Raw genomic sequence first — 144,179 nt, 5'->3', positions numbered from 1 at the left:
GAGTTTTAGAATAAGTATGAAACTTACTCTCTTTAAGCAAACGTTGGTTTCTAATTTAATTAACTATTTAGTAATATGTAGATGTCAAACATGAGTAAATACTGTTGCAAAAACATCTAAAACGTGAAATAAAATCAGCTAGTTGTTTGATCACCTATTGCTTGCCTTCGTCAAAAGATGACTGCACTGGTAAAACGTTTAGTGTTTGATCCAACAATTATACTTGATAAAAGACACATGAAAACCTCAAGTTAATAATTTTCTAAATCTGTGATGCTTGTAAAGTGTTGCAGTGTTCTATCCAACACTAAAATGTTCATAAAAATACAGCTGCAACGCAAGAAGTGAAATTTTTTCATCAAGTATCGAAATGTCATTTCAACATACAAACATTTTAGTGAAATTGGTTCCTAAAACATGATTGTCAACAATGAAGTGAGTCTGCTAATGCTATTTCCATGCTTAATTAGTTACAAATAAACTTGTTGTAGCTGGGATTCACAGTCATAAAAAAGCCATAATATCAGCACTCGATAATGGCCCAAGGCCGAAATTGCTATAGTGTAATAAAAACTTATAACAGTCACTGGCGGAAAGATGATGTCTTCCAAAAAAGTTACAAATAAGATAAAAAAATAGCATTTGACATCAGACGTCTAAAGGGGAGACAGAGAGGAGAAAGGGGAAGGGCAGAGGGAGGGGTAAGGTTTAATGAAGTCATATGTTCAACATCACTGCTCATGCCTTTGCGTGTAGGCAACCCTATTGCAAAGTTCAAAACTGGACAGAAGTCCCACTATCAAACGTGTTTGGTAGCTGCCGCCGGGCAAAGTCTCATCATACGGCCCGGCAGACACTTAATTGAAAATTTGTTCCAGATCAGAATTCGAAATGGTAGTTTCTGCTTTACAGAGGCTGGTACCTCTGCCGTTATGCTATGAAAGTACTTCTCCACGTCTCACTCGAATACATACAGCAACTGATGTTTACACCTACGATTTCCAAACAGTACAGCGAGGGGTTCTAACATAGATGATATGGAAACAGTACCAGTTAGAAGGAGTCAATGTAGGAATGTGGCTTACCCTGCCACAAGAAGTATATAGAGGTCATGGACTGTACATGGTGAAATGAAATTAGTCGATCTGTGGAGATGAAGTCACTTAAGATGCGACGACATGAAGATGCAACCCGTTTAGGTATGCTGAATGTGTGCTGTAATGAACAGATGGCCAAAACCGAAAATTTATGTATCTGTATACTATTTAGTCGTTTGGCATAGTCCAGATTTTATAATCTCTAATGTAACAGCTACAGCTTTTAGAACAAAACGTTGAATTCTGCTCTGCTCTTTATACAGGATGTCCCAGAAGGAATGGTCAATACTCAGAGATAGGAAAGGTAGGCTCATTTGACGGGAAATTTTCCAATTGGAGTATATGACCTATTACAAATGGTTTCCGAAGTAGAACACATATAATTTACGTTGCTATTTTTGGAACGGATGGCTGTACACACAACTGGTTTGAATCATACTTAACAAACAGAACCCAAACGTTGTGTTAAATAACTGAAGCATTTATGAGACGGTAGGAAATTTTAGTGACACAGGAGAAATCACAAAGGAAAACCCACAAGGTTCAATTTTGAGTCCACTCCTATTTCTAATGTAGAAAACTTGCCAGAGCAAAGAGGCTGAAAGCAATATAGGCTACGTTAGAATAAAATGGCAGAGAGGTTGGGTTAGTAAGTAATTACACGTACACAACTAGTCCAAAACTAATACACATTAAGTGTGTTGAATCTTACAAGCTATTCAGGATGGGGCATACACCCATATGAAGTTTTCTGCTTCTTGTGATAAAGCTCTTTATCATTGATGTAGATCTAGAAACTATTTGATGAATCTGCGCGAAGTTTCGAGACAGAAAAAGAGAAAAAAAGTTATAAAATATTTCTTTCCTTGTTCTACCATGTACTTCCAAATAACTCAAATTTTATGGTGTGTACGTTTATGCATGGCTACTGAAGAAGGTGACTGTGGGCCGACTGTCATTCTCAGTTCTCCTGGTCCTCAAATGTCATGAACAACCCATTGGTCCTAAGGCGAAAATTCTAGTTATGGAGGATAAACTGCAGAATGATGTGAATATCTGAACTGCACTCTGTAAATATCTAAGAGGACAAGAAATTAAAATGTTGCACTAAAGATTAAAATTCTATGGAACAAGCTCACTTTTCACACTGTCGTTCGCTGTATCCGTGGTACGAATGCCAGATGTGAGAATCTCCACTTAATTTCCTCAGCTGTCGATAATTTGTTTCCCTATTGCAGTTATCGAGGACTGGAGAAGCACCTCCCTGCATCTACCTATATAACTGCGATATTATACTTTTTCTGGGCTTTCTGGAGCTGTTGCAGCCATATTCTATTCCATAATAATATCGTAAAACTTCAAAATTTAATCTTCATAGATTCATGTTCAGATATACCAGGGGACGCCATCTGTTACATAGTTCTTGTTGAAATTTGAATGAATCTAGCAAGTGGTCTATTCGGCGAAGTAAATAATATTATGTCTTCCTCAGCCTGCGTTTAGAAAGCACGTTGATGCTCGAGTCTTGCCTGTTGCACGTCGCCAGTCAACCTGACTAGCTCTGATGAAATGTCCACTTACCAGCCACACTGCGCATTTAACCCATATCTGTAACTTGATCACTGATGTAGCGCACTTGCTCCCCTCTAGGTGTGAACGGAATCACGCTTGCGCACATGTGGAGAAAGAGGCGTGCACTTCACTTGCGTGCGGAGAGAGCACAGGGACATAACGATTAGGCGTAAGGTGCACTGTGTAAATGCACCTTAACAGAACTTCACCAAGGCAACTGTATATGCCAAGAAATGTCTCGTTTCTGCAGCGTGTATGCATGTAGTAGCAACGAATGTGTTGCGGGCTGACTACGCAACGCGAGAGTTAAGGTACTCTGCAGGGCAACTTCTATGCCTCAGAACGAGTTCTGCGAGACGTTGGCCTGTGTTGTACCGAAAGGGCTAATGCCACAGACATAGATATACAGACGGGAAACCTCCGTAAGGACTCGTAGACGCGAGCAGGGGTGCGCGGCGCAGTTCCATCAGAATACGGATGACGGCGATGCAGAGAGTAACTTCTCAGGTAGCAGATGGCAGGTAGTAGATGTTGCCAACAACACTTCCCCTGAAACGTCGTTACAGAGTAACACGTGACACTGAAAGTAGTCCCGGTTTTGTCACAAGCTGGCCCCTTCAAAGACAGGTGCTGTGGCTCTAAAATTCATAGCATAAAAAATGCAGTTGTTCCACTATGTTTCGACGCTACCGACAGTTGGCTGTCGCCACCGGTATTTTCTGGAGGTCTTTTTAACACTCTGAGGCGCTTCATGTCAGGAAGAAATGGTATATATAAGAGTACGGGATGTGAATCAAACCACAAAGACACAACGGTGAAATTCATTTCTTTCCCTGATAAGGACAAGGAAAGATACCTGGAAATCAAGTATATTTCCCTTAATCCTTGCCGCATTAGGCAAGATCATCTTTCTTGTACTACCTCAACAGGCATCCACCCTTTAGAATCTTTATATTTTTTTCTTGTGTTTATATTCAGTGACATTCTTTGTATATTTCAATGAACAAATGTTGACATATATTCACATTCTCTGTAAGCTTTGCCTGTTACTAAGAATTCAGGTTCTTATACTCAAAGAAGGCCTGTTACCAGTTACTATTCTATTTTATTTTTTTTGTAACGTATTAACCAGCTAAGCTTTATCTTCTATAGACACCAAATATATTAGATAATTTGGCTTAGTCTGTCATGTTCCAAGGTTAGCATCCCTAAATGTGGTCAAAGAAGTCGATCAAACTGTAGAATAGTTTTTGTTGATAAAAGTGAAAGTCCTAAAGATGTCAACATCGAAAATTTACGTATGAAAGGAGTCGTATAAAAGGAGCCCTCTATGCTCAGAAATGAAGAGGGAAGTCCTCTGTAACATTAATTGAGCAACAATATTTAAGCAGCTTATTACTCCTTATGGGATTATTTTATTGTGCAATATAATTCCATTGCGATCCTATGATGCAACATTTGTTATACAGGACTAGTTCTTAGCACAAAGTCTAAGTAAGAATATTGGCTCGTCATTGCTTGGAGTATGTCCTCTGTGTTAGTGCACACACCAGATACTACATTCAGAGCAGCGCACTGCAGTACGGTAAACGAAAAGCCAAAATTTTACTAGGGTACATTTTTCGATTATTTGTTTTCCAGGACGGACTGCTTTAAACAGCCTGTCATGTTATCGCAAAGGGAACAACTTACCTGTCTCGTCTGACGTGTGTTGTTGTCAGATGAGACCTACACAAGTGCGACTATCTCTCTCCCCTCTGCCTCCATTCCGCGCCACCCTCTGACGTCAGAGAGATCTTTGCAAAAGCTCCACTGCTGTAGCCTACCAGAACTATTAAGCAAGTAACCCGTCTGTCATGTGTTGTCGAATGGAAATTCAAGCGGAGCCTGGGACAGTGGTTTCGGTTTGGGAGGGGGAACCGCAGCTTCCTCTCTGTATATGTTACTTTGAGCTAGTGCCCAAATGAGCTGCTTACTGTCGCCTGCAGTTATACTCCAGCTGACGTTGAAACTGCAATGCAGCGTTGTTTGACGGGTTACAAAACAATAGTGTCGAAGGCGCAAGGAATTGGCTGGGTCAGAAAGGTTCCACAGACTGTATTGCTTTACCGAAGGGAAAGTGTGTTATGTAATCCTTCCCACTATTTCCGGAAGCCGAAGCTATCGTCGTCTATGGAATTACCAGCGGTAATATAGCATTCAGGAGTAATTGGTACGATATCATTATTGATATAAGAGGTTTCACTAAATCTGTGCATTGCAAATCTTACGAGGCCCTAACCATTTTATTTCTTCGTTCATCTTACTAACTTCCTTATGTCGTGGCTTGCCTTTAACATTGAATAACGAAGCATAAATCCAAACGTAATGAAGCATGTCTACGGAAGTGAAAGATAATCTAATTCAAATGACTGGTGTACACTGACTTAAAGATTGAAGGCAAGCGATCAACACGTTGTGACTCATATCCACATAATATCGCGATCAATCGGTTGTCCCCGGTAAGGAGATATAATCTCTCAGAACTATTGCATTAATTTTTATAGCCTGGAAAGACAATGATGTCAGGGATAGCTCACGGCGAAAATATGTAAACAATAAGGCTACAGATGAGTCTGAACGGGAGTTAGGTCCTAACCTTGTCGCAATGTGTTATGGTATGAAGATTCCAGGGTGATAACGACTTGTCGCCAGTGAGTTTCACCACTTGGTTGCTCCCGACTTATCGGCAGCAAAATCCAGTACGACAATCGAAACGCAGTAGTCACGTTCAAGTATCTTGTCGACTCACGCTAAGGCACCCCAATCGCCTGTCATGCAGGAGAGTTTCGTAAGACCTGAATACCGCTTAACAGCTACCTTTATCCCTGACTCAGCGATTCCGTTCATCTATTCTGACTACAGTAACAGTAACCATTTTAATGAATATTCTGTAGATGACGGAAAAGTACACGTACTTAAAAATTACTTATGACAGTCTTTCCTTTCAAAACACTCCAGTAAAGTAAAACTTGATTTTTCTCAATTCGGTACTTGTCAGGTTAATATCTTCACATTTATATGTTTTTACCAGTTTGACCGTTTAGTTGATTTCTTCGTAGCAGTAGCTTTATGGAAAGATTTGGAGTAGCTTGCAATAAGTGAAAGGCATTCCCTTCAGTTTCATTTTCCTTGTGCCTATATGCAAGTAATCTGAGGTTGTGATAGAATTGCAATGAGACATGCAATGGAGTATGCGATACTGAAATCATTGAATTGCTATAAAATTAACAAATTTTTTATACATGGAACGTCAAGGAACACTGTGCGAAAAGAACTTCTTAGCCATTACCTAAATTATCAGATCTTAGTTTATATCGCTCTCGATTTGCGCATCAGACAGATCTTCAGCATCTGAGCTCCAATATGTGACCATTGACTTCTTTTTTCCGTAGAGGAAAATCTCCTCGTGGCTGTTTGGGATTCGTATCTCACTGTCACCCGTACCGTACCTACTGCAAGGCACTGCATTGTATTATGCTGATTATTGGCTGTTGAATTTACATAGTCTCTCACTTCCATCCATAAACTTAAAAGAGCCGATAGGAAAGGACAATACAGATATAAAATAAAGTGAATCAAACGACTCGTACCACACAAAACCCAATTAAGAAATTATTTCTTCTGCGAATGTTTATTTAAGTCTCCATCCATCCAATTACGTCCAAGGCGACTGAAAAGGCGGTATTTGAGAAAACATGACTGATATGCCAACTCGCGGTCTCTTACGTGGCGGAAGTACATTTCATTCTTGATGCACGAGTACATATTGAGCACGTCAGAACTCCATTAAAATGATGGCTGTCGATGGTGTGGCTTTAAAAACACCTCTTTTGATATCGAGATCAGTTTCCTTCTCGAAATCATCTACTCTAGGTTTCACCATACGTCCACATTACAGGTGGTGAAGCATATCTTTTTGTAATGTTTGCGATATTGTATCTTTTAGCGCCGAAACTAATGAGAACGACTCTGTCGTAATCGTGAATTGTCGCATCCGAAGGATACTCTCCAGTAGCGATGGAAAAGAAAAACTATAACTCTGTATTTCAGTATTTTTCAAACTATGGATATTTTTCCAAATAAAGAACATTTACTAAATATCCATCGGTATTAAAGGGTTGCATGCGGCCTGTGTTCAGTGTTGTGTACCGTCATCGGTTGGTAATGTTCGACCCCGTAAGTTCACTGAGATTCTCGTATATAAAATTATTGAATGAGAATGATCGGAATTCGTTTTAATAGATACTGGTTTATATAGTAGACAAGAAATAATCAGCAAATAGTACAAAGTAGTCATCATTCAGTACCCAAACAATCTGTCACTAGGTTATTTAAAACGACTAGAAAATTAAATCCATATATTAAATGAAACTGTGGACGTGAAAAGAAACTTTCTAAGAAAGTTACACACTCCCTTGAATGCAGTTACATTGGTATTGAACTGATACTACGTCTAGTTGATAAACGGTCAGAACAAAGGTGACGAAGCAGATTAAGAAAATGTGGTAAAATGCATTCTCTTAAGATGGATAATTGACAGTATCTTCAGTTTTTAACTGAAAATCAGTCTGTTACTAAAAGTAACCACTAAAAGAAGGAGATCGTGATTCACAATTCGGTTTTTCAGAGAGTATTCAACAGCGTTGGACCCTTACATACACTTTGTGATCAAAAGTATCCGGACGCCCCCAAAAACAAACATTTCTCACATTACATGCATTGTGCTGCCACCTACTGCCAGGTACTCCATATCAGCGACCTCGGTAGTTATTAGACGTCGTGACAGAGCAGAATGTGGCGCTCCGCTGAACTCACGGACTTCGAACATGATCAGGCGACTGGGTGTCATAAGTCTGCACGCGAGATATCCATACTCCTAAACATCCCTAGCTCCACTGGTCCCAGTGTGATAGTGAAGTGGAAACATGAAGGGACATGTACAACACAAAAGCTTACAGGCCGACCTCGTCAGTTGACTCACAGAGACGACCGACAGTTGAAGAGAGTCGTAATGTGTAATAGGCAGACATCCATCCAGACCGTCACACAGGAATTCCAGACAGCATCAGGATACACTGCAATTACAATGACAGTTTCGCTGGAGGTGAGAAAACTTGGGTTTCATGGTCGAGCAGCTGCTCATAAGCCACACATCACGCCGGAAAATGCCAAACGATGCCTCGCTTAGTGTAAGGAGCATAAACATTGGACGATTGAACAGTGGAAAAAGTTTAGTGGAGTGACGAATGACGGTACAGAATGTGGCGATCCTATGGCAGGGTGTGGGTATGGCGAATGCCTGGGTGCACGTCATGTGCCAGCGTGTGTAATGCCAACAGTAAAATTCGGAGGCTTTGGTATTATAGTGTGGGGGCTTCCACCTCTTGTTGTTTTGCGTGGCACTATCACAGCAAAGGCCTACATTGACGTTTTAACCATTTTCTTGCTTCCCACTGTTCAACATCCTTGTAATGGACTGGCCTGCACGAGTCCTGACCTGAATCCTATAGAACACCTTTAGAATGTTGTGGAACGCCGACATCGTGCCAGGCCTCACCGACCGACATAGCTACTTTTCCTCAGTGCAGCACTCCGTGAAGAATGGGCTGCTATTCCCCAACAAACCTTCCAGCACATGATTGAACGTACGCCTGCTAGAGTGGGAGCTGTCATCAATGCTATATGTGGGTCAACACCATATTGAATTACAGCATTACCGATGGAGGTCGCCACGAACTTATAACTCATTTTCAGCCAGCTGTCCGGATACTTTTGATCACATAATGTAGCTTGCATTTATCACGAATCTCTCGCCCAGCGCGAAGTCTCAAGTGCCTGGGAAGAACTGCAGGAGACAGTTGCATATAAGAAGAGAAAAATAATGGAACCTCAAAATTACAGGCCAATATCTTTAACAATGGTTTCCTGCGGAGTTCTTGAAGATATTCTCAGATCAAAAAAAGCAAATTTCCTTGAGCGGGAAAGGCTTCTGTCCACGAATCACCACTGTTTTATAAAGAGTCAGACGATATCGAGTGAACTATGGATGAGGGGCAACAGGCAGGCTCCATATTCCTAGATTTCCGAGCAGAATTTGACACGGTACCTTTATGGAGGCTGTTAACGAAGGTATGACGGTATGTAATAGGTTCTTAGGTACGTGAGTGGCTCGAAGACTTGTGAAGTAACACTACCCGGTACAATGTCCTACACGGTGGGTGTTCAGAGACAAGGTTGTCTCCTGAGCAGGGCTCCACATAGGTATGATACAACCGCTGTTATTTCCTGTATACGTAAATGATCTTGTGGACAGGGTGAGCAGCAATCTATAGCTGTTTGCTGGTGGTGCTGTGGTGTTTGAGAAGGTGTCGTCGTTGATTGCCTGTGGGAGGATACAAGACTTAGACAAAATTTATAGTAAAGACTTAGACAAAATTTCTAGTAGGAGTGTAGCTCTAAATGTAGAGTCCGCCTTCTTAGCTATTTGGTCAGTGCAGCTGACTGCCATGCACGAAGTCCGGGTTCGACTGCTGGTTGGTTCGGTGATTTTCTCTGCTCTGGGACCTGGTGCTGTATTACTATCATTTAATCATCATAGACACCCATGTCGCCCAATGCAGCGTCAACTGAAAAGACTTTGCAACCCGATCGCCGAACTTCCTCGCCTGGGGGCTCCCGGCAATCAAAGCCATAGATCATTTCAGTTTTTTTTTTTTTTTCTAAATGTAGAAAAATGTAGGTTAAAGCAGATGAGTAGGATAAACAAACCCCTTATATTCCAATATGGCATTATTGGTGTGCTGCTTGACACAGTCACGTCGATAAACATCTGGGCGTAACGTTGCAAAGCTATATAAAATGGAACGAGCATGTAAGGTTTGTAATAGGGAAGGAAAACGGTCGATTTCGGTTTATTGCGAGAATTTTAGGAAAGTGTGGTTTACCTGTAAAGAGACCGCTTAAAGGACTCTAGTCAGTTCTTGATTACTGCTCGAGTGTTTGGGATCCGCACCAGTTCAAATTAAAGAAAGACATCGAATCGATTCAGAAGTGGTTCTGACAGCACGTAAATATTACAGAGATGTTTCAGAAATTCAAATGGGAATCCCTGGAGGAAAATGGATGTTCTTTTCGAGCAACACTACTAAGAAACCTTAGAGAATCGGCATTTGAAGGTGACTGCAGAACTAAATCTACTGCTGCCAACATACATTTCATATAATGACCACGAGGATAGGAGAGATAAGGACTGATACGGAGCACACAGATTCGTTTCTCCCTCGATTTGCGAATGGAACAGGAAAGGAAGTGAGTAGCACTGCTACAGGGTGCCCTTCACCAGAACTATACATTGGCTTGCAGGCTTTGTATGTAGATGTAGATGTGGTATAGTAGTGGCTGGCGTACGTTCTACAATACCACTGACTGCGTGCCTGAAATAGATCCTCACTTCATTCCATGCGGCAAGATCATTACAGAGCTCATCTCTCGCGTCCATATCGTCGTTGTGCCTGAACATACGGACTGATCCACTTTCGTTGTCCTCACCCCAACCTGTGAGCTGCTTTGTGGTGGCTAAATGTGGACACAGTTTGTTGAACTAGTAGTAATAAACTGGGGAGGGGCACTCTTCCACCACCTTTATTATTCTAAAAGCGTCATTCTGTTGTGGCCAGTTCTGTGTAGTGTTGGAGTTAGGCATGCGTCGATTCACTGGGTTTATAACGCCTGCATTTGGCTGCATGTGGTTTTTCTTGTTGGGGTTTCACTGGTCCACACAATAGTTTTCATACGGGTTTGCATGGTTACCACTATAGTTTACCTCGTAACATGGATTATACCTACTATCATGACCTCATCTATCATTAAAATGTGAAGAATTTCAGTAGCTGTTTGGTCAATTATTTGTGATTTGTCATACGTGCAGTGTCATGCCATTGCCACGACAGTTACTGTCTCTGCCTTAATCATTGCAGTGGCTGGGTGATGGATATGACTGGCTTGTACCTATGTCACTACTGCTTTTCCGGCCTTCACGCATCAAATCTGTCGAATTTAAAATCGGCATTAAGTGTTCCAAATTAGATTCTGGCATATGCAGCAGATTTTCTGTGATACTAAACGGAATTACACATCACGGTGCGAAATGGGCTAATTCCAGTAACGGATCTTATTCGGATACCTCTCAAAGTACTTAATTAAATTGACCCGTGAATGGCTGCTATGTTGTTCAACATTGAAAACATCTTTACAAAGCCTTCCATGCAGACAAGCTGACCACCAGTTTGAGAGTAAAGCCGTCTCAAATTTTTCATATGTTTCGCAACTCTTGGCAATTTTTGTCGACCACAGTGCCGCTTCTGTTTATACACAGGCTATAACGAATTAGATCTTTTGATTGTCCATACAAGTTTTTGGGACGACATCTCTAAGTGACATGATGTGGAGATCTTTGTATGGAGAAAGAATCTGTAATTGTTGATGGTTTAGCAGGCTTCCCTCCAAAAGTATCAGCGATGAGGTGGTTATCGCCCCCATAACACAGGACAAGTGATCGGTAGGTGACCTATATCATCTCCGTATGCTCTGTCAACTGGACCGATGTTGTTATGCAACCTACCTGCCCAGGTGGCCGTAGGCAGTGCATCACGTACAACACTCTTAACTGTAGATAATGCTCTACATAAATTATACATTTTGGCGTTTAAATTTTCTGGCCATTGAGGGAGGTCCCTTGTTAATGTTAATTTAAGCTAATTTATTTTTCTGATCCATTTGGGGTATCGCATTCTAACAATCCTTCCGCACTAAATTTCTGTATTGTAGCTCTCAGTTCAGTGGAAAATCTTCAATTTATTTGCGTGTCATTTTGGTCTACCCATTTTGCAAAATCAGTAGAAAACGTTGTTCTTGAGTCTGGAAGAGCTATTTCATTTTGCCATCTCCTCTACAACCAAGGTTTCAACCATTTGTGACAATTAATGATCACTGTTTTCAAGTGTCATCTGAGCAGTTTGAAGAGATCCGACATCAGCTGATAATGTTTTAATTCATTTGGTCTTTGCTTAGAATGCTTGATTTAATTCTGAAATTTCAGTTCGGATTCACACTAATGATATGTTCAAGTTTCTTGTGTAATTCCAAAAATAGGTCATCTATTCATTTATCTGTTGACTAGTTTCTGTAACTGCTACTGGTACATCAGTTTCTAATTCAGCAGGTCCTGTATTTTCAATTGCGAGATCGACTATTTCGCCGGTATCGGCAGGCTATTCAGTGTCACTATTTCTTACTAAATCCCTCTTAATAATTTTGACAATTTTACCAAGGCACGAAAAAGTGATTGGTTTTACTCTCCTTGTATTAAGGCAACAATATTGTGGACAACAACAGTAACTTATAGTATCTAATTGCAATATGGAAAGCGCTAGTTTACTAACAGCTTTATTCCACCTTGGCTTCATTACACACAAAGCTGGCTATTTTGTGGTTGCATATCTTACATGTCACTGAAGTACGATAGTATCATTATATTTTACATATTTTAATCTAAATAATCACAATAGATCATGACTCATCCATTACGTTGATGTAAGATTTGCGACACGCGGGGTTAAGTTACTGAACAATGATGACCTTACCTTTGACGTCGAGATGATATTTTCACTCGATATGATTTAAATATTGAAAGTTATTGAAAGTCACTTATCATATGGCGTTTCTTAATACTCTGATGGTGATTTTAATAATCGTCAGTAGTTTATTCTTTTTCTCTTGTTAGTATTTTAATTTTGTCAGTGATTATTCGTTACACTCGAAACAGAAACAAATAAATTTGGTAATTACACACACAACATTTCAGTTATTACATAGAATAGGCCCAATCAAAGCCACTAGTTGAAGAGCACCCTTTTATACTATTTGTGATAATTTCATATAAGATTTTTAGCAGAACAAACGAAGGAGAATGAGTCGATCGTAATCATTAATTGTCGCATCCGAAGTGTACAATGCAATAGCGAGGGAAAGAAAATGATAATTTCGTGTTTGAGTATTTTTAAAATTACGGAGATTTCTGTAAGTAAAGTAAATGTACCAAATATCCATCGATTTGAAATGTTGTCATTAGGGCAATGGTCAGTGATGGTTGTCGTCATCACTTCATTACGTTTGACACCGTAAGTTCAGACAAGAAATTGTTATACGGAAATGATTGGATATCGTTTTAATTAGATGCACTTCCGTATTACAATCAAGAGATAGTCAACGATAAACAGTCGTTCAGTTACCAAACCAACCGTCACTAGCTTATCGGAAACCATCAGAAACAAAACGGTAGGATCAACATTTATCGCTTCTAAAAAAGTTACATTCTCCCTTGAATGTAATAACGCTGTTATTGAGCTGACAGTACACAGCTTACGAAACTTATGTGTAGTTCAGGCAACAGCCAAAATATGAATCAATGAAAAAAGAAAGTAAAGTTTACTCTTTTAAAATGGATCATTGACAGTATCTTTGAGTTTTTAACTACAAATCAGTCTGTTACTAACACAAACGAACAAAAGAAAATATCTTGGGCATGTAATAACATACATGCGTACACGTATAAACGTCTTATCGAGACGATGTTTTAAAGCGGTTGCCTACAAATGCTCTTCGCGTGGTTAGCTCATTGTGGCAACGTTCCATACGTCTCGTCGCAACATCTTTGTAACGAAGGAATAGTAAAGGGACTTTCCGCCCTATTCTCACATGCCGTCCTGCAGTTCGGAAGACACGTTTTGCCACTCGCTCGTCAGACATCCTCGAGACATATTTGCACTAACGCAGTTGTCGATGCTTTTAAAAGCTTCAATGTCGGCTGATACAGCACATCGAAGTTTCATGACTCGATCTCATCACTAGATTTTGTATCTGTGGGGATTCACAGCCTCCAGATCCTTAAGAAAGGCAAAACATGGTCCATAGTAGGCTGTAATGCGATGTTTATTTAATCTTGGGATTAGCTAATTTCACCTAACCGTCATTGTCAAGCACATTTGTAACATTTGCATTTCATCTCATTTTTTAATCACTCATAATTACTAGTAAAGAGTAGCCATATTCCATCATTTTACGACAGGATTCCCACTAAGTGATACCTTCAAAGTTCAGAATACGATCTTAAAAAGTGTCAGTGTAGTGTGGATCCCTTCGTAAAATGACGGAATATGGCTAATCTTTACTTGTAATTAAGACTGATTTGAAAATGACATGGAATACATATGTTACAAATGTGCCTGAAAATGACGCTTAGTCAAAATTAGCTAATCGCATGGTTAAATAAATATCGCATTGCAGACTTCTACGGACCATGTTTACATTTATTAATCATCAGTATATGTTCATGATATTGCGTAGAAGTTTGAATTGGAATCGGGCTAGCGTTCATATGTGCCTGTGGTATAGAGAGTACATATGAGAATGATACGGGACACTCAGGAGTACTGCCGGTAAATAAAAAGGAATTTTCGGTGCTAGTTAAATTTCATGAGAGAGAAATATTTTGGGCATTAATTTCTAAAAGCTAAGAAACAGAAACAATTTTGGGACTTATTTTACCGTCAAGATCATTTCTTAGTGTCAAGATGCTCCACAAATACTTAATCAACAGGCAAAAAAAAATACAAACATCTAAAAACGAGACTGACGTGAAGTACAAAATGGCTAAGGAGGGCTCATGTGACGATTTAGAAGCATATATTACTAGGGGAAAGATACATGCCGTCTATAGGAAAATTCGTTGGAGAAAAGAGAAGCAGCTGGAAAACCAGTCCTAAACAAAGAAGGGAAAGCTGAAACGTTGAATTAGTATATACAGGTCTAGACAAGGCAGATGCACTTGAACGCAATATTATAGATACAGAAGTGGAAGAAAATGAGGATAAGAACGGAGATGTGACACTGAGAGAAGAAGTTGAAATGTTTGGAAATTTGTGGTAAGACCTTATGGGACAAAACTGCTGAGCTTATCTGTTCCTAAGCTTACTCACTACTTAATCTAACTTAGTCATGACAATACTTCTCCATCTGATGTAAAAGATGTGTGAGACAGATGAAATACCCTTAGACTTCAACAATAATATGATAATTCCAGTTTCAAAGAAAGTAGGTGCTCACAGGAGTGAATATTACCAAATTCTCAGTTTAATGAGTAGGGTTGCAAAGTTCTAACACGAAATCCTTACAGAACAAATGAAAAACTGGTAGAATCTGACCTCGGGGAAAATCAGTTTGGATTCTGGAGAAATTTTGGAACATGCAGGGCAATACTGACCTTACGGCTTCTCTTAGATGTTTTTAAGGGAAGGCAAACCTTCGTTAATACCATCCGTAGACTTAAAAGAAGCTTAGGCGACGTCGACTGGAATACTCTCTTTGAAACTGTGAGGGTAGCTGTGATAAAATACATGGGCCAAAAGGCTACTTACAGCTTTTACAGAAATCAGACGGCAGTTACAAAAGTCGAGGGGCATGAAAACATGTAAGCGAACCAATGGTTGAGAGGGGAGTGAGACAGGGTTGTAGCCTATCCATGATGTTATTCAATCTGTAAATTGATCAAGCAGTGAAAGGAAGCAAAGAAAAATTTGGATTTGGAATTCAAGTTTTGGGAGAATAAAGAAAATTTTTGAGGTTTGCCGATGATACTGTAATCCTGTCAGAGACAGCAAAGGACTTGGAAGAACAATTGAACAGACTGGACAGTGTCTTGAAAGGAGGATACAAGGTGAACAGCTACAAATTAAAATCAGGATAATAGAACGCAGTCGAATTCAATTAGATGATGCTGAGGGGATTAGGTTAGGAAATTAGTCACGTTAGGCATCAAAGTAACTGATAATGGCGGAAGTAGAGAAGCAATGGTAAGGAAAGCATTTCTCAAGAAAAGAAATTTGTTAATATCGAATATAAATTGTTAAGTGTTTGGAAGTCTGTACTGATATTTATGGAGTGTAGGCCATATATGGAAGTGAAACTTGGATGATAAAGTTTAAACAAGACGAGAATAAAGGCATTTGGAATGTGATGCTACAGAGGAATGCTGAAGCTTATATGGGTAGATCACCTAACTAATGACTAGGCTCTGAATAGAACTGAGGAGAACAGAAATTTGTGATACAACCTGACTGAAAGAGGGGATTGGTTGATAGGAAACATACTGAGATATCAAGGGATCACCAAATTAGTATTGGAAGTAAGTGTATTGGTGGAGGGGGCGGCCGGGGTAAAAATAACAAAAGAGGCAAAGAGATGAACGCAGTATTCAGATTCAAAACGATGTAGACTGCAGTAGTTATTCGAAGATGAAGAGGCTTGCACGGGATAGAGCAGAATGGAGAGCCGTATGAAACCAATATTCGGACTGAAGACCATAACAACAACAACATGGTTTGAAAAATGGAACTGTATTCCACACCAGCCATCGTACATTCAGAATGAATAATGGAAAATATTAACATTACATTAAAAGCCGAATTACAAATTTCAAATATTCATGTACTTTTATTTAGAAATATCAGAGGAAACTTTATTCTTAACAGAATAAAACTAACTAAAATCAGGTAAAAATGCTATGTTCTACAACACGTATGGAAGTTCATATCATCTCTACCGACAGGAAAAAAATTACGTCTGTTGTTTCCTCCAATTTAGAGAATTTTTTCCTTTTATTGACAGAAAAAAGCATTTGAGTTGCCATCAGTGCTGTCAGTTGGTGGATTCTGCTGATACGCTGCAGCGAAATTATTATTCTACAATGGAAGTAATTATCCACCGACGGTTCGTTTTTCCAAAGGCTTTAGAAGCGTTATAGATCTAAATATCACGATGTTGCAGTTAAACGACGTACTGCTGTATATGCAGTTGTAATAAGCAGACATCCCTTGGGACACTACTAGGGAGTAATACTTAAACGAACATTGTGTAATTTAATAACTTTCTGCCAGTATGCATTTTAGAGTAATCACTCGAAGATTGCTGCAACATTCGGGCGTCACACACGGCACATATTCCAAGGGGGCGACATTTGTCGTGATTTTTGGCCTCTAGTTTACAATCAAAGAGACACTAGCAAAGGCAAGCCTTTTTCAGAATGAATAAATAGGAGGTATACTGTATAGTTTTTATTTTAGAATCGACAGAAAGAGGAAAAGAAATCCTCAAATTAAAAGAAAGTGCTCTAAGTAGCAATGGTACGGCTGGTAAATTATACTGATCTGGAGGACCAAAGCTCTATACAATGGGAATCATAGAGGCAACTATTTGCGTAGCAAAAGTTGACTATTTGTGTGATGCACATAGCCTTACATTTCACATGGATCATTATTACTGTCAACTAAACCTTGTAGCTATGCCATAGCGTTTATATGGATCGCTTTTACAGCTGACCAAGCATTATGACTTCGGTTCTCTTTTCACACAATGTGTAACATGATATTACTTCTTCTGAGGAAGAAAGGTTTATATCTGTCGAAACCTAGGTAAAGGTTTGAATAAACATTTGAGGTGCACCTGGTTAGTTGTATAATTCCCATTGTAGCCGTAATTCTGCAGATGTTGACTGCTGTCATGTTCAAGCCTTTCGGAAAAATTGGTAGACATATTTAACGAAATATATTAATATAGCACCAATACAAATTAAAGATGAAGGGAAATGAAATTTTACTCTGGCCCGTCGGGTAAGAAACCATATTGTAGCAAGAGAAAGCTAAGCGAGATCGCCCTGCTACACAGAGCTTATTCAATGAAATTGCACAAAACCATATATCAAATTGCAAATTGATCTGCACTACAGTTCTGTTCGTAAACTGTCCATTTCTTCATTTTCACCTGTTGAGAAACGGGTGGCTTCTTTCAGATGTGCTGTACATATCCACGAGAAGAGCATTCTTAAGCTGTGACTAAAGTGTTGTACATTTTGCATAAAGAGTCACTACGAAAAAGTTTTGTTCCAGTTGGAAGCTTCATGTGTTGAGTGCAAACCATGAGCAAACGGCACTTTATGTACTGTTTTAAAGAAGTTACAGATTATTTTATGTGCCGATTTAATACCGGGGATGAGACGTCAATACGTAATTTCAACCCATAAATTGAGTACCAATCGAATTGAAGCCGATATACTCGTATCGTAAGAGGTAGTTGATTTAATAGGCGAGTCTTCTACAAACCATAAGCAAATGACTTATGATGACAGAGACAAATCAGAAGCTACGTAGACTGGACAGTGAAAATGTACACTGTCGCAAACGCGATGACCTGACCACAAGCCTTTTTTTGGCTTATGGGTGTACTGTTATAGCATCTTAGTATCTGAACATTTTGTGGTGCAGTCGACAGGAATAGCACTGGCGCCTGATATCGACACCAAAAAGATGCTCCTTGTTACCGGAACATCGCTAGACACACCAATGAGACGGATGTGGCAAGACGTTCCCACAGGAATTCTCTGCACTGCCGTCGACTGCCTATCTTGAAATGTTACCAGCACGCGGACACGAGTTCACTTTTACACCCGGCTACATTCTAGTCAACACCGTTTACAGCAGTCAACGAGGTGAATGCCATATTCGTTGAAAACAGAGTTATAGACAACCAACTAGACTCTTCAGGTTAATCTGCATGTCCTTGTGTATGTTTGTGAATTTTCCCTTTGAGCAGTGCTACGAGAGAAAGCTTCTATTCAACGAAGAGTGCTACATAAATGACCTTTTTGATTAATTGTGCTTCTAGCCGAATAGCCAACGACAATCAATTTAACAGATGCCCTATCTTCACCACCCTTCTTCTCAATGTTTTCCACGCATTCCTTTTCTCTGCGAATATGCGGAGAACTTAATTCGCCTGTCGCATCTGAAATGCTTCGATTATCTTCTGTTCCTGTTTTCCTACAGTCCATGTTTCATTACCATACAGTGCTGTGTTCCAAATGTACATTGCCAGAAATTTCTTTCTCAGATTAACACTTTTAGACTTGTCTTGCTCAGGAAAGCCGTTTTTGCCGGCGCTAACTGATATTCATTTCCTCCTTGTTCCGTCCGTCGTGGGTTACTTTGCTGCCTAGGTAGCAGAATTCCTTAACTTCGTCCACTTCATGACAGTCAATGCAGTTGTTAAGTTTCTCGCTATTTTCATTTCTGTTACTTTTCATTACTTTCGTCTTTCTTGGACTTATTCTCAGGCCACATTCTGCACTCATTAGAATGTTTATTCCAGAAAATAGCTGTAATTATTCTTCATTTTCATTCAGGATAGCAATGTCATCAGCGAATCGTATCACTGATATCCTTTCACCTTTCTTCTATTCCGATCTTTGCTTCATCGATGTAAAGGTTGAACGGTGGAGGCGAAATACTGCATCTCTGTCTAACAACCTTTTTAATCCGAGCACTTCGTTCCTGGTCTTCCAGTCTTATTACTCCCTTTTGGCTCTAGGACACGTTGTATAGGACTCGTCTCTCCCTACAGTTTATCCCTATTTTCTTCAGAATTTATAACATCTTACAGCGTATTACATTATCGACCGTTTTTTCACGTTGACAGATTCTATGAACGTGTCTTGATTTTTCTTTAGTCTTGCTTCCATTATCAACCGCAACGTCAGAATTGCCTCTCTGGTGTCTTCACCTTTCCTAATGCCAAACTGATCGTCATCTAACACATCCTAAATTTTCTTTCCCATTCTTCTGTATATTACTCTTGTCAGCAACTTTTATGTATGAGCTGTAAGCTGATTGTGCGATAATTCTCGCACTTGTCAGCTCTGTCACTCTTCGGAATTGTGTGAATGATATTTTTCCGAAAGTCAGGTGGTATATTGCCAGACTAGTACGTTTACCCATCAACGTCAATATTTTTTTTTTTTATTTTGGCCCAATGATTTTAGATGTTCTGATGGAATGCTGTCTACCCCTTACTGTTATATCTATGTATATAAATGTGCGTACGTTCTAACCCACAGTCACAGCAAAGAAGAAATTGTATTATGAAAGTTAAGTGTTCATTTTGACTGCAAATATTTGTCAATTCTTAAATCCTACGCGTGCAAATATAACGCCATTTATCACCTGTTCAGTACCGAATCCGCAAGTGAAAACAGTCACAGCACGTTTTATTGGCAGGCCGGCACTGGTAATCTGAACAAAGGTCCTGTCACTGGAGTAGTGATCTGTCGCCAGGACGGGCGGCAGTCAGACAGCGTGTGTCAAGACCCGTGACCGTGGCGACACACTGTGGTATCAGAGTTTAAATAGCGTAACACGGAATATCGTAATGTTTCTGCTAATGTTACAAGTTGTGTTGCAATGTGAGAATTGTGCTGTATCAGCCAATAAGTGAATAGTAAGCTGTCATGAATTATTATCGAGATATTTGTGACTATACCACTACCAGACTTACCTGTGCCTCTTGTGCACAAACGTGTTAAGTGACCGCGCAACATCAGTGTTTATAAATTTTTCTCCCGTACTAGGATGCAAAGTTTTAGGAGCCTTCTCATCCATTAAGGAACGTTGAAGAACAAGTTCTGACCACACACCTTCCAGCATTTTAGAATCAACATTGCAACGGTTTATTACACTGAAGGATTTTCCGCATGTACGCAAGTGTGGTTGTGAGCTTGTGTTATTCGAAACTCGCCTTGCACCCTTCGCCCTGCACCGTTCGTAATAAAAACGGTCGACAGGACCGATTGCGGACCTCTGGTACAAAGCCGAGTGGAGGGTCTGAATCAGAGGCTCAGACGGTTCTGCAATCGTGTAGGCTGCAGATTCCTCAACTTGCGCCAAAGCTCGAAATTTAGGGCGGAATTCAGTGCGAGATGCCTATAACAGTCTCTACAACGAAACGTTGTCTCGAAACCTGGCAGAAAATCCAAAGAGATTCTGGTCGTACGTGAAGTATGTTAGCGGCAAGAAACAATCAATGCATTCTCTGCGTGATAACAATGGAGATACTATCGAAGACAGTGCTGCCGCCGGCCGCGGTGGTCTCGTGGTTCTAGGCGCGCAGTCCGGAACCGCGCGACTGCTACGGTCGCAGGTTCGAATCCTGCCTCGGGCATGGATGTGTGTGATGTCTTTAGGTTAGTTAGGTTTAAGTAGTTCTAAGTTCTAGGGGACTGATGACCACAGCTGTTAAGTCCCATAGTGCTCAGAACCATTTGAACAGTGCTGCCAAAGGAGTTTTACTAAACACAGCCTTCCGAAATCATCATCATCATCTTGGACAGTTTCCAGCCACTGGCTGGGTCTGTCGGGAACACAAGCCTCTCCATCGTGTTCTGTCTTTCCACCATTCCCCCTCTTCCACCTTCGTCCAGTTCTCTCCTCTTCTCATCACACATTCCTTCACTCCCTTCACCCATCTATCTCTTGGTCTTCCTCTGGGCCTCTTCCCCTCCAGTTGCAGATCAAACATCCTCTTTGGAATTCTTCCCTCATCCATTCTCTTCATGTGTCCATACCACTGCAGTCTTGATTTTTCTATCCTGTCCTGTACTGGTTCCTCCTTTACTCTTTCCCTCACATACAAATTTCGCAATCTGTCTCGTCTTGTTACACCCAACCTGCTCCTCTGGAACTTCATTTCACTAGCCTGTATTCTACTTTTGTCGCTTTTGTGCATTACCCATGTCTCACTTCCGTATGTCAATATGGGGACAAAGTAGGTTCGGTATATAATTCCCTTGCATTCCTGTGGCACCTCCTTGCTCCAAATAAGCCCCCTAATGCATTTGTAGAACTGCCCTGCTTTTCTGCACCTTTCATTTATTTCCATTGCGTTTCCCCCCTTACTTTCAATCACGCTTCCCAGGTACTTGAAGTTCTCTACCACTTGTAGTTTTTCCCCTCCACAAGTTATATCCACATTTGGTCTATTCTTCTTCCTTGTTGTGACGATTATTTCACTTTTCTTTGCAGAGAAATGCATTCCATATTGTGCTGCCGTTGCCTCCCATGCATCTAACTGCTCTTGCACCTCCTTCACGCAATTTCCCCATAACATCAGGTCATCGGCAAAAAGCACTGCTTTCATTTTATGATCTCCAATTGCATCTGATACTTGCTGTAGGATTTCATCCATAACAATAATAAACAATAAAGGCGAAAGTGCACTTCCCTGTCGCAGCCCATTTTCCAGCTTGAACCATGCAGTACGTTCCCTCCCCACTTTCACACAACTCTCACTTCCCTCATACATTTTTCTGACTTTTCGTGTTATCTCTTCATCTATCCCTTTTGCGTTCAGCACATCCCAGAGCTTGTCCCTACAGATACTGTCATACGCCTTCTCAATATCCAAAAAGGCCATGATTAAGTCCTTCCCGTACTCATAGTGCCTTTCCTGCAGTTGCCTTACCGCAAATATGAGGTCCGTTGTTGATCTTCCCGGTCTGAAACAGTACTGCTCCTCTTGCAGTCTACTTTCAATACTGCTTCTTATTCTCTTCTCCAGCATCTTTTCATAGATTTTTCCACAGTGGCATAGCAGGGTGATTCCTCTGTAGTTCTCACATCTTCTTTTATCCCCTTTCTTGAAGATCGGGACTATAATTCCTTTATTCCAATCCTCAGGAATTCTGTTCTCCTTCCACACCACCCTCAGCACTCTGTATAGCCACTGGGTTCCTACTTCTCCTGCTGCTCGTATCATATCCACTGTTACTTCGTCCCAACCTGGTGCCTTGCCCCCTTTCATCCTCTTTATGGCTTCTTCCACTTCATTCCAAGTTAGATCATCAATTTCCCCACTATTATAATCGTCTGCTGCCTTAGGCTCTCCATCGCTGTTAGTTACCCGCTTGCCGGCATTCAACAGATCTTCAAAGTACTCCTTCCAAATCTTTTTAAGCTCATGCATTTCCTCCACAACTCTTCCATTATTATCCATGATCCTCAGGCACTCGCTTCTGTCGTTCCTCTTATTTCTTACCATGGTGTAAAGTACTTTTTTTGTTCCCTTCACTGTCCTCTTCTAACATTCTTGTCCATTTTTCCATCAACTTCTTTTCCGCCCTTGCTATGGTCTGTGCCGCTTTCTTGCTTTCCTTATATTTTACCCTAGCTTCCTCTGTTCGGGTCTGGAACCATTCTCTGAAGGCTTTGTTCTTTCGAAGTACTGCCTCTTTACATATGTTGTTCCACCATGGGGTTTCACTACTTCTCCTCTTTGTGCTAGTTCTTCCGCACACAGTCTCAGCTGCCTCAACTAAAACCCTCTTAAAATCGCCCCATTCTTCTTCCACAGTTCTCTGATCTTCCTTTGGCAGCTTCTTCCTGATCAGTGTCTGGTACTGGGTCCTCCGTTCATGCTCTTTCAGCATCCATGTCTTCAACCTTTTCTCCTGTATATCTGTTGCCCTCCTACCTTTTTTCTCTCACAGGGTGGCTACCAACAGCCGATGGTCACTGTCTAAGGCCTCAGATGGTATGACCTTAACATCTGTGAGGCTGCTCATCATCTGCCTATCCACTAGTACATAGTCTACTACTGAAGTTTGGGACCAGTCCCCACTGTACCAAGTTATTTTGTGACTACTCCTCTTCTTGTACAAGGAATTTGCGATCGCCAGCCCATTCCTCTTGCAGAATTCCAGCAACAATTTTCCTTCTCTATTTCGGTTCCCCCATCCCTCTGGTCCCATTATCTCCTCGAATCCTTTCCTGTCTGTGCCAACATGTGCATTGAGGTCCCCTATTATAATCTGATTTCCGAAATCTGTGACACTGATTTCCGAAATGCCTGCACAAAAGAAGACGAAGTAAATATTCCAGAATGCGACTCAAGAACAGCTGCCAACATCACTAACGTAGAAGTAAATATCCTAGGAGTAGTGAAGCAACTTAAATCACTTAATAAAAGCAAGTCTTCTGGTCCAGACTGTATACCAATTAGGTTCCTTTCGGAGTATTATGATGCATTAGCTAAATACTTAATCATATACAACCATTCGCTCGACGAAAGATCCGTACCCAAAGACTAGAAAGTTGCACAGGTCACACCAACATTCAAGAAGGGTCGTATGAGTAATCCACTAAATTACAGGCCCATATCGTTAATGTCGATTTGCAGATGGATTTTAGAACATATCGTATATTGTGTTCGAACATTATGAATTACTTCGAAGAAAACTATTGACACACAGTCAACATGAGTTTAGAAAACATCGTTCCTGTAAAACACAACTAGCTCTTTATTCACATGAAGTGTTGAGTGCTATTCACAAGGGATTTCAGATCAATTGCGTATTTCTGGATTTCCGGAACGCTTTTGACACTGTACCACACAAGCGGCTCGTAGTGAAACTGCGTCCTTATGGAATATCGTCTTAGTTATGTGACTGGATTTGTGATTTCCTGTCAGAGAGGTCACAGTTCGTAATAACTGACGGAAAGTTATCGAGTGAAACAGAACTGATTTCTGGCGATCCTCAAGGTAGTGTTATAGGCCCTTTGCTGTTCCTTATCTATATAAACGATTTGGGAGACAATCTGAGCAGCCGTCTTCGGTTGTTTGCAGATGACGCTGTCGTTTATCGACTAATAAAGTCATCAGAAGATCAAAACAAAATGGAAAACGATTTGGAAAAAATATCTGAACTGTGCGAAAAGGGGAAATTGACCATAAATAACGAAAAGTGTGAGGCCATCCACATGAGTGCTAAAAGGAACTCGTTAAACTTCGGTTACACGATAAATCAGTCTAATCTAAAAGCCGTAAATACAACTAAATACCTAGGTAGTACAATTACGAACAACTTAAATTGGATGGAACACACAGAAAATGTTGTGGGGAAAAGTAACCAAAGGCTGCGTTTTATTGGCAGGACACTTAGAAAATGTAACAGACCTACTAAGGAGACTGCCTACACTACGCTTGTCCGTCCTCTTTTAGAATACTGCTGCGTGGTGTGGGATCCTTACCAGATACGACTGACGGAGTACATCTAAAAAGTTCAAAGAAAGGAAGCACATTTTGTGTTATCGCGAAATATGGGAGACAGTGTCACAGAAATGATACAGGATTTTGGCTGTAAATCATTGAAAGAGAGGCGTTTTTCGTTGCGACGGAATCTTCTCGCGAAATTCCAATCACCAACTTTCTCCTCCAAATACGAAAATATTTTTTTGACGCCGACCTACATAGGGAGGAACGATCACCACGATAAAATAAGGGAAATCAGAGAAAGTACAGAAAGATATAGTTGTTCGTTCTTTCTGCTCGCTCTACGAGATTGGAATAACAGAGCATTGTGAAGGTGGTTCGATGAACCCTCTGCCAGGCAAACAAATGTGATTTGCAGAGTATCCATGTAGATGTGGATGTTGTGCACTGGTTGGACATTAACATAAAATTGTACTACGCACATTTCATTTCGTAATGTGTCACGTACGTGCATTGGTAATGCGGTGGAATGTTCTAATTAACACAATAACTCGGTGTCAGATTCGAATTGTTCCAAACACTAACCTACTAATCAGATTTAATGCTATCGGACTTCCAGTTGTTAGCAGTTATGAGGAGACCTGTGGCTCTGCAACGCTAATTCGGATTGAGATGTGCAAGCAAGTACAGACTCCGACATGCGGAGTAAAGCTTACTCACTGGAATAAGTAACGACAAATTATAATGATCTAACAAGTGGCTGAAGATGAGAGACGAGAACGGCTGTACAAGCGCTGCTTTGACAGATGATGCAGCACGAAGCGAGTGCCGACTCAGGCGGGCACAGCCAACACCGACTCAAAGGAAGGCCTCGGCGCTTCTTCGTGACGTCACGTCAGCTAGGCACGGAGAACGCCAGGTCTGTTGCAGGCATACTCATAATGGTGGTGTCTCCCTCTCTGACACAGGAAAATGTGAAACTATTGGCGGTAGTTGACCAACAGACATTGTTCTGAGAGATTTTTGCAATCAATTAATTGTGCAATTCATTACACTTCTTAACAAATAGTGTACTCCTGAACTTAAATTTCCGCATGTTTTAGGGATTGATATACAAAAACAACTTCATGGTCCAGCAGCAACAGAATTCGTGCTTCCTTACCTTATTTGTAAATCTGAGGAAGTTACGTTTGTACTGGGTTGCTTTTACAAGAAACTGTGAACATATTGGTGGATGACTATGGGTTGAGGAGCACTGAATGTTAATGAAATATCTTGCGATTGTGCACGTTGGGGGAGGGGGTGGGGGACAGAAGAAGAGGCAAGAGAGAGATACTTGTTTTATCAAATAAATTTTTTTATCGTATTAAGTTTCTCCTTTCAGTTGCAAGAGGGGAATATTTATCTTTCCTAATGTGCATGTTTAAAAAAGTTTAAGCTCAGCAGTATTTTCGATGTATGAAGCTATTTTGTTTCCTGTTTAATTTACACATGTAAATTAGTTCACATTTACAGTGACGATGTCAAACGAAAATAAATAAATAAATAAAAGAAACGAGTTCATTGTAAGGGGGTTGGGGTAAGTTTCGATACCAAAATGGATCAAGTAAATATAGTTACTCGAACGTAAAGTTTCCGAAGCTTACAGTGGAGCAAAGCATCTTCTCATATTGATTTACTTTTGTTTCGACAGGATTCAGCAATACAGAACTGTGATCTTCATTTGCAGCTTTACGATAGTAAGAAATTCTTTCATCTAAATAAAACTGCAGAATCGAAAACAATACCAAACATTTTGTCCAAAAATAAGAGATTTATACTGATAAGCACGCCCAGGCGTTTCTGCCTGCAACAGACCTGGCGTTCGTCGTGCCTAGCTGACGTGACGTCACCAACAAGCGCCGAGGCCTTCCTTTGAGTCGGTGTTGGCACAGCTCAGAGGATGTGTCGTGTCGAGCTGGCTGTCTGACTAGCAGGCGACATATCAGCATCTGCTGCTGGCGGTATATGAGTGCCACGAGTCAAGCCGGCTGCCATAAAGGCGGCAGGCATCTTTTAGGGTACTTTTTCTCTAGAAGAGGGGCCGTTGCTGCCCCGCACGTGCGCTGAGATATCGTCATGTTGCTAACTCAGAGGGAACAAATCATTTTACTCATGTCACGTAAGTAAAAATCACATTCACAAAGATACAAGATAGGCAAAGAGACAGTAATTTGGCGAGAAACCATGTCCTAACACTTGCTTAGTAAAGAGAATAGTAGTCGTTTGGTGCGTAAGTTCGTAGCGTTTTTTCCGTAAGTTTAACAACAGATGCACATAACGGATATTTTAGGCAATAATCTGTGCGTCTGGTCCTGGCGGAGGTTAGAGTCCTTCCTCGGGCATGAGTATGTGTGTTTGTCCTTGGGATGATTTAGGTTAAGTTGTGTGTAAGCTTAGGGACTGATGACCTTAGCAGTTAAGTCCCATAAGATCTCACACACATTTTTGAACAGGCAATAATTTTTTCTTCTTCACTATTCAGAACAGTCTCCCAACTCTGCAGTAACTTTTCCATCCCGCGACCTTTAGAAGTAACGTGATTTTGAGGCGAAGGGGTCGTCGAGCAACGTTCGGAGCGCCTTTTCGTCGGGAGAGGCAATTCAAGTGCTTTCTATAGAGGGCGGAAAAGGTGAAAATCTGAGCGCGTAAGGTCAGGTGAATAAAGTGGGTGCGGAATGACTTTCCAACCCAGCTCTTGTTTAGTGTTTTATGTCAGTCTCGCAGAATGTGGGCGGGCGTTATCTAGGTTGTTGTTCATGGAGAGCGCCTGCAAGACGTCTCAGTTTTTGGTGATAAATGTCAGCTGTGATGGTTACACCCCGTAGAAACAATTTGTAGTACAAATGTTCAAATGTGCGCGAATTCCTAAGGGACCAAACTGCTGAGGTCATGGGTCCCTAGACTTACACACTACTTAAACTAACTTATGCTGAGAACAATCCACACACCCATGCCTGAGGGAGGACTCGAACCTCCGGCGGGAGGGGCTGCGTAATCAATGACAGGGCGCCTCTAACCGCGCGGCCAATTCGCGCGGACAATTTGTATTACACCAGACTGTCGCTGTTCCACTATATGCAGAACAAGATCTTTTGTGGATGCGAGCTGGCCTTTATACGGGGAGTTGCTGCTTTGTTTGGGCTCAGCCATTTCTTTCTTTTCTTTCAGTTAGCATGAAGACATCTTTTCTCGTCACCAGTAACGATACAGGATAAAAGCGGTCGCTGTTTTCACGACCGAGTTGCTGACGAGCAGTCTGAAATGCACATAGGGCCATCCACTCATTTTTTGTGACTTTGGTTTGGAGCTTGTGGTACCCATACACCAGATTTTTTTGAACCTTCCTCATTGCATGCAAATGCCGCACAATGTTCACCATATTTACAAGTTATCATGTACACTGACGTGGATCATTAGGCATTAATGCGTTTAAAACATCTTCATCACACTCTGAAGGTCTTCCTGAACATGGAGAGTCACCAGTGTCTAAACGATTCTCCCAAAAACGAGAAAACCATTTTCTTGCTGTGCTCTGTCCAATGGCATGATGCCCGTACGGCGTTAATGTTTGTGGCTACCTCTGCTGCTGTCACCCCTCTACTGATCCCAAACAGAAGAATATGTGGGAAATGTTCAGATTTCTCTACTTGAGACTGAATTTTCTGGCGTCCACAGCTCCATTCACTATCTCCAAATGAGAATACGTAAACTCAATCACCGCGCGGCTTCCCCCGTCGGAGGCCCGAGTCCTCTCTCGGGCCTGGGTGTGTGTGTCGTCCTTAGCTTAAGTTAGTTTAAGTTAGATTAAGTAGTGCGTAAGCTTATGGACCGATGACCTCAGCAGTTTGGTTCCATAAGTCCTTACCACAAATTTCCATGTTTCAGTCAGCAACAGTGAACTACAAATAAAAAATGACAACCCACAAATAAACCCACAGCCGCCGGGATAGCAACATGCAAAACAAAAATGCATTAACACCAAACTAATAGTTCAGGTACTGTAGATAGAAGATTCGAATGTACATATAACTACGAAAATTAATAACTTCAGAACATCTCAAGAAGACTCAACTTTAACAGTTCTATCTAAAACATTCTCAATTTCTATTAAAGTTAGACAATTTGAGTTACCTGCCATAATATTGATTCCTAAGGTTAAAATATGTATATTAAGGCAAAGTCTACTGCTAAAAATAAATATGGGGAAGTATTAGATATTGTACTAAAAAAAGTATCTGAACAAGTTTAACTCTCACTAAGTTTGATACAGATAAAAGCAAATGAAGATAATGCTGCTGTTTCACTTCAGAAGACGTCACTAAAATAAAAAGCAAAGACCCCAGCAAAAGATACATGCCATCACTGAAAATCTGGCAAAATTCTAGCCCTCATTCATGTATAATACTTACCCGATAAGTTTAATGTAATGTTTATACGTTACATTTATACGTTGCATTTATATGGAAGTGAAAAACATTACGTTGAACTTTTAGTAAATAATCGTACTGTATTTTTTAACAGATCAAAGGTATTAGCGCACAAGTGTAAGATATGCAGAGCATTTACATCTATACTAGTTACATTTATATGTACAAAAGGTGTAATTTGGTAGGGTTTCCAACGACACAGTGTCTATATATGGACAGCGGCAATGTTGGCCTGGTGGAGGAGGAGGAGGAGGAGGAGGAGGAGGCAGTTCACTTAGTCAAGTTCGGAGGGGTACTGACGAGATGTGTCTCTACTACGACTAAAGTGTTTAAAAAATATATCGTACAACAAGTCCGCGAACTTAGCAACTTTATACAGGAGTTGGGGAACAAAGTGACAGCTTCGCTCGTGGACTCTTAACTCCCAACAGCAGAGCGCTTAAGGACCTGTTAAATTCCGGCACAGTTTCTTGAATTCAATGTCACGATTAAAGTCATAGAACATCTATACACAACCGATTTTCGAAATTTAGCTTTGAACACCAACGTGGGGTGCTGGACCTAATGAGTGACTCAGTACTAAGGAAGAGCTAAATTAACTTTTTTTGCTGAACAGTACCTAGCCTGTGTTAATGAGACTTATTCATTTCTTCCTGTTTGAAATTTAGCCTAGAGAAGTCTACTAGTATTAGACATAGACATTAATGTGAGGAATAAATTTCTGAAGCTGAACGCTTGGAGTAATGAGACGTGGAATGTGGGAAAACCGGAAAAGAAGAAAATCGAAGCATTTGAGATGTGGTGTTACGTGAGGAACGTTGGAAATCAGGCTGATAAAATAAAAATGAATAGGTGGACTCGTAAGATAAGGAATGACGACGTTTTCCACAGAATCGACTAGGAAAGGAACATGTGGAAACACCGACAAGAACAAGGAGCAGGATGATTGCTCATATGTTAAGATATCAGGAAATAACTTCAGCGATGCTAAAGGGAGCTGTAGAGGTTAGTTGGCTGATCTGAGGGAAAGTACGAAACAGCGAGGTCATCCGATTCTGGAAGGATGGGGAGGGAAATCAGCTGTGCCCTTCCCAAGGAACCATCCTGGCATTTGCCTAGAGCGATTTAGGGAAATCACAGAAAACCTAAATCAGGATGGCCGGACGCGGGTTTGAATTGCTGTCCTCCCGAATGGGAGTCCAGTGTGCTGACGACTGCGCCACCTCGCTCGGTGTATAGGTTCGATTCAGCAAATAAAAACTGCTGGCATGATGCAACCCGCAACAACTTCCTCTCCTATGCCAATCTTTCCATCTCAGAGTAGCATTTGCAATCCATATCCTCAGTTATTTTCTGGATGTATCCCAATCTCAGACTTTTTCTACTGTTTGTATCCTCTACAGCCCCCTCAAGTACGATGAAAGTTATTCCCTGACGCCTTGACAGATGTTGTATCATCCTGTCCCTTCTTGTTGTTGTTGTGGTCTTCAGTCCTGAGACTGGTTTGATGCAGCTCTCCACGCTACTCTATCCTGTGCAAGCTGCTTCATCTCCCAGTACTTACTGCACCCTACATCCTTCTGAATCTGCTTAGTGTATTCATCTCTTGGTCTCCCTCTACGATTTTTACCCTCCACGCTTCCCTACAATGCTAAATTTGTGATCCCTTGATGCCTCAGAACATGTCCTACTAACCGATCCCTTCTTCTTGTCAAGTTGTGCCACAAACTCCTCTTCTCCCAAATTCTATTCAATACCTCCTCATTAGTTATGTGATCTACCCATCTAATCTTCAGCATTCTTCTGCAGCACCACATTTGGAAAGCCTCTATTCTCTTCTCGTCCAAACAATTTATTGTCCATGTTTCACTTCCATACATGGCTACACTCCATACAAATACTTTCAGAAACGACTTCCTGACACTTAAATCTATACTCGATGTTAAGAAATTTCTCTTCTTCAGAAAAGCTTTCCTTGCCATTGCCAGTCTACATTTTATATCCTCTCTACCTGGACCATCATCAGTTATTTTGCTCACCTAATAGCAAAACTCCTTTACTTCATTGTCTCATTTTGTAATCTAATTCCCTCAGTATCACCCGACTTAATTCGACTACATTCCACTATCCTCGTATTGCTTTTGTTGGTGTTCATCTTATATCCTCCTTTCAAGACACTGTCCATTCCGTTCAACTGCTCTTCCAAGTCCTTTGCTGTCTCTGACAGAATTACAATGTCATCGACGAACCTCAAAGTTTTTATTTCTTCTCCATGGATTTTAATACCTATTCCGAATTTTTCTTTTGTTACCTTTACTGCTTGCTCAATATACAGATTGAACAACATCGGGGAGAGGCTACAACCCTGTCTCACTCCGTTCCCAAGCGCTGCTGCCCTTTCATGCCTCTCGACTCTTATAACTGCCATCTGATGTCTGTACAAATTGTAAATAGCCTTTCGCTCCCTGTATTTTACCCCTGCCACCCTTCTTTTTAGTGTTTTCTATATATTACTTTCCTCGCCGATGCAGAGGAGAACCCGAATATTCCTTACTTGTCAGTCCACCCAATTTTCTACATTCTACTGCAGCATCTGAAATTCTTCTATTCTGTTCTGGTTTTCCCACAGTCGGTGTCTCACTGTCATAGAACGTTGTGCTCCAAACATACATGCTCAGAATTTTTTATTCTCAAATTAAAACCTGTGGTTGGTACTAGTGGACTTCTCTTGGCGAGCAATGCCCTTCTTGCGAGGGTACTGTGGCAGGCGTGTGTGCCCCTCCGCTGGACACAATTTTCGAAATCGGTCATGCATTTCGTTAATCCATTAGGCACATAGTGTGAGAAAAAACAGTAGCAGCTTGTGTTGAATGGGAGGACATTTTCGATCAATCGCAGTCTTTCAGCGACGGGTCGCGGAATTTTCACCTTGACGTCGAATGTCTGCATATTCGATAAGCACTCGAAAATCGACGGGGCAGAGCGGTAAGCAAGAGACGGCTGAGCGCCGCTACTGAGACGCGCTGCCCGCGGGCTACGCAGCCCGCCGGCATTGTTCGCGCCGTTAATTAGCTGTAATGCCTTGCGCGCAAAGTGGCTTAAATGCAGCGCCAGACAACGGGGGTGCCTCTTGCGCGGAACGACGCCCTAACGAGTGCGCCGCTCGTTACCGGAGGCGCTGCGCTGCCGGTGCTCCTGTCCGCTTTTCTTTCACCTCGAGCTGAAAGTAAGGCCCACGGCGAACGGCTTACGTGCGGGCAAGCGCATCACCCGACAAGACTGGTGTCCGGAGCACCGAAAGCAAACACCGCCCTCGGTGTACAATCCTCAGCGTGCTCTAATTGAAAGATTTGAAATTGGATACTGAGATAATATTTCGATATCAACGATTCAGCGATACTGAATCTTCCACTTACCTTAGATGTTAGTTTAATGAAAGGCAACCTACGTTAACACCACCAGTGGATTTAGAGTTAGTAGATTTAGTTGCTTAAAGTATTGACTGGACTCCTTTCCTTGAAATTCTGAAGGTTGGTAGGGATGAACACAATGAGCATATGACTATCTTTAATTCTGAATTGCGGGCAACCGCAGTCACATGTCCACATTTTTATGAAAATACGACATTGCAGTGCCTGTGTTATTCTGATTACGATGCAAAGTTGCTTTGGACATGCAAAGGAACAAGCACTGTGGCGGCCACAGCCGTTAAGAATCACATCAAATGAATTCACAGCTGCGAATAAGGATTACCATCAGCTGTAGAATGGAATGACGACGATGAAAATGTCTACCGGACCGGGATTCGAACCGAGGTCTCCTGTTTACTAGGCAAGTGCACTAACCGCTGCGCCGTCCGGACACGGTCGCCATTGCAACTGCACGAAATGCGCTTGCACGCCTCTCGTCAGACCCAAATTCTCAGCTTATCTGCACACTACTGATCTAGTGCCCCTTGCCCATTATCATCACTACTCGCGGTAATTTGCCAATTCCGGTAAGTGCTAGAACGTGTTGCACATCTGCTTTGAAGTGATCAGTTGGTCGACGTCACCTTAAAATTGTATGTGGTGTCTGTTCTGCCCGGAAGAATGGACAGCATATATATAGTTAAGGTGAGGAAGACCAACTGATCACTTCAGTGCAGGTGCACACCACGTTCTAAATCTTATCGGAATTGGCGAAGTGCCATGAGTGATACGTGCAAAAGTGTCAGAAGAATATGAAGCATGGAAAATTATAGGCAAAGTTGGTCTCACGAAGAAACTGCGGCGTCGTGTTGTCGGCGTACATCTTTTTCGGGCCTTTTTTTATGCACTACGTGTAGGAACTTGTACTTCAAAACGATTTACTAGGATATACCTGTTACGGAATTGCTCCTTGGAACGCAGTGAGCGATGATAACACCACTGCTGTCAAAAATGGCTCTGAGCACTAAGCGACTTAACGTCTGAGGTCATCAGTCCCCTAGAACATAGAACTAATTAAACCTAACTAACCTAAGGACATCACACACATCCATGCCCTAGGCAGGATTCGAACCTGCGAACGTAGCCGTCGCTCGGCTCCAGACTGTAGCGCCTAGAACCACACGGCCACTCCGGCCGGCACCACTGCTGTCCCAGCAAGTGGCCATCATGATTTTTTGAGCGATGGTGCTTACTCAAATTTTTTTGATGAAGGTTAGTGTGTTTACATCCATAGACCTGAGTGGCTGGCGTTTTGTTTTGGAACTGAAAAGCGGCAACCACGTCTCATCCATTGCCACAATCGATGAAAAGAAAGTCGCATTCACACTGTCATCACGCATCAACATGCCAAGCGAGCAGCTTTCTGGTCATCCGTCAGCGTTCGTGGCACTCACCTGGAGGACACTTTCCGTATTTTCAGATCTTCATGAAGGATAGCGCCCACAGATCCCACAGTAATGGCAGCTTTGTGGGTGATGTGTCAGACGCTCATTCAGCGATCCTACAAAACCGCTTTATCAATCCGTTCGATCATGTCGCTGGATCGTCTCTTGCGAAGCAGAGATTGTCTTTGTTTTCCTGCCACACGACTTTCTGTCTTCTTTGAACTGTCGTACCTACGGTCGCATATTAGACATATCCAAGACACCATCATCACATGTGTCATGCAAATGGTTATGAATTTCAATCGGGTCACGCTACACAAATGGAGAAAACGGATGATTGCACGCTGCTCTTGTAATGAAAAACCGTCATTTTAAGTATCAAAAACAGTCCTTACTCTCGCCGCTGACGTAGTGATGTGTCGTACAATGCCGCCACCTCTGCCACGCATTCACATCGAGTGTATGCGTATCTTCAAACAAACGGCATGTCTCTGTGTCTCCAGTCCTCAGAGAAAAAAAATCGGTAGTGCTATAACTTGAATGTACTTGTGCGATGAACATCAATGAAAGTAGAACGAGGGTAATGGAACGTAGTCGAATGAAATCAGGCGACGCTGAGATAGCTCATTTGGAGATAAGACATTAACAGTAGTCTTTGAGGTAAGAATTTGGGCACGGAAATGACTGACAACGGTCGAACAAGAAAGGATACGAGTTGACAGCATTGCAACTCGAATTAAGAGAAAGTTCCCCCTCGTTTCAAATCCGACCTTATGTCGGAAGACTCGGCCTGAGAGAGGTTTCAAAGGAGTGAACATCTGCGTCAGCTTTGTGTGCGCTGTGAAATGCTAGCAAGTGATGTTGTACACAGATGTCATCTCAGTGTCAGCTGTGAGCACCCAGAGCAGCTAGAAGGAGCTTTATGCAGCGAGTGAAGTGGTTTCCATGTACGAAAGGCTTAGGAAAAGTTCCTCGCGGCTGTATGAATGGAAACAGGAACGTCCTGTCGCGGACGGCTAAGCCCTGCCCTTGTACTGAGCTGGGACAGAAGGAGCTTAGCGGCAAGCGGCGCAGGGCTCGTGGAACAGCAAACGCGAGTAGGAAACGCAAGCGAACATGCGTTGGGGACTTAAGATGCGAAGTAGGAAATGTCGCACAGGTATACTGAATAACACATGAAAACATACACGGTGTTCACAAGTAGGAACTACATTACATGCATCCCATCCACTACGTGCAAGTAAGAACTGTGCAGAATTATTTCGTAAATGCCTAACTATAATACTAAGTTGAGAAAATGGTGCAGACAAAATAAACGTTCAGTGGTATCATGTATTGCACTTTAGCAATAATTTATGTCTATAATTTCTTAGGGTTTTATTTTACTAGTCACGAAAAGTTAGCAATGCTTGAAATTATTAATATAGCATTACATAAGAAATAATTAAATACGAGTGTATATATATATATATATATATATATATATATATATATATATATATATATATATATTCCTCTAGGTCACGTCACTAGTGACAGCTCGGCTGCAAGGAGGGCAGTAAAAGCGACAGCCACTGACAGACCAGATAACTGTCGCACTGGGAAAACACACGGAGTGGAAGGGTTGGATGAGAGTTGTTTTTGGATGTGAAAAAAACAGTTCGTCCTAGGCGAGGTTTGAATTTGGACTTCACGTATGGCGCGTGATGTTGAGGAGTCGGTTTTAGTCTTTGAGCGATAGGCAGCGTGGTCGAAAACTACAAATCTTGCGATAGAAGAGTAAATGTGCGGTTTACAACGCGACCGTACGAACTTGCTTTCACAGATTTGATTCATATTGACAGGATGTGTAGCGCACGACTGGGAATTCAACATACGTAAAAAGGAAGACGCAACTCTCTGCCAATTTCGGAAAAATCGAGTTTCAAAATTCTGCCCCTGCTTATATAATTTTTATAGTCGTTAGTATTCAAGGAGCGAATACCCACGGAAGTAAGCCCTTAGTTTCAAAAGCGCGATATCTTTGGATTGAATCTTCCTCCTGGTGCTTCGTTTTTTTTATGTAATTCTAAGAAAAAATTTTCTATACATCTGAAAATTACTATTATTTAATGATTCACCTATTATTTTCGTAATATTTATCTCATAAAAAGCGGAAAAGTTTTCGCAAGATCATAGGCAATGAAGAAGGATACGCAAGAACTTTCGATAAAATCAGTGTAGCCTTTGTATTTGTTATTTTATCTGCATTTGTGACAGATCAGGCGTCTAACCTATGAAGGACTGCACGAATCATGATGACACTGATCACAGAAACATAGAATACAAGTGTTGCAGCATACAGCGCTTGTAATGAAGGCAGAACCTTTTGCATGAGCATGATTTCTCTCAGTGTCTCTATTGAAGAACAAATTTGATTTACATTCGCAAACGGTTCTCTGTCACGGTGTTTCAAACATATCTGTCGCTAGAATTATGAGGGAATGAAAAAAATTGTGTATCCGCACCTACATTCGATCCAGTGACCTTGCGCTTATGAAACTATGGTCTTACTCTCTCTGATGCGGACTTCTTGAGTACTAACGATCCTATGAAGTATGTAAGCTCGCCTAAAATTCTTAAACTCTATTTTCTCGAAAAATGTTGAGAGATGCGTCTTCTTGTTTACATACGTTGAAGTCCTAATCGTGCCTCCACACGGCGTGCGTATGAATCAGATCGGTAAGGGAAGTTCGTACGGTGTCGTACTTACATGTTTTCTTGAAGCATTTCATGTTACGTACTGAAAAGGTTTCTTAATGTTTCGTGACGAATGGACTATTAAACGAATAAAGGGAACTTACTTCTTCATTTAGTGAAATACTAGGGAAGTACTGCGTCCATTGCCTCCGGCTTGCGTATTAATCCGCACAGGGACTTGTATTTGTTTTTCAATAAATAATTAGATTACAAACTATAAAGTACAAAGTCGTCTAGTTAAATTAATCATACTAACTTCACCTACTTACACTAGTCTGATACTCCATTTCAGAATCTCTGCAAATAAATAGTTTAAAGAAGGGGAACTTTTGCACTCGAATGGCATTGGCCCTTAGGTACGTCTACATCTACATCTACATATATACTCCGCAAGTCATGGTATGGTGTGTGGCAGACGGTACCCTGTACCACAACTAGTCGTTTCCTTTCCTGTTCTACCCTTAGACAAAGCGAGGGAAAAACGACTGTCTATATTCCTCCGTATGAACCCTAATGTCTCGTATATCATGTTCGTGGTCTCTACGCGAAGTCTACTCGTATGTTGGCGGTAGTAGGATCGTTCTACAGTCAGCTTCAAATGCTGGTTCTCTAAATTTTCTCAGTAGTGTTGTTCGAAATGAATGTGTTCTTCCCTCCATACTTGAGCTCCCGAAGAATATTCGTAACACTTGCGTACTGATCGAACCTAGCAGCTCACCTCTGAATTGCTTCGAAGACTTCTTTCGGTTCGACCTGGTGCGGATCCAAAACACCCAAGCAGTACTCACGAATAGGCCGTACCAGCGTCTATATGCGGTCTCCCTTACAGACGAACTACATTTTCCTTGAATTCTCCCAATGAGCAGAAGTCGACCAATCGGCTTCCCTACCACAATCTTCACATGCTCGTCCCATTTCATATCGCTTGGCGACGTTACGTACAGATATTTAACGATTTGACTGTGTCAAGCAGAACACTACTAATACTGTATCCGAAAGCTCACACGCATTCACTTACAGTCATCCATCACACCAACCAGCAATTTTGTCTAAGTCATCTTGTATTCTCCTACAGTCACTCAACTTCGACACCTTACTTTACACCACAGCATCATGAGCAAACAACTACAGATTGGTGCCTGCCCTGTCCGCCAAATCATTTAGGTGTATAAGTAATAATAGCTGTCGCCGCGCGGCATTAGCCGAGCGGTCTCAGGCGCTGCAGTCATGGACTGTGCGGCTAGTCCCGGCGGGGGTTATAGTCCTCCCTCGGGCATGGGTGTGTGTGTGTGTTTGTCCTTAGGATAGTTTAGGTTAAGTAGTGTGTACGCTTAGGGACTGATGACGTTAGCATTTAAGTCCCATAACATTTCACACACATTTGAACATTTTTTTAATAATAGCTGTCCTATTGCACTTCCATGGGGCACTCCTGACGGTATCCTTGTCTCTGATGAACACTCGTCGTCGAAGGCAACATCCGGGGCCCTATTATGTACGAAATCTCCTTGAAATTCACATATCTTTGGACCTATTCCTTATTCTCGTACCTTCTTCAATAACCTGCAATGTGGCACAGCGTCAAACGATTTCCGGAAGTCTAGAAATAGGGAAACTGCCTGTTGCCCTTCGTCCATAGGGCACAGTATATCATGTGAGGAAAGGGCAAGGATGGTTTCGCAAGATCGATGGCTTCTAAAGCTGTGCTGATTCGTGAACATGAGCTTTTCGGTCTCCAGGAAATTTATTACATTCGAACTCATAATATTCTCTAGAATTCTACAGCCAACCGATGTCAAAGATGTTGTTGTTGTTGTTGTGGTCTTCAGTCCTGAAACTGCTTTGATGCACCTCTCCATGCTACTCTATCCTGTGCAAGCTTCTTCATCTCCCAGTACCTACTGCAGCCTACATCCTTCTGAATCTGCTTAGTGTATTCATCTCTTGGTCTCCCTCTACGATTTTTACCCTCAACGCTGCCCTCCAATACTAAATTGGTGATCCCTCGATGTCTCAGAATATGTCCTACCAACCGATCCCTTCTTCTAGTCAAGTTGTGCCACAAGCTCCTCTTCTCCCCAATTCTATTCAATACTTTCTCATTAGTTATGTGATCTACCCATTTAATTTTCAGCATTCTTCTGCAGCACCACATTTCGAAAGCTTCTATTCTCTTCTTGTCTAAACTATTTATCGTGCACGTTTCACTTCCATACATGGCTACACTCCATACTAATACTTTCAGAAACGACTTCCTGACATTTAAATCTATACTCGATGTTAACAAATTTCTCTTCTTCAGAAACGCTTTCCTTGCCATTGCCAGTCTACATTTTATATCCTCTCTATTTCGACTTAATTCGACTACATTCCATTATTCTCGTTTTGCTTTCGTTGGTGTTCATCTTATACCCTCTTTTCAAGACACTGTCCATTACGTTCAACTGCTCTTCCAAGTCCTTTGCTGTCTCTGACAGAATTACAATGTCATCTTCGAACCTCAAAGTTTTTATTTCTTCTCCATGGATTTTAATACCTACTCCGAACTTTTCTTTTGTTTCCTTTATTGCTTGCTCAATATACAGATTGAATCACATCGGGGATAAGCTAAAACCCTGTTTCACTCCCCTCCCAACGACTGCTTCCCTTTCATACCCCTCGACTCTTAGAACTGCCATCTGCTTTCTGTACAAATTGTAAATTGCCTTTCGCTTCCTGTATTTTACCCCTGCCACCTTCAGAATTTGAAAGAGAGTATTCCAATCAACATTTTCAAAATCTTTCTCTAAGTCTACAAATGCTAGAAACGTAGGTTTGTCTTTCCTTAATCTTTCTTCTAAGGTAAGTCGTAGGGTCAGTATTCCCTCACGTGTTCCAACATTTCCACGGAATCCAAATTGATCTACCCCGAGGTTGGCTTCTATCAGTTTTTCCATTCGTCTGTAAGGAATTCGCGTTAGTATTTTGCAGCTGTGACTTATTAAACTGATAGTTCGGTAATTTTCACATCTGTCAACACCTGCTTTCTTCGGGACTGGAATTATTATATTCTTCTTGAAGTCTGAGGGTATTTCACCCGTCTCATACATCTTGCTCACCAGATGGTAGAGTTTTGTCAGGACTGGCTCTCCCAAGGCTGTCAGTAGTTTTAATGGAATGTTGTCTACTCCAGGGGCCTTGTTTCGACTCAGGTCTTTCAGTGCTCTGTCAAACTGTTCATGCATTATCCTATCTCCCATTTCGTCTTCATCTACATTCTCTTCTATTTCCAGAATATTGTTCTCATGTACGTCGCCCTTGTATAGACCCTCTATATACTCCTTCCACCTTTCTGCTTTCCCTTCTTTGCTTAGAACTGGGTTTCCATCTGAGCTCTTGATATTCATACAGGTGGTTCTCTTTTCTCCAAAGGTCTCTTTAATTTTCCTGTAGGCAGTATCTATATTACCCCTAGTGAGATCAGCCTCTACATCCTTACATTTGTCCTCTAGCCATCACTGCTTAGCCATTTTGCACTTCCTGTCGATATCATGTTTGAGACGTTTGTATTCCTTTTTGCCTGCTTCATTTACTGCACTTTTATATTTTCTCCCTTCATCTATTAAATTCAATATTTCTTCTGTTACCCAAGGATTTCTACTAGCCCTCGTCTTTTTACCTACTTGATCCTCTTCTGCCTTCACTATTTCATCTCTCAGAGCTACCCATTCTTCTTCTACAGTATTTCTTTCCCCCATTTGTGACAATTGTTCCCTTATGCTCCCCCTGAAACTCTGTACAACCTCTGATTTAATCAGATTGTCCAGGTCCCATCTCCTTAAATTCCCACCTTATTGCAGTTTCGACAGTTTTAATCTACAGTTCATAACCAATAGATTGTGGTCAGAGTCCACATCTGCCCCTGGAAATGTCTTACAATTTAATATCTGGTTCCTAAATCTCTGTCTTACCATTATATAATCTATCTGATACCGTCTAGTATTTCCACAATTCTTCCATGTGTACAACTTTCTTTTATGATTCTTGAACCAAGTGTTAGCTATGATTAAGTTGTGTTCTGTGCAAAATTCTACCAGACGGCTTCCTCTTTCATTTCTTTCCTCCAATCCATATTCAACTACTATGTTTCCTTCTCTCCCTTTTCCTACTCTCGAATTCCAGAAACAAGGCCCCAGGAGTAGACAACATTCCATTAGAACTACTGACGGCCTTGGGAGAGCCAGTCCTCACAAAACTCTACCATCTGGTGAGCAAGATGTATTAGACACGCGAAATACCCTCAGACTTCAAGAAGAATATAATAATTCCATTCCCAAAGAAAGCAGGTGTTGACAGATGTGAAAATTACGAACATTCAGATTCATAAGCCACAGCTGCAAAATACTAACGCGAATTCTTTACAGACGAATGGAAAAACTAGTAGAAGTCGACCTTGGGGAAGATCAGTTTGGATTCCGTAGAAATATCGGAACACGTGAGGCAATACTGACCCTACGACTTATCTTAGAAAATAGATTAACGAAAGGCAAACCTACGTTTCTAGCATTTGTAGACTTAGAGAAAGCTTTTGACAATGTTGACAGGAATACTGTCTTTCAAATTCTAAAGGTGGCAGGAGTAAAATACAGGGAGCGAAGGGCTATTTACTATTTGTATAGAAACCAGATGGCAGTTATAAGAGTCGGGGGGTATGAAAGGGAAACAGTCGTTGGGAAGGGAGTGAGACAGGGTTTTAGCTTATCCCCAATGTTATTCTATCTGTATACTGAGCAAGCAGTGAAGGAAACAAAAGAAAAATTCTGAGTAGGTATTAAAATCCATGGAGAAGAAATAAAAACTTTGAGGTTCGAAGATGACATTGTAATTCTGTCAGAGACAGCAAAGGACTTGGAAGAGCAGTTGAACAGAATGGACAGTGTCTTGAAAGGAGGATATAAGATGAACATCAACAAAAGTAAGATGAGGATAATGGAATGTAGTCGAATTATGTTGGGTAATGATGAGGGAATTAGATTAGGAAATGATACACTTAAAGTAGTAAAGGAGTTTTGCTATTTGGGGAGCAAATAACTGATGTTGGTCGAAGTAGAGAGGATATAATATGTAGGCTGGCAATGGGAGGGAAAGCGTTTCTGAAAAAGAGAAATTTGTTAACATCGAGTATAGATTTAAGTGTCAGGAAGTCGTTTCTGAAAGTATTTGTATGGAGTGCAGCCATGTATGGAAGTGAAACATGGACGATAAATAGTTCGGACAAGAAGAGAATAGAGGCTTTCGAAATGTGGTGCTACGGAAGATTGCTGAAGATTAGATTGGTAAATCACATGACTAATGAGGAGGTATTGAATAGAATTGGGGAGAAGAGGAGTTTGTGGCACAACTTGACAAGAAGAAGGGACCGGTTTGTAGGACATGTTCTGAGGCATCAAGGGATCACAAATTTACCATTGGAGGACAGCGTGGAGGGTAAAAATCGTAGAGGGAGACCAAGAGATGAATACACTAAGCAGATTCAGAAGGATGTAGGTTGCAGTAAGTACTGGGAAATGAAGAAACTTGCACAGGATAGAGTAGCATGGAGAGCTGCATCAAACCAGTCTCAGTACTGAAGACCACAACAACAACAACAACCTAGCATGTGTGGTATCTGTCGGTGACACCACATTCATCCCCCACAAATCGGCGTACAGTTGTGGTATAAGGCCTCAGACCGCCGTGGGGAGGACTCCATGTTGGCGTATTCGACGAGGTGGGGAGCCTAACAACAGGCGAGGCTGTGCCACCCGCACCCTGCCATTCGGGCCGCGGGGTGCTAGGGAACACCTGAAAACCAACTCCAGGGTGCACGCCAACATGCGGTGTATGCCCCGGAGAGACACAGGAGGGGCTGAAGGGTCGGCCTCCATCGGGTCGGGGCACCTGACGGGTGATGACGACATATGGTCCGGAGCGGGCAAGACTTCCATGTCGGAGGACTCTTAGCCTCGGGGAGCAATCGGCGGCGCGTGACCCAGGGGGTGCCCGGCGGCTGCAGCGACGTGTCCACTGCGGGCGTCGCCGGCGGGAGAACAGGCGGCGGCGGCGGCGGCGCGTCTCCATGGGGCAAAATAGAAGGCAGCGTCAGTAACACCTGGGGCTGAGGCGAGCCAATAGATGGGTCGCCGAGGCGCTGACCGGACGGCACCGTCGGCGAGTGGCAGATCCCGTGCGACGACAGAGGCGCAGCTGATTGAGATGCCGGCGCACCTCACCAGAGGCCCCCAAAACCAGATACATAGCGCGTCCGAGGCAGCGAAGAATGCGGCCTTCGAGCCAACGCCGTGAACATCGATAGTGGCGCTAGTAGGCAACGTCGCCTGGGGCAAAAGCAGGTGTCTGCCGCTGCACAGGAACCTGATGCGGCGGATGTACAAAGACATCAAGGTGCGATGATGGCGACCGTGGAGTAACTCAGCCGGCGAGCGATATGAGGACAAAAAGAGCAATAACGCGTCCTCCCGAGAATGCGACTCTTTAAACTTCAACATCTGTGACTAGAAAGTCCTGACCAATCGTTCAGCGGCGCCGTTGGACTGTGGCGAAAACGGCGCGGACGTCAGATGTTGAATACCATTGGCCTTGCAGAATGACTGAAATTCTGCAGCTGTAGCGGCGCATCGAAAGCTAAGTACTAATTAATTGTTTGTGTATAGTAGTTTATTTAGGAACTTTAGTAGTCTTCAACCGGTGTTCTTGGTGTTTTCCGGTGAAATAACTTCAGAAGAAATTTTTGCGAACTGCTTTCAGTTTCGTTACTGTCATTAGACGTTTGATTTTCTTTCTGTGTTAGTATTTTGTTATATTCTCATTTGTTGTTGATTAATACTGTCTATAATAGTAGTTACTTCCCTTGTAGAGCAAGTTTGTGATAATTGTAGTCAGTTTTTAACATCTTCTTATTGTAGTAGCGAAACTTAGATAAAGTTGTTTTCTTGTTTCAATAATTGTAAAATTTTACCATGAGTGAGAAGTGTGGGCTTTGCCGTAGGTTCGTGAGTAGCGGATTGCGGTGTGAGACTTGTTCGAAGTATTTTCACTGGGGGGAATGCAGTGGGAAAGCCAGTGGGCATTCTGGTGAGATCCTCTCCTGGAACTGCAGGTTATGTAGCAAGAGTAAGTTGATAGAGGAGCAGGCGCGTAAGATCTGTGCCCTTCAGGTGCAGTTGAAAAACGCACAGGAGGAGCTAGATAGGATGAGGAGGGAGAAGGGGGTTGGGGAATAGGAGCTGGCTGTTGGCAAGAGATCTGCTAGGAGAAGGAGATTTTCAGATAGTTTTACTATTGGTGTTTGTAATAGATATGACCAACTGTCAGAGTCTAGTGGAGAGGAATCTCTAGTAGCTGTAGATGTAGGAAATATGCAGCAGACCTCAGCAGTTACGGTGGCTAGGACAGTTGCAAAGTCTAAGAGAAAGAAGAAGGTTCTGCTGTTAGGTAGTTCTCATGGTACAGGTGTAGGCCAGCAGTTGCAGGAAGTTTTGGGGAGTGAGTACCAGGTCACCAGCATTGTGAAGCCTAATGCAGGATTGGCTCAGGTGACTTTTAACATAGGGGGGTTATGTAGGGATTTTACTAAAGAGGATCAGGTAGTGATTGTGGGTGGGGCTGGTAATAGTATTGATAGGGATTGGGAGTATGACATAGATGGTGACCTGGAAAAGATAGCCACTCAGACTGGCAACACGAATGTGCATTTCGTGGGACTGTTTCAGCGTCACAATCGGCCTCATCTTAATACAGCCGTTAGGCGTAATAACATGAGACTTAGGGGTGCGCTGATGACGGAAGGCATGAGTCACATTTCAGTGGTGTCGATGGAGTCTATCAGTAGGACGGGTTTCACTTGACATGGCCTGCACCTCAACAGGTATGGGAAGGGGAGGTTGGCAAAACTTACAGGTGACAGCATAGGTGGGGGTGGTGGGATCACTCATGGGAAAATTCCGGTAGTTGTGGGTGTTAGAGCTGTACCTTTTTTTAGATTGAAATCAGCTGATAGGTATTCCTGCTTAAGGGAAGTCTCTCTAACAAAGAAACCACTTTCTACAAAGCTTGGGTATCCGATTAATGAGGGAATTAGTATATTTCATCAAAATATACAAGGTATTAGAGATAAAGTTAGTGAACTGCTTATAGATGTTGACCCTGAAATTATTGGTATATCTGAACACTTCTTAAATAAGGAGATAATTCAGAGGCTTCCTTCACCAGGATACAGGTTGGCTGGCAGCTTTTCTAGGAGCTCTTTGCGGTGTGGGGGAGTAGCCATGTATGTGAAAAACGGTATCCCATTTGAGTCAATTGATGTTTCAAAGTACTGCACTGAGAAGGTGTTTGAATGTTGTGCAGGTGTGGTTAAATTTAGTGGAGCTAAACTTCTTACTGTTGTTATTTATAGATCCCCAGACTCCGATTTCACAACATTTTTGCTAAAGCTAGAGGAGGTTCTTGGTTCACTTTATAGGAAATACAAAAAGTTAGTTATATGTGGTGACTTCAATATTAATTGTATAAGTGATTGTGCAAGGAAAAGGATGCTGGTAGACCTCCTTAATTCATATAATCTTATGCAAACCGTATTCTTTCCAACGAGAGTGCAAGGGAACAGTAGAACAACCATAGACAATATTTTTGTTCATTCGTCATTATTAGAAGGGCATTCTGTTAGCAAAAAGGTGAATGGCCTTTCAGATCATGATGCACAAATTTTAAGTCTAAAAGATTTTTGTGCTGCAACACATGTTAAATATAGTTACCAACTTTTTAGGAAAGCTGATCCAGTTGCTGTACAGACTTTTGTAAACCTTATCAAGGAACAAGAGTGGCAAGATGTTTATAGTGCTGATACAGTAGACGATAAATATAATGCTTTCCTCAAGACTTTTCTCGTGCTCTTTGAAAGTTGCTTTCCGTTAGAACGTTCAAAACAGGGTACTAGCACAAACAGGCAGCCTGGGTGGCTGACTAAAGGGATAAGAATATCTTGTAGAACAAAGTGGCAATTATATCAAAACGTTAGAAACAGTCAAAATCTAAATGCAGCAGCCCATTACAAACAGTATTGTAAGGTGCTTAAAAAAGTTATTAGGAAGGCAAAAAGTATGTGGTATGCAGATAGAATAGCTAAGTCTCAGGATAAAATTAAAACCATATGGTCAGTCGTAAAGGAAGTGGCTGGTCTGCAGAGACAGGTCGAGAATATAGAATCAGTGCGTAGTGGGGATGTCCGTGTTACTGATAAGTCGCATATATGTACAGTACTTAATAATCACTTTCTGAATATAGCAGGTGAACTAAATAGAAACCTAGTCCCAACAGGGAATCATATAGCGCTCTTAGAAAAAAGTGTTCCAAGACTGTTACCTGAAATGCTCCTCCATGATACTGACAAGAGGGAGATTGAGTTAATAATTAAATCACTAAAGACCAAGAACTCTCATGGATATGACGGGGTATCTAGCAGAATACTGAAGTATTGTTCCACGTATGTTAGCTCAGTACTTAGCCATATCTGTAACTTTTCCTTTAGGAGTGGTCGGTTTCCTGACCGATTGAAGTACTCGGTAGTGAAGCCACTTTATAAAAAGGGAGACAGGGATAATGTTGACAATTGTAGACCTATTTCTATGCCATCGGTGTTTGCTAAAGTTATCGAGAGGGTTGTATATACAAGGTTACTGCAGCATTTAAATTCACATAATTTGCTGTCAAATGTACAGTTTGGTTTTAGAAATGGCTTAACAACTGAAAATGCTATAGTCTCTTTTCTCTGTGAGGTTTTGGACGGATTAAATAAAAGGTTGCGAACGTTAGGTGTTTTCTTTGATTTAACGAAGGCTTTTGACTGTGTTGACCACAAAATATTACTGCAGAAGTTGGAACATTATGGAGTAAGGGGAGTAGCTTACAATTGGTTCGCCTCCTACTTTAAGAACAGAAAGCAGAAGGTAATCCTCCGCAATATTGAGAGTGGTAATTATGTTCAGTCCCAATGGGGCACTGTTAAATGGGGCGTTCCCCAAGGGTCGGTGCTGGGGCCACTGCTGTTCCTTATTTATGTAAGTGATATGCCTTCTAGTATTACAGGTGATTCAAAAATATTTCTGTTTGCTGATGACACCACCTTGGTAGTGAAGGATCTTGTGTGTAATATTGAAACATTATCAAATAATGTAGTTCATGATATAAGTTCGTGGCTTGTGGAAAATAATTTGATGCTAAATCACAGTAAGACTCAGTTTTTACAGTTTCTAAACCACAATTCAACAAGAACTGACATTTTAATCAGACAGAATGGGCATGTTATAAGCGAGACGGAACAGTTCAAGCTCCTAGGCGTACGGATAGATAGTAAGCTGTTGTGGAAAGCCCAAGTTCAGGATCTTGTTCAGAAACTAAATGCCGCTTTATTTACCATTAGAACAGTATCTGAAATAAGTGACATTTCAACACGAAAAGTAGTATACTTCGCATATTTTCATACGATTATGTCATATGGTATTATTTTTTGGGGTAATTCTTCTGATTCAAAAAGGGTATTTTTGGCTCAAAAACGGGCTGTTCGAGCTATGTATGGTGTAAGTTCGAAAACCTCTTGTCGACCCCTTTTCAATAGTCTGGGAATTTTGACATTGCCCTCACAGTATGTATTTTCTTTAATGTCGTTTGTTGTTAGCAATATTAGCTTATTCCCAAGAGTTAGCAGCTTTCACTCAGTTAATACTAGGCAGAAATCAAATCTGCATGTGGAATGCACTTCCTTGACTCTTGTGCAGAAAGGAGTGCAGTATTCTGCTGCATCCATTTTCAATAAGCTACCTCAAGAACTCAAAAATCTTAGCAGTAGCCCAAACACTTTTAAGTCTAAACTGAAGAGTTTCCTCATGGCTCACTCCTTCTATTCTGTCGAGGAGCTCCTGGAAGAGATAAAAAATTAAGCAAATTCCAGTGTTACATTCTTGATTTTCTTTATTTAAACCAACGACTTGTCGTCTGAATATGTTTCTTATATTTCATTTTATCTGTTTCTACAATCGTGTTATAAATTCATGTATTGACTCGTTCCATGACCATAGAGACTTCTCCTAAATGTGGTCCCACGGAACAATAAATAAATAAAATAAAATAAAAAATAAAAATGAATTGTGGGCCATTGTCGGAAACAATTGTCTGTGGAAGACCTTCAATGCAAAAGATAGCGGATAACGCTTGGATGGTGGCAGATGACGTCGTGGAAGACATCCGGACAACAAAAGGAAAATTGTTGAATGAATTTATCACAACCAACCATCGAGCATTCCAGAATGGACCAGCAAAATCGATGTGTAAGCGTTGCAAGGGAAAGTGGCTTTTGGCCACGCAAAGAATTTTCGCGGTGGTTCTGAGTGTTGTTCAGCACACACCATGCAAGAAGAGCACATATTCGTAATCGCGGCATCGATTCCGAACCAAGTACGGAGCTGACGAGCAAGTTATTTCGTTCGCACTATACCCCAACGTCCTTGGTGGAGAAGCTTTAAGACAGAGGACTGTAACGAACGTATTACCACGACCCTGGACTGATCATTATCAGAACGCAACAGCAAAACACCACGTCGAACAAAAAGTCTCTCCTTGTGAGCAAAAAAACCGCGAACCAACGGGTCGCTGATCCGTGACTTTGACAAGGGCCATTGCGTAGCAACAAAACGCAGAACGGTAGCAAGGACAGGGTCGACAGTGGTGGCTGTAGCTACACGACGAAAATAAATCGGAAACGATTCGACCACGTCATCGGTTTCCGAATCAATGAACATGCAAGCAAGTTCGGAGGAATCGAGTACCCTATCCTCAGCAACAGGCAAACGGGACAACGCATCGGTGTTTCCGTGCTTAGCAGTGGACCGATACAAGATATCATAGCGGTACTGCTAGAGGAAAATAGACCAGCGAACGAATTTCTGCGCTGTACGTGGAGGTACAGGCTTGTTCGGATGAAAAAGCGATGTCAAAGGTTTGTGGTCTATGATTATGGTAAAGTGACGACCATACTTGAAATCATGAAACTTTTTAACACCAAATACGAGAGCCAATGCTTCTTTCTTGATCTGTGAATAATTTCTTTGCGCAGACGAGAGCAATTTGGACGCAAAGGCAATAGGGCGATCGTGCTATCCATCTTTGTGCGCAAGCAAAGCACCGATACCGAAATCCGATGTATCCACCATCAACAAAAGAGGCTTCTGGGGATCGAATGGCGTAGGGCAAGTATTGGAAAGCAACGCCGATTTCAACCGGCGAAAGGCGCGTTCGCATTCCGTCATCCAGACGAACGGAACACGTTTACGGCGTAAGCGATGAAGCGGAGCTGAAATGGAAGAGGCATGCGGCACATATCTGTGATAATAATTGATTTTTCCCAGCACACTTTGTAGCTGCTTCAAATTCTGTGGCGAAGGCAAGTCTTGTATGGCACTGAGGTGCGTGGGACTGGGATGTATGCCTTGGGCATTGAGTACATGTCCCTGGTATGGCAAGTCACTAGCAAAGAACACACATTTGTCCTTCCGTAAGCGAAGACCATTATGTCGCAAGACCTGAAATAATGTTCTGAGATTGGCTAAATGTTCTTCTTCCGTCTTTCCGGAGATCACAATATCGTCCAGATAGTTTGCTGCAGTAGGGACCGACGCACAAACAGTTTGTAGATATTGCTGAAACAATGCAGGGGCGGATGCAGACCCGAACGGCAGTCGTTTGAATTGATACAAACCAAGATGCGCTTTAACCACCAAAACGCGCTGGGATTCTTCGTCCACTGGTATTTGCTAGTACGCATCTGCTAGGTCCAACTTCGAAAAATATGTGCCTGGGCACAGTTTGTCAAAAAGATTTCCACGCAGGGTAAAGGAAAAGTTGCAATCACTAGTTGTGGATTCACTGTTGCCTTGAAGTCCACACAAAGTCTCAATTTTCCTGAAGGTTTTGGCAAAATTACTAAGGGTGATGCCCAGAGAGAAGCCTGCACACGTTCAATTACTCCTTGTGATTCCAAATCGTGTAATGTTTTTGCGACCTCATCATGCAATGCGTGGGAAACATTGTGCGCTCTGAAAAATTTCGGTTGTGCGTTTACTTTCAGTTCCAAATGTGCTTTATACTTCTTAGCGCAACCGAGGCCCGGTGCAAAAATGTCTGCAAATTCTTCACTTACACGAGAAGCACTGTCTGAAGGCACCGTCTGGTTCATTGATAGGACCTGATTTACTATAGACAAGTTAAACAACTGAAACAAATCGAAACCGAACAAGTTCACTGCAGAAGAAGAAGGACGTAAAATGACAAGTTCTGTTTGTCCTTTGATGTTGCAAGACGGCTGCACTCTCCTAACACAGGGATCTCTTGACCTGAATAGCTAGTTTACTTGACATTTGCGGCACACAACGGAGGTGTACCCAGCAGTTTATAAGTGTCTTGATTGATCAGTAAAACTGCAGCTCCGGTATCGAGCTGGAATGGTATCACTTTGCCGTTAATGTCCAAGGCTGCAAAAAGTTTATTGCCTAGCTGACGACAAGAGTGACTGTCTCGTGCAACGTGAACTGACACTGGTACAAAATCACTTGCGACTTGAAGGGAGTTCCGACGATGTCGACGCACACTATTTGTGGGACGAACACAGTCACTGTTAGAGAGAGTGGAGAGAGAGGCACTGGGCGGAGGGGAATGAACGACATGAATTTCCATGGTCGAAGTTTCGCGAGCCCGAGTATCCTTGGCTCGATTCCGATTCCGGCGTGAAGAAAAGGGCCTGGAACGGTTTTGAGTTTCCTATCTGAGCTTTTTCTGGCAAACACTCTGAACATGTTCTGTTTTATTACAGAAAAGCAAATAGCTTGGCGTGAGGGGCAATTCTCACGCGAATGTTTAGTAGCGCACCGTGGGCATGATTTGAGCACTGCATTTGCTTGCAGGCGCGGCACACGGGGCTGAGAGCCTGGCGGCAGCGGCGAGGCCAGGCACGAGGGCTGTTTACTGCTCCGTGCAGCTCGCCCGGCGGTTCGGTTAACCTGACATACGGCTGGCGAAGTTTCAAGTGAGTCCTGAGCACAGTCAAGTGTGTCCTGCCGATACAGTCCGTCCATCACTTGTTGAAGGGAGGGATTGACTAGTTTCAAAATCTGTTCCCTTATACGAACATCAGAAACGTTCTGTGCAATTGCATCACGTACCATAGTATCTGAATATGGGAGTCCACATTGACACTCAGAAGCACAATCCGTAGTAAGGCCTTGCAAGGTTGCAACCCACTCCCGATTAGACTGACCTGCCGTACGTTTTTCACGAAAGAAGGTATACCGTTTTGCAACTACATTGACTGATTGTTTGAAATACGCATCTAATGCAGACAAATTTTCTTTGTAGGACAGAGTTGCTACGTCACGTCGGGGAAATAATTTGAATATCATACAGTAGGTTTGCACACCGACGGACGACATAAGAAAAGGGTGCCACTCGTTACCTTGAATTCTGTAGGCGGCGAGATGGAATCCAAATTGGCGTGACCACTCCGTCCAGCTTTCCAGTGCAGCTTCAAAAGGTCTGAAGGTCGGTGTAACTGCGTGTTGTGGCTCCGTTAGTGGTGGAGCGGCGGCTGCCGCATCGTTTAACATTGCACGTTGACCCTGGACAAACTGTTCAAGGGCATCCAGTAATGCCTGCCTCTGCTTATTCTGTAAGCGATAAAATTCGGACAGTACATCTGAAGATTGTGGCGAAGCCATTACACAATGAAATCAGGGCAGTCTCAATAACAAATGGCAGTACAGTTAAGAACACCGTTTTTACTTCTCATCGCCAATTTTGTGTTGGCAGAAGAGCCAACACCGTGTTACGGGTGGAGGCCAAAATGCTCGCATTTTACCTCACGCAGGCTGGCGTGAGGAGGGAAGAACTATACTGACGTCAGGTCTGGAACATGACAAGGAATGAGAATTCAGAAAGCGGACGTAACTATTTTGATACTTAACTTTAACCCATTAAAGATGAACGTCGCTCTTGATGGTACATGATTCACAATATTATCTGTTCAGAATACATTCTTGAAGTTATTATAGTAACTGAATATGGTCCCTTGCTAGGTCGTAGCAAATGACGTAGCTGAAGGCTATGCTAAACTGTCGTCTCTGCAAATGAGAGCGTATGTAGACAGTGAACCATCGCTAGCAAAGTCGGCTGTACAACTGGGGCGAGTGTTAGGGAGTGTAGACTAGACCTGCCGTGTGGCGACGCTCGGTCTGCGATTACTGATAGTGGCGACACGCGGGTCCGACGTATACTAACGGACCGCGGCCGATTTAAATGCTACCACCTAGCAAGTGTGGTGTCTGGCGGTGACACCACAAATTTAGCTCCCGATATTATTATTACTGTGGTTATATTAACGTTGTATGTTTCATAAATGTCGCCAACTTGCCATCAGCCAGACAATTTAATCAAATTGTCTAGTATAGGGTGTGTAATTCGACGTGTGTGGTTCAACCCAAGACGAGTATGAGCCAAGACACTTCAATGAAGAGAACCACATGTGAACCCGAACATCTTTTAGGTGTTAGCTGGCTCACCCCTGCTTTTAACTTTCCCAAAGGTTGTTTTGACTTTTCTATATGCTGAGTCAGTGCATTCCACAATCATTTCTTTTTCGATTTCTTAAAATTTTTCATGCAGCCATTTCGTCTTAGCTTCCCTGCACCTCCTATTTATTTCACTCCTAAGTGACTTGTATTTCTGTGTTTCTGAATTTCCGTATACATTTTGGTACTTCCCTCTTTCATCGATCGGCTGAAGTATTTCTTCTGTTGCCCATGGTTTCTTCGGAGTTAGCTTCCTTGTACCTACGTTTTTCTCTTCATCTTCTGTGGTTATACGTTTTACACATGTCCATTCCTGTTCAAGTGAACTGCCTACTCAGTTATTCGTTATCGCTATATCTATATCCTCAGAGAACTTCCGACGTATCTCTTCATTCCTTTGTACTTCCGTATTCTACCTCTTTGCGCACTGATTCTTCTGGATAACCTCTTAAGCTTCAACCTACTCTTCTTCACTAATACATTGTTATCTGATTCTATATCTGATATGAACCGCTGACCTCCCGAATACAAGTCTAGTGTCTTATCACAGTGCTACTAAGTTCAGCTTTATGTCTGAAAATAATATTAGTTTTCAAAATTGCACTATACTACACAAAAAATAATACAACATTACGAACGTATGAGGACTGTATCCCAAAGTAGCTACACAGAAAGGTGCCAGAGGTCATTTTTGGGTCAGCAACTTGTTATTCACAGTTCTTACCTGTAATGGTAGGATGCAGCAGTTCAGTACTCATTGGCGGTCTACGCACTGCACACACCCAATATTTTTGAATTTTTTTATTTTTATTTTAAACGTCAAGTCCCGTAGTGGCTCAGTAAGGAGCTAATATTCAGGGTCATGGAACGCGTCAATACATGAAATTAACACCAGGAAAGATAGTAATAAATAAAATAAGTTTTACATGAATCCTATGGAGATGACAATTAGCTCATTATATATTAGCATAATCAACGACGTAAAGCAGGAATCTGCTTGAATGTATTCCAGAAGCTCCCCGACAGAATAGAAGGAGTCAGCCATGAGGAACTTCTTCAGCTTAAACCTGAATGTGCTGGAGTTATTATTAGGATTGTTTAATTCTTGTGGTAGCTTACTGAAAATGGATGCAGCAAAATAATGTGCCCACAAGAGTAAAGGAGTTGCGATCCATGAGGAACTTCTTCAGCTTAAACCTGAATGTGCTGGAGTTATTATTAGGATTGTTTAATTCTTGTGGTAGCTTACTGAAAATGGATGCACCAAAATAATGTGCCCACAAGAGTAAAGGAGTTGCGATCGCAATGCAGATTATGTTCCTCCCTAACATTGAGAAGACGATAGCTGCTAATTCTGGGCAACAAGCTGACGTTGTAACAACAAACAACATTACAGAAAATGTGTATTAAGAGGCGAATATCAGAAGTCTTGGACATATGAAGAGTGGTCGACAATAGGTTCACAAACGTACACCACACGTTGCTCGAAATAATTGTTTCTGAGCCCAAAATATTATTGGTGATTGGTGAATGGGAAGATTTACCCCAGAATATAAAGCCGTATATCATAACTGATGAAAATGTGCAATGTAGACTAATCGTACATTAGTCTACTTTGCTTATTTTCTTATAACTTATTGCAAATACTTTTCTAATTGGAAGTATGTAGCATTCAATTTTTGAACAGAATCCCTTACAAGAGCTTTCCACGAAAGTTTACCATATATCTGAACACTTTGGCGCCTGGACTGTTGAGACTTACTAATAGTATGCCCATTCCGTATAATCAAAATGTCAGTTTTAGTTAAATTGTGTGGTAGAAACTGTAAAAACTCTTACAGTGCTTTATTATCATTTTATTTTCCTAAAAGCCACTGACTTGTGTCTAGAGCTGTCTATGTGTCACTCAATGTCCCTCACTATCAAGCTGGTGTCATAAACAAATAAAAGTATTTTAGAATCACCTGTCATATTAGAAGATAAAAAACGTATGATAAATGAGAAACAGTCAGCTGATCTATACTCTGGTGTGAGTAGCTTCTGAACTGTCACATTGTTTATGTGATGCTCTGATATACCAGTAATGTCAGAGTCAACGTCTAAAAACAGTTCACTACCTCGAACTGTAATACGCGTAATATGTTGATGAAATATAGTAATTCCTTATCACTTTGACACCCGACCATTTTTGAAGATGGTTCCTTTCTTAGAGAGCGTTCTCTTAAGCAAGGATAACTATCAAATGACCTTAGTCTAAAAGAGGCACCACTGCTATAGGAGACTTCTAATTAGTGATCTGATCACCACTGACACTTTCAACTCGATGCCTTTCCAGCCTCCCTTTAGCATACCTAATGAGATGTATGACATGCTTAGTGACAAGACTCAAATGTCACCGCAGCAACGTGAGACATACTGTCCGTCATCAGTATATTCCCAAACTCCATGTTCGTACGAGTCACAGGTGTATTGAGGCCGTTGACGAGGCTGAAACAGCTACACGAGGTGCACATTTCTGCCACCACTTGAAATTGCTATCTGCACGATATTGCAGTGCTTGTGTTGTTAAGAGGATACAGTGCATCGTTCTTCTTAACACAGGCACTGCAGTATTGTATTTATCCGCCAATACCTGGCAGCGACTTTCCATGAAAATGTCCTCCCCTGTACTGGAATTACATAATGTGTAGACGAGTACAAGATGTGTCGCAGGAAAGACGACATATACTTGTCTGGGTCTGGCCTTGAGTCGTGCACGGACAGACAAAACGGTTAAGGCCAACGCATGTGAACAATAAGATATTAGGGTTTCGAGCCCCAGTCCGGCACAAATTTTCATTGTTGTCATTCCCTTGTACGGCTAATGGTTTTTCGCAACTGCGAATACATTTCATGTAGCAATGTTTCTCAGGTCACCACCTATGTCATACTCCTTGTGACTATCAAGACTATTCCCAGCTCCACCGACAATCACTAATTCATCAATTGTAAACATAAATGTGATAAAATATATAAGTTAGTATTTTGTTTGAATATTTAGCGTTAAGGAAAGTGTGTTAGAGCCACATTTCTGTAGTTACCATCCACACTCTATCCCACAGTTGGTAGCCCACGATGCCAGTACGTGAGCTTTGCTGGCCCGTCAGTCTACACCAGATTCTTCAGTTATAACGCTATAGAGACAAATTTTATAGCGGTAGAACATGATTAGTTAAAAAAGTGGCAAATCGCGCTACTGTAACCCAGTGTTTCTTCCGTGACTCGGTATTTTTGTAGCAGATCGAGTTTTGTATGACCACTACTGGAGGGAAAGGAAGTTGCTCTTCCTTTGTTTAAGACGAGCCTAGTAGCGGTGCAACTATGATTGTCCCATAGCTTGTAGTTGAATGCCTCTTTCTTGGCGTGTGGACGTGGGTGATTCTATGCATATCTAGAGAGACGCATGCATCCTGCTTCTATGACCATGCTGGAGCTCTATTCTTATGCACATGTGTAGTTGATTCGTAAGCAGTGCGTTTCTTTATCAGCGCCGGCTATATACCCCCACGAGGCGGCAGAATAAACACGCCCTCTAAAGGAAAGCAACGATCACCTATCATCATTTGCAAGGTTTTCTGTGAGGAGCAAAACACTTGCTAGATTCTTAACGTATACAACAAACAGGTCGCGAATATGCACCACACGTATTTTATTTATTTCACACAACGTAGAAGCATTTTGATGAATTCTGAATAAGAGAAAATTTTATACAAAAAAAGTAACATTCGTCAAATCAACACGTTTTTAAAGTCCTTTATTTTATTTTATGACTGCATGTTTAAGCTCGACTGAACCATTAGAAAGAGTCTGAAACGTCTAGATATTTTATTGTTGCTCAGATGAATTCGATTCTCTGGCTAAATCGGATGTTCTGAAAGTTAGTGAATCATAGGCTGGAGCAGTTTCTGCAGTACACAGATTTGTGACGTACAAGGACTGGCTGGCTGCTAATGAAGAAGTACCAGACATAAGATGTAGGGTTTCCGATTACATATGAAAATGAAAAAGTGCTTTATGGATAGTCACCTCTGCTTGAGACCTCAGACATACGCTGCCAAGGCATCAAATTTTTTCAAAAGTATGTTCTCCAATGTAAGTCAAACTTTGATTCGCTGAGAACAGCAGAGCAAGGGCCTCGCTGTTTTCAGGAGCAGTAATTATCAGTTACTCTGAGCTTGCATTTTAGACAGCCCTGAGCATTTGTAACTGTTTTTTCCATCGTATCTTTTCCAGGAGCAAGCCTAAACTAATTGTTGTCCAATATAGAGGCCCCATTTTCCTGCTCTTCCGTCTCTAGTACGTTGGAGCACTGATAGCGAAGGAACATACAAAATACAGAGATACTAAGCCAGTGACGACAGGAATAGCTGTGAACTTCGAGTCCTTAAAAACGGAAACAATTATCCTGCCTAAAGTCCAAATCAAGGTGTGGAGTGCACAGAAATTTCCCAGCCTCTGGTGAAAAGCCTTTGTAAAGTAAATTGATGATGATTTAACGTTCCTTTCTCTAGAAAACGAAACTTTTACAGCCAGTACTTCCAGAATATTGTGTAAATTTCTGATTGTACCCAAGTGTGTGTGTGTATGTGTGTTTGGAGAGGAGGGTACGAAGTCATATGTAGTCAAAGCATTTAATTAGAATCTTCAGTTTCTATTTTCTTTTCCTTCTCTAGAGGCGAATGATTGGATGTCGCGAGATGTTGAAGCATGGTGGAACTTCCGGAATTATTTGGAGGCTCTTGACGGCAAAACTACACTGAGACGATAAAAGCCTTGGGACGTCTCCTAATATCGTATCGGACCTTTTTTCCGGCGTAGTGCAGCGAATCGGCTTGGACTCAACAAGTCGTTTAAAGTAACCTGCCAAAATAGTGAGCTACACTGAATCTATAGCCGTCGATAACTGCGAAAGTGGTGCCGGTGCAGATTTATTTCCCATAAGTATTTTATGTGTTTCGTGTTGGACCATCTCGTTCACCAAACCACCCGCTAGAATTGTCCAGAATGTTCTTCAGACCATTCGTGAACAATGGTGGCCCAGCTACATGACACATTGTCATCTATAAAAATGAAGTCTATGAGTTGCAGCAAGTGGTCTCCAAGTAGCGCAACAAAAGTCAAAGATCGGTTCCCTCAGATCAGAGGACCCAGTTCATTCATTGTAAACACAGCGAATATCTTTACGGAGCCACCACCTTCTTGCACAGTGCCTTGTTGACAACTTTGGTCCTTGGCTTCTTGAAGTCCGCGCCTTACTAAGTTCTTATCAACTTAATCGTGATTTCTGTGACCAGGCCACGATTTTACAGTCGTCTACGGTCCAGCCGATATGGTGACTAGCCCAAGAGAGGCGTTTCAGGCGACGTTGTTCTGTTAGCAAAGGCACTTGCAGCAATCATCTGGTGCCATAGCCCACTACAGCCAAATTTCAACGCACTGTCGTAACGGATACATTCGATGTACGTCCCACACTAATTTCTGCGGTTATTCCGTGCAGTGTTGCTTGTCCGTTAGCACTGACATCTCTACGCAAACGTCCCTGCTTTCGGTCTTAAAGGGAAAGCCGTCAGCCACTGCGTTATTCATAGTCAGATGTAATGCTTGAAATGTGGTATTCTCAGCAGACTCTTGATCCTGTGGATCTCGTAATACTGAAATCCCTAATGATTTCCCAAACAGAATGTTCCATGTATCTAGCTTCAAATAACAATTCGCGTTCAAAAAATGGTTCAAAGGGCTCTGAGCACAATGGAACTTAACATCTGAGGTCATCAGTCCGCTAGGACATAGAAATACTTAAACCTAACTAACCTAAGGATATCACACTCATCCATGCCCGAGGCAAGATACGAACCTGCGACCGTAGCGGCTCCAGACTGTAGCGCCTAGAACCACTCGGTCACAACGGCCGCCTATTTCGCGTTCAAAGCCTTTTAATTCCCCTCGTGTGGCCATAACCATTTCGGAAACCTTTCCACGCGGACCGCTTGAGTACAAATGACAGCTGCGCCAGTACACTGCCCTTTTACACCTTGTGTATGCGAGACTACCGCCATCTCTGTACGTGCATGTTGCTGTCCCATGAGTTCTTCACCTCAGCAGTCACAACAGAATAACTGTGTCAATTATAAGCACTATTTTAGTTGCTCTCGTCGACAGAAACTGTTAACCAAAGCGGCTCGTAGGGGAACCAAGGACGCTTCGGCGCATCTCTAGGTTTCCCTTTGTTTTTTACAGCTTGTTCTTATTTGTCAGATATTGTGCAAAATCACTTAGTTTGCATTATAACCCGCGAATTAACCAGCAACAAAAAGGAAAATGTACGATAATACTGTTCAAATTCCATGTATTTTTCGCTAGACTATTCGGCAAAAGTACTAACACAAAATCAAATCTGAATGCTTGCGAATAATTAAATAATTCGACAGTGAGACAGTGAAACATGACATGAAGCGAAGAGAGCCGCAGACTGGCAAAGGACTGTTGAACATTTCACCACGTCTGGGTCCGGACGACTCCCACGCTTTTGCACGGTGGCCCGAGCGAAATTCAGAGACATGGGTGACGTTCCACCAGTGCACGCACCTTCTTGCCTCTTAGTGCAACGGCCGCATGCATTTAGTGGTTCTAGTGCATTCATAAATTTGCGTAAGCGTAAACGGACCTTTAGGACGACATGGCTGCTCCTCACCCAGGCGTTTCTGCTTCAAGAAGGTGTCGTAGCGATCAGGGTCAGCGGGTGAGCTGAACCATTTTTTCACCAATAGGACTTCCGGCGCAGCTGCCCAGTGGCTACTGAACGTACAGATGAGCCGGCCGCAAGACGCCGAATGGATTGATGGAACAACGCATGCACTTCAGACTGGGTTGGCGTGGGCGATTGCAGATGCTGATTCGGCGGTCTACATGTCAGGGAGCTACAATTCCATCGTAATATATTTACTTCTACATACACATTCCGCACTGCTCCGTTCGGTGAGTGGCGTATGATACGCTATACCACTGTTACCCATTTTCCTTATGCTCCACTCGCATTTAGAGCGAGGGAAAAACGACGATCTTTATGCCTCCGTAAGAGTCCTAATTTCTCGTATCTTCGAGGTTCTTATGCGAAATGTATGGTGGCGGCAGTAAAATCGTTCTGTAATCAGCTTCAAATGCTGGGCCTCTAAATTTTCTCTACAGTGTTCCTCGTCGTATTCCCTCCAGGGATTCTCATTTCAGTTCGCGAAGTATCTTCTTCACGCTTGTATGTTGTTCATACTTACCGGTAATAAATCTAGCAGCTCGCCTTTGAACTGCTTATATGTCTTCCATAATCCGACCTCGTACACATCCCAAACGTCTAGCAGCACTCAAGAATAGATCTCACTAGCGTCCTGTATGCGTTCTCCTTTACAGATGAACTACATTTACCCAAAACACTCCAAATAAAGCGAAGTCGATCATTCGCCTTGCCTGCCACATTCCTCACATGCTACATCCATTTCATATCGCTTTGCAGTGTTACGTCCAGATATTTAAATGACGTGACTGTGTCAAGCAGGACATTCATAATGCTGTATCCGAACATTACGGGTTTGTTTTTCCTACTCACCCTTATTTATTTACGTTCTTCTACACTTAGAGCGAGTTGCCATTTTGCACAAAAACTAGAAATTTTTATCGTATTACAGTTATATAGCTTTGGCAGCTTACCGTGCACCACAACATCATCAGCAAAGAACCGCAGATTGGTAACCACCCTGCCCACAAATAATTTGTGTGTAAAGAAAATTACAGCGGTCGTATCACATTTCACTGTGGCTTTCCTGACGAGACCTTTGTCTTTGATGCACAGGCGTCGTCGAGTAAAATATACTGGCTTCTGTTACTTAGGAAGTATCAGAGCTCCTTAAATATCTGTGAACTTTTTCCATATGCTCGTTTATTCGTTAACAGCATTGGGGCACCGTACACACGCTTTCCGGATATCTGGAAATATGGAACTTGGGTGTTGCCCTTCATCCATAACTCGCAGGATGTCATGTGAGGAAAGGACAAGCTGAGTTTCGCACCAGCAATGCATTCAAAAAACCATGCTGATTTGTAGAAATAAACATTACGGTCTCAAGTACATCTATTATTTTCGAAATGAGATGCAGCATCAGACCATGTTAGGGACGTTTGTAATTTTGCGGGTACGTTCTGTTACCCTTCTTATACACAGGAGTCCATAGGGACTTGGCGCTGGCTGAGAGATTCGCGATAAATTCAAGCTAAGTAGGAAGTTAATATTTATATTTAAAAAATCGGGTAAAAACAATCAACTTCAAAACATCACATTTTTCTTAAGAAATTGGATATCTTAGGAAACGATTAACATTTTATTTCTATTAATAATTTAACAATAATTATGACCAGCTCCCCAGAGTACTCTTTGTACCTGGACGTGGTGACTTATTTGTTTTCAACTCTTTCAGTGGCTTCTTTACTTAGGGGTGCTTATTACTACGAGGTCCATACGGATGGATGTCAGGGGGAACTGCGAGAAAACTGCAGCAATAATCGTGGAAAATATGTCACAATTTTGCACCATTACACTATTTAGCAGGTGTTGTGAAAATGTATGTTGCTGGGCGTTATGTAGTCAAACATTTCCGTGCAAAACAAACACAGCTAGAAATTCATCGCCCGTAGTATGCACCAAATTTTATCAAATATTATTTGATTCCTGTACTAAGGAAACCTCATATGTAGAAAACCAGGCACGGTGTTCGCCTCTTGCTAGACTTTAATGCTACCGCGAGCCTAATCCTCTCCTGGCCCGGTACTCAGCAGCGGGGAGTGTAACTCATGCTGTCGGCACACGGGTCGAGGAAGCTAACGTTGACGGGAAATACAGCGTCACGAGACTTAGAGTCATCTGCTCGCGGGGTGAGTTCTCCGCGCTGTCCAACGGTAGTTGTCGAATGTATATGGCTCACAAACTACATAGTTTGTTATGAAAACTTAAAATGTCTGCATTAGCTGTACTAACATTAAAATTTCCTCCCTTTTCCATATGATAGTCATGTCGCTATGTGTTCTTGTATACATTAATAAAAAATTCACTACTCCTTTTCCTTGGCCATATGGTAGTCATGTTGTTAAGCGTTGTAATATACGTTTATAGAACCTTGAATATTCGTGAACTTGTAATAAGCCAAAAAGGGAAGACACATGTCCAATCAGTAAGGGCATCAGTTTATAAAAATTCAGAATATCACACAAACTCACTTCTAACACAGTGTATTTGAGCAGTTGTATTTTATGCTATGACATTATGAGTGCTTTAACCACCCATACGTCATTAATTTACATTTAACAGTAGCAAATCTTACCAAGACCGATAGGTTTCAATGATTCTTCAACGTGCCATTGCTTACAAATTGCGTACTTCCAATAACACACGATTTATAACCGAAAATAACAAAATACGAAAAAAATTTAATAAAGAATATGATTGCAGGTTTTCTCAGTCTATTCCAGTGAGGACGCCATTCTGCAGATCACCCGAGAATATTTCGTACGCATCAAAAACTGTTCAAGTGGCTCTGAGCACTATGGGACTTAACTTCTGAGGTCATCAGTCCCCTGGAACTTAGAACTACTGAAACCTAACTAACCTAAGGACATTACGCACATCCATGCCCGAGGCAGGATTCGATTCTGCGACCGTACCGATCGCGCGGTTCCAGACTGAAGCGCCTAGAACCGCTCAGCCACTTCGGCCGGACTCTTATGCATCATCTTAAGCCACTTCACTTCAATAACATGGGTACGAAACATTGAAACGTTGCTACAAAACGATGTCACGACTTGGCTGATGACCTGAGAAGGTTCCATCAAACCAATATGACGTTTCTTGTAATTTTATTACAAACAAATCCTACCAATAACCGTGCGTTCTCGACAGACTCAATGTGCTGGCGGTTAGTATCAGCATGTTTTTCTTGTCTTTAAGTCATAAAATAAAACCCACCAACTATGGGCCTCAAAAGACACGACAAATACAGTAAGGCATCTCGCAAGTTCTGCTTTGACGTAGAGAGCGTTTCTGCTTCTTACTTATTCTGTTTTATGTGTCACGTTGCCGAAATTTCGCAGAATCTACACTGACGGAAAAAATAGTTGCAACACCAAGGAGGAGTTATGCGACATAAACGGTACGTGGGTTTCTAGATCAGTAAGATGATGTCTATTCGAATTTCGCGCCAATCGCACGAGATCAGCACTAGTTGCGGCACTGTGGGGACGCCAGTCAAGTTTGCTTTAAAAGCACGCTGTAACGGTCGTGAACGCTAGTTACCTTACAGATTGGATGTAGTGAGCTAATGCTAGTCAAAAATGCCTTTAAGGCGGCAAGGACAACATTACCAACACCTCACTGGTTTGAATAAGGTCATGTGATAGGGCTATGGGAAGGTGGATGTTCTTCCTGCGATACTGAAGAACGACTTGGCACGAATGTAGCCACTGTACATGACTGCTGGCTGTGGTGGTCACGAGAATGAACAGTCGCAAGAAGACTGGGATCCGGACTGCCACTTGGCACTACAGAGAGGGAAGACTATCGTGTTCGGCGTGTGGCAGTGGTGCATCGAACTGTATCCGCAGCAACAATTTGGGCAGCAACTGTGATCGGTTACTTCAACGACAGCTCCGAGCCAGACGTCCCGTAACGTGCATTCCACTGACCCCAAACCACCTCCATTTGCGAACTGGGCAGTGGAGCCAAGCGAGAGCTCACTGGAGGGCAGGGTGAAGGTCTGTATTCCAAAACTGGCCCCCTTCTAAAGGCCACATGGCCATCACTGGCTCCGAGGTAGACCCAGCTTTCATTACAAATTCATTGCAAATTTGTTCGTCAATCTGATGATTCAGTCTGTTGTGCTGACATTCGTGAACAGCATTGCAGATGGTTTTTTCCAACAGGATACGCCAAACATATCGCTGTTGTAACACAACAGGCTCCACAAACTGTTGATGGGCTGCCTTGTCCTGCTGGACCACCAGACTTATCTCCAATCAAGCACATATGGGACATTATTGGATGACAACACCGGCGTCATTCACAAACAGCATTAACGTCTCTGTATTGACACACCAAGGGCAACAGATATGGAACACCATCCCTCACTCAGAGCGAGGTGGAGCAGTAGTTAGTAGAGTGGACTAGCAGTCGAGAGGATGACAGTTCAAACTCGTGTCCAGTCATCCTGATTTAGGTTTTCCGTGATTTCCCTAAATTGCTTCAGGCAAATGCCGGGATGGTTGCTTTCACAGGGCACAGCCGACTTCCTTCCCCCATCCTTCCAAAATCCGATGAGACCGATGACCTCGCTGTTTGGTCCCCACAAGTTGACATTCGTCACCTGTACAACACAATTCATGCACGATTGCATGCTTTCATTGGACTCTCTGGCGGTTACATCGGTTAATGTTCTAGAATTTCGCGTTTTCAATGGCTTATCTCGCACTTACATTAACCTGTGATCTTGCAATGATAATCATTCAAGTATGTTATCTAGACAAATCTATTCTCGTAATTTCATTACTCTGTATTAATTATTTTTTGGTGTTGCCATATTTTTCCCCATCTGTGTTCACGTGTCTCCTCAATATGAAATAGCAGGAAGTGACGCAACAAAATCTGTAGAGCGCTACGCCAATGTTAGCTAACTTGTCGCGTGTGACGACTACCTTACTGCAACCGTAGGTTAAATGCAGCAGACGCAAGAAGTTATGGGAGCTGCCAAGCTCGACCGTACTCGACAGGTCGTGAAATACGTTCCGTGGGAAGGAAATTCCAATGAGATAACAACAAACACGAAAGAATACATAGTACAATATTTCGTTTCGTGTTAAACTTACTATGCGCAGAATATAAACTTTCAGGACTTATACAATGAAGAGCCAAGGGAACTGGTGCACCTGCCTAATATCTTGTAGGACCCCCGTGAGCACGCAGAAGTGCCGCAACACGGCGTGGCATGGACTCGGCTAATGTCTGAAGTACTGCTGGAAGGAACTGACACCATGAATCCTGCAGCTGTCCAAAAATCCGTAAGAGTACGACGGGGTGGAGGTCTCTTCTGAACAGCACGTTGCAAGGCACTCAGATATGCTCAGTAATATTCATGTCTGGAAAGTTTGGTGGCCAGCGGAACTATTTAAACTCAGAAGTGTGTTCCTGGAGCCACTATGTAGCAATTCTGGACGTGTGGCGTGTCGCATTGTCTTGCTGCAATTGCCCAAGTCCGTCGGAATGCACAATGGACATTAATGGATGCAGGTGATCCGAAGGAAGCTTTTGTACGTGTCACCTTCAGGTCGTATCAAGACGTAACAGTGGTCCCATATCAATCCAACTGCACACGGTCTGCATCATTACAGATCCTCTACCAGCTTGAACAGTCCCCTGCTGTTACGGAGGGTCTATAGATTGATGAGAATGTCTCCATACCCGTACCCGTCCATTCGCTCGATGCAATTTGAAACGAGACTCGTCCGACCAGATAGCATATTTCCTGTCGTCAACAGTCCGGCGCTCGTGTTGACGGGCCCAGGCAAGACCTAAAGCTTTGTGTAGAGCAGTCATCAAGGGTACACGAGTGAGCCTTCGGATCCGGAGGTCCATATCGATGATGTTTCGTTGAATGGGTGGTACGCTGACACTTGTTGATGGCCCAGTATTGAAATCTGCAGCAATTCACGTAAGTGTTGTACTTCTGTTACGTTGAATGGTTCTCTTCAGCCGTCGTTCGTCCTGTTCTTGCAGGACCTTTCTACAGCCGCAGCCATGTCGGAGATTTGATGTTTTACCGGATTCCTGATGTTTACGGTACACTCGTGATCCCCACTTCATCGCTACCTCGAAGATGCTTTGTCCCATGGCTCGTGCGCCGACTATAACACCGCGTTCAAAGTCACTTAAATCTCGATAACCTGCCAATGCAGCAGCTGTAACCGATCTAACAACTGCGCCAGACACTTGTTGTCTTACATGGGCGTTGCTCACCACACTGCCGTATTCTGCCTGTTGACATATCTCTATATTTGAATACGCGTGTTTATATTAGTTTCTGTGGCGATTCAGTGTAAATTGTTACTAACTGGACAATACTACAGGCTGCCGAATTACTCAGTGATTCGAGCAGCAATGCGGCGATGATTACCGTCAGTGCAGGTGGCGTCGGTGCAGCCAGCCGCGGGCCAATGGCAGGTTAGTGTGGTGGATACGCGGTGACTGGCTGGCCGCAGCGAGAGTAATCGCACCTTTCCGCGCCACTGTAAGCCGTCGGCTCGCGGCTCGTCACAGCGCAGCGGCTTCATCTCTGGCCGTCAGAGGGCGTCACGGCCAGAACACGGACAGGCCCAGGGCAGGCAGGGCACACAGCGGCGGGGATCGCCGGATTTGGGGGCGCAGCTCTCGCCAGACAAATGGCGGCTCAGCGCCGCTGCGGCCTCCGCGTCGCCCAGAGACCATTCATCCGAGCCACCGGAGCGGACTGGCTGAACTTTCTTCCTCCCGTATCCACCCCGCCGGCCGTCAACACTCTACGGATAAACATACACGTATTTCCGTATCTCTGCCTGTCAGCGCAGCTCTTGTCAGACACGGAGCTGCTCCCAGCTGTGTCATATTCCGTGTCCTGCCCTCTATTTACAAAGAATTTTTCTGTTTTCTGCACGACGCCTGGGGAAGGTTGTTCAGTTATGGGCATGTAAGATTTCTCAAAATTATAATATTCTGTCAAGGTTGTACTGGAACATTCTGCTTTCCAAACAATATTATGATACGTCACATTACGGAATTATGTTCCCTAATTTTTCAATACTTTTCTCTCTCCTTTTGCATTTTGTTTGTTTAAATTTTTGCTGTGTTGTACCGTACATAAAATGGTTCAAATGGCTCTGAGCACTATGGGACTTAACATTTGAGGTCAACAGTCCCCTAGAACGTAGTACTACTTAAACATAACTAACCTAAGGACATCACACACATCCATTCCCGAGGCAGAATTCGAACCTGCGACCGTAGCAGTCACGCGGCTCCAGACTGTAGAGCCTAGAACCGCTCGACCACTCCGGCCGGCACCGTAGATCAAACTTAGATGTTTTAAAAATGGTATTTTCACTGCAAAAATATTTTAAATGGATCCTAAGTAAAATGAAACTTTACGGTTCGCGAAACCTTTCAGAGTCTCATACATTTATGTTGTATATGGAGTGTTCGGAAATTACCGATACAGGCTTCTAGAACTTGTAGACGGGGTGAGAACACAATATTTTGAAAAGTAAAGCAGGTCCGGAAACACACCGTTTCCTCTCGACGACGGTTTCAGTTTAACTCTTTCTGCTTGAAGAGCTGAAGTAGGCGTGATGCCGTACAATTATTAGATAACAGTTCGAAAGTAATCATAACGACACATCCATATCACTTACACACGTTTGTATTAGCACTTAAAAATTACGTGTTTCCTTAATTCATAAACAAAAAGGACCCAGCGTACTGCACGTACAGGACAGTACTGATGCATTGCAAACAGCGACACTACGTGGTGACCACCAAAGTCGTTACAGACGTTATACCTGCAAGGAATATCATGCTACACAATCTTCATCCCACCTTGTGGCCGCTGAGGGTAGCCGCGAGGTCTCAGGCGCCTTGTCAGGGTCCGCGCGGCTTCCTCCGTCGGAGGTTCGAGTCCTCCCTCGGACATGAGTGTGTGTGTTGTCCTCAGTGTAAGTTAGAATAAGTAGTGCGTAAGTTTAGGGACCAATGACCTCAGCAATTTGGTGCCATAAGACCTTACCACAGATTTAAAAAAAAAATAGGTTTTTGCACCTTGCGTTTCTTCAGTTTCTAGTGCAGCAGTCAGAGCTCGTACCAGCAGACCCTCCTCTCTCTCTCTCTCTCTCTCTCTCGCTACAGGAGTCTCGTAAATTAAACTTTGCATCAACTGTGATAAATGAGTACTTCGTTACGTTTCCTTTCGAATTATTGCCTCATAATTCTACTGCGTTACGCCTAATTCAGTTTCTCTAGCGGAAGTGGATGACTGAAACATCTAAATTGAAACCATCGCAGAACGGAAACGGTACGTCTCCGGACATGGGTACCAGTTTACCTGTTCAATACATTATGAACTCAAAATTGTTCAAATGGCTCTGAGCGCTATCGGACTTAACATCTGAGGTCATCAGTCCCCTAGATAGAACTACTTAAACCTAACTAACACAAGGACATAACACACATCTGTGCCCGAGCCAGGATTCGAACCTGCGACCGGAGCAGCAGCGCGGTTCCGGACTGAAGCGCCTAGAACCGCTCGCCCATAGCGGCCGTCTACTACCTACTCACTCCCCTCTACAAGTCCAAGAAGTTTTTGATTGGAATTTTCAAACACACTTCATGCGCAGACTTAAGCAATAAATAAAATTTTTTCCAAGATCAACATTTCAACCTGAGTCTGTTCACTGGGCGGATGTCCTAATCATTACACCCTTCTGGTGCAGTGGTACAGCATAATGAGATTTTCACTCTGCGGCGGAGTGTGCGCTGATATGAAACTTCCTGGCAGATTAAAACTGTGTGCCGGACCGAGACTCGAACTCGTGACCTTTGCCTATCATGGGCAAGTGCTCTACCATCTGAGCTACCCAAGCACGTCTCACGCCACGTCCTCACAGCTAAACTTCTGCCAGTACCTCGTCTCCTACCTTCAAAACATCACAGAAGCTCTTCTGCGAACCTTGCAGAACTAGTAGTCTTGGAAGAAAGGATATTGCGGAGACATGGCTTAGCCAGAATGAGATTTTCACTCTGTAGTGCAGTGTGCGCTGATACGAAACTTCCTGGCAGTTCGAGTCTCGTTCCGGCACACAGTTTTTATCTGCAAGGAAGTTTCAGTGGAACAGCAGCTTGATACAACTGCACGGAGTACCCTAGCAGGCCTCCCTCATCAATCCAAGCTCCCATTCACGCTTTATGCTACATGGTACTCCCCCACTTCAGTGTTGAGATACTGTTTCAGTATAGCTGGAGAGCATCAGCAATGCTGCCCGAATTTATTGGGAAAACCAAGTGGGCTGAAGCGTGCATGGGAATTTGGATTTATGAGGGTGGTGTGCTGTGGGAGTCTGTACAATTGTGTAAAGCCACTGTGCCAGGACGGCGTAGTGGTTAGCGCATCGAGTAGTGAGCTGGAGACTAGGGCTCGAATCGGAGCTTTGGTACGAACTTTAATTCATCGCTTCAGTCTGCATTTATGAATCGTAAATAGCTATAATCTTACGAACGTATCCATCAGCTTATCTAGTTGGTAAAATAATTTTTTGACCTATCCCTTGCTGAGACCTACTGTTCGTATATTCAGCTATGCTTACCTCTTTCTACAAAAGCACACTAAAATCCTACTCGCTGCCATTTTTCTCTCGTGAAACCGATACTTTATTTCCAGTTCGTGTGCTTTTTTTCATACATCTATATTTAAAGGTGTAACTTGATTATCTAAGTTTTCAACATGGTCTTACGTACCGTTTCGTTTTCATCACTGAATGATTACTATTTCCTAAATCGGGTTCCATGTACACCTCTTTGCTTTCTCATAAAACTTTAACCTTACCAATGTGAACATGTTCTCCACAACGTGTCCTAGCAAAGGGGGTTGATTTAAGACCAACACAAAAAAATTCAAAAGAAAAGTTTAGTAAAATGTTGTTAATTTTCGGCAACAAATTTCGTTTTGGTTCAAATGGCTCTGAGGACTATGGGACTTAACATCTATGGTCATCAGTCCCCTAGAACTTAGAACTACTTAAACCTAACTAACCTAAGGACATCACACAACACCCAGTCATCACGAGGCAGAGAAAATCCCTGACCCTGCCGGGAATCGAACCCGGGAACCCGGGCGCGGGAAGCGAGAAAAATTTCGTTTTGATAAGTATATAGTGGTGTATACGAAGGGTCCAGAACCTAAAAATATCTTCTAGCACAATCTTAGCAATAGCAATGAATTTTTTGTAATGTATACACAAAGAAGGTGGCCACGACAAAAAGTTTAAAAAAAACACTTATTTCGTTAATTATCGTTTTATTTACAGCATACTTTATAAAGATGTACAGATGTGTAAAAAGGATCCTGAACCTGAAAATAAGAATATGACATTTGTTGCAAGAAGTCGCATTTAGTATTAAGACTTAAATTTTTGTGTTGTGGGGAACTGAAAAATTCAAAACAATTACAGTATCTGTTATAAGAAATCATGAAAAAATAGCTATTTTTTCAAAATTTTAAAATGTAAAGTACATGACTAGATTACAATATTTTCGAAAGGTGGGCATAGCCCCCACCCTTTGTATTGTGAGGATTAAGGCTGTCACGTAACGTATTTCTATGAACTGAACATTTCTCATTTACTTCATGTTTGTCATTTCAAGAAATCTTACATTTGTACTACTTCCCTCACGTTATTGTCTTCCCACTTGTGTCCTGGCTTCTCTATCTTTGAATTTTAAAGGTAAAACCGTAATAATTTATGATCTTATCGTATCTGTTTTGTCTGGTAAAACAAAAAACTGCCTAATCTGATTCATGTCAAACATACTGTTGTAGTAGTTAGACATTCTCATTGATACTATTTGCGCTGGATGTCGTCACAACCCATAATATAGATAATAATATCGGTTGCATCTAAAAATAAACTAAAAATGTAATGTTACTCGCTCACAATCAAAACACAAGTTAATTTTGAGCACTGAAGAATTATTGAAAACAAATAATTGGTTGCGACTTCAAAATGCCCAATTATTTTTATTCAGAATCATGTGAGAGGCTTTGTTCCCACATAATTCACTATGCAGTTGCGCAACAGGTGGTGCCGCTGACGCTAGAGTTTAGATACAGTTTTTATCCTGCAATATCAGCTGTCTGATACTACCCAAATCCCTAATTTTGGGCAACATATAAACTGCATAACCATCTTTCCTTATAAGCACCCTGTTTGCTCACTACATTACGTATGTTCAGCTGTTACATTTAGCGATGGACTCAGTATTATAACACAGTCTATTAAAGAAAGTAGAAGTTCTTAGTATGGAGGATGCAGTGGTATGGGATGGAAGCTCATGAATACATGCAGAAGTAGCATCAGGCTGTCTCCAAGGAAATATCTTGTGACTCCTGCTGTTAAATATGTGTATTAATTACCTAGAACACTTATTAATTCTAATCTAAATCTTCCTGCAGATAGTGTCGGAATCTACAATACAGCACTATTTTAAAAAAGGGTTGCAGAAATATTCTCTCCCATCCCGACAAAACTTCAAGGTGGTGTACACACTGGTAAATTGATTTGAATGTTCGGAAACGTAAAATTTTTCCCTCCACAAAATGCTAAAACTATTTTGTGACTACAACGTCAATGAGGCCCAGGTCGAGTCAGTTTCTCGTATAAACACATGGATATCGCAATGGAATTATTACATGGCCTCAGTCACATGTAAGGATGCTGGCAGACTTCAGTTCATTGGTAGCACCCTAGGAAAATACAGTCAGTCTATAAAGGAAATTGTGTACACTGCACTCGTGCAACCAACAAACGAAAATTGGTTATAGAAATCAATCGATACTTGAACACATTGTGTTGGCTCTAAAACTAGTCTTATAAAGGAGGAAGAAACTTGGAGAACACGTATATTGCTCTGTTTCTCATGTTACATTTTATATTGTGATTGGAGCAATAAGTACTAATAATTAAAATGGATAGGAAACGAATGTAAATGAAGAAAATAAATGTAAATTGTCTCAATAAAATAAATGAGAGATAACGTTATACATAGTGGAAGGCTATGAAATGTGGTGGTCACCGCTATATGATGCATTTACTTGTAGTCCCATGCTAGTTTCCCTTGGCTTCAGTTCTTTTTGTGTTATTCAAGGTAAGCCCACACCTGCAGAGAGCAGTGCACTGCTCCATGTGCCACGCACCCATAGAGGTCTGTAGATGATGGCGACGCTGCGATTTTATGAGATGTTTAATGAATCATATCGCTCAAACTACATAATTTCGTAATATGAAAATATAACTTCATAAGGCACAAAATATAAAAAGTAAACACAACAAAACATGGGGAAAGGCATTGATGGAACAAGCTTCCACACAGAAAGGAAAGTTCAGAATCTCGAAAACACGATATCTGCACCAAAATAAAATTATTTGTTGAAATGCATATAGATTTAGGGTACAAAACACATTCAGATTGCTCACTGTAAGACAATAGTGTAACTGCACAGCTTTGACTATGGGTGGAAATTCAATCTTGTACCAAAATAAAATTTATCAAATACATAAGGTTTCATATACAAAGCACATGCAGCGTTACTGTTCCAACTTAATTGCAGTCTAACACAAAAATAAAATACACATTTCTCTCTAATTGGCACTGTCGATATAACTTGCATTTTAAGCAGATCTCATCAATTGGCTTTGCTTCATTTTGTGACATACTCTAAAGAATCAAAAAAATGGTCTGTATTGTATATCAAAATATGTAATGGTTTCTTCTATAATACTACAAAACACTATTTCCGATGAAACTTACAGCTTAAGGCATACTTGTTGGTGGTGATAATATGATCTTTGTACCAAAACAAAATGCATAGACATGTCACAGCAAAATTGTAACAAAAATACTCTACATAATTATCACCTTGTTCCAGAAAATTGTAAAACTTGTCCCATTCATCGCGTCTCACCTAGCTAAGTTAGCGGCATGTGGTAAAATTTAATGTATTAAAAAATATATTCTTTGGCCCCTGCCGTTCCATCTATACGTCGGAGAAGCAATGACGGAAATAAATAAAAGATTCGTGAGCGCAATTAAAATTTAAGGTGAAAGGATATCAGTCGTTGATAACATAGCTATTCTCACTGAATGTGAAGAAGAATCACACGATCCGTAGAATGGAATGAATAGTCTAAGGAATATAGAATATGGATTGAGAGTAAAATAAAGAGAGACAAAGGTAACGAGAAAAAGCGGAAATGAGGACAGCGGGAAACTTAACATCAGAGTTGGGGATCACGAACCACAAGACGTTAAGGAATTCTACTACCTAGGGACCAAAATAATCCATGATGGACTGAAGAAGGGCGACATAAGAACCAGAATAGCGCTGAAACAAAGGGTATTCCTAGCCAAGAGAAGTCTACTAGTAACCAACACAGGCCTTAAAACGGGGCAGAAATTTCTAAAAATGCAAGTTTGGAGCCGAGCATTGTGTTAGAATGAAACATGGACTGTGGGAAAACCGGAACAATAGAAACTCGAAACATTTGAGATGAAATGCTATAGACGAATGTTGAAAGTTGGATGGACTGATAATGTAAGGATTGAGGAAGTGCTCTATAAAATCGGTGTGGAAAGAAATATATGGAAAACATTGAAAAGAAGAAGGGAGAGGATGGTAGGACACCTGTTAAGAAATCAGGGAGTAGCTTCCATGGTACTATAGAAAGCTGTATGAAGTTAAAAGAGAGGAAGACATAGATTGGAATACGTTCACGAGATAATTGCGAACGTTCCTTGCAGTTGCTACTCTGAGATGAAAAGAATGACCCAGGAGAAGAATTGTGGCTAGATGCATCGACCAGTCAGAAGACTAGTGACTCAAAAAGAAATTGCGGAGTATGGTGGAACGATACCATCCCCGTGTTCGGCTAGTTGACAGTTTCAGTCTATTTCTGTTATTCGTAGTTTTCAATTATTGTGCGCTTTCTGTTGAATGTTTATTATGAGAGGTTTCCATGTTCCCTTGCTATATACGGTTAGACCAAGGTATTTTAGAGTCTTTGTTTATTGGATACGACAGGCCAAGGTAGAGTTCATGAAGAGCGGAACTGCAGGTGGTTCCACTTACAATTTGGAGTTATTAATTTTGAGGAGACGCTGGTTGCACCAGAAGGTGAACTCATTAAGAAAGATGTGGAGAGGGCTTTGGGATTTCTAGAGGCTGGGTTTTAGGGCTAGAAAGGCGGTGCCATCAGCATACTGGAGCAGATGGACTGCAGGTGCGCCACGCGGTATTAGCCGGGCGGTCTGAGGCGCTGCAGTCATGGACTGTGCGGCTGGTCCCGGCGGTGGTTCGAGTCCTCCCTCGGGCATGGGTGTGTGTGTTTGTCCTTAGGATAATTTAGGTTAAGTAGTGTGTAAGCTTAGGGACTGATGACCTTAGCAGCTAAGTCCCATAAGATTCCACACACATTTGACCATTTTTGACAGCAGGTGCCGGTTTAGGTATGTCATCAGTGTGAAAGTACTACAGTGTATTGGGAAGACTGAAAAAAGCAGAACAGCGACATGGGGCGAAAGCCTGCAGGACAAGCGCACGTGCGTCAGAATCCCTGTTTCGAAGCAGTCCAGACACGACGAAAATATGAGTAACTTGGGCGGAACTAAGAGGATATTGATTAAGCAGCAGTGCAGAGCATCCGCGCCTCGCCGTATGCTCTGCACCGTCAGCTGGCCGGGTACCGTAAAACCAGCGGCAGGCGGGCTGGTTCCAGGTGCGCTCGCTCGCTCAGGCCTCCATCGTACGGACAGAAGCCGCCCGCTATCGGATCTCATTACGCAGCCTTCTTCGCCAAGTCTACCTCAATTATTATCGTTTGCCGCCGCAAACCCAATTTTCGCCGTCCGCGGCCCGCAAGAGGCCCGGATTTGGCGCTCATCAAGTATTCAGCGGGCGCCGCCAATGAGAGTCCGGGAGCGCCTCTCTGCTTGTTGCTCGCCTCCCAGCCGCCCCTCCCAGTCCGGGAGCCCTCTCCGTGTGCCGCAGACCGGGAAAAACAACAGAGCACTCCTCGGAAGAACAGCGCTTCGAAAAATTACCTTAGTTCCTTATCGACCCTCTACGTTGTGTAAATTTTAACTTTTAATCTCACTCGTTCTGTGTTAAAAATGCATTTGGTACCCTCTGCAGTATTTGCGTTCTTCGTTAAACAAGTTGAAAGCCAATTTTCTGTCGCCACTATTTATTTCGTTCCCAATGTGAAAGGAAAGTTTATGAAAGCTGGTAGCTAGGATTACATCTGCTTTTCTTCCTCTACTGTTACTGCTGCTACAATGTTTGTCCAGCACTGGGCACGGTTAAAACTATCTCCCATTTAACCCAGCCTTGTATTATGCAGTGAGCTGAACCCTCCCCCTCCCCCTTTCTTTGTCCATCTTCTGCTACTTCTCCCGCCCCCTGTCCATCACCACCTCTCCCTCTCTCTGTCCGTCTTCTCCTCCACCCTATCTCTCCATCACCTCATGCACATTTTCTGTCCCCCTCTCTGGGTCCATCATCTCCCTCCTCCCCCTTTTAACTTTGTGCATCTTCTCCTTACCCTTCTCTCTCCATGTGCTAAAACCCCCTCCCCCCCCCCCCCTCTCTGGCCTCAAGCATTCTTCATTGTTACTGACATTCAGATTTTGTGGTAGTATTTTAATCCTAAATCAATAAGCTACAAACACAACATTTTGTTTGCTAACAACTCTCCACTATTATAAAGTACGAGGGTTATTCGAGAAGTAAGGAACGATCGGGCGCGAAATGCAAACCACAGTGAAAATCCGATGAAGTTTTGCACAGTTGTGTTGGGCAATGTCTCTATTATACCCGTGGATCGCGTTACGTCGTTCTTTTTAGTTCTGAACACACAGGGAGCACATAAAGAAACCTAGACCAACAGTGTCGCCCGCCAAGTACGAGGGCCTGGTGAGAAATTTTGCCTGAAGCTATGCAGCCGACATTACATAAGTGTCGTGTGTTTTCTTCTGCAAGAAAATTCTCAGCCGCATTCTGCAGGGGTAATGAAGATGCTACTGCGTCGTTTTCAATTGGAACTGTTTGATTGCCCACAATACAGCCCGCAATTATCTCCCTCTGAGTTTCATCTCTGCTCACATGAACCGCTGGCTCTGAAGACCACGTTTCCGCACATACAGTGAGTTGTAGGCCAGCGTAGAGAGTTGACGGAAAGCCCTGGCGGCTGCCTTTCATAACGAGGGTATTGGAAAGTTGGTAAAACGCTACGACAAACGACTAAGTCGGATCGGCGACTATGGAGATAGGTAGCTAGAAGTTGCAGCTAACTGTTGCAAATAAAACAGTTTTGCCTTTCACTGTGGTTTATATTTGGCGACCTATCGTTTCTTACTTTTCGAATAGCCCTTGTATATATAGTCTATATGGTCTAATCATTTGTCACAGTAATATGTAAAACTCAAATAAATCCGAATGGTACATTCTGAGATTTTTGGTAACTACATTGTAAGTATATAATAATTAGATACCAAAAACAAACCCATCTTAGAATTCAATGTTGTGTAAAAATTTCAAAGGAATCGGTCAAGAACTTAACGCTTTTGAAGAGACCAACATTTACATTTCTCTGACATTTCCCCTTTTACTAAATACGTATTACATGCGTGGCAGATGGTGGTCCATTATGTGTGTAGAAACGCTTGAGTGTTCGAATGCCACGTTGTGTCAAAATTCCCAAAACAATTCATGCAGAACATCCGGAGATTTGGGATTTTGAAGAAATTGTACCTACATAGAAAATGTAGATGCACTTAATCGCAAATCTCCGAAAGTGCTCCTCCAGTGCTCCTGCTGGACCCCAAACACTCTCCTGCGAGTTCTGTCTCGCATGAATCACGCCTTGTGGAAATCAGGGTCACTTTGGATAAAGGGGATGAAATCATCTTCCAAAACCTTCACATACCGTTCGGTAGTCACGGTGCCATTAAGGAATATCGCACCGATTATTCCGTCACTGGACATGGCGCGCGCGCGCGCGCATACACACACACACACACACACACACACACACACACACACACACACACACATGATCTTGCTCACCCAAAATAACTTTTTTATGACGGGTTAAACGAAAAATTCTTTCAACCACTGTTTGTTAACATCACTGGGTAGTTCTTGCTGTTTCGTGTATCTCAACAGGTGTAGAAGGTGCGGGGTGGATGTTAAAGTTTTTAAATGGAAATGTGTAAGCTCTATTCAAGAATACACTGACATTATTCAAGAGTTATTCAAAAACGTATTACACTGTACTATTTTATCCACGAAACTACGACGTCTAAGAGAACAGGGGGAGTGTATCTTAAAAATCGGGCATATTACCTATCATTCTGGTTGCCATTTACAAAGAGAGGTTCGTAATGGTATCTCTAATATTTCCGCACCAAACATTAACGTTGCACTGACGTTGATTCTTTACCTGTCACAGACATCGTAGACCTTTGAATGACCAATAATTCGTATTTCTCATACTGACAATTCCTTTGATGGAGAATGACGGCTCTTTGGTAAAAAGAAGTATGAAAAGTAATTAGGCTTACTCAGAAGTTGTTTCTGAGCCCACTGACAAAATTCCATAAAAGTCGTTTCCATGGAGCTCTTGGTGTAAATGATGAAATATATGACGTCATAGAAGGCGTGTGCACTTGTTTTCAAGACACGAACTTCATGTGTGCTGACTTGAGAATTCACGGCTACGACAGCGAGCACAGCGACCTCAGCAGCTTTTTCTGTTTGTGTCCTACGACAATTTCAAGGTCTTGCACTTAAACTTCATGTTTCACGTAGATGAGAAATGAGAAGACCAAACATCTAGCGAGAAAGCGATGACTTGTGAGACAATCATCTGCTGTACAATAGTGGTGCCTCAACAGGATTTCGCCCGCCTACAGCAAATTGTAGTGCAGGTACGTACAATAGAGTACAAGGTAGACATAATAAAATAATATTCATAATTTTCTCTAACAGAACTGAACATAAAAATGCAAGTTACTGAATTATTTCTTGTCAGGATTTCTACCTTATTGTACATCACACACCTTCACACAACAATTCGCAATTTGTACTAACGCCATGCACTTATTAAGTTAGTCTGATGGCGAATGCACTGGTATGCAGTGTACTGTGCACTAAAGCAACAACAAACGTGGTGCGCGGGGGGGATTGTGTTTACATGTGTCGGAAATCATAAACAAACCTACACCTGTACTATACCACTACATTGGGTGTGTAATTTGTACAGTCAAGGCAGTAAACAGCTAGGGTTCTTCACAGCCTGTGTATTGTACATCTCCGTTTTATCCACAAAAATGGTACTGTTTGATACATTCTTCAATAGCTCTTGGAGAGGGTGAGTGTATTCGTGAATTAAATTTACAAGGTTCCATTTAAAAAAATAACCTCTATCCCACACATCCTACATCTGTGGGGATACATAAAACGTATATCTCAAGTAAAAACTATCCAGAGATGTTAGGAAACATTAGTTGAAACAATTTTTCATTTAACATGCCAGAAAGTTATTTTCGGTGAGCAAGATAAGTGGGACACCCTGTATATATAGGATTGAGAAAAATTTTGTCACGAAATTTTAATCCTGGATAGCTGATGCCAGTAGGAACCAAAATTAGCAATGTTGTGTAGGTAGACAACGCAACATTTTTAAACTACGGGAACTTGGCGCCAAGAGCTCCGATTGGCAGTCGGATTGCCCTGTTGCCGTTCGTTGGTTGATGGTCAGCGCTATGGTTGTCAGTTCACACATAAAAACGTCCCTCAAATCAGGGCAATGACAGCAATCTTTGAAAGAGCTCGGCAAAACACCGTTCGACGTTACCAAGTTTGTGTCGCGTCAGAGGGTCGCCAGTTCGAGCACCTGCGTTCAGTAGCTAGCTACAAAAAGGCCCATTTCAGGGCCGATACAATTTGTAAAATAGTTCCTGTTTGAGAACTAACAGCTGTTTACGAGTTTCTTCCAGTTTCGTCTTATCATATGTCAGGACCCCAGCGAATTCGCCCCCAGAGAGGAAGGCTGGCGCGGTACCACCGAGTGCGCCGGCAACCTTGCGTACATCGCGATCTCCAGCAGGCAAAGCATTCGCGGTAATGCGTTGTCCAGAGCATCCGGCAACAGGGCAGTCCCGCCAAGTTTCTGTAGTTTAAAAGTGGTGCGTTGTCTACCTACACAACATTGATAATTTTGGTTCCTACTGGCATCAGCTATCCACGGTAAAAATTTCGTGACACAATTTTTCTCCACCCATTATGTAACGGAATAGATGCTTGAAAACACGCCTGTACTGGAACGTAACGTTGTGTCTAAATTTCATAGCAATCGGTGAAGAACTTTCAGAGATACACAAATTTGCACAAACGAACATTTATACCTTTATTTATTAAGTTGCCTCATCTATTTAAACATATTTATGAGTTAAGACGTTCTTAATAGAATGTGTAATGAATAAACAGTTGGGAGAAATGGCGTGTCACCCTACTGTGGCGGCAAACATACTATACTCACTATACTCCAACAGCCTAATACGTAATAGGGTGTGAAAGTAACTGGCTCGGCATGGTTCGGATCTCTTCCCACTGCCCGCTAAACAGTGGGCCATCTCGTCTCAGACCCTGAGCATAATAGAAAACTATATATATTTTTTTAGATTCTTCGTGTCGCTGATTAGGAATCCAATGTCAGAATTACAAAATTCAAAATGGCTGACCCATTTTGGCCAATAAAAATTGTGAATTTAGCGGATTTGGGTAAACCTTCGGGTATAAAGTATTTCGCATTGGGTGTGGAAATTGCCGTAATGAAATGTTTTGTTCGATATTTTACATTTTCAGTCGCAAACACAATCATGTTCATCGCTTGTGTCATTATTATTTCGAAAGTACTTTTTCCTCATGAGACATCTGTTTATTTCCTTCAATTGTCATTTTCTGGGGTCTCGAGATGGACCGACTCGAAGAAGCCAGAAACCGATGGAATACAACAGGCCATCTATGTATGTTTCCAGGTGGGGATATTCAGGCCGGCCGAAGTGGCCGTGCGGTTCTAGGCGCTGCAGTCTGGAACCGCGAGACCGCTACGGTCGCAGGTTCGAATCCTGCCGCGGGCATGGATATGTGTGATGTCCTTAAGTTAGTTAGGTTTAACTAGTTCTAAGTTCTAGGGGACTAATGACCTCAGAAGTTGAGTCCCATAGTGCTCAGAGCCATTTGAACCTTTTTGGGGATATTCAGCCACCAAATAGTTGCTACTAGTAGTGAACTGCGCAAAAGGAATTTTAACAATATGCATCGTTATCTCATGGGCATATTTCGTTGTAATACCTTCTTCGTAACGCGGACTATCCTTAGAAGCCCATCAGTCGGCAACGGAACAGCTTCGATTGTTGCATACTCGTGGACTGACGTCAGCATCTGGCAATATTGTAGAATGTTGTGAGTCCGGAGAAGCTGACACACTACTTTCGAAAATTATACATTGTTTCAGAGTATTTGATAGATATGTTACAATTCTTAAGATCACGGTGTAAAATTTGAATAGTTCTACAGCATTTAGCGAAAAATACAACTTTATTTGGAAAAATTATAATCTTGTAAAACAAAATTATTTGCTAATTTCCCAGAATAGTTATGATTACAGTTCTGAATAGCTCCCCAAAGACTTCCACAGAAAATCCTAATGACTTTCCTATTGTTCATATGTTGAGTTAACTGCAATAATGAGGGACCAATTTTAACCTTGTGGCACTGCCACTGGTAAGGAAAATGACCATTCAGTAAAACGTGCAAACGTCTGCAGAAAAATAAATTTGAACTCCTTAAGGATGCTATTAACGTTGTGGGAGTGGAGGCACCCACAGAAAATTTTGTAGCCAACGATTTCGGGTAACATCGGTAATAGTTCAGTTTTAAGTCGGGTACATCATTGCACCAGTTAAAAATGTAAACATACCTTCTGGAGTGCTACCCATTTTATTTTATCCTGACAGCTAGGCATGATTGCTGTCATACAGCATATTAAACGGACCACAAAGCCGTAACAGCACGCAGCACAGAACGCAGCACCGCAAGTATGCACCAATGCAATCTACAAAAAATTTCGCGGGACAAAAGTCTGTTCTATTCAGGTTTTAAAGCGTTGTCACACTGTGTGGTGGCCCACCTGGGCACGCTTGTGCTGGTGAGGTTCCGGCGTCCCTCCAGAGGGCTCGTCTGGCGCTTACAGACTGCGGCAGCAACACTCCGAGGCCGCCCACGTCGACGCAGTATGATGTATCATGCAGCGTAACTTGCTGTGACAGTGCGAGAGAGAGACAAAGATATTGTTTATTACTCTGTGGCGGACAGAGCTCACATAATTATTCTTAGGATATAGTTTTTGTTTGTTCTAGTTAAGAGTAATTTTTAGTAGAGGAGAGCCATTCTTGTGATGTAAAAAATCGACGTCATTGCGAGTTTTTGTTTCACATTGTAAAATATAAGTGCATATGGAAGGAAATCAGTTAATAGAACAATAAAATATTGTTCATTTCAAGAAGGTACGTCTTATTATACACCCAGCGATGTACTGCTATTGTGATTTACTAATAAACACCAGTTGAGAACAGTTCCGACGGGAGCGTTCAGTTCTAGTGAAATAGTTCGATGTTTTCTTCGGAAAAGAAGTCACTTCATGGATCATTCAAATCCACAATAGTAACTGGACATTTCTCAGAACTGAAAGCAATCTGATTGCTACGCAACAGACCCCCGAAGAATATTTCTCCGTATTTTGGTTACCACTTTCAGCTCAACACGGTATCTGCAGCATCTGGAGCAGATTTCTACAACAGCGGAAGCGTGTAATCGCCATCAGTTTCACACACCGCCCTGTGTACACTGTATGTATTTACCCACAACAGTGAACGTACAGTTACTCACACAAATAGAAAGACAATACTAGGTGGTGGGGGGAAACATTTCAGTATAATGGCCCTGTAGAGCTAAACAGTAATTAGCCTAGTAATAAGAGGAGTCGTTATAGCAGGAGAATGCAAAAGCAGTCTGCTGTATGGAGAATACCACCTACATCACCTGGAACTCAGCGCCTTTGCCATTGGGAAACCGATTAGCTATCATGTGATACGCCGCTGGGGTCCAGGCAGTGTCGCGAAAACCAGAGGTGTTTGTGGCGCTCTACCTCGAGTTTGACAGTGAGCGGTATGGAGAAAACGAGATGACAATTTGAGAGACCGTCGGATGGTGTGGTATCCACAGGCTGACAAGTCATGGAGTGGCACCAGTCAGGGTACTGCCAACAATTGCTTTGCGTTCGCCGTTGCTGGCCCTAGTAACCGCCACAGGCTGCAATCCAGAGGAGAATGAGTTCACTGATGGCCAGCAAGTGAGGAAGAAACTGAACTGTGAAGTGCCCTGTTGCCGAGTGCCTTGTGAAGTTTCATAAAAGTCAACAGGATACATGGCCACCGGTACATGGAATCACCTATGTGAAAAGAATACAGTGTCTTTCCCCTGTGTTCAGAATAAGATGACAGCCTGCCATCAGAGACGAAGCACAGAGAGGAATATGTGTATTGCAGAGGCATGCAGAGCTCCAGGAGTTGTGCTTTTATGAATACGACCTGCTGCTAAGCGGCTGACACCTTTTGTCAAAGTGAAGTTAGTGGGTACCAAAGTCCGCAGTTCGTGGTCGTGCGGTAGCGTTCTCGCTTCCCACGCCCGGGTTCCCGGGTTCGATTCCCGGCGGGGTCAGGGATTTTCTCTGCCTCGTGATGACTGGGTGTTGTGTGATGTCCTTAGGTTAATTAGGTTTAAGTAGTTCTAAGTTCTAGGGGACTGATGACCATAGATGTTAAGTCCCATAGTGCTCAGAGCCATTTTTTTTTTTTGGGTACCAAAGTTTTAAAATTAGCCGTTCTGTTGTGATGTTTGGAAACATTATGTAGCCGTTACAAGTTGTGAGCTCTGTTTTGCACACCGTATGTGATTGTCCGTAAGAGAGTGTTTCAATGCACTGTTATTTTTGGTATTCATGCATAAAGCATGATATAGTTATACCATAGACCCGCCGCAAGGGATTAGCCGAACTGTCTACGGCGCTGCAGTCATGGACTGTGCGGCTGGTCCCGGCGGAGGTTTGAGTCCTCCATCGGGCATGGGTGTGTGTGTGTGTTTGTCCTTAGGATAATTTAGGTTAAGTACTGTGTAAGCTTAGGGGCTAATGACCTTATCAATTAAGTCCCATAAGATTTCACACACATTTTGAACGATAGACCCAAATGTTTTTCTATGTTCTGTTGCTTTCCTTTGTCGGTATATTAGGTAGTTTTCTGTTGTTGGGTGGATGGTGGAGACATGTTGGTACAGTATATCTCTTGTTGTGGCAGTAGCTAACTGTAGCGTACAGTGTTTGCTAGCTTATAAAGATGCTGGGGCTGATTTTCTGAAATTTGCCGTTATTTGGTGCCCCCTTGTCTGTCATTGGGGCCAAATAAGATTAATGTTTAAGTATATTGTACCTGCTTAGAATAAGTTTTTTTTCTTTAGATTTCTGCCGACTGTTTCGCCACTGTTTCGACGTATTTGAACTCCTGCTCACTCCTCTGCCACTGGCGGTGTTCGGGGGCACTATGGGCAGCGCGTCTGTGGCGCCTGCTAAACGAAGCCGCCTGCTGTCTATTGCAGAGTGATAATATCAGTTCTCGCCCACCTCCAGCCGGAAACCTGCAGCGACCATTGGGAGAGTACTCCCCACTGGTGACGTAACTGGACATGTTTGTTCTTGGACTAAAGTATCTTTCATTAAACCACAAACGTCAGAAGGATATCTTTGCACCTGCTCAGTGGGGCGACGTCGGACAACCATCGTGTCGGCACAAATATAACTATGTAAAGTCATCAGTGGAGTGAGTACGAATACCAGGGAGCTGTACACCAGAAGAGGAGAACAAGCTCGACGTACTGGTCAATTTACGAGGAGCAGAGAATCAAAACACTGCGTGAAGATAGGTATAGAGGAAAGCACAAAACACGAGCAGTGCAAATGACTGAACTCTTAGCGCACAGGGCCAAGAGCACAGCACGATGAAACGCCACGTTTGAATTGCTCTATGTCACCATAAAAACTAATGGGCCCGGGCTATTTTCATTTGAAAGTAAACTTCTCGGTCAATAGTTTAGCACATTCAGAGCACCCTGCATGCCGTTCGTAACAGCTTGCACTGTCGAAAAACCCACATCATCTCACCCGCGTCTAGAAACCGAGTGAGGATATATAAAGGGCTGGATAACCTGTCTGCTACTTAAATGTAAACGGTATTTACAGCAAAATTTGAAGTCTCAATGATTAATTCAGGCTTTATCCAAACACTGTTGATTTGTAACTTGAAACAGAGGCATTTTGCAATTAAAATAAAGAAAACAATATGGATTTATCATATAGCGCTATAAAATGCAATTTCTTCAATAAAAAGGTAAAATAAATAAAACGGCAGAACAAAAATGTACGGAACATCGCTTTAGTACACCGTCACGTGTACAGGGTGTCCCAGCTATCTTGTCCACCCAAAATATCTCTGGAGCAGTAACAGCTACTGGAAAACGACTTTCACCGGTATCAATGTAGGGCTGAGGCCCATGAATGTACATATTTGGAAACATAATAAAACGAAAGCATATGTGTTTTTTAACACAAACTTATGTTTCTTTTTAATGGACCTCCTATATTTTTTCTTCAGCAATCCATAGCATAACAAAGCGCATACACAATGGCGTTGATTGCATCGCAATAGTCCCATTACATCCCGAGATATTAAGACGCGAAGTTGACGCTTGAAACACCCGACATGCGCTGCTAGCGCACGTCCTGAGGCTCAGGCGTGAACCCTATGCTACCCGTCATCGCGATGTGATTGACATGCGTAATCACACCTCCATACTTATCAAGAGGTCCGAAACGAATAATACGGTCTGCTGCCATCCTGCATTAACGTCGTACATTCCTGCAGGTATTTGTCCCATAGGCTAGGGGTGATGCGGTTCTGTAACATATCTGTGTACCGCAACGTTAGTCACAAAGTTAACTTCGCTTATCGTTAATCCGTTACTAAAAAGGTAATGCCGTTCAACGTTAAAACTTTACTTTACTATAGATCTAGCGCAAGTGACAGTTAATCATTCACTCGTAATAGTAAAATTCATGTTGATGGTTTTAGTGAAACGAGCAAGTGAACTAAAAGTTTTACCGTTGTTTAGGTAAAAGTGTTTTGATTTGGGAAGTTCAGGTAGGACATAGAAGATGAATGTAAACATGTTTAACCAATTACTTTTTTATCACATAATTATCAATGTTATGTTTATCTAATGCGTTAAATGACAGATTGTTGCAAACAAATGTTTCTTAACATCACTGGGTAAAATGACCCTTTGTAGAAACTTCCACTGTGATACCAGCACTACATACTAAACATAGCGTTCATATCTCATGTGCAAAGTGATGCCCATTGGCTTGCATACATAGGGTCACTCTGCGGATGAAGGATGCCCTACTTCGTGCTATTGTTTCGTCTTTGATGGCTGTACAAGCATGAATAATGCGTTGCTTCATGTCCTCTGGTGTTGTTGGTTCATGTTGGTGAACAGCATCCTTCACTGCTCCCCAAAGAAAATAATCCAGCGGTGTAAGGTGCTGAGATCGGGCAGGCCACCTCGTCCAATCCACCTACCAGGGATCTTACGGTTCAGAAGTCGTCGTGCTCGTAAGGCGTTATGTGCAGGGCATCCGTCATGCTGATACCACATCACCATTCTCCGGTTCAGAGGTACGGTGTCCAAGAGAACAGGAAGATTGTGTCGTATAAATCTGGAGTACTGTCTGCCATTTTGGATGCCATTTATAAAGAAAGGTCCGATAATAGTATCTCCAATAATCCCACACCAGACATTAACTTTCCACGGACGTTGATGCTCTACCTGTCGGAGCTATTTTGGATTGTCTGCGGACCAATAATGCATATTCCTCTTATTGACAATTCCTTTGTTGGAGAATGATGCCTCGCCGGTAAAGAGAACATCTGCCAAAAAATTTGGATTTGTCAGAAGTTTTTGCTGAGCCCACCGACAAAATGTTACCCTATTCCGGAAGTCATTTCCATGAAGATCCTGGTGTAAATGAACATGGTAAGGAGGAAATTTATGACGCTTAAGAATACGTTGTGCACTTGATTTCGACACACCAATTTCACGTTCAATTTGACGTGTGCTGATTTGAGGATTCACAGCTATGGTAGCGAGCACAGCAACTTCAGTACGTTCATCTGTGCGTGTTCTGGGACGATGTCGAGGTCTTGGATTTAAGCTTCCCGTTTCACGTAGACGAGATGTGAGACGACCAAACATCCGGCGTTTCGGACCTCTTTATGAGTATGGAGGTGTGATTTGACATGTCAATCACATCGCGATGACGGACAGCATGGGGTTCAGGCCTGAGCCTCAGGACGTGCGCTAGCAGCGCATGTCGGGTGTTTCAAGAGTCAACTTCGCGTCTCAATATCTCGAGATGTAATGGGAATATTGCGATGCAATCTACGCCATTTTGTATGTGCTTTGTCATGCTATGGATTGCTGAAGAAAAAAAATGTAGGAGGTCCATTTAGAAAAACATAAGTTTGTGTTAAAAAACATATGCTTTCTTTTTAGAATGTTTCCAAATATGTACATTCATGGGCCCCAGCCCTACATTGATACCGGTGAAAGTCGTTTTCCAACAGCTGTTATTGTTCCAGAGATATTTTGGTTGGACAAGATAGCTGGGACACCCTGTATATAAAACATGTTTCTGTTATTCATAAACAACTTTCGAATTTTTCTGTATCCTGACCTGATTGTCATAAGGAGTGTGACTAAAATAAAATTGGAATTCTTGGAAAACTTCATCATGGTTGTTTTTGTCTATTCTACATTAGGACATGGAATGAACGTTTTAGCAAGAATGGCCACCACTTGTTGTGACTTGGTTGTGCCACCATTGCCTCAGTTGCTTGATGTCATTATTTCCCGTAATTTTTGTCAGATACATGGTCATAATTCCCATTACATATTCTCCAACAGATCTTTTGTACATTTGAAAATGACGACGTAGTCCGCTGAAACCGCTAATGTAGCCATTTCCTTTCAAATAAAAATTGTTATTTACTGTGACTTTGGCTTCACTACAGTAGTGTCAAATAAACTTTTAAACTTTCGAATTTATCAATAATAACGTGAAACCCGTTGCCTTAAATCGTGATGAAGAACGTTCTTTTGATACAAAATACAGATAATAACACACATACATACATACACACACACACACACACACACACACACACACACGCACACACGCACACACACACACACACACACACACACACACACACATATATATATATATATATATATATATAATTTTTTATGTTTGTTCATGTGAACCGCACTTGCATCAAAAGTTATAGCTTTTGTCACGTAAAAGCGTCGTTGAAGTTACGCAATCAAGTTTTATTACTTAGAAAATTCAATTTACATTCTGTAAGAATAACATACACAATGAAGTAACTTTGAATGATGTGTTGTTCTAATTACGCGCAAATCAAACAACCAAACAACATTAAGAAGGGAAAAGAAACAAAGAGTAGTCGTCGGCTCCCAGTTTCTCCCTTACACATTCATTTATGTTTCATTCCCTACCAATGCTACCAATACTATCAATAGGCCAACCATTTTCTACGTTATTTATGTAGCGTACAAAAACTACCGAACCTTACTTTTAGTAGAGCGGAACTGTGTCCTCAACATTTGTACGTCAGTGTAGTTGCTGACTTTGTTACAGGATCCTTAACGTTAAAACATGAGAGATACAGTTTTATCAATACGAACGGAGAAGCCATCCGGAAAATGTTACACGCCATCACGGTGAAAACAGAGTGTACACAGCCAACAACTCACAGAGCACGTGCAAGGCAGGAGACCCGTGTCACGGCACGTCCTCGACGGAGGGCGTCGAAAGAGAATAATGCAGGCGTGTGTCCGCGGCAGCAGCAGCAGCAGCAGCAGCCCCATCTGCGATGCGCAGTGTGACTGCAAATGTGGGACTCAGACAGGGAGAGAGATTGGTACACGGGAGCTGGGTTGTACGTCAGTGTATCTTAAGGTTTATGTGATGTCCTCTCTCTCTGCAGGCCATAACAAGTAATGGAAATCCAGTTGTTGCACCAGTAAACAGAGTAGGGATAAAGTGGCGAAATATCTGACAGCACAGGAAAATGATTTTGGTTAAGGTGATAGAGTAAATCGTGGACAATTTTATTGTGAAATTCATACTTCAAGACTTCAAATTGTTCTCAGCACTATGGGACTTAACTGCTGTGGTCATTAGTCCCCTAAAGCTTAGAACTAGTTAAACCTAACTAACCTAAGGACATCACACACATCCATGCCCGAGGCAGGATTCGAACCTGCGACCGTAGCGGTCGCGCGGTTCCAGACTGTAGCGCATAGAAATGCTCGGCCACCCCGGCCGGCTTCAAGACTGTACCGAAAGTATCGCAAAAGTACTCTTCACTACCTTAGGAACCCAAACTGCACATGTAGCTGAACTGACTATCTTCCTTAAAAGAACTGCTACTCAGTACAGCCCCCATTAAATATGATTGCTCTGCGCCATCGTTGAACTAAACTCAGGAATGTTATTTGGCAAAGTCGGGCATCGCCTTCCGTATCCGCCTCTAATGACCGAGCTGCCGTGACGTTGAACTCTAATCATCCTTCCTTCCTTTCTTCTTCAGAGTCACTCCAATTCACTGTGAGTATTTAAATTGTTATACATTGAATCAAGTAGATATAAGCTGCTGATCTCTCCAGATGTGCAGTCACATTCAAGTGCGATATATTAGTCGCCTGATCTTTTGTCACAGGCTCCACAGTATAGACAAGTGCACAATAATTAGAAAGCAATGCAAACACAAAGAGAGGAATTGTGTGGATGTTTCGTCCTACCGGTATCTAATTTCTGGAGCTTATCAGCGTAGTACTTACCGTTAATATCACAGAGTGCCTCAGACAGTCTTAATAAATTTTCCCTTTGGACAAGAGGTTGTTTCTTCATTTATGCTGGGGGAAGATGTACTATCACTTCAACTACTGTCGTGAGATGGGAACAAGAAGGAATTCGACTTTGTTGGCTTTCAACAGCGGAAGTTGGTCTGGGCAGACCATCGTCACTGTCTCCAGAAAATTACGCTTCAGCTACCAAGTTACGGGTTTCATACATTCTTTTCGAACGCTCAACCTACGCATCGTTAACGGCATTATCACTTCAGTTCAGTTCAGGAGTATAGAATGTCCGGAGATTTGATGTATCTGCCAGCGCTAATCAACTCATCCACTCGCCGACGACGAATACCAAGTGGAGGCAGTCGATGATCTATTTATGCGCTTTTTCAATGCTGGTTCCACCTTACGGGAACTTGTTAGTTGCTTTTTGCATATGGCTGGTTTCACTTCCGCACAAATCCCCTAGATGTCTGTGGATTTTTGACAGCTTAAATCCCTCCGTCGCGAAATCAGCGACGAGACATCGCTACCGTTTGAAATTTCTTATTTATCTAGGAGTATAAACCTCGGGAGAAAACTTTATAAACGTTGAGTTTCAGTGATGCTCGTATAATCGCTCTTTCCATTTAGTAAGCAGCAGCCGTCAGCCGACAAACGGCAGCTACAGGGAAGTAGAACGATTTGGTGCATTTTACGAGTTTCTAACCAGGAGTGAATTATATAGTTTCATCTTTGTGCTTTGGTAATTTCATTTCTGAATTTTTCTTGTTCATTTAATGTATGCTATACATACTTCTTTCGCGTTTTCGTTTGTGTCGGAAAGTAAACCGATTTTGTGACACTGTACAAGTTCCTAACCAAGAGCGAATTATTTAGTCTCACCTGTGTGTTTTGGTAGTCTTCTTTTTCTTGCATTTTCATCAGTGCCTGCAGTAGAACCTCTGCACTGCCTGTCGATAGTTCTTTGTTTTTCTGTGTAGTGTAGTTTTTCACGGTCTTTAGAACGGATAGGAACTGTGATTGCTGTGTGCGGATGGGAGCTGAGTTCGTAACACTTCTCTCTCAGCTTCAGGCGGTTTTGGCTTCAGTTACTCAGCTTGAGGCTGCAGTGGACGGGCATCAGTGTTGTTGGCGGGTTTTGGGGATCCGACGGACGTCTAGCACGTCAGAATCCGCCGATCGGCCCACACCGGTGGCCAGCCCAGTTGCTGCTCGCACTGAGGCTGACCCCTCACCTGTGGTCGAGTGGGAGGTCGCTTCGGGCTGTGGCAGGCGGTGTAAGACTTCCCAGGGGGCTGCAGGTAAGGCCTCCCCAGTCAGTCTGACAAACAGGTTCCAGGTGCTGTCTGTTGCTGTGATGTGACGATGCCGCTCAGGGAGATGCCGTCGCCTATCCTATTTCAAAGGAAACTCCTCAACCTGCAAGATCCGGCCATTCACAGGGGGTGGGGTTATTGAAGAATCAGAGACTCAGACGGTTCTGCGACCGTATAGGCTGCAGATTCCTCGACTTGCGCCTGAGAGTGGTGGTGTTTCGGGTTCTACTGAAGGGATCAGAAGTCCACTGCACGCAGGAGGCAGCTACACAGGTAGTGGGGGCTTTGTGACGTGGACTGGCTGGTTTTTAGGTTAGAGTGTCTCAGGGAAACACAAAAACTGCTTCAGTCTCAAAGTGTGCAGGCTGTACACAAAGTGGCAAAGAAAGCTGGGACCCATTCCCATTTTGTTTTGTCATTTGCCTCCTTAAATTATGTGTATTTTTGTTTTTTGCTTTCTTATATATCGTAAGAGTCAGTGAGAAATCTGCCGTAAGATAAAGCTGTCATTCCGTCATTCCGAATATAAGATGAAGCCTAACTTTGCTAAACTACATTGCTCACAATAATTTCCTAATTAATTTTAACCATTTCACGTAACTAATTTCCTAATCTCAGTTCAGTTAACAAACGGTAATTTTTTCCAGTTCAAGTTACATTGTTCACATGCAAACAGATGTAATTATTGTAATACGGATAAAGTTAGAAAAATAATCCTTGAAATTTCTTAAGGTATTCGTGCATCTAATTACCAAAATATGGAAAGAACATCAGCACTTAATAATGGGTAATTAATAATTTTATAAATGGTATTGTTTATTTAGCTGTTTTTAGCAGTTTCATCATGAAGGCTTATTTCAATCGAAACTCCTGTTGTAACATGAAGTCCAGACCAAAACCATTTTTTTTTCACTATCCACTAAATGTAAGACATAAAATTCTAATTGAAAATTACCGAAATTACACATTTAAAATCGTGAAACTTCAGTTGCATTTTTGAAAAGCTATATAACGCTGCACTTGAAGCCATTTTAAGTCAGCCTGAACCGAGATTCTGAGTGTAGAACCCGTGTCAGTCAGAACAGACATAATGTAAATGTGCAATCATGTTTTCAACTTAATATGAAACCGGAGTGTGAATTACATCAGTTAATGACATACGCGGATTAACTTGAATATCAAAGGCAGTCAGTGCCAAGATTCCAAGCGTGGAACTCATGTCAGTCTGAACCGTAAGAATATAATGGTGTAATCATGTGTTGTTGTGCATCAGAAGACGGACAGTTATGTACACTACTGGCCATTAAAATTGCTACACCACGAAGATGATGTGCTACAGACATGAAATTTACCGACAGGAAGAGGATGCTGTGATATGCAAATGATTAGCTTTTCAGAGCATTCACACAAGGGTGACGCCGGTGGTGACACCTAAAACGTGCTGACATGAGGAAAGTTTCCAACAGCAGTTGAGCGGCGTTGCCTGGTGAAACGTTGTTGTGATGCCTCGTGTAAGGAGGAGAAATGCGTACCATCACGTTTCCGACTTTGATAAAGGTCGGATTGTAGCCTATCGCGATTGCGGTTTATCGTATTGCGACATTGCTGCTCGCGTTGGTCGAGATCCAATGACTGTTAACAGAATATGGAATCGGTGCGTTCAGGAGGGTAATACGAAACGCCGTGCTGGATCCCAACGGACTCGTATTACTAGCAGTCGAGATGACAGGCATCTTATCCGCATGGCTGTAACGGATCGTGCAAGACAACCATCTGCACGAACAGTTCGACGACGTTTGCAGCAGCATGGACTATCAGGTCGGAGACCATGGCTGCGGTTACCCTTGACGCTGCATTACAGACAGGAGCGCCTGCGATCGTGTACTTAACGACGAAGCTGGGTGCACGAATGGCAAAATGTCATTTTTTCGGATGAATCCAGGTTCTGTTTACAGCATCATGATGGTCGCATCCGTGTTTGGCGACATCGCGGTGAACGCACACTGCAAGCGTGTATTCGTCATCGCCATACTGGCGTATCACCCAGCGTGATGGTATGGGGCGCCATTGGTTACACGTCTCTGTCACCTCTTGTTCGCATTGACGGTACTTTGAACAGTGGACGTTACATTTCAGATGTGTTACGACCCGTGGCTCTACCCTTCATTCGATCCCTGCGAAACCCTACATTTCAGCAGGATAATGCACCATCGTATGTTGCAGGTCCTGTAGGGCCTTTCGTGATACAGAAAATGTTCTACTGCTGCCCTGGCTAGCACATTCTCCAGATCTCTCACCAAATGAAAACGTCTCGTCAATGGTGGCCGAGCAACTGACTCGTCACAATACGCCAGCCACTACTCTTGATGAATTGTGGTATCGTCTTGACGTTGCATGTACCTGTACACGCCATTCAAGCTCTGTTTGACTCAATGTCCAGGCGTATCAAGGCCGTTATTACGGCCAGAGGAGGTTGTTCTGGGTGCTGATTTCTCAGGATCCATGCACCCAAACTACGTGAAAATGTAATCAAATGCAGTTCTAGTATAATATATTTGTCTAATGAATACCCGTTTATCTTCATTTCTTCTTGGTGTAGCAATTTTAATGGCCAGTAGTGTAGTATAATTAACAATGGTTGCTGACTAACTTTAATTTAAAAGCACTACACGTATTATCATCGGAGTGAGACTGTTGTTGGTTGGTTATGTTATATTGTACAGAGCCTATTGTCGTATAATTAAAAGATGCAATATGTGCGTACCTGGTAAATGAGACTTAGTATGTAATTAAGACATGTAATGGCCATGACTATTTTAGTGAGGTGGATCTGACGTTTGTGGAAGTAAAACCTATGAAATCAAATGTGTGTGTGTGTCGATCACATTATTCGAAGTAGGTAGTGCTGTACCCACCCATATTTACAGTCACTCTTTCGCCATGATCGCTGCCTCTGAACAACTAAAAGCTGATATATGACTAGTATATCACAACAGGAAGAACGTAGATCTAGGAGCCGTGGGTATAACAGTTGTTAATTGTCGTAGCTTTGGTGGGAAAGTACCAGATCTCAAAGCGCAGATAGAAAGCACTGATGCTCGAATCGTTGTAGTCGCTGATAGCTTGTTATAGCCGGAGTTAGTTCAGCAGAAATTTTTGCGACGAGCTTAACGGTGTTCAGAAAGAGCAGACTAAACACAGCTGTCGATGAAGTGTTTACTGCTGTTACAAATAGTTTATCTAGTAGCGAAATTGAATAGTTCCTGTGAGCTAGTACGGACAGAGTTCATTTTTGGTAACCAGAATAAAATAATAATTGGATCCTTTTACCGACCTCCCAAGACAGATGATAGAATTACTAAAGGGTTCAAAGAAAACTCGAGTGTAATTTCAAACATATACCCGACTGATACAATTAGTTGGTGTTGACTTCAATTTAGCCTCAATATGTTGGCGAAAATACATGTTTAAATCAGAAGGTAAGCATAAAATATCATCCAAAATTGTGCTAAACGCATTCTCTGAAAATTATTTCATGCAGTTAGTTTATGAGTCCATTCGAATTGCAAAAAGTTGTGAAAACACATTTGACGTATTAGCAACAAATAATGCTGAGCTGATAATGAGCATCAAAACGGGTACAGGGATTTAGTGAACCCAGGGTTGCCGTAGCCAGACTGAATACCGTAACACCCAAACCCAGCAAAAATAAACGGAACTTATATTACTCAGAAAAGCAGATGGAATTCGCACGAAGCCTTCCTTAGAGACAATATCCACTCCTTCAAAATTAACAATGTAATTTTAGACCATATGTGACCTGAATTCACAGAAATGGTATCGACATCAATTGAGAGATTTATAGAAAGTAGATTAACAAACGACAAAGCTAGTACTCCACGGCACACAAGACAGGCCAGCACACTGATGCAGAAACAACAACAAAAGCGTTCCAAATTCAGACGAACTCAAAATCCCCAAAATAGGCGATCTTTTAAAGAAGCTCGAAATCTAGAACGGACTTGAATGCGAGATGCTTATAATAGTTTCCAACAACGAAACCTTGCCTCGAAACCTGATAGAAAATCCAAAGAGATTCTGGTCGTAGGCAAAATATGCTAGAGGCCAGACCCAAACAATGTCTTCTCTACGCGACAGCAATGGAAATACTATCGGTGACAGTGCTGCTAAAACAGAGTTACTAAACACAGCCTTCCAAAATCGATTCACCAAAGAAGACAAACTAAATGCTGCAGAATTCGAATGAAAGACAGTTGCCAACATGAGTAACTTAGATGTAGATATTCTCGGAGTAGTGAAGCAAATTAAATCACTTCATAAAAGCAAGTCTTCCGGTCCAGGCTTCATATCAGTTAGGTTTCTTTCAGAGTATGCTGATGCAATAGCGGCATACCTAACAATTATATACAACCGCTAGCTCGACGAAGAATCCGTACTCGAAGACTGGAAAGTTGCACAGGTCACACCAATATTCAAGAAAGGTAGTAGGAGTGATTCACTAAATTATAGGTCCCTATCATTAACGTCGATATACAGAAGGATTTTCGAACATATATTGTGTTCGAAAATTATGAATTACCTCGAAGAGAACGGTCTATTGACACAGAGTACACACTGAATTAGAAAACATCATCCTTGTGAAACTCGACTAGCTCTTTGCTCACACGAGGTGTTTGTAACTTCCCCCTCACTTGTCGACCTTAATGACAGTGAAAAATTAAGCCGCGTGTACCTAATGGAAATTTGGGAAAAGCAATCGTCACCGAAGTTAATCTGTCGGTAAAGAGGGAGGAAAGGGTTACATCTCAATGAAAGGAAAAATGCAAATGAAACTGGTGGAAATTAATTTTGAAAAGGGGTAAAGTTAATAAAGAAAATAAATGTGCGGTCGTTACGTCAACAATTAACTGGCGTTAATTAGATATTTGAGATTTGGGGAAAATTACGGTCGCCAGACCTATGGAGAACTACTATAATAACTGAAAAAGAAAGGTTATTGCACACCTAATTAGCACTAAAAGCGTGGCAACTGAAGGTTGACACGTGTTGTGTGAAAACTGAATGTTTGTCAGAAGTAATAAATTTCGCTACACTCTGACTTAATTTAGCAAAAGTGGCTCTGAGCACTATGGGACTCAACTGCTGAGGTCATTAGTCCCCTAGAACTTAGAACTAGTTAAACCTAACTAACCTAAGGACATTACAAACATCCATGCCCGAGGCAGGATTCGAACCTGCGACCGTAGCGGTCTTGCGGTTCCAGACTGCAGCGCCTTTAACCGCACGGCCACTTCGGCCGGCATTTAGCAAAAGAATTAATAAAACCGGAAAATTGAAAGTTAATTTAGTGACTGAAATTAATAGTGAATTGTTTCTGAAGCACTACGAAATTCAATAAAATAAGGTTAGTCCTGGGCTACCTCAACAATCATTTAAAAAAACTACTTGAATCTACGCAATTTAGAAATAAGAGATTTAACTTTGAACTTGATTTAAATAATTCTGAACAATTAACAACAGTAAAATTTAGTACGTACCAAGCTGAGCTGCAGTCACAGGTAAGCTTATTTTATTTAGCGTATGGCTAATACAGACATATCATGAAATTACATATACATATGTACATATTGACACACAAGAAACTTAAATTTGTCTTTAGAACTGAATATCCAGTCCTTCAATCCAGCGCACTGCATCTGGAGTTGCTAGCAGGACGTCTTCTTTGGCTCCGTGATAGGCTCGAATCCTGCATTCACTGACAATGTGGTGAACAGTCTGGTATGGAGCCCCACAGTCACAAGCTGGATCAGGCAGCTTCTTCCACTTAAAGAGAGCATCCCTGCATCGCCCATGGCTGGTACAGATTCCGTTGAGAGTAGACCACGTCTTGCGTGGTAAGTCGAATCCACTTGGAAGTTTAGCACCTGAGAAGATGTTATGCAGGTGCACATCTGTCACTGCTTCCCACCGACCTTTCCATTCTTCAAGAGGTTTGAAATTCTTAGCAACCATGTCAGCAACATCACACAGAGTTGGATGACGTGATTTCAGTCTCTTGCGATTTAAAAGTGGCAGGTCGCAATGCACGGGTAGGTTAGAATTCCTGGAGATCTTGTAGAATTCTCTCATAAGGGCAGTACATCTGCGTAGATCAGGAGGCATTATACCGTTTAACAGTGGAAGCCAATAAACTGGAGTAGATCTGATTGTGCCAGATATTATGAGCATTGTCGTATTCAGCTGGGTATCAACAAGCCTTATATGATGACTATTCATCCAAACAGGTGCACAATACTCAGCACTTGAGTATACCAAGCCCAGAGCTGAAGTTCGCAGGGTGGTTGCTGAAGATCCCCGGGTAGTTCCGCATAGCTTATGGAGGATGTTGTTTCGAGTCCTCAGCTTTTGAGCTAAGTTAAGAAGATGTTGTTTGAAGCATAGTGTACGATCCAGGATGACACCAAGATATTTTGTGTTCCAGTTGTGACGAAGAATTTTGCCTCTGAAACTTACCTCCAGTTTTACGTTCGCCAACTGGTTATTTAGATGGAAGCAACACACTTCTGTTTTACTCACACTGGGTTGGAGTCTCCAGATTTTGAAGTAATTGTCTAATGCAGACAGGTCATTGGCTAAAATCTCTTCTGTTGTCTTCATTTCCTGGTGTTTGACGGCTATAGCCAGGTCATTGGCATAGCAGTATTTTCTGGACGAAGTGTCAGGTAGATCAGATACATATAGGTTGAACAGTAAGGGTGAGAGAACTGATCCTTGAGGCAATCTGTTCTTCAGCTTCCTCTCCTTACTTATGTTGCTTCCAGTGATTACCTGGAACTTCCGATCACTTAGCATGCTGTTAATCAGTCGACCCTTTGTTCTGCAGGGTATGATGCGGAGAAATTTGTAGATAAGGCCTTCCCTCCACACAGTGTCGAAGGCGGCAGTTAGATCAACAAATGCCACAGATGTTTTCTGCTTCATTTGGTATCCTGACTCTATGAAGGATGTGAGAGACAATACTTGGTCGCAGCAGCTACGCCCTGGTCTGAAGCCTGCCTGATCAACTGGAACGTTCTCTAAGATAGCGCTACTTATTCTGTTATATATTAGCCTTTCAAAAAGCTTGTAGCAGCAGCTGAGTAGGGAAATGGGGCGATAGTTTTCTACCCTGTTGCTGGGTTTGCCAGGTTTCAGAACAGATATTATCTTCACCTTTTTAAACTCAGATGGAAGTTGACCAGTCAGCAGGATGTCAGTAAAGAATTCTGCCAGCCATTTCTTAGCTTTTTCTCCAATATGTATCAGGAATTCTGAGTGGATACCATCGAATCCAGGTGCCTTAAGAGGTCTGAGGTCCTTCAGTCCAATGTCTGAAACTGTGAAGGGATGGGTATACTCAGATGAGGGAGATGCCTTCTTTTTAAGGTCACGAAGCTGTCGTCTGATATGTCTTGTATGTTTCTTGTCAGGAGGTACTCTTGAGGTGGTAATGATGTGGGAAGCAATTTGGTCTGGTGTTACTTCGGAATTTTTTCTGCATGCTGGTGCACTTCCTCCCAGTTTTCTCAGAAGACTCCATGCTTTCCTGCTCGAGTGGGTAAAGTCCATAGTTTTGACTGTTTCTGCCCATTTCTGCCTCCGAGACATGTCCAAGCTGGACAATAGTTCCGTAGCTATCTCTGGGTCACCACTTTGCTGGAAGTATTGGTACAGTGTTTCACTTTCCTGATTCCATCATGGAACATATTCTTTTCGGTATCCTCTTGGCATACACTTTTTAGCTGTTGCTGTTACTGCACCAATGAAGCGTTGATAGTTATTATGTGATGGAGGTATCCATCGAATGGTCTTATCCAGTTCCGTTGAAAACTTCATCCAGTCGGCTTTCTGGAAATTCCATCGAGCATGCGGAGTTGATCGTATGACAGGAACAGTGCAGCCAATTTGTATTATTACAGGTCTGTGTTGGCTGTGAGGAAAGGCATCTATCACTTTCCTTGTGGTGTTGATGGGAAAGCCAGTTTCGTTGCAGCTAACAAAGCATAAGTCAGGATTTGAATCCTTGTCCCAAGCAGCTGACCTGAAAGTGCCTTGATCTTTGGCATCAAACACTAGATGAAGATTATTCTCTTCGATCCAATCTGCAAGCATGCTCCCATTTTCATCATTTTAAGAGTACTTCCAAAGTTCATGGTGACTATTGAAGTCTCCTATGTAAATTGCAGGATGTTCTGCTGTGTGTAGGACAAAATCGGTCCATGTTGTTTTGTGTGGTTTGTAAACATTTGTAATAGTAATGCCGTGTATGACAACTGTATGTACATCTGCCTGCACACTTGCAGAAATCAGCGAAGCTTTGTTTATGTTGTTACGGACATACGTAGCAATTCCATACACCTCGTGGTAAGTTACACCAAGTGCAGAATATCCAGGAATTCGACCTCGGCTTCGGAATATTTCTTCGCTGGAAACACGAGTTTCTTGAATGGCGACGACATCGATATTGTTGTCCAGCAAAAATTTTGACAGGTAGTCACACTTTGCCCTGCTAATGCTTTCGATATTCAGTTGAAGGAGTCTGATAGTTGGTGCAATGTTTCTTGTTATTGAGCTCTGAAAAGAACTGTTTCTGCCATTTAGTTGATATGTCATTGCCAGGAGATCCTATGGATAGTCTGGCTGCCTGTAATCACTGTTGCTCAATTAGCACCACCCAGGAGGCACGTCTAGGGTATTTTAAGGTTAAACCTACGGACGTGAGCAACGCTACCTCCAACAGGTAAGCTAAAATATGGTAACAAAACTCGCACTCTTAATTTGTGCTTGTGTAATCTAAATATTGTAGCCAGCTATGAGTACCTTAACTGAACTTTGAAATTAAAGCAGTGAAATCGAATGATATTACTTTAATACTGCCGTTTGAATTTCAACGACACTCGAGTTCATTTCGGAAAAGGAAGGCACCCTGCTTGGTAATGCAATTGGGACAATGAGCAACAAAGGTTCATGATAAGTTGCTGTATTTTGGTGATGCTAATGGAATAGTTTGAAAAAGCTGAGGTCTGCCATACAGTTCTAAAACTTTACGTGCTTTCAGTCTTCCTTGTTGGTTGTTTGAAGGTTTGAAGTTGTCGATCGAGGAGGTGGCGACAGTCACTCATTGTCGGCCGGCTCTGTTGCAGGAGCTGGATGTTGGCGCGCCTCCTTCTCGACACGGTCACCAGGCGAAACGGGATCTTGATATGCGCGAGCTAATGCACCCCGTCCGCGACAGCGTGTCAGAAACTATCATAGCAAGTCGAGCGCAATTACATGCTGTCAAACCCCGAAAGCGCGGCAACTCGCGGGAGCGTCACACAACCCACCTGCTCTACCGCCCTACTCCAGCCAGACTCCACTCTGCCCGCGCTCCACGCGGCTGAGTTAACACTACCAAAGATCCTAAACATTTTGGTTCTCCACACGACCTATCGATGTAATCGTTCGATAGTGTAGTTTTCCCTAGTTAACACCCAGCGTAAAATTACAAATAGTATTTACAAAACAAACCAATTATACATCGACATAAATTTATATATATATATATATATATATATATATATATATATATATATATATATATACAGGGTGTTTCAAAAATGACCGGTATATTTGAAACGGCAATAAAAACTAAACGAGCAGCGATAGAAATACACCGTTTGTTGCAATATGCTTGGGACAACAGTACATTTTCAGGCAGACAAACTTTCGAAATTACAGTAGTTACAATTTTCAACAACAGATGGCGCTGCGGTCTGGGAAACTCTATAGTACGATATTTTCCACATATCCACCATGCGTAGCAATAATATGGCGTAGTCTCTGAATGAAATTACCCGAAACCTTTGACAACGTGTCTGGCGGAATGGCTTCACATGCAGATGAGATGTACTGTTTCAGCTGTTCAATTGTTTCTAGATTCTGGCGGTACACCTGGTCTTTCAAGTGTCTCCACAGAAAGAAGTCACAGGGGTTCATGTCTGGCGAATAGGGAGGCCAATCCACGCCGCCTCCTGTATGTTTGTGATAGCCCAAAGGAATCACACGATCATCGAAATATTCATTCAGGAAATTAAAGACGTCGGTCGTGCGATGTGGCCAGGCACCATCTTGCATAAACCACGAGGTGTTAGCAGTGTCGTCTAAGGCAGTTTGTACCGCCACAAATTCACGAAGAATGTCCAGATAGCATGATGCAGTAATCATTTCGGATCTGAAAAACGGGCCAATGATTCCTTTGGAAGAAATGGCGGCCCAGACCAGTACTTTTTGAGGATGCAGGGACGATGGGACTGCAACATGGGGCTTTTCGGTTCCCCATATGCGCCAGTTCTGTTCATTGACGAAGCCGTCCAGATAATAATAAGCTTCGTCAGTAAACCAAATGCTGCCCACATGCATATCGCCGTCATCAATCCTGTGCACTATATCGTTAGCGAATGTCTCTCGTGCAGCAATGGTAGCGGCGCTGAGGGGTTGCCGCGTTTGAATTTTGTATGGATAGAGGTGTAAACTCTGGCGCATGAGATGATACGTGGACGTTGGCGTCATTTGGACCGCAACTGGAACACGGCGAACGAAAACCCGAGGCCGCTGTTGGATCACCTGCTGCACTAGCTGCGCGTTGTCCTCTGTGGTTGCCGTACGCGGTCGCCCTACCCTTCCAGCACGTTCATCCGTCACGTTCCCAGTCCGTTGAAATTTTTCAAACAGATCCTTTATTGTATCGCTTTTCGGTCCTTTGGTTACATTAAACCTCCATTGAAAACTTCGTCTTGTTGCAACAACACTGTGTTCTAGGCGGTGGAATTCCAACACCAGAAAAATCCTCTGTTCTAAGGAATAAACCATGTTGTCTACAGCACACTTGCACGTTGTGAACAGCACACGCTTACAGCAGAAAGACGACGTACAGAATGGTGCACCCACAGACTGCGTTGTCTTCTATATCTTTCACATCACTTGCAGCGCCATCTGTTGTTGAAAATTGTAACTACTGTAATTTCGAAAGTTTGTCCGCCTGAAAATGTACTGTTGTCCCAAGCATATTGCAACAAACGGTGTATTTCTATCGCTGCTCGTTTAGTTTTTACTGCCGTTTCAAATATACCGGTCATTTTTGAAACACCCTGTATATATATATATATACACTCCTGGAAATTGAAATAAGAACACCGTGAATTCATTGTCCCAGGAAGGGGAAACTTTATTGACACATTCCTGGGGTCAGATACACCACATGATCACACTGACAGAACCACAGGCACATAGGCACAGGCAACAGAGCATGCACAATGTCGGCACTAGTACAGTGTATATCCACCTTTCGCAGCAATGCAGGCTGCTATTCTCCCATGGAGACAATCGTAGAGATGCTGGATGTAGTCCTGTGGAACGGCTTGCCATGCCATTTCCACCTGGCGCCTCAGTTGGACCAGCTTTCGTGCTGGACGTGCAGACCGCGTGAGACGACGCTTCATCCAGTCCCAAACATGCTCAATGGGGGACAGATCCGGAGATCTTGCTGGCCAGGGTAGTTGACCTACACCTTCTAGAGCACGTTGGGTGGCACGGGATACATGCGGACGTGCATTGTCCTGTTGGAACAGCAAGTTCCCTTGCCGGTCTAGGAATGGTAGAACGATGGGTTCGATGACGGTTTGGATGTACCGTGCACTATTCAGTGTCCCCTCGACGATCACCAGTGGTGTACGGCCAGTGTAGGAGATCGCTCCCCACACCATGATGCCGGGTGTTGGCCCTGTGTGCCTCGGTCGTATGCAGTCCTGATTGTGGCGCTCACCTGCACGGCGCCAAACACGCATACGACCATCATTGGCACCAAGGCAGAAGCGACTCTCATCGCTGAAGACGACACGTCTCCATTCGTCCCTCCATTCACGCCTGTCGCCACACCACTGGAGGCGGGCTGCACGATGTTGGGGCGTGAGCGGAAGACGGCCTAACGGTGTGCGGGACCGTAGCCCAGCTTCATGGAGACGGTTGCGAATGGTCCTCGCCTATACCCCAGGAGCAACAGTGTCCCTAATTTGCTGGGAAGTGGCGGTGCGGTCCCCTACGGCACTGCGTAGGATCCTACGGTCTTGGCGTGCATCCGTGAGTCGCTGCGGTCCGGTCCCAGGTCGACGGGTACGTGCACCTTCCGCCGACCACTGGCGACAACATCGATGTACTGTGGAGACCTCACGCCCCACGTGTTGAGCAATTCGGCGGTACGTCCACCCGGCCTCCCGCATGCCCACTATACGCCCTCGCTCAAAGTCCGTCAACTGCACATACGGTTTACGTCCACGCTGTCGCGGCATGCTACCAGTGTTAAAGACTGCGATGGAGCTCCGTATGGCACGGCAAACTGGCTGACACTGACGGCGGCGGTGCACAAATGCTGCGCAGCTAGCGCCATTCGACGGCCAACACCGCGGTTCCTGGTGTGTCCGCTGTGCCGTGCGTGTGATCATTGCATGTACAGCCCTCTCGCAGTGTCCGGAGCAAGTATGGTGGGTCTGACACACCGGTGTCAATGTGTTCTGTTTTCCATTTCCAGGAGTGTATATATATATATATATATATATATATATATATATATATATATATATATATATATATGTATAGTAAAACAATTACAATATATAAAGACACTTAAATGTTATATCTTCAGGTAACAAAATAAGGAAAAGCTTTATAGTACAATAGATGGAAATAGGAGGATATGCATTGCCGGCGTTACATGTTGAGTGCTATCCACAAGGAATTTTAGATTTATTCGGTATTTCTACACTTCCAAAAGGCTCGTGTCACACTATCTTACAAGCATCTTGTAATCAAACCGCGTCTCAGTTATGTAACTGGATTCGTGATTTCCCGTTACAGGGGTCACAGTTCGTAGTAATTGATGGAAACTCATCGAGTAATACAGAAGAGGTTTATGGCGTTCCCCAAGGCAATATCGCATTCTCTCTGCTGTGTCTCATCCATATCAACAATCTAGGAGGAAAATTGAGCAGCCGTCTTAGGTTGTTTGCAAATGAGGCTGTCGTTTGTCGTCTAGTAAAGTCATCAGATGATCAAAACAAATTGCATAAAGATTTAGAAAAGATATCTGTATGGCACGAAAATTGGCATCCTCCCTCGGGCTAGTGTGTGTGTGTGTGTGTGTATTGTTCATAGCGTAAGTTGGTATAAGTTAGATTAAGTTGTGTGTAAGCTTAGGGACTGATGACCTCAGCAGTTTGGTCCCGTAAGACTTTACCACAAATTAAAAAAAAAAATTTCTAAATGCCGAAAGTTCAACAAAACACCTAGGAATTACAACTACGAGCAACTTAAAGTGGAAAAGGCAAACCAAAGACTGCGTTTTATTGGCAGAACACTTGGAAGATACGGCAGATGCACTAAAGAGACTGCCTACACTACGCTTGTCTGTCCTGCTTCGGAGTACCGCTACGCAGTGTGGGATCCTTGCCAGATAGGATTAACGGAGCCATCGACAAAGTTTAAAGAAGGGCAGCACGTTTTGTATTATCGAGAAATATGGGAGATCGTGTCACAGAAATGATACAGGATTTGGGGTGGACATTGTTAACAGAAACACGTTTTTTGTTGCGGCGGGATCTTGACAGGAAATTTCGGTCACCATCTTTGTCCCTCCAATGAGAAAATATTTGCTTGACGCCGACTTACATAGGAAGAAAAGATAATCATAATAAAATAAGGGAAACACATAGGAAGAAAAGATCATCATAATACAATAAGGGAAACCAGAGCTCCCACGGAAAGATATAGGTGTTCGTTTGTATCTGCGTGCTGTTCGAGAGTGGAATAATAGAGAATCGTTGTGAAGGTCGTTCGATTAACCCTCTGCGAGGCACTTAAGTGTGATTTGCGGAGTATCCATGTAGATGTAGAAGCAGAAATATTGGTAGTAACGAAAGTAAAAGGCAAAAGAGAGAAAGGTCGATTACGATGATGACCGACGATAATGGGCGAAACCTATGTTATACGCCTATATTTAGCACAATAACGTTTGATAATGGAAATATGATTGACTAATTTTGTACGTCAGAATTAACTTTGTAATAAAACAACGCTGATTAATCGCCATCGGGTTTGTTCATCACATGACTGAATGATGGTGGGTTCGTTTTCTGGAATGTGCTGCCAGAACTTAACCCTTTACTTACAATCGGGCCTCAAAGGCCGGTTCGTGCTATTTAACCCTTCTCTGTTAGTAACTATACACTTCAATTTAATGAAATGTTGTAATTCTTCCTTATTTGTAGTGCAAGTGATAATTTTGGAAAAAAATATAAAAATGGTTTTATGTTGAAGTGTTGGTGCACGTTTTCTCCCGTAGGGGCCTCACAGGCACACGGTGTTAGGCGCAATTTTTCAGCACACAGATTTCTGTCTTTGCAGCGTCTGTAACGTCAATTGTCGTTGTTGACTCGCGCTGTTATTCTTTCAGTGTTCAACATTCCTTCTTGTGATAGGAAAATGTTTATTTTGGTACTTAATTTCATAAAAGTGGTCTGTGGTACAAACTGAAAATGTTACGGAGAAGAAGACTGTCAGATGAGGTGATTACGGAGTAGTTGCAGCAGTCTTCTGACTCTGAAAACCCACCTAGGGAATGTGAATCATCCAGGTATGATATAATGAGCTAGATGCCGTTGAAAACTCAGAACCACAAGAAGATGACGAAGAATCCGTTTACAAAGGTAGGGAAAAATTTAGTGCGAATTCTGTAGAGTGTGACTTACTGTTTTCTCGTAATGGGAATGAAATATAAGCAACAGTTCCTGGAGCTGGGTCGGAGCAGAAAGGATGTACTGGAAGAAGACCAGGGACTTAAAAGTTATTCGATTAGGAACTGTGATAATGAAGAATATTGTTTTATGTTGCTCTTTCCTGTATCCCTCTTTGACAAAATTTGACAAAGTGTGTATGTGCACTAGTAAGGAAGGTCGAACCTATTACGAGGACTCGGTGGATATAGATATGCATGAAATGAAAAAATTTCTTGGTGTTCTGATCCTGACTGGCGTTTACAAGTCAGGAAATGAAGGTATCAGTCACCTTTAGAGTGTTGAGAATGGCCGACCACTGTTCAATGAAATTATGTCTCTCAACAACTTCCATGCTATTCTGAGAGTGTTGCACTATGAAATTGCAACAGCCCGACGTGAACACTGGTCAAGTGACAAATTGGAACCAGTCAGAGAAGTTTTTGATATGTGGTTAATTACCCTTAGAGATGTCTACATTCCAAGATGGTGCATGACCGTAGAGGGACACTTAGTCACATTCTGAGGTCACTGTCCATTTCCGTAATACATTCCACCAAAACCTGGTAGATACGGAAACAAGTTCTGGGCGATTTCTGACAGTGCAACAATCTGTTGCTGGAAGATGAAGGTGTATTTGTGGATGGAGGACGAAAACAGAGCCGTGGAACTTGCAGAGAATGTTATAAAAATCATGGGGATTGAATCTGAAAAGTGTGGACGTAATATCAAGTGCAACAATTTTTTTACCTCTCTCGATTTAGCTCATTATTTGTTGTTAAAAGATCTGACACTAGTTGGTACTATCCGAAAAAACGAAGCTATACTGTCTGCCGACTTTATTACCAGATGTAATGATAGCCTCTTATGTTCCTAAGAAAAACAAAGTTTTTACCATAATTAGCTCTCTTCATTACCATCCAACGGTGTCATCATTACAAGCAAAGAAGTCTGAAGTTATACTGATATACAGGCCCACAAAGAGCGGCGTTGACACCATGGCACAGAAGACAAGATGCTACAGTGTTAAGAGAAAAACAAGCCACTGGCCATTGGTGGTTTTCTTCAACATGATCAGTGTAATTGGAATGAATGCATTCATAATCTGGATGATGCTGTCTACCAATAAAAAATGAGACGTCAGACTTTCAGCATATACTTGGGAAAGCAACTAGCAGGGATGAGGAAGTTAATGAATTCATTAGTAGCACCGAATCCACGAAATGACGTGAAACCACCAGCTAAGAAGGGGAGAAGATGTGCATATTGCGTAGAAAATAAAGATATAAAGAGTCAAATTATATCTTATAAGTGCACCAAACCTGTATGCTCGAAACATTCTGCTGTTGTCTGTAGACACCACCTTTCATTCCATCTTTTAACTAAGACGGCTACGACGGAAGAGAGTGAAAGACAGAAATGAGACTCCAGCGTTTGTTCTAAAAACAAATTCGATACGAAAAATGTCATAGGGCGTATCTGAGGTCGGGAAGCTGTGATAATGAAACATGGGATTATGCACACTAGTTAATACAGAAGATATGAGTATTTTGAGTTATATTAAGCATAATCCTTGTACAACTATGCGAAGTTACATAACAAAAATACATAACAAAAAGTCCAGATAAGGGCGAGTAGGACTCGTGCAAAGAGCGTTACGTACAAACTTAAAAGTATGTAGATAGCACACCGTCCCGGAAATCGAGAATCTGGACTGTTTTTGCCTGCTATTGATATCGATACTGGCATGATACTCGTCCCAGGATTTTCAAGACTTTCTAGAATGTTTTAAGTTTAAATTTTGTGCTATTTCACATTTTCTATTGTAGTTTTAGATTTATTTTAATAATTCTGGAGGTATGCTAACATGCCGTACTAACTGGCAATTGAGCATGCGCTGACTTCGTCAACTCTTGTCTCTGTTGCGATTATTGGCACGATTCGTCTGAAGTCTACAGAGAAGAAAATGGTACAGCCGATCATAGGGCTACTGTTCTTACACAAATGTCATTTCTTCTATGAACCCTTCAATGAATATTTCACGGGATATGCAAACCTCATCCTGGACGATGGAAGTGCAATCCTGCATCAATTAGTATTATTACTGTGCTTTGAAATATTACAGATGCCGTACATACGGTAGGCATAGACTGTCAGCGCTGTAATCGGCCGGCATTACGCCTATTACCGCTATATGACAAAGGCATCGATTTCACAGCGGCAGGGGTTTTCATTTCATCGTAGCTCAGCCAATTAGCACAAAATACTCGTAAATTATACACACGAATCTCTCTCGTAAATCACTCTACCTATTACTGAAAGCCAGATCAAAATCCCTAGAGTTATTCCTGATATTTTTGAGACATTACCAATTTAATTAAACTTGTGTTGGCAAAAAAAAAATAAAATAAAATAAAATAAAATAAAAATTTAACGTGATATAATTACAATTTAACCATTTCCGCATTTTTACCTTTATTTCCACTATAAAACCTTGTTTCTTTCCAAATTTCATGATTGGAGGACAAAGGGCAGTTCCTGTAGGCTTGCGAGTATCAAAATATTTGACATAAATAGCCGTATCTTTTGACTGCTTTGACGTAGAAGCTTAAATTTTTTTACACCACCATGGAACCATGGTCCTTAACATTCAATATGAGACGGCCGCGGTGGCCGAGCGGTTGTAGGCGCTTCAGTCCAGAACCGCGCTGCTGCTGCGGTCGCAGGTTCGAATCCTGCCTCGGGCATGGATGTGTGTGATGTTCTTAGGTTAGTTAGGTTTAATTTAGTTCTAAGTCTAGGGGACTGATGACCTCAGATGTTAAGTCCCATAGTGTTTAGAGCCATTTGAACCATTTTAACATTCAATATGGATTCCAACTTGATAGAACCACCATTTCCTGAGAAAAAGAGTTGTTAGCAGTCGAATAGACAGACAGACAGATGGACAACAGTGATCCTATAAGCGTTCCACTTTTATCGATTGGGGGCAGGAACCCTGAAAATAAGTCACTAAAAGCGTAGGTGTAAATATTTACAAATAGTAATGCACTAATAGAATCAGAGAGTCAGAGATCAAGGTTGTAAGACGCAAGTTAGCTATAATCATCTGGTCCTGAGGCGTTGGAAATACCTGTTTCCTCCCTCCCGCACATCTAAGTTGGCGCTAGTATAAGTGACTGTCTGGTTGCGCCGAGTGCTGTCGGTTATGAGCCAGGCAAATCACTGAAGTCGTGTCCAACTGAAATACCTGCACCTGACTGTGAGCCTTACATAATTGTTATTGTAAATCGTTTATTTACTGAGGTATAAAGTTCCAGGGTGATAATCTGTAAATGTCTCTGAAAATGAACAAACCAAAAAATTTGAACTGTGACATAAAATTCGGTTACAGAATGGTCTACGCCTCCGACACCGGTGTAAAATGTCTACTCGTATTCACAGACATCGAAATCCTGATATTCCTTGTCTGTAGGTTTCTTAGGGCTGATATGTACGTAGACATGGCACGGCAAAAGCTATGAATGAATGGAACCTGTAGCCCACCAATCGATTTAAAAAAAAAAAAAAACCTCTATGCTTGCATATCAACAACCTATAATGTAAAGCCGGCCGAGGTGGCCGAGCGGTTCTAGGCGTTACAGTCTGGAACCGCGCGACCGCTGCGGTCGCAGGTTCGAATCCTGCCTCGGGCATGGATGTGTGTGATGTCCTTAGGTTAGTTAGGTTCAAGTAGTTCTAAGTTCTCGGGGACTGATGACCTCAGAAGTTAAGTCTCATAGTGCTTAGAGCCATTTGAACCATCATCGAAAGATCTCTACCTACAAATTGGAAAGTTTTACAACTCACACCAATACCCAAGTAAGGAAGCAAGAGTTACCCGCAGAATTACAAACCCATATCACTAACGTTGATATGCAGTAGGGTTTTGGAACATATTCTATGTGCGAACATAATTTATCTCGAAGAAAACGATTTCTTGACTAATAGTCAGCACGGATTCAGGAAAAATCGTCCTTGTGAAACGCAAGTAGCTCTCTATTCTCACGAAGTAATGACTGCTATCGACAGGGGCTCTCAAATTGATTCCTTAATTTTGAGATTTCCAGAAGGCTATCGATACCTTTCCTCACAAGTGTCTTCTATGGATTACTGCCCCAGTTGTGCAACTGGATTCGTGATTTCCTGACAGGCTGGTAACATTTCGTAGTAACTAATGGAAAGTCATCGGGTAAAACGGCAGTAATATCTGGCGTTCCTCAAAGAACTATTATAGGCCCTCTGCTGTTCCTGATCTACATAAACGACACAGGAGACAATCTGAGTAGCCCTATTAGATTGTTAGCAGATTATGATGTCATTTAGCGTCTTTTAAAGTCGTCAGGTGATCAAAACCAACTGGAAAATGATTTAGGCAAGATATCCGTAGAAAAAAGTGGAAATTGACTCTAAATAACGAAAACTTGAATTTATCCACATGGGTACTAAGAGAAATACGCTAAATTTCGGTCACACGATAAATCACACTCATCTAAAGGCTGTAAATTAAACTAAATACTTTCGAATTACAATTAAGAGTAACTTCAAGTGGAACGATCACGTAGTTTATGTTGTGGGTAAAGCAAACCAAAGACTGTTATTTATTGGTAGAACACTTAGAAAACGCAACAGATCGACTAAAAAGACTACGTACACCAAACCTGTCCGCCCTCTTCTGGAATATTGCTGTGCGGTGTGGAATCCGCATCACACGGGACGAAGGACATCGAAAAAGTTCAAAGAAGGGCAGTTCGTTCTGTATTATCGCAAAATAGGAGAGACAGTGCAACTGGCATGATGTGCGAATTAGGGTGGTGTCATTAAAAGAAAGGCGTTTTTCGATGCGGCAGAATCTTCTCGTCTCCAACTTTCTCCACCGAATGCGAAGATATTCTGTTGGCTCCCATCTACACAGAAATAGCTTGAAGGTGTTTCGATGAACCCCTGCCACGCGCTTAACTGCGAACTTCCGAGTAATGATATAAATGTAGATGTAGAATTGTGCTTATTAGCAATTTAATTAACGTTTCGATATTGCGTGGATCGTACACCTGAACGAATTTTTGTTAACAAGTCAATATCCACACATCGACTGCACAGACATATCCGTAGATCAACAAAGTGGAGTTTACGAAGTGAAAGGACAAACAACACAAGTCCAGAGAGAAAGTCGTCTTAAGCCTTTGCAACAATACAGGTAGCAATCCAAATCACAAACATTAATCAGGCAGGGTCAAGACTCTACTATTTGATGGCGTAGTGCTGAAGGCTTGGGAGACAAGCGAAAGAGTGGATAGCCATAGCTGGGACGAAGTATTCAGCGGTAACTAGTCGTCAGGCAATGGAGCCATTTGATGTGCTTTCTGCATCTGCTGTGCCTTGCAAGGATAGCTGTAATCTGGAGCCCAAATGCTTCTGATATGTTCTCCCTATAGATACTCGAGCTAGGAGGGGAATCCGCGTCATTTTCATGTACTAAATCCCCTTCCACTTACAATCAGAACGTAGGACCTCAAATAGTCTGGCATGTGCCGACTTTGCCGAGGGAGACAGAGATGCAGAAATTCCCGCTGTGGGTCCTCAACGTGAGTGGCTGAGTTAGAAGATGGCGCCATCTGTGAGAGTAAGGTCTGGGGCACAACTTGGGCCAGCCTGCAGAGATATGGCAGCCAGAGGCGGCTGAGATGTTACCAACAGTTCGGCCTCGAAGGGCACCGAAGGGCGAAAGAGCTCCACCCCGTTCTAAAGTGAGGGGACAGGACCACCAATGGGATCTGGAAACAACAGTGGTTCCACCTCCATCGCCTCCCTTCGACAGTCATTCTCAATGTCGTGTTGATGCTTAACATGAGGGCAGAAGTTGTGGCAGGCTGGCTTGGCTCTAGAGAAGTTGCAGTGATCAAGGCCAGTCTGTGTTCGATATTAAAGATATGCTTCAGTCATAGTTAATCTCAATGTTGGACCAGCTGCTGCTGACCGGTCGCAACCTCCAACATCTGCCACCTTTTAATGCTGACAACGACGACCTGAGTTAGGATTCTGGTTGAAATTACGGCCTAGAGGAGGGAAACCAAGTAGTAATATAGTTGTGCTCTGTAGGCTCCCTGATTTCGATGCAGTAGTCCGAATATGGTTCACGGCCTGTACTTATTTAAAATTTCAGCTGGGCTACAATCCATTTATGAGGAAGTTGTCGGTGCCCTCTCTAACTATCCTTATGTTGGACACATAGCTACAACTACTATGGCACCTATCCATGCCCTTTCCATCTAAGTCGGCTGTCATCGATATTACGTTCATCTGCGTCTTGAATATCCTGACCATCCGCTGGTCATGGGATGGAAAGTGGCGGTGATAACGTGCTCAGTGCCATTGTACTTACAAAAATCCTGTAATGCAGATGCCGTAAATTGAGAGTTGTCAAGGTGGAAGGTGTCCCCTCTATTGTAAATTTGATGGAAAGCGCATTGATAGTATGTGCCATAATAGTAATAGCTGTCTGTTCAACATATGGAAAGTTCGAGAGGGCACCGACAACTATTAACAACATTACTTTCCAGAATGAACCAGCGAAGCCTATATGCACCCTTTCCTATGGGTGGCCCAGGCAATGCCAAGGACTGTAGCAATGGCTGGGGCCAGCTGGTTGTGGGTGAAGGCATATTAGTTCTGGATAGCGCATTCAATGGCGCCGTCAACCTCAAGCCAATACACTTGAAGCTACGCTGTTACCTTCCTTCTGCACATTCCCAAAAGTGCAATGTGGAGGAGCTCCAGTATGTGGGAGCAAGGCGTGGGAGGAACTACCCCCTGGCATTCAGCATCGTCCATAGCTAACAAAATGACTCCTACAGCGACGCTAAGCCTGTGCCGCAAAGGTCCGCAGCTCGTGGTCGTGCGGTAGTGTTCTCGCTTCCCGCGCCCGGGTTCCCGCGTTCGATTCCCGGTGGGGTTAGGGATTTTCTCTGCCTCGTGATGACTGGGTGTTGTGTGATGTCCTTAGGTTGGTTAGGTTTAAGTAGTTCTAAGTTCTATGGGACTGATGACCATATATGTTAAGTCCCATAGTGCTCAGAGCCATTTTTTTTTGTGCCACAAGGAAAAATTGTTGCGGCATTCCGAGTCCGTGTCCTTAGGCAAATACTTCGGACAGCCTCAAATGCCCCGGCCAACTCTGACGTACAGCAGACAATATCCTGCAGAGGAGTGGATCATGGCCTGTTTCTATTGTTACTCCGCATGCCGAAATTAGAAATTCGTCGAGGGTCACTGACCTGCGTCTCAGAAAAACACAGCGCTTCAGTTCAATTAATTTGGGAATTCACACCGCACGGCAAGCCGAAAAGTGTGTTAGCGCTGGGGCGCTGCCTGGTGGGCCGTAATGGATCCCGATAAGTGTTTTTGCTTAGGATCAACGCCCACTGTAGCAGCCGAACTGCAAAATCAAGGGCTTGTGATCGGTCAAATGACGGAACTCAGTACCATAGAGATCTACATGAATGTTTGGGACGCCGTACATGATACTCAGTGCTTGTTTCTCAATTTGCGAGTAATTTCTAGGACCCACATTTAATGTTTTAGATGTAAAAGTAATGAGCTGTTCTGTGGCGTCGGCATATTTATGGGACTGCAGGGCACCAACACCACAGTCCCATGCATGACTGGCAAGTGTTAAATGTAGACTGGGATCGACTGTTGATAAACATGACGCCGGACCAAGGTTCTTTTTAACTTGCACGAAAGCTTTCTGGCACGCCTCTGACCCCACAAATTTAACACATTTTTACGCAATTGATTGAACAGATGGTAAATAAGGGCCGCAGTGGGAATAAACTTGGCGTTTAGGAGCGACCGTTGCTCTCTGCGGTTCTTAGGAGGTGGTAAGTTTGTGATTGCATCCTCGTCGTCCTTTGTGGGTGTGAGCGCTTCTTAATATGAGTCAATTACTTGACATTCGGCACAAAGAAACTACATCTGTAGTGGCGACAACGCAGATCAAGGACTCAAGTATCTGTAGACTGCACAGTGGTGCTCCACCCGACCCGGGTAACTAACAAGTCATCTACGTAAGTAACGCAGTTGCGGATAACCTGTATGAGTTGCTCAAGCTATCCCTGGAATATCGAGGCAGTGCTTGCAAATCCTAATGCCAACTTGTTATAACAATCAGGGATGGGTAAAAACACGGAAACACTAAAAATACATTATCAAGCCTTATACGGCATGGGAAACCAATTGACAACTAAAACAGCTTCCAGCCGCCTCGAAGTGGATAAATAACGTCTTATATCATTCACTCTCCAGTTCATGTTACGATTATGGAGTCGGAAAGCGACCAAACATCCTTCTCTCCAAAGTAGACAGCAATGGCTTAATACCATTGAGAATTAGTGACTGCGGCGGACATGGGAGATGCGAAAATTCATCCTCGCGTTAACAAAATCAGTCCTTGACGATGCAAGCTGTGTGAACAGGGGCCTTTTCGTGTTGGAACACAGCGTCACCATTGAGAAACAAACTGGGCACCTTGAGAGGCACCTGGTCAGCGAACATGGTCACATAACACGTGGCAGTACGCGAGCTTGCAGAGTAACCATGGGACCCAAGGAATACGCGATATGATTGCGCAAATCACCACAGAACCGCGCCTGGCGTCACTCTTCGGACGTAAATTCTGCCAGAAGTAGCAAATAGTGTGAAACGAGACTTCTCCGCCCAAGCGAAATTCTTCAGTTGGTCAATGGTCCATGTTTTACGGCTTCGGCAACACAATTACCAGTTTCAGGTATTTGCATCACATGAGTGAAGGAATTTCAACTCGCCCAGCAGCTCCCGACTTATGGAGATCCCTTCTTGTTGCTTTGGTGCTGAGAGTGTTCACGAATGCCACATTCATTCTGCAGTTATTTTTGCAGCTGTCGTCCGCTTATTTTTAGTCACTATCCTTCAACGAGCATCTGTCACGATCATTCTCACACAATTTTGTCTGCGGCGGGGCGGGTTAGAATTGTGGCGTATTTATTTGTTCAACGTCTCTCGTCGTACTGTGCACTACACAAGTTCCACCAACCTCAGTACGCCGTCTGATCACCAGCCCGTTTATCTGCATACGTAGATACTGTTCAGACGGCGTTAAAAGCAGCGTTGAAGAAAAACACCGTCAATACTTACGTCTGCAAGGTCCGCGTAAACTTTGGTACCAATCTATCCTGTAATATCTTATAACAATTTTCTGGTGGAGGGCGACTGCTTTATCACTTTAGAAAAATGACAAACGTCTGCAACGAGATCTTATATTTCTTTAGGTTCAAAATAAACACTTTCCATCAGCCTGTATTTAATTAACGAATAATGTCACTGTCCCCAGCTCACAGTCCATACAACCTAGTACACATGCAATGCAGCCAGAAATGTACTTAAGTCCGACCCAAATAATTACGCGGTTTACAGTCGTTACTCTACTACAATGTATGAGTTTAAGATTCGGTCCTATTTCAGTGCATTTATAATAAATAAATTGCTCGCCAAATATTCCATAGACGAATATGAAACATGCTATGCAGAATTTTACAAAAGTTCGCATGCGTTTATCTTTAACAAATCTTTTCACCAAGCTCAAATTTTCACAATCGGTCCGTAAATGCAACTGTTTTCACGGCAATACAATCCGGACGTGAGAAACCAGTTACTTCATTTTAATCACAACGTAGACCGACATGTCCAACATGACCTGCACGTATGACAGCTAGCCAGCGACTGACTCTGCCGATCCTTACAGGGCCTGTAACACGGGAATGCTTAAAACTGATTGGTTGTTCAACATGACCAGCCAATCAAACAATCCTTTCATTCCGGCACTAAAACTGTCTTAAGCCCATCAATATTCACAAATGCATTTCCGGCAATTCATCATGCAAATATTAATAAAATGTTTAACAAAACCAAACGAAAAGAAAACTAGTCTTGAAATAACTTAAGAAAACTATTATTCTGCAAATGGCTATTCTGGCTGCCTTCTTACAAAAGCAAGTACCCTTGGACATACGTCATCAGTGCTGTGAGGAAATTATTCTTTTTTTTCATTGCAATTTGTTTGCTTAACGTTTTCCCATGACATAGTTAAGTAATGTTTAACATGAGATAATATTGAATTTTTTCGTATGTCCACATACACACTCTCACTCATTCTCATTTACTCACACAACAACACATTAAATAAATACTGATCTTTTCTGAATTTTATATTACGAAAATGAAAAATAGTTAACGTATTTAACTATGAAAATTCAAACAAATTGACCTAACATTTTGCGAACTTCAGTAATGATTCGAAATGATACTAAAAGACAAACTGCTATGAATCCTAACTGACTTTAATCTTGCAAGTGTCGGTTTGGAGTATTTTAGGTAATTTTCTCTAACTCTGAAAATATGCCAGCTAGAAAGCTGAGACTTTTACACAGTATTCTTTATAATAACAAAGGGATGTATATCGACTTTTAACTAAACTGAATAGTTTATTTAGATTCTTAGGTGCTTGAATATTCTGTCGCTCGAATTGACTCAGGTACCGCTTCCCACGGCTAGGCTAGCGACAGGTGCGAATGAGTCACGCTATGATACAAGCAGGCTGTTTCTATCACCCCCAACGGCTCCAAAGCTACGAGCCGTACTGCAAAGTAGTGCATTAAATGCTATTGCTTATTGACTCCCGACGTTATACGTCGATGCCGTAATTTTGCTATCGAACGCTTTCCCTGTGTGTCGTATAATTCTCTGATACGACGTCTCTTGAAAAAATAAACACTTTGGCTACCTTAGTTAGTGAAGCACTCGTCATAAAAGCACCAACAAATTGCCAACTTTCGAATTCACTTTGCTCCGACATAATGCACTCACAACTACACCGAAAGTTGTTCTGACTGTCACTGACACTTTCAGAGTATTGAGGGCATTGCACAGCTGCAGTTCGTCGTCAGATGGAACAGTTCCACGTGCAGGCTTGAGGGTTGACTAGCATCCGCATTTATGTTAGAGCGTGCGTTTCTCGCGGTGGTGTTTCTGTATTGTTGTCCACCCCTGTTGTGTATACCGAATGGCACATTGATCTCTAAAAACTTTTTAGTCTGATCATCTACACTCTACAGGTAACTGAATGTAGGCGTTAGCGATATCTCTCTTCGAAAAGTAATGGCCCTCAACAAAATTAGCCAACAATTCCTCCAACTAAGGAAGTTGATACAAATAGACATTTGGTTGTGCATTAACAGTAGACTTAAAATTACCACATATTCGTAGTGAATCACTATGTTTATTAACTACGACCATGGGCGTATCCCACTGGCTAGACTATACTGTGGATATAACACCCACACTTTGTAACCTATGATTTAAGTTACTCGTGCATGATGAAACACCACAAAACTTGAGCACTGCCGCTTGCCTTAAGAATATGTGCGCTAGGAACCGTGTTATACAACCTAATATAGGTTCAAACAGCTGCTTAAATTGTACACACAACGTATCCAGTTCCTTGAATGGGATCGCAGTTGAAACTAAATATGCCAGGCCTTGACTATGAAAAGCAAGACTCGCAAAAGCGCATAAATATAAGATGTTAGCAGTCGCCCCCACCCCAGAGTTGACTACAAGCGAGATTAGTTGCTGATCTACTTCATTGTACTTAGCGTAGTCTACGATATGACCCTGCAAGGTGATCGACTGCCCATTAAGACACCACTTAAGGTTGAGGAGACAATAGATGTGGGAAACCAATGCGGCGTTATGAGTGTTCATTCATCAGAGACACGGCCGCGGCTGTATCCAACCGTAAACCCATTAAGTCTCGTTGCAACATGAGGCGCTGAATTTCACCTGTTCCTGCCACGGTCACCTACGAGATAGTGTGGAGCGTGCTCACGATCGATGTTTTTTATTTATTATTTTTCTTATTATTATTGTTATTGGCCTTCGGGACGTTCTCATACAGCCATTCCAACAGTGGAATGTCAGTTATGAATATAGGGACAACACAACACCCAGTCCCCGAATGAAAAGAAATCTCTGACTCAGTCGGGAATCAAACACCGGCCTCTTCCCTTAACTATCCACTATGCGCTAGCAAAGGGCTAGTGTTGCTGAGGCATACCGGCTGAGACAAACTTTCACAACTATATCAGGTTTGTGGCTTTCGAAACAGGTGACATAGCTAGAAGGGGAATGACGCCGTTGGATTATGTAGACCGCAATCGTGACAGACGACACGAACCATACTAGACGTCATCAGTTGATCGTAAAGCACAATGGCGACTAATATTACTAATAACGTCAACGCCAGAGCAATTGTGACGCATAGTTTGCGCTGACGCAATTATTTCGTGAGTTTTGGAAAGTCTTAACACATCACACAAGGTGGAATCAGATGCCTCTAAAGGCTTCTCACTAATTTCTCGATCAAGAGCGAGCCGGATGTTTACATCACGGATTAAGGACTCCGCATATGACGCGCCACACACTCGTGTGCCACGCTTTGTAGGTCAGCAGCACATGCCGCGTAACATTGCTAAGCCTGGCTGCAACGACTTGAGTTTGGTAACCGTAATAGTCAATCAGCAAAACACGAACATCGGAAAAGTCAAACTAATAGGGTTTGAAAGTGGACGTAACTTTATCACCACTTCGTACAGTTTACTATTAGAAGTTAGGAGTTGCGCACATCGATGTTCAGGGCCGGTTATTGCACTTGCCTTACAGTGAAGATCAAAACGAAGTAAAAAGACCTCCCAGCTCTTGTTTGCATCGTTGAAATAAGCGAGTGGCTGAGGGGGAGGCGAGCAACCTTCAGCTCCGACTGTTATTAGTTTTTAAGCAGCTGTAATAACAATGTCTGGTATTTCTGGTGGAATTTCCACTGTTTTTCTTGCTATTTCTATTGCTGCAGCTATTGGCGCTGCAGAAAGTCCCATTGTCTTTCCAGTCGTTGCTGTTGTTGTACCTCCTGCTGCCACTAATTCAGAAACTCGGGAGCTATGCTTCATCGGAATAGCTGCGGTGAGAACGCCCTCAGCACCACATTTCTGTCGAACTCTGATTAGGTAGAATACGGTTTACAATAACTGGCGTTGGTGGTAAAGAAGAGACCGGCGGAACGAAACAGCCTTTTGCAGAGGTAAATAAAAGCGGAGTTCACAAAGTTGATGGATAACCAATTATGTCCAACGCTTAGCAAAGACGTCTTAAGCGTTTACAACAATCCTGGAAGCAATCCATATCGCAAACGTTAATGATGCATGGTCAAGATGCTACTATTCAATGCCGCATAACTAGAGGTTTCAGGGATTAGTGAAAGCCTGACTAGCCAAATCCGGGAAGCTACTTGGCAGTCTATCCACGGATATTACGTCTCGTCCGGGCACAGGCTGCAGCTGTAGTCTGGAGCCAGAGTATCTGTGGTCATTCTCCGTATCGATACTCAGGCTAGGTTGGGAATCCGAATCATCGTCGGATACTAAAATATCATTGTCCAGGCAAGGCGATACACAACGCCATAGCTGTAGACGATATATTTTGTGGCCATACCACGCACTTTTGCTAACGCTGTGGTGTCTGATGAATAAATGCTTTGCATAACTTGCTTAAGGTCAGTCAGGGCCCTTTTCTCTATAAATCATCGGAGCTTCTACGTGCTAATGCATGAAAATACCACCCGTACCCAAACCACCATAATAAAGTTCAATGGTCCTCTGTAGAATGTGACTGGACTTCAAAAAAATTTGAAATGCGTGTGAATTTTTAAGGGACCAAACTGCTGACGTCATTGGTCTCCAGACATACACACTACTTAAACTAACATGCTAAAAACAACACACACACACACACACACACACACACACACACACACACACACACACACACACACACACACCATTCCCGAGTGAGGACTCGAACCTCCGGCGAAGAAGCTGCACAATCCGTGACAGGGCGCCATAAACCGCGCGGCCACTCCGCGCGACTTGGTGGTCTTAATAACGTAGCTACGTTTCTCTGTAAGGTCTCTAACTTAGAACTGTCGCAATGTACCCAAAACATATTTAAATAAATGGAGACACTAACTGCTACACTAGAAGTTAAGTATGCACTCACAGTTCATTAAAAGTTGTTGTAACCGAAATTTGTCGCTTCCCCATAAATACGAAAAACAAAAAACAAAAAAAAAATATTTTTACAGTTTGTCATAGAAAACTCACACTTCTGTCTCTAAGCTGGTCGTAGGTTGTGTTCCAGAAATGAACAGCACAAGGACAGAAGTGATGACACTTTCTGCAGAACCGGACCATTATTATGCAGGACAATGCTCAAGCACGTACAGTGCAAGCTGTTGTTACTGATTTGTTTGACTGATGGGGCTGCTAAGTGCTATACCACCTACTTCACTCCCCTGACCTAAGCCCTCGTAAGTTCAAGTCGATTTCTAAACTGAAGGAAACACTTCACGGTATTCGCTTCAGAACTGCTACAAATTCGTCGGGCAACAGACCGCGACACTCGAACTGTCAACACAACTGGCATTGCTAAGAGTATCTTACGACTTCCGCATCGCTGGCAACGGGTTGTACACAATAATGGTGACTACTTTGAAGGTCAGTAAAACTTTGAAACACGTATCTGTTTTGTACGAGCTATAAATAAATAGTTGCCACTATTAAAGTTCCAACCTTCGTATATCTTCACATGGGAAGAGTCCCGTTTTCCAGAGGTCGTTTATAGGATTTTCAATTGTTGTTGCTTTCAAGTAAGCGGATACAGATCACCTGTGTTCAAATGTTTGTGAAATATTATGGGACTTAACTGCTAAGTTCATCATTCCCAAAGCTTACACACTACTTAACCTAAATTATCCTAAGGACAAACACACCCACCCATGCCCGAGGGAGGACTCGAACCTCCTCCGGGACCAGCCGCACAGCCCATGACTGCAGCGCCTAAGACCGCTCGGCTAATCCCGCGCGGCACAGATCACCTTGTAACAAAAATGAGGTTGCTGTTTGACCTGAGTTATTTACACACCATGGTTCTGTTCCTTATGGTTAATACATTTTAAACGGTCCCATAAGTTCCACTCAAGAGGCTGTGTTTTATGCCCGAAATGGGGTGATAAACACACGATGTGGTCACGGTTGTCTCTTTCTTTGTCTGTCATATAAATGTGATTGATCTCCATCATCTATTAGCACCAACAGGATCATCACCAAATAGCTTCACAAAGTTCACAAAATTCGCGAAGTACTTAGTGGAAATATGATTCTCAATCCAGCTACTTCGGTGAAGTTTCTCTAACATGAGATATCGTGTTCTAATACTCGTATGTCACGTATCAGAACATCCTTGGTATCGCAAAACCTATCGGGCGTAGGGTATCTTACGCGAGAGACCTGGTCTCACAGTTACGCTTCGGTTTAAAGTACAATCCACCACAGCGAATGAAACAGAACCTTTTGTAAAATATGTAATCACATTAACATTTTTTTGTAAGTGTTACTCAGCTTCAGATATTAAAACCGTACAAGCACATATACCCAAAAGACTAGAAATTCAACACTTTTAAAATCAAGGATTCTCTACAGCATCCAGCTCCGTAAATGTTTTTATTGTCACTATCTTACACCTCCGGCGCTGATACTTCCCAACACTTATTTCAGTCAGAATATACCTGCCTCACATTAGCGTCTCTTCCGCAGTAGGCACCCTTCCTCTGTACTTAAAACGATAGCAGCTTGTTTGTAAATTAAAAACATTGTCAAATTAGAACATAGATAATCACATCCGCGCAATAATTATAATTTTAGAAAGGCAAAGAGTAGTGCATTTCGTCATCTGGCGCCTGCAGCTCTATACCCGGAGCACAGATATTACTGAGTTACTGTTTCCGGGCAGGTTACGGAAAAACGAACCATACTTTACTTTCGAAAACCATATATACGCTTGTTCTGTCAACTGGGAGTAGTGCAATTGCATACCTGCTCACTCCTTCCGGATCATTATACGTATCCAACCGGATTTTAATAAAAATCATGCTTGACAGACTTTACACGTCTTATTCAGACGCATTACTCTGAATAGTTGTACTTAAATTTCTCTACTTTTTTTTTTTTTAATTTACTTGGAAACCAGAATTTATGAACTCACTGTTAAATGTTTATCTTCTCAAATTCAATTTCATCTTCATGATTTTCTTCTGCTGAATTAACTTCCCGTTCTGTTTGCTATTTTTGTGAATAGTTTTATACATTCAGGCAAAATGTTTTCCTTCGAAATCTTATTTGGACCTGATTTTTTTTCGAAATTTTAGAGTGACAGTGAATTTCAGTGTTCCCAAATAAAAATGACATGACGATTGCTGTTGAGCTTGGTGCTCAAATTCCGGGTGTAATTTCATAAAAGTTATATCATTTCCAGTTTCATGCGTGCCTAGGAACTGAATACTTATTCGATTAGTGGCTCTCTCCTACATTTAAAATAGGAGCTGCGTAAAATATAAATTTTTTTATAAGTCTGACTGATATACGAAGTCTTGCTGAAAAGTAATGCTTGTGTATTTCTTACGAGAAAACTCTTACAGATTTTTAAATTAAACAAACGTTATTAACATTGTACGTCTTTTCATTTCCAAATACCTGCAAGGTATGCTCCTCAGAGGGCTCCAAACTGTAGCGCGATGTGTAAAATAACTGCGTCAGTGGGTGAGAAACAGCGTACTGTAATCGAATTTCGAATTCTTAGATTTCGTTCACACATGGAGCATCTTTCCCTTCACTATGGTGATGCCAGGCCACACGCGAGTGCTGCGACATCTGCAACAATCCTCCACCTTGGATTCAAGTTATCGATCATCCTCGATACAGTTCCGATCTGGCCTCATCAGATTCTCATAAGTTTCCAAAACTTAAAAAGGACCTCCGAAAAATTAACTTTGGTGGTGATGAAGCGGTGCAAGCATAGGTGACGTTGTGGGTCCATCAACCAAGTCAAATATTCTTCAGTGACGTATCAACAAACAGGTCTCTAGTAGGGAGAAATGTGTACACAGCCTGGGCGACTATGTTGAGAAATAAATATGTAGACATGAAGAAAAAGGATGTGGAAAGATAATCGTTCGTTTCATTTAAAAAAAACTTAAAGATTTTTCACATAAGAAATTCGCAGGCTTTGCTTTTCAACACGCTCTCGTAAAATCACTTACTACTCAACGTAATAATATTCTCTCACTCTTATTAAACGAATTGTTATAGACTAACATGGATGAATTTTGTTCAAAACTTTGTTTTTTTATAATTTTTGTAGCTCGTACAGCAGTGTTGTCTTAATGACTACAAAATAAGCACTAGTGTTGAATTTATCAAGTCGAAAGAAGCTACCACAGGAAGACGGTACTCTTGTTCAATAAATGATGTCCGAGCACTTTAACCGCGAAAAACATGCACAGAGCCTCTAAACCTTCTTTCGGACCTCGTCTAGCGTTGTCGATCAAATCACTATATATTTCGCTATCGCTGTCGACACCGTGCACTTCCATATACAGACTTCAAAGAAAGTTTTGCATCACCTCGGGTCCGAGAGTTCCGGAACCTGTACAGAAAATGGGAGTAGATGGTTCAAATGGTTCTGAGCACTATGTGACTTAACATCTGAAGTCATCAGTCGCCTAGAACTTAGAACTACTTAAACCTAACTAACCTAAGGACATCACACACATCCATGCCCGAGGCAGGATTCGAAACTGCGACCGTAGCGGTCGCGCGGTTCCAAACTGAAGTGCCTAGAACCACACGGTCACAGCAGCCGGCAATTGGAGTAGAGACCAACATAAACATTATTTCCGCCCTTTTTATTGCTCATCAAAACAACACATTGCGTTGTACCACCGTACAGCTACACATTCAGAAGGTGTTGTGCGGAAAAATCCGAGGAAATGAGCAGGTCCAGAAACATCACCTAGCTTCACTACAGAGTGTCGAACTTACAATGCCTAGCGCCTGCTGCTAGGCCACACCTTCGAGAGGAAATGCGTTTTTGAGTGTTCAGAATTGTTCAATTGGATCTGAGCACTATGGGACTTAACATCTGAGGTCATCAGTCCCCTAGAACTCAGAACTACTTAAACCTGACCTAGCCGAAGCACATCACACACATCCATACCCGAGGCAGGATTCGATCCTGCGACCGTAGCGGTCGCACGGTTCCAGACTGAAGCGCCTAGAACCGCTCGGCCAATCCGGCAAGCGTTTGAGTGTTCAGCTAAACACAATGTCCTAATGACGATATTAGGACGAAACGTCGATCGTGTGGAAGGTTTATGACACGTCCTAACAAACCCGGCGATTTTATCCTCGATAAATGTCAGTTTTTCTTTTGATTCCTGACCGTCAAAAAGGGCGCGTTATTTGAAGTTTAAATCATTTAAGAGCTACGTGCTTCCATCCAACTCCGAATCAACTAGTGGCTGGACGTAGGATATCCTGCTATAACCTACTTGAAACATTATTTAACAAGATGCAAAGAAACACGACAAGAACGATGAAACAGACTGCCAGAAAACAGTGGTGGCAGAAATGTCGATGCACTGAGATTGTTGACTACCGAATCAATGATTAGAGTACGCGCAGAATAATATGGCCGGCAGATGCGCATTCGGCAGGGCACATGAGCGGTAGTAGTGTGGGTTACGAGCAGGCGCTGTAGACGAAATGGAAGGAAAGTGACGTTCTAAACTGAAGCTTATGCTAACATTTTTTTGTAAATATTGAGAGTAGTCCCTACACGCCCACGCTTGCATGTTGACCATTCAAAAAGATCTGTCATCTCTGCTTTGGTTAGCATCTAAACAGAATTCCTCTGAAAATGCAACATTAATAGCGAATTATTTTCACATGGCTTGTTGACACAGTTTAACTTTCAGAGAAGCTTCGTGAGAGACGTATTTTGAGTAAAACCTACATAACTTCTGTCTCCAAGTTCAATTTCGCTTCTTTTGGCTAGACACAGTGGAGTTTACACACTAAGATATTGTGGAGACGCAGTTGCGAGAGAATTCTGAGACAGTTGTTTTTAAAGTTTGTTAAGCGGAGGAACTGACTAAAACTAATTCCATAGCTTATGAAAAAACACATCCTCGGTACAAATAAAAACGTGTAATGTTTTCACGGATGTCATTCCAAAACCCACAGCATTTCTCGTTCCATCAGATATCGATGGCACTTAAAAATTACAGTCTTTCATCTAAAAAGTCTGTAGCTAGCAGAATACCAAGGTAGATAAGGAAGTTATGCATAGTAAACATATGGCAAAATACCCTCCACTGTCTCAAATCATTTATGAAATATGAGGAACGTTGCGCGTATCATTCTGGTCTTATCACTTGCGCACTCGATTGCAAATGAGTGTACTACGTAAGATCAATTTCCTCGAGACTGGTGACGGACAGAGGTCTCCACCCAAGTCCAAAGTAGAAATCACTATTTTAGCTGGATTTAGTACACAGCAACAAATTATGTAATATGCGCCATATACATAATTATATCGACCACTATTTTTAACTGCAAACTTTTTCGAATTTGACGCAGTGTCTTACTTGAATGAAAATATCACAATAACCACGACTATTAACGAAATGATGGGTATGTCATCCGAAGGTGATATACAAAGCTATAAATAGCACAGAAGTGACAGTTTTTACTGAACAGCTCCTGTACAATGGTTTGAGAAAGACTGCAAGGCATCTGCATCGCAACACATCGCCAACCAGTCAAAATCTGGCAAACAATGTTGAACAAACGAATGAACTAGCCCAGTGCTCTGGACGAAAGCTGGTTACTGTGTGTTGGTCACCATATACTGTGAGGGCTTTATCTCATTATAGTAGTGCTAATACCCAGCATTAAACAATCAGATTCGTTCAATCAAATGTGGAATGGAATACTATGGGACAGTGGTTTGAAGTAGACAACATCTAAGAAGATTATAAACGAGTAACACACTAATATGGTACTTCTTCAGGCTGTTACCAAATTTATACCATAAAAACAAAATCTTGTTCTCAGTTCATAAAACCACCCTTAAATTATGTTTGTAGTCAACCAACTACTTACGGTATATTGCTGACTGAGTAAAACATGTAGCAGTAAACAGTCTTGAAAAATAGATTGAAATCAAACATTTCATTTTCTAGGAAATGGCCTGAAAGTAACATAACAGTGGGCATTTGATCAGGAGCACATAGTTACCAGATTTCCCTCTCCCGAAGACATCATAGATAATATAATGATCCATTGGTGCCAGAATTCTCCCCCTCTGACATATGCCAATTACCTTACATATAAAATGGTAAGAAATTAAAAACGTGGTGGGTTATTCAAAAATCGGCGCGAAATTCAAAATAGATAGCCACCCACCCCCACTCCTATAATGTCACTTTTGGAAGTAGAACTTTTGTCCTCTGTATAAAATGGTGGGGAATTTTAAAAAAATGCTAGATGCGGCAATTTCATGTATTTTACGCAATTTCACATGTTTAAAGGTAGCACTCAAGGTGTATGAGATAGGCGAAGTACCCTCAGAATTCAAGAAAAATACAATAATTCCAATCCCAGAGAAAGCAGGTGTTGACAGGTGTGCAAATTACCGAACTATCAGCTTAATAAGTCACGGCTGCAAAATACTTACATGAATTCTTTACAGATGAATGGGAAAACTGGTAGAAGCCGACCTGGGCGAAGATCAGTTCGGATTCCATAGAAGAGTCGGAACACGTGAGGCAATAATGACCCTACGAATTACCTTAGAATATAGGTTAAGGAAAGGCAAACCTACGTTTCTACCATTTATAGACTTAGAGAAAGCTTTTTACAATTTTGACTGGATTATTCTCTTTGAAATTCAGAAAGTGGCAGGGGTAAAACACAGGGAGCGAAAGGCTATTTACAATTTGTATAGAAAGCAGATGGCAGTTATAAGAGTCGAGGGGTATGAATGGGAAGCAGTGGTTGGGAAGGGAGTCAGACAGGGTTGTACCCTATCCCCGATGTTATTCAATCTGTATACTGAGCAAGCAGTAAAGGAAACAAAAGAAAAATTTGGAACATAAATTAAAATCCATGTAGAAGAAATAAATACTTCGAGGTTTGCAGATGAGATTGTAATTCTGTCAGAGACAGCAAAGGACCTGGAGGGGCAGTTGAACGGAATGGACAGTGTCTTGAAAGAAGGATATAAGATGAACATAAAAAATCAAAACGATGATAATGGAATGTATTCTAATTAAATCAGATGTTGCTGAGGGAATTAGATTAGGAAATGAGACACTTAAAGTAGTATATGAGTTCTGCTATTTTGGGGCAAGAGGTGTCGAAGTAGAGAGGATATAAAATGTAGACTAGCAATGACAAGAAAAGCGTTTCTGAAGAAGAGAACTTTGTTAAGTGTCAGGAAGTCTTTTCCATAAGTATATGTATGGAGTATAGCCGTGTATGGATGTGAAACATGGACGATAAATAGTTTAGACAAGAAGAATATAGAAGCTTTAGAAATGTGGTGCTACAGAAGAGTGCTGAAAATTAGATGGGTAGATCACGTAACTAATGAGGAGGTAGTGAATAAAATTGGGGAGAAGAGGAATTTTTGCCACAACTTGACTGGAAGAAGGGATCGGTTGGTAGAATACGTTCTAAGACATCAAGCGATCACGAATTTAGTGTTGGAGGGAAGCGTGGAGGGTAAAAATCGTAGAGGGAGACCAAGACAAGAATACACTAGGGAGATTCAGGAAGATGTAGGGTGCAGTAGTTACTTGGAGATGAAGAAGCTTGCACAGCATAGAGTAGCATGTAGAGGTGCATCAAACCAGTCTCTGGACTCAAGACCACAACAACAACAATAACAACAACATCAACAATGGTAGTACCTCCCTGAAGTACATTTTATTTCTGTATTTAGCTAGTGACTTACCTTTCATTTCTGTGCAAGTCTCGAGAATGATACTGTAAATAGTATTCACGTACCTCAAACATGCTTTTGGTTGTAACCAACGTCTGCAGTAAACTACCACCTTGTCATTTGTCACAGGCTGTTATCAGCTGTACTTATAAAAAACGACTGTTTTTAATACAATCTCACTGGCCGACGTAATGAAAGGAAACTCCTCGAAAGTAATGGATGTGTGTATGGCAGCATCGTTTGAGGTTTTAATATTGCTGTATGCTATTGATATTGTACTAACATTACAAATAGAACAGAACACTAGTACACCCCAATCTCTCTCACACAGTAACTGTCAAGCACGTTGTTATTGATATGTGTGAATAGTACTGTTAGGATCTCACCAGTTCCTGTCACTGTCTCAAAATCATTACAGCTATGAAACTGAACGATTCACGTTATGTCCAAAAAGCCTAACGGTATACTAAATGTGACTTCTTTTAGAAGTTTAGTACAGCATTTCGCAGTACGGAGTTTCCTGTAGTTCATCTATACATAACTGCAAAACCCAGCTCCGGATAGCCAACACTTCATATAGCAGGCAGCAGGAGTACCATGACTGTCTTGATTTGACTACCATCACTCTGAACTATACACATCCTCAAACCAATGCAGTGCAGTGCAGTCCTACCGTGGACACCTATCCTGAATACGTACATTGAGGTAACTGTCGGGCACATGCATCATAATTATTTGTCCACATGACTTCTAAATCATTTCTGATAAAGGCATGTGAGATTCATACAACAGTACACTTGCTTGGAAGTCCTTTGCTCGCCAAGATTTTCGACAGTTATGAAAGAGAGGTCTGCCACTTCGATGTATGCTTCATGTCACCTGCAAGCTTATAATTGTTAACACATTTAGTACACAGGCGAATCAGTACTGCAGAGGTGTTTTCCAGAGATATCTGACATATGTTTGCACAAAACTCCGTATATTGCAGATGTAGAAGTAACATCCAAAAGCGCCCCAGATGCATTCAGATCACACAAATTCGATAGCTAAGACACCAGTGTGAGTGCTTCTATTGAGCTGTATACCACAGTCAGTTTCAAGAATGTTAGGGCAGGAAAATGTCCTACAATAGTTCTTAAATACGTGTGGTCGATGTGGCTCAGTAAAGTAGGGTACTAGTGGTTATTGTTGTGGTAGCACATTTATTTCATAGATTCAGTCAGTAAGTCCCATGGCTAATTCAGGTAGCATCAGCAGACTCAGATTGTAGGCTGCAGTAGTTTCCTAACTAGCCGCACTAGAAGTCTCAGGCCATAGATTGCCAGTTACCTGAACTGCACCAACCACATACTGTACGACAGACGAGAGTACTATTACTTCACTGATAAAAGATGTGCTTGGAGTGACGTAAATTTAATGCTAATGTAGACGAAATGTTAAACTCCAAGCATGTATAAACAGAATGTGATTTATGTCCAAGCTAGCACTGCGTTTTAGGTGACTTTTAGTCGAATCCTCGTATAAGTTGTAAGTGTCCTGATGTTATGCATAAGACATCTAACACTGACATTGGATATCTAAATCGTCACAGGTGAAGAAACTGAAGATGTGAGCAATATGTGAAACATGTTTATAATCGACTGGCAGGGTAGAAGGACTTATATTTTCAAGATTACATGCTTCCACGTGATTTATAAATCATTTTCCAATGAATGCCTCTATGATTTCTCCAACAATGATGCTTGTGCTGGAGGTATTTCTGTTGGGGATTGGCAAGAGAGCCAACCCACTATGAGAAGAAGCCGAAAGGCACGCGTTTTAGCTCACGCAGGCTGGCGTGAGGTCTGGAACAGGACAGGGAAGTTAGACTTCAGCAAAAAAGGACGTAGCTGTTGGAATACTTAACTTTAATCCGTAAATGGTGAACATCGCTCTTGACGGTACATGTTTTACAGCATCAATAGTAACTGGTAATGGCGCTTTGCTAGGTCGTAGCAAATGACGTAGCTGAAGGCTATGCTAACTATCGTCTCGGCAAATGAGAGCGTATTTTCTCAGTGAACCATCGCTAGCAAATTCGGCTGTACAACTGGGGCGAGTGCTAGGAAGTCTCTCTAGACCTGCCGTGTGTCGGCGCTCGGTCTGCAATCACTGATAGTGGCGACACGCGGGTCCGACGTATACTAACGGACCGCGGCCGATTTAAAGGCTACCACCTAGCAAGTGTGGTGTCTGGCGGTGACACCACAATTTCTGCCGGTCAAGGTAACGTATATCAGGAGATGTGGTATGAAACGACCATGCATGCAGTCAAGAGGAAATTCTATAAACAACCTAGGGTGTAAGATAATAATATATGTGCAATGGTAATAAAAGAGTTCCGAAATTCACTGTGCCTCATAAAGAAACTGATTTCATCTAAGTCACTCTTAAGTATTGTGGACGAAATTTAGACTCTAATTGTTCCTTATCAAGTGCGAATATGGTATAAAAATGAACAATTTGTGTACTGCAAAATGGAGACAACATAACACTTCAACTAATACAACTACATGCTATAGTAAGAACTGCAACATAGTTTTCCATATTCATAGCTTCAATGTGCGGTTACAGTCACCCTCATCAGACAGATACTTGGGGGCTCCACTCACTTGCAGTCTCTGGAGCATGCTGACAGGATGCACTGTGGCATAGCGTCCATGTTGAAGTGCCATGGATAAGAAGGGTAGCGATCACTACTCTCCTAAGACGCCATTGTTTAATGACGAATTTGAGGCATATCTGATGGCTACAATTCACCACTCCACAGCATATAGAGGTGTTTTGCTCTCTATGTGCTTGATACATTACTTTAGTACATAACTTCGAACGTTTTTAAGACAACTGGTTATCTGCTATGAGCAAGTTGGCTTAGCGTTTGTTCACACTAATTTTTGTGATGAATTATAAAATAGAACCTCTTTCTTTTCTTCTCACATATTTCCACAAGAACTGTAAGTGTGCTTCAATTTCTTAATTTTCCGGCAGAATGCTATGTGAACTATTGGCTATTTTTAAATTCCCACCATTTCACAATTTGGTTTGAAGCATAAGTGTCCTTTTGCATTTTCCAAATTTCTACACGATTTAAACTGGATTACTTGGGCCGTGACTGTAACACCACACCAAACATTCCAGTGACAGAAATCGAAACTGATACTCTGAATTTCACATTAGGCTATTGAGCTGGCAGTACGTGTTGCGCAGTTTCTTCCAATGTGATGAGGTGGTTGGTGGCAATGGAGGGATGACTACGGTGCGTGAGGCTCCTGTGGCTGCAGTGGCATGGTTGAATCGATGAATGTGGCATGATGTGAGACCCAGAGGCTCGTGGGAGAGGGAGGGTCCTCTCAGTGCTGCAGTGTTTGTTTGTATAAAGACATAAGCACTCCCATCCAATACCAGCAGTGGTGGAAGTTGTTTAAATGTAGCACAAGGTGTCTTAAGTTTAGGACAAGCCAGCTGCATACATAGGGTGCCAATTGTTTATAGGGTGGTAGGTGGAACTGTTTCCGTTTAAACCAGATGCACTGTGATTTGGGACAAGCGGTATGTGACCTCTGGTGAGATCTTGGTGGCCATCGTGATTTCTACAGTTACAGAGGGTGGCTTGATAACCAAAACTACTATAAGTTGCCCTGCAGGTACCTACATGTCTGAGTGAACAATAGCTGTCTAACTGCATTGGGAAAAGATGTTTATATCTATTATGTGGTTTCTCACATCGCTGAAAGTACCATGTAATCTTAAACTTGAGGTTTCTCAGCTCAAACTTAGAATGACAACTCTATAACCTCTGTGGGAGGTTGGATGAAAGAGCGGTGGAGGATTATTTAAACTCTAATGTCACAGGGGCAACTGTTTGAACTTTGGACAGCTGGGCTTCAAACATTTTAAAACTTAGGAATGGTGGGCTCCTGATTATGTAATTGAACTGAACTGAACTGAATTAAATTAAAACTTGAAATTAAAAGCTAGTACGAAATATATGTGAGGTACTGACCTTTTTTTAAATTTACCACAAGAATAGGATTCAAAATTTAGAACACAGTTACTTGGCGATCATGCAGGCTGTGCTGATGTATCCTGGTATCCCATCTTGGATTGAGATGTATACAGCATGTGTTCACATTCTCAGAAAACAACCTTGAATTTTTTTTATTTCATAGCTACGGGATAAAATACTATCTAGCACTTTTTATTTTCTCACCGTTTTATTCCTATGACAACAGCCTTACGTCCAATAGTAGAACCTGACTATTTTGAATTCCCCACCACTTTTTGAATTTACTCTGTGTTCTGAATTTCCCGTCTTTTGTCTATAGAGCAATTGGACTATGTGAGAGGGGTAGAAATCTGTAAGCAATAAGTGATGTTATCGATAATGTCGAAGGAAAGAGGAAAATCTGGCAATAGTGCACTGTGTTCTCGAACACCCACGATTATACTACTCCAGTAGTGGAACATGTAACCTACTTTTCTGAGCGCAATTTGCAAATCACATTCTGTAAAGCAGACAGACATAGCTTTTTATATCAAAAGTAAATGACTAATATTGTTTCCGTGCTACTCGCTATGTGTGCAACAGAGCTGTATTTGAGATGGTAAAATACCAAGCCATTTATCCCTTGTGCATTCGTTGAACAGACAGTCATGCTGGCCGTTTATAGTAGAGGAACGAGATTAATATCATAATTGGTAAACGTGAAATGTAGAACCCCACTGCATGCGATACTGTGTCCATTTCTGTTCTTGCTTTGTACATATGGCATCTGAAGTGGCGTAATGAAATCTTCATAGTGTAGTGTTTGCTATTGTCACAAGCATACTAATGAAAGGTTGACACTAATCCACATGAAACTGAGCTCAGATAACACTTGTGCAGTTTTTCATAACTAACAGTTTGTCCTATATCATAGTTTGGAATTTCAAACGAAAAAGAATGATTTGCTGGTACGAGGATTTCTGAGGTACCTTCAAAGAACCACTATTTATAAGTATCTTTGGTGGACAATTGGATGAAATAAAATCACGTCCATGAACAATCTATTTAGTAGCTCAGTTGTGCATTTTTATACTTATGAGCGTCCATTATTTTGTTTAATACAGGAACATAAACTTATTTTGCATACAACAGCTGTTCGTTTCGCCTTGTCAAATTATTATTTATGGCAATGAAGTACAGATGATTAATGTATGTGCTCTGTAAAAGGCAGCAATAACAACGTAGCGCAGAGATGACAACCATGTGTATCACAGATGTCTCTTCTAAGATCACAGAATTGTTGCATTTACTTCCCAACACAATTAATCCTTACAGCTAATACCTCAAATAAATGTCATAAACAAAATATAATATGCGTAAATAATTTCCAAACAGAATCTGCACGAGGTTCAGAATGTGATTATGAATGTATGCACAGAGATGTTTCAAAACCACTGTCACACGTAAAGAATAGGAATGGCTGCATATTCTTACATGCCGCTCTTTATCTAATTGTAATCAAGGACTGAGATTTCTGATTATCGACGTTGCAAGTAACAATATTAGTTTCAAAGATACCTCTATCCCTGCACCTACATAAATATTAGTCTTCGACATTTACATGATTTTATGTATTAACGAATCAGCTGTGGATAAAGAGAGCTGTTAACGAATAACTGAAGATCCATGAGCTCTTTTCGAAGTAGGGATTTAATTGATAATCTAACTGCATTTGTTGTTTTAAGCTTTCTAGAATGTAAGAAGGTTAGTGAAAGACAACCGTTAATGGAATACACAGAATCAGTTTCTGACAGCACATTGACTTGTTTCACACGGGGCAAGATTCTCCTTCATTCTAACATTCAGATAACAAGGCGAATGAATGTATGGATGAATTAATGACGAAACTCTATAAAATTATCTGTTAGATTAAGTCATCAGATACACTAAAAATAATTTTACTTTACTAAAGTGTCCATCAACCTTAAGATTAGTTTCAACATCACAGTATTCTTTTCATTAGACACTCTGCTAGTATAGTTATATGTTAGATGAACACCAACTCAGCGACGCAACTGTAGTGGGACCTTGTAACCCTTTCCATCTTCCCACTCGTATTTGAAATAAATTTGTCTCGTTAACTTTTTCGTCTCTGCCAAATTAAAACACATCGGTATGTGACGAGAGGGAACAACGACGGTACAAATTCTTATCTGGGGACATATAAAACATCAACTGCCAGCATCGCGGCGCAGTATTCTGACAAGGATGCGTGGATCAAATGCTCGGTAGGCCTACTTTTGTGTTTCTGGAAACGTAATATCCAAACGCATCATCCACCCCGTGCACATGACAGCTAGCTGCACGTTGCACATTAACCTGTGAACTCTGAATGCTAAAGTACTTCGACAGTGATCTCTGGTAAAGTGGTTACCCTTGCAAATAAACCACTGAAAAATCCGTTAAAATCTTCATATATTGTCTGGGCCCAGTGTCCTCCAATTTCATATGTGTACATTCGTTACACCAATCACACAAAGTTCCAGCTGCTCCGATCAGACTTCACAGTACACTATCGTACGTAACTTTTGCCTCTCAACACAAAAATACCGATACGTGAGAGAAATTACTCCCACCATTCTGCTCTGTCTAAAACTATATCTGCCACGCTGGCCTTGATACCTCACACCGCCAGGGTAGATTTGCAAAGTTTTTGTTCGCAGTGAACATAAAATAACTGAAATCTCTTCCGGCTGCAACCAAATGGCCATCAGCGACGATACTTTCACAACACTGAGACGTCAGATAGCGGCACAAAAAGACAGTCAACTTACTCACTTGCATTTTAGCAATGACGTTGCGGGTGCAAATGTTTTGCGCATTGCCTGATATCGTCGAAGTTTGCAAGTAGGCCACAAAACAAGAAAACTAAGTCATCAAACATACGCACTTCCTACGCGGTTTGCCTATTGACCACATTATATATGTAATATGCGCAAAGGCAAAGATTACTCTGTCACAACTGCAGAGCCGCCTCTCGACAGTTCAGTTCAGATACTAACCTCGTTCTCTCAAAGGTCCTCCCATCTGCTGCGCCACCATGACGAAAATGGCATCACGCTACACCTTCAATAATTGCGAATGTTTCTGATATCAGAATACCTTCTGCCGATACCTCAAAGTAAGACAATTGCAGAACAATCTCTGTTCAAATTATATCTCTCTTCTAACTCTTAGAATACTCAAGATTATAATGCCTCACTTTTTTTCTGGATTTGTTTAACCATTCGGAAAGAAGGAGTAACTTATGTTGCAAACTGCGCAGTACTTTTGGTTTAGGACACATTTCGTATCAATCTACCCGCCTTCGAAACTTCTAGAAGCATTATCTGCACCCCCCCTCCCTCCACACCATTTAATTCCCTTTCTCAGCTAACTCCACCCCATAATGTTAGTTAGTGTGCACTGGCTCATAACAGAACAAAATTACTTCCTCTTCAGTAATGAATTTTATTTTCAAGTCGACAGTTTATCAATAGGGTCCCAGTGTCAGGAGCCTTAACAAATATATTTGCAAACCACGTTGAACATATCCTTTTCACAAAAATAGTAGCAAGAGAATACGACATATTAAACTGGTTCAAGTACATTGATGACTTCCTCTGCTTAACAGATGAACCAGAAAGAAAAACCGAAAAATTACATACTGATATCAACAAGGTACATAAAAATATAAAATTCACAACGTAAAGAGAACAGAATAACCAAATTAACTTTCTGGATATAACAATCAAAAAACCAAATAATAAGCTTATGTCTGAAATTTACCATAAACCCAAGGCAGCTGGCATTATTATTCCCCAATCTTCAAACCACCCACATTCACAAAAGCAACCAGCACTTCAGTGTGTGATCCATAGACTCAACACAGTGCCACTCAACAACAAAAAACTACCAAAAAATACTAGACGTAAACACATAGTCCAAAGCAATGGGTGCAGTGGTAACATAGTCACAAACCTAAACAACAAAATTAAAAGTAAAATATGAGCAGAAAGCACAAATCCATTGACAACATCATAAAACACCAAACACATTCATAAGCACTCAGTACCATAACTACGCAGGAAATCAGTAAAATACAAGAGAAAACACAAGATGGTACACAATGACGTACAAACGCAAATTCACACATAAAATCACCAACATTTTCAAAATACAGGGAATAAACATTGGATACACAGGCAAGTCTGTCCCAAAATACACTCAAAAACTGACAAAAGACAGAAATATGTACAAGAAAGCAGGTATACATCATTTACAGTGTGACACTTGTAATGGCAGATACATAGGACGAACAGGCAGAACACTTGATGTCAGATACAAAGAACACATGAGAGCCTTGATGTATGGGACAAACCACTCCACATTTGCAGGACACCTAAGAGAACCAAGTCACATACCCACCACCAGAGAAGAAGACATGAAAATAATTAGAATCAAGAATTAAAAAACACCTCCCAACGTTACAAGAAAATTGCCACATACAAAAAACCAAAGCAGAAAAAAAAGTACACATGCCAAGTGGCTCATTGGTTACACTAATATACAAAATAACAGAGTAACACACAACAGAGGACTGTTATCATAATAACAGTAATATACCCCAACCACTTCCCACTGACTTGTAGATGAACCTATCCCCAAAACTCAAATCAGTTGAGCACCAAAACTTTCAAAAATTCTCTGACAGCTATTACGATCATATTCAATATTCAACAACTCGCACTGAATAACCACGAACACCCCCACCCAGTTAAAAAAAAATATTGCCAACTGAATGTTGGAGAGGTATATTACGCCTCACAAATTGCATTTTGTAGCCTCTGTGTAACAAATATAGAGACCACACAACCTTTTTTCTGTGTATGGAATGAAGCTCAAGCTGGAAGACGGCCACAAGAAATTGCATCAGCCATCATAGATTTTCTGTCTAATACATCCTTTGACTATTTTACGACATATCTCAGATTCTTCGCTAATGGGTGTAGGGGCCAGAATAAAAATCAACATCTTATTCATGCTATTGCATTCTGCCTACTGAAAAGTTCTCCATTATATGTAAGGGATGTGCATATATATTTTCCACTCCGAGGGCATTCCTTTTTACCTGCAGATAGAGTCTTTGGACGAGTTGAGAGAATACTGCGCCACATTGCAGACATTTTGAATCCAGAGATCTATAATGAAGTTGGGGAATTGCGGGTAATTGGAAGAGACTGGGAGCCTAAAAACCATAAAGGACTCTCAAAGGAATGGAAAAAGATACATGGTACAAGTGAAGCAAAAATAATAATTTTGAAAAAGTCAAAACAGAAGAGTGTCAGTGATCAGGATATAAACTTTAAAACAGAAATTCACTATTACTTCGATGACCCTTCTAAATCATTCACGACATTGGAAAGAGGTGTTCACAAGATGTTCTCTTCTACTGGAAGACGTATACTAGCGTTGTCAAACATTATAAAGGAAGAGAAAAAGAAAGATGTTAAGAAACTGTTCACTTTAAGATTCGACATGCATGTGAAACAAGAAGAATAACTTAATTTTTTCACAGGCTTTAGAGGTTCCATGCAGCAGTTTCACTCCAGGAGATATCGAATGTGACTGTTCACAAGAAGAACCAGGAATGGACAGCATTTAGTTAATTCTGCCTCTAGCAAATTATTGTGTTGAACATTTTTTATGTAATTTAAGGCATTGTAGAACTCGTTCAAGTAAATATTAATGTCAGATTGTTCTAACTTTTGTAATAAATGTAATGCAATTGAAAATTACAGTAAGGTAACAATTATTTTCACATATTAAAGTTCGTGTGAATTAAAGAAGATTTAATACTGAAAACCCATCAAAATATTTTATGTCCAAACGTATATCGCCAAATACATAAATTGATTTTATAGCCATCCTAATCAAATTTTGATCTGCTGCCAAGTGGGATCGAATTCAATATCCCAACACGGAATTAACTGTGAAAACAGCAGTATATTCCATTGAATAGTTTACCAGATAGCAGTTTTTCGCTTTTCCCGAAAAATTTGAATCAACGGACGTTATACGTTTTGATTAGTTGCTCTTCATATGTGATGCTACAGAAGAAAGTTGAAATTTAGATGGGCAGATCACACAAGTAATGGGACACTGAATCGGACTGAAGAAAAAAAATCTGTATTGATTAAAAGAAGGGACCGACTGATAGGACACATTCTGAGACGTCAAGGAATCATCAATTTGGAAATGGAAGGAAGCGTGCCTGGGTTGTGGGACGTAAAAATTGCGGAGGGAAAGCAAACCTTGAATATGGTAAGCAGAGCAGGTACAGATGGACGCGAGCTGCAACAGCTACGCAGATGCAGAAGCTTGCATGGGATAGACTAGCGAGGAGAGCTGCACTAACACAGTCTTCAGACTAAACACTTCAGTAGTACAACAGTGAACGCTTTTACGTAGCAGTTTTAAATGGGAGGTGTTTTTAACTACTCGTACGGTTCCGTATGATACTGCTACAGGTCTGTCCTGAATTATCACCTCAGCAAGGAACGGCGCAGTAACTATTACCAAATGTTATTGTGCTCCATTTTGCTTTGGGGTGTGAGCTGCTAGTTTTCTTTACTTATTTCTTATATCTTCTGAAGAAATTAATCGCGATCCATCATGGGGTCCGAGTACGTCTCCCACGACACAAGAAATGATCGGCGCCATTTATGGAGATGTATACAATATTGTAGTGCCTGTGTTTTACGGGAGTACGATGCAAAATTCCTTTGGATGCGCATGCATCGTACTTCTGAACAATACAGGCAGTGCAATATCGTGTTCATCCGCCGACAACGGGCATGCGAGTTTCAGTTAAAATGTCTCCACTGTACGGGAATATTTGTACGTAATGAATGTAGGAGTGAAGGTTGAACGCGTGTGAACGTGTGTGACTGAGAGACGTACTCGGATAACCTATCTGTAAGGAGACCGCTCGCAACAAATCGGTTACTATACAGTCAGATTTACTGGACAAAGAAGTTTGTTCAAATATTGGCCACAGATCTATGACAAAGATCTTCGACGTGGCGCAAAAATGTGGTATTATACTATTGTGCAATACTTCATCAGTGTTTCAGAATGGCGTACAGCAACTTGTTACCGTGTACTTCAGTTGCGTGTACTACAATTACAGTCGGCCGAAGTGGCCGTGCGGTTCTAGGCGCTACAGTCTGGAACCGCGAAACAGCTACGGTCGCAGGTTCGAATCCTGCCTCGGGCATGGATGTGTGATGTCCTTAGGTTAGTTAGGTTTATATAGTTCTAAGTTCTAGGGGACTGATGACCTCAGAAGTTGAGGTGTGCTCAGAGCCATTTGAACTACAATTACATTTTGTTTGAATTAGGAAGAGGAGCGGAAAAAAAGGAAAAGGAAAAGTACATGGGTGACCGTGTGTTTTACGGCGAGACAATAAAAGCATGCAGCAATTTTTTTACGCATGTTGCAGGTCGAATACTGAAAGTAGAATGGACGAGAGTTCATTTCTATAAATGTATGCACAACGCTCACCTCAGAAATGCAGTATCCGCAAAAGGCAGACTTATTGTAGCACTGCAGTGTCTTGCAACAGGAAAAAGCCAGTCTAGTTTACGCTAATGCAAACGAATCACACATTTTCCGTTGACGAAAATAGTACCAGGAACATATGAAGCTATAAAGCACTGAAAGAGAGATACGCGAAGGCAAATAACCATTTAGTACCTATTATAGCCAACAAGATATAGTTCTGTTTCAGCAAAAGTTGTAGATTTTCTCTGTTATATGCTCAGCGGTAAATTCTGGCCGTAGTTCATTACCTCGTCACTTTTATATTATTTTAATTAATTAATTAATTTTGTAACTCTCGCTTCTTCGTAATCTATTTTTGTATTCAGAATGTTGCAAATTGTGCAGTGCATTATCTGCCTTGTACATTTCTATCAATCTCGTTGTAGATGCGGCGCAAAATGTAAATTTGTATGCCATGTTGATAAACATAATGTCTGGCAACTGCAGCGATGTTGGCGCTCCTAGCGGTTACATTTCTCATTGAAGTAAACAGAAGACAAACTATCTCTCTGATCAAATCGAAAGCGAGCTCCTAGACTGACCAAATAAACTGGACGGAAGGCGACGTTTGACAAAAGTGTCCTATTGCACTACATCCAGTGCATTGCACTAGTCAACATTGTCCAACAAATTTAATAGTGTAATGGGAACTCCGGTTTCGGGTTGCAGTTAGGAACAAATTTTCACTGTCGACTGTCCATTATATATAGCTGATTGTTGTCCAATTCGGAAATGGGAATGTACACTACTGGCCGTTAAAATTGCTACACGAAGATGAAATGCAGATGATAAACGGGTATTCATTGGTCATAAATATTATACTAGAGCTAACATGTGATTACATTTTCACGAAATTTGTGTGCATAGATCCTGAGAAATCAGTACCCAGAACAAACACCTCTGGCCGTAATAACGGCCTTGATACGCCTGGGCATTGAGTCAAACAGAGTTTGGATGGCGTGTACAGGTACAGCTGCCCATACAGCTGCAACACGATACCACAGTTCATCAAGAGTAGTGACGGCGTATTGTGACGAGCCAGTTGCTCGACCACCATTGACCAGACGTTTTCAATTGGTGAGAGATCTGGAAAACGTGCTGGCCAGGGCAGCAGTCGAACATTTTCTGTATCCAGAAATGCCCGTACAGGACCTGCAACATGCGGTCGTGCATTATCCTGCTGAAATGTAGGGTTTCGCAGGGATCGAATGAAGGGTAGAGCCACGGGTCGTAACACATCTGAAATGTAACGTCCACTGTTCGAAGTGGTCAATGCGAACAATAGGTGACCGAGACGTATAACCAATGCCACCCCATATCATCACGCCAGTATGGCGATGACGAATACACGCTTCCAATGTGCGTTCACCGCTATGTCGCCAGACACGGATGCGACCATCATGATACTGTAAACAGAACCTGGATTCATCCGAAAAAATGGCGTTTTACCATTCGTGGACCCAGGTTCATCGTTTAGTGCTCCATCGCAGGCGCTCCTGTCTGTGCTGCAGCGTCAAGGGTAACCGCAGCCATGGTCTCCGAGCTGATAGTCCATGCTGCTGCATACTTCGTCGAACTGTTCGTACAGATGGTGGTTGTCTTGCAAACGTCCCCATATGTTGATTCAGGGATCGAGACGTGGCTGCACGATCCGTTGCAGCCATGCGTATAAGATGCCTCTCATCTCGACTGCTAGTGATACGAGTCCGTTGGGATCCAGCACGTCGTTCCGTATTACCCTCCTGGACCCACCGATTCCATATTCTGCTAACAGTCATTGGATCTGGGCCAACGCGAGCAGCAATGTCGCGATACGATAAACCGCAATCGCGATAGGCCACAATCCGAAGTTTATCAAAGTCGGTAACGTGATGGTACGCATTTCTCCTCCTTACACAAGGCATCACAACAACGTTTCACCAGGCAACGCCGGTCAACTGCTGTTTGTGTATGAGAAATCGGTTGGAAACGTTCCTCGTGTCAGCGCATTGTAGGTATCGCCACCGGCTCCAACCTTGTGTGAATGCTCTGAAAAGCTAATCATTTGCATATCACAGCATCTGCTTCCTGTCGGTTAAATTTCGCGTCTGTAGCAGGTCATCTTCGTGGTGTAGCAATTTTAATGGCCAGTAGTGTAATATAGACATCCGTATTCCTATATAGAGATATGTCAACACGCAGATAATGACAACAAGTGTCTGGCGCAGTTGTTAGATCGGTTACTGCTGCTGCAATGGCAGGTCATCAAGATTCAAGTGTGTTTGAACGCGGTGTTATAGTGGGTGCACTGCCAGCCCGGTAAGAAGGAGGTCGGTCTTCTTACCCCGTAGATCTCCCCTACCCTTTTCCGGTCCCAGTACTCGTTTGTTTCCCACTCGCGATCGTCTACGACGCTATAATGTCCAAATTATTCATATCAGATATGCGGAGATATTATCTGCAAAAGGAAACTACGAAAAATTAATTCCGGTAAGTGCAAGTGTAAGTACAATTTTCCGCAAGGGGGAATGAATTATGTACCAAAAACGCTCCGTTTCTCGTGCTCGGCGACCCATTGCAAAGCTGGAACTGGCCGGCGTGGTGGCAGCAGTGCTGGCTGCGGGCGCGGCTGCTTCTTTTTTAACGCGCGCTGTTTACGGTCTCCTTGTGTCGCGACAAGCCCGGCCCCATAAAACTTGGTCTGCGGCAGCCGCCGCCGCCTCTCACAAACACAGCCGCAAGCGGCGCGGCGCAGCAGGCGGCAGCCACGGCGTCGCGGCGCTAACTCCAGGGCGGGGGCCGCCATTGTGCCACGAGGAGGCCGCGCTGGAAATACGGCCTCCCGGCGGTAAACACGTCACCGCGACGAGCAGCCCGTTGATGACGGACGGCACGGACACGGTAGCGCCACGGATAAACGCCGCCACGGCGAGGACCTGCTGAACCTTGCAATGTGTGCTACTAGGGGGTGTTACCGCTGTCTTATTTAATATCTATTGATCTACAGTACTTCTTAGATCGGTTGATTCGGGTGAGTGGACCAAACGCCGATATCACTGGTCCCACTGGATTAGTGAGAAGGAACTAGGCCGTGCCCTTTCAAAGGAACCATCCCGGCATTTTCCTGAAGCGATTTAGGGAAATCACAGAAAATCTACATCAGGGTGGCTGGACCCGTGTTTGAACCGTCATACTTCCCAATGCGACTTCAATGTGCTAACGACAGTGCACTCTCGTTCGGTCCTTCTTAGATAAAAAGTTATTATGTTCTCTGTTAAAGAGTTTTTTTTTTCTTTATTGTTATTTTCAAACCCGTACAAACAGGCAGGCTGTCAGCAGCATGGTTCGCCGCTCTTCAGCCGTAGAGGAGATAAAGAAAGAACAGAAAGAATACACAAATGTGACATAACGGTGGGTCTGTTAAAGAGTGAGAGAAATTCATTATATTCATACTGAGTGACGAACTGCAATTGAGCACCTGGAGGCAACAACAACGTTAGTAGATTTACGATGTTTTGACAAACAAGAAGTCAAAGTTTTAATCTGAATAATGAGAATATTAATACAAATATTAGGTAATGAGATTCGTAAACATAATTTTTAAGGTTCAGATAAGACATCCGTAAGTTTGCACTCAATTATCTTGAATGGATACAAGGGTAAAATTAGTTACAGTTTCTTAGTATACGTTGTTTTTACTTGGAACGCAGAAATAATATACAGGGTGGTCCATTGATCGTGACCGGGCCAAATACCTCACGAAATAAGCGTCAAACGAAAAAACTACAAAGAACGAAACTTGTCTAGCTTGAAGGGGGAAACCAGATGGCGCTATGGTTGGCCTCCTACATGGCGCTGCCATAGGTAAAACGGAAATCAACTGCGTTTTTTAAAATAGGAATCCTCAATTTCTTATTACATATTCGTGTAGTACGTAAAGAAATACGAATGTTTTAGTTGGACCACTTTTTGCGCTTTGTGATAGATGGCCCTGTAATAGTCACAAACATATGGCTCACAATTATAGACGAACAGTTGGTAACAGATAGTTTTTTTAAAATTAAAATACAGAACGTAGGTATGTTTGAACATTTTATTTCGGTTGTTCCAATGTGATACATGTACCTATGTGAACTTATCATTTCTAAGAACGCATGCTGTTACAGCGTGATTACCTGTAAATACCACATTAATGCAATAAATGCTCAAAATGATGTCCGTCAACCTCAATGCATTTGGCAATACGTGTAACGACATTCCTCTCAACACCGAGTGGTTCGCCTTCCGTAACGTTTGCACATGCATTGACAATAAGCTGACGCATGTTGTCAGGCGTTGTCGGGCGATCTCAATAGCGAATATCTTTCAACTTTCCCCACAGAAAGAAATCGGGGGACGTCAGATCCGGTGACGTGCGAGCCATGGTATGGTGCTTCGACGACCAATCCACCTGTCATGAAATATGCTATTCAATACCGCTTCAACCGCACGCGATCTATGTGCCGGACATCCATCATGTTGGAAGTACATCGCCATTCTGTCATGCAGTGAAACGTCTTGTAGTAACATCAGTAGAACATTACGTAGGAAATCAGCATACATTGCACCATTTAGATTGCCATCGATAAAATGGGGGCCAATTATCCTTTCTCCCATAATGCCCCGCACCATACACTGACCCGCCAAAGTCGCTGATGTTCCACGTATCGCAGCCATCGTGGATTTTCCGTTGCCCAATAGTGCATATTATGCTGGTTTACGTTACCGCTGTTGGTGAATGACGCTTCGTCGCTAAGTAGAACGCGGGCAAAAAAATCTGTCATCGTCCCGTAATTTCTCTTGTGCCCAGTCTCATAACTGTACACGACGCTCAAAGTCGTCGCCATGCAATTCCTGGTGCATAGGAGTATGGTACGGGTGCAGTCGATGTTGCTGTAGCATTCTCAACACTGACGTTTTTAAGATTCCCGATTATCGCGCAATTTATCTGCTACTGATGTGCGGATTAGCCGCGACAGCAGCTAAAACACCTACTTCGGCATCATCATTTGTTGCAGGTCATGCCTGACATTTCACATGTGGCTGAACACCTCCTGTTTCCTTAAATATCGTAGCTATCCGGCGAACAGTCCGGACACTTGGATGATGTCGTCCAGGATACCGTACAGCATACATAGCACACACCCGTTGGGCATTTTGATCACAATAGCCATACATCAACATGATATCGACCTTCTCCGCAATTGGTAAAAGCTCCATTTTAACACGGATAATGTATCACGAAGCAATTACCGTCTGCAATGGCGGAATGTTACGTGATACCAAGTACTTATAGTTTTGTGACTATTACAGTGCCATCTATCAGAAATCTAAAAAAGTGGTCCAACTAAAACATTCATATTTCTACGTACTGCACGAATATTTAATAACAAATGGGGGTTCCTATTTTAAAAAAACGCAGTTGATATCCGTTTGTCCTGTGACAGCGCCTTGTAGCGGTCCAACCATAGCGCCATCTGGTTTCCCCCTTCAAGCTAGACGAGTTTCGTTCTTTGTAGTTTTTTCGTTTGATGCTTATAAAGTGAGTTATTTTGCCCAGTCACTATCAATAGACAACCCTCTATAAATGCAGGTTTAGAGTAATTACATTGGCTAAATATGGATCAACTGTGATTTGATTTTGGTTTTGAGAATACGCTGAATTAATTAACACATTTCTGATTCAGTTGAATTATTTATGTAATTTATGCAGTGTTCCGATGAAACGGAGATGCGAGCTGACCTGAAGAACGGCCATGTTTCAGCGCTCTGGTGCTAGATCTTGTGTTGGTAAGACCTGTCTTAGGAGTGCTCCGTAAAGACAAAAGAGGGGAGACATGGTATGCATGTGAAATACTTAAGAGTAGTTTGGAATAATTGTTTCTCTGTTTCAGGAA

The sequence above is a fragment of the Schistocerca piceifrons genome, chromosome 1 (assembly GCF_021461385.2).
Source record: "Schistocerca piceifrons isolate TAMUIC-IGC-003096 chromosome 1, iqSchPice1.1, whole genome shotgun sequence".
In the NCBI taxonomy this organism is placed as follows: domain Eukaryota; kingdom Metazoa; phylum Arthropoda; class Insecta; order Orthoptera; family Acrididae; genus Schistocerca; species Schistocerca piceifrons.
This window is presented reverse-complemented; position numbering follows the sequence as displayed.